The following is a 144179-nucleotide window of genomic DNA, read 5'->3' as shown; positions in this document are numbered from 1 at the left end:
ATGGAAAAATCCAAACAAAGTTTTTGGCCAACTCAATGTAAAATGAGCCCGAGAACTTGTTATGCCAGAAATCAACAAAGCTGTCAGAGACCACCAAAGCCATGCCATGAGGATATAGAAACTGACTTGAATGAGCCCACTGGCTAAATGGGCTGAGCCAAGAAAACTTTCACAGCAAAGAAAGTAAAACACCAAATTCATAAAAATCTATTAATTTATCAATACTGGAAAAAATAAACCTACAACAACCACCTCCTTGGTCACCATTGACCTAGGATATCAACTTATTATTCTGAAATAATAAACTGATAATAAAGGGAAATAATTATTTCCCTGTCTGTTCTGCACAAACTCTTCTTGAAGGCAACCAAATTATTGATGAGGGAAAGAATTTCAACCCTAATGTGGAAGGAATAACAGAGCTGTGAAATCCTTGTTAACGGCTGCTAGAACCGTGAAGTTGCTGGAAATCTTTCAAATAGGAATCAGGCTGAAAACACCTGGACCTACTAACCAGGTTTAACACCATTAAGTGTGAGACTATTTACTTTATATGCCTCCTGATATAAGGCACAGCACCTCCTTTGATGTACTCTCAAAAAGTATTTAATGGAATATAATTGCCTGTAAATGTAACAAGCAATTTACAGGCGGTATGTGAGATAAAGGAACAAACTGATACCACAAAGGTGTAATCAGTCAAGTCCAGAGTGAGAGACATTCCCCAGCACCAATGACGATTTCTTTAACAAATTAATGACATTAAGGAAAAAGGGGATGGAGGGACAGAGAACCTATTACAGACAGAAGAAGTTTTAAGAACTATTTCAACTAAATATAAATGTAGGCTTTATTTAAGCCTTTCTTCATAAGCCAACCAGAAAAGTCACTTCTGAAAAAACTGGGAAATTTTTAAATGGTCTTAACCTTTAGATTACACAAAGGAATCAGTGTTATTTTTTATTAGTATTGTGATTATATCTTTATTTATTATATCACAGTATTGTGATTATATCTTTAAGCCCTTATCTTTTAGCAAAACCTACTGAAGTATTTATAGATAAAATAATATAGAGTCTGGGATTTACTTCCCGTCAATGATAAAAAAAACAAAAAGAAAAGAAAGTCATGGCATGGGGACAAAGATAAAACTGGTAAATTGCTGACAATTGATGAACCTAGGTGATAGATCTATTGGAGTTCAATATACTAAGTATCTTTGCTTTTAAGGATGTTTGAAAAGTTTCATAATAGATTTTTAAAGCTCTTGGAAACTGCAGGTGTGACCCTGTCAACCATTGACAGCTCTACCCAGAACCTAACTGATCTTCCCTGATACAGCTATGAGGCATAGACCTCATGTACTTGACAATACGTACACCATACTTTGTTTATCTTCCACCCTCCTTACTCATTGCACATCCCAATTCTACATGACCCCAGGACAAGGAAATAAGGGGTTGAACATAGCCCAAAAAAATAATAGACAAAGTGTGTCAGCTGGTTCCACATCATAAAAACATTTGACTGAGGGTCAGCTTGATTTAGGGTACCACTGGACTTATTTATGCTGGATGAGAAGTGTTTTACCAAGACCCCTGATATGGACTCTGCACAACAATGACAATATTTAGATATCAAAGCTCAATGAAAAATGACAATTCCCAAAATTCATAAATGTGCCCCTTTCTGGCACCACTTGTTTCTCTACAGATCACAACACAGAAGGAGCTCATTAGAAATGAAATACACAGGGTATGTGACAACTTTACAACCCTCTGAAGCTTCAAGGCTAGTGGACTAGACATACAAACAACAACACTATAAAATCATCCCAAACAGCATCTTATTCCTTTATGAAATATTTGTTGCTATTGAAAAAAAGGAGATTGTGACACAGAGATCAACTGGAAGAACAGTTATGCCACTGTATTACTTAAAGCCAGTAGACTTTTGTTCATTTATTTATATGTTTGTTTATTGCCACACCTTGCAGCATGTAGGATCTCGATTCCCTGACCAGGGATCAAACCTGTGCCCCCTGCAGTGGAAGCACGGGGTCTTAACTACTGGACCCCCAGAAAGGACCCCAGTTATGCCATTTTAAATGATAAAAATTAAACTTCTGAAAAAATTACTTCTGAGTCACAGGAAGCACAAAGGTTTTAGAATCAGTCAAGGCTATGCTCAAATCCCACTTTGCCCTTACTTACCCAAGTGTTATTTCATGTGCAGGCTGTTCAACATCTCTAAGCCTCGTTTGGTTTGTCAAGTGGATATGAAAATACTTGTTTAACAAGGCATAAGGTTTAAAGAAGACCTTACACACACACACACACACACACACACACACGTGCTTAGTAGAGCACATGTGTGTGTGTGTGTGTATGCACATGCATGCACTCAGTTATGTCCGACTCTTTGCAACCCCATAGACTGTAGCTCACCAGGCTCCTTTGTCATGGAATTTTCCAGGCAAGAACACTAGAGTGGGTTGTCATTTCCTTCTCCAAAGGATCTTCCCAACCCAGGGACTGAACTTGTGTCTCTTGCAACTCTTACATTGGTAGGTGGGTTCTTTACCAGCTAAACCACCAGGGAGGCCCATAATGAGAACTAAATAAACAGTAGTTATTACAGTTACATAAGCTAAGTTGATGAAATTTTCTAGCCATTTAAAATGGGAGATTCTAAAACAATTTTGCTGCAAAACCAGACAAAAGGAATTCAACAAACCATTTTAAAGACTATTTCCAATGTGTAACAAAACATGAACACTTTATGGATCACTTATCAGTGTTGAATACAAGTCTCCTCTGATGTGGTAGGAACAGATATCTAACTCTACATACAGAAGCCAAATTACATTACTTAAAATGCCTTGGGTGAAGAAAATTGCTGGTCAGTGGAAATTTCAGTACACTGTTTCCTACTACCACGCACGAAATTTCCATCAGTCCATTTACCACATCACTTTAATTGCTTCTTATTGATTCCTGCCCAGTCTGACGTGCAGTTCCCATGGCTATGCCCACTCTGTGTGCTTATCCATTATCTCACCCCTAATGCTTTTAACTTTTTCATTGGTCTGTCAATACAGTCTTTCTTCAGGGTCAAAGGGGTATTGGGTCAGAACCCTTGTGGATGCCAAAAATCCAAGGATGCTCAAGTGACTTACATAAAATGGTACAGTATTGGCATATAAACTTTGCATATCCTCCCATATACTTTAAAGCATACATAGCTTACTTATAGTATCTAATATAATGTAAATACTATGTAAATAGTTTCCAGCATGAGGCAAATTCAAGTTTTGCTTTTTGGAACTTTCTGGAGTTTTTTTCCAAATATTTAGTAAAAAATATTTTCCAAAATATTTTTGGAAACATGGAGAATTGGCTGTACTTGATTATCCATTTCTTATAGCCTAACTTCATAAATTTATTAGGAAGGTCATTTCTAGTGTATGATAATTTAGGGAGACTAACTCTTACCTATTGCTTTGCAAACACTGTCTATAGAACAAAGTATTAGTGCAAACAAACATGCCTCAGTCAACTGCTTATTCTCTGGCATTTGCAAAACACTTTGTATATGTTTGTGTTAATAATAATAATAGCTAATAGCTATTGACCACTCATCATGTGTCTGAAATGTATTGAATAGCATAATCCAAATAACAATCCAACAAAGAAGGGACTATTATTATCTCCATTGTAAAACATAGAAACTTGAGCTTAGACAAGTTAATTAGTTTCTGAAATTCACACAGCAAGTCCATGGAAGAATCAGAATAAGAGCTCAGTATATCAGATTCTCAGATATGCTGATAACACCACCCTTATGGCAGAAACTGAAGAACTAAAGAGCCTCTTGATGAAAGTGAAAGAGGAGAGTGAAAAAGTTGACTTAAAGCTCAACATTCAGAAAGCTAAAATCATGGCATCTGGTGCCATCACTTCACGGCAGATAGATGGGGAAACAGTGGAAACAGTGGCTGACTTTATTTTGGGGGGCTCCAAAATCACTGCAGATGGTGATTTCAGTCATGAAATTAAAAGACGCTTACTCCTTGGAAAGAAAGTTATGGTCAACCTAGACAGCATATTAAAAAGCAGAGACATTACTTTGCCAACAAAGGTCCATCTAGTCAAGGCTATGGTTTTTCCAGTGGTCATATATGGATGTGAGAGTTGGACAATAAAGAAAGCTGAATGCTGAAGAATTGATGATTTTGAACTGTGGTGTTGGAGAAGACTCTTGAGAGTCCCTTGGACTGCAAGGAGATCCAACCAGTCCATCCTAAAGGAGATCAGTCCTGGGTGCTCATTGGAAGGACTGATGCTGAAGCTGCAACTCCAATACTTTGGCCACCTGATCCGAAGGGCTGACTCATTTGAAAAGACCCTGATGCTTGGAAAGATTGAGGGAAGGAGGAGAAGGGGACAACAGAGGTTGGATGGCATCACCGAATCAATGGACATGGGTTTGGGTGGACTCCGGGAGTTGGTGATGGACAGGGAGGCCTGGCATGCTGCAATTTGCAGGGTTGCAAAGAGTTGGACATGACTGAGCGACTGAACTGATGATATCAGATTCTAGAACCCTTCTTTTTGTTCCAATCATCTATTATTATTTAAGATTTTGTCTTGTAATTACAGTATAATCTCTTAATATTATTTATCAAATAATAAAAATATAAGCTCCAAGCCAATAAAGATTATGTGTCATTCATCTGTGTGTCCCCAGTGCTTTAAACGAGACCCTGGAACTTACACAATCAATCTTTGATGAATGAATAACCCAACTGATATCACACAAAACTGTAAAATCTAAGGTAAAGTTGTTAGATTTTGCTTGTTTTGTTTAACCAGCTGAAGAATTTAGTATGGCCCATTAACCAACAGACTAACATAGTAATTTTTAAAAACATTTTCATTTATTAATTTAACACAAAACCCCTGAAACTTTACATGGGAAAAAAAAATGCTAAAGTAGTCTAGTATTTTTGAGGTACTTCAAAGTAAACTCCCTTGCCCTTTTCATAAATTCTTAGTTGTACTACATTCCAATTCTCTGCCAACTCTGCACATAGCCTGAGAAACTCAATGTGGCTGTTAATCCCTCGGTCATGTCTGACTCTTTGCTACCCCATGGACTGTAGTCTGCCAGACTCCTCTGTCCATGCAATTCTCCAGCAAGAATACTGGAGTGTGTTGCCATTCTCTTCTCCAGGGGATCTTCCTGACCCAGGGATCTAACCCAGATCTCCCACAATGTGACTAGAGAAAAGCAAACCACCACACAAAGGATGTCACTCTATACTTATTTCCAACTATTAGGAGATGCAGAAAATATGAGTTTGATCCCTGGGTCAGGAAAACCCCCTGGAGGAGGAAATGGCAACCCACTCCAGTATGCTTGCTGGAAAATTCTATGGACAGGTGAGCCTGGTGGGCTACACACCATGGTGTTGCAAAGAGTCAGACATGACTGAGCACACATGCACACCAGTTACGTCAAAAGGGCTCTAGATACATTCTGGCCATTCTCACTTCCCTGGTCCATTCACTGTCCTATTTGCCCAGAAATCTATTTCACACTTCTCTTTTCAAACTGCAAATGCCTCCTCTGCCTCTTACCCCAGGCGAAGCCATCAGAAGAATAACGTCCACGTGTTCCCCCACCACACCTAATACCCGGTATACCCTGCCTCACTAGTTAGACATGGTGAACTGTCCATGCTCCTTGAGAGCACCAGCTGGCCCATGTTTCCATGGTTCTCATCTGTGGAAGAAGTAGAAGTGAAAGTTGCTCAGTCATGTCCGACTCTTTGCGACGCCATAGACTATACAGTCCATGGGATTCTCCAGGCCAGAATGCTGGAGTGGGTAGCTGTTCCCTTCTCCAGGGGATCTTTCCAACCAGGGATTGAACCCAGGTCTCCAGCATTGCAGGTGGATTCTTTACCAGCTGAGCTATCAGGGAAGCCCAAGTTCCTAACAAGGAACAGCTCGCCCACATTTCCATGGGTCTCGTCTGCTCTCACTTAATCAAGGTCATGGCTTCTGCAATTGCTCCTCCTCTCCTCCACATCACCAGTTTTCCTCTCTGCTGGATCAGCAGTATTATTTTATTCTTTTGAAACACTTCTTTCTCTTGGCTTGAGACATCACTCCCTCTTGGATCTTTTTCTACTTGGACAACCTCTCTTACTCAATCCCTTTTGCTGATTTTTTCTTATCTTCAAAAACTTTAAATGTTAGAGTACCAAGACCTCTTCTATTCTTTATACTCACTTGCAGATGATCTCAGGTCTATAAATTCCATCTACACACTATGACCCACAATCTCAATTTCTCCCAAAACTCCTGTCTCTTATATACAGCATTTCCACTTAGATGATTAAAGGCATCCAAAACTGAACTTTTGATTTCCAACCCCAAAACTTACTCCTCTCCAAATTTTCCCATTCCAAGAAATGGCAACAGCATCCTTCTTCTTGTTCAGGCCAAAAGCTTTACAGTAATCATTAACTCTTTCCACTCTATCAGCAAATCTTGTTGGCGCTATCCTAAGAATAAGTATAGAATCTGACTACTGGTCACTACCCCTGTTAACATACTAACTGAAATCACCAGAGAGACAATTAGCCTCCCAGCTGGGACCCCTGTTTCTGTCCCTGCCCCTCTTCAGTCTGCTGAAGAAGATCAGAGTGATCGTCTTAAAAATGCAAGTCAGCTCTTCCTATTTCCCTTTTTTTCCTTCTTTATCTTCCCATCCCTAGAAATTGAGTCTTAAGGCCATTAGGAAAACCAAAGCAAGATAAGCTTCCTGCAGTTGGGGGAGCTGCAGTGGCTCAGAATAATGTCATAACCTGAGTGGAGGAAGTAGTGTCCACACAGGAGGGCTTCCTGCAGTGGGAAGTCACTGAAAGGAGTTGCTGAGAAGAGGACTGAAGTCAGGACGGCCTCCATAGACAGGGGTGGCCTGGGACAAGGAGTCACAGGCCAAGCAGAGGAGAGAGAGGGTCAGTGTGGGAAAGCAGTGTGGCCTCAAACAGGGTAAGAAGGACATCCATGCAAGAGAGTGGTCTGATGTGGAGTGTCCAACAGAGAGGTGGTCCTATGCAACTGAGTCCACATGGGTGTGGAGAGAATGGCCAGGAATAAGACACTAGCTTCAAAAGCCCAAGCCGGGAGAGGAAGACCTTCACAAGAGAACATGGCCAGGGAGTATCAGAGCCCGTGAGGCAAGAAGGATATCCGTACCACTTCTACTACCACCTAGATGCCAGGGTGTGTCCATGCAGGTGAGAGACCAAGGCCAGAGGTCAAGACCTGAGCAAGGTGGGGAGGAAGTCCACACACAGGGGCAGCCCAGCGGGGGAAACAAGAGTCTGAACATACGAGGGTTCATGCAGGCAGGCAGCGAGTTGTGGCTGTTGAAGCCCCAGCAGGGCAAGGAGAGCATCCACATTAGAGGAGCAGGCACACATGACCTCTTAGAGCGCTGGTATGGTAACAACAGCATCCGCTGGAAGGTGCAGCAGCAACAGTAAGAATCTGGATACCTACAGGGGATCTGTCAGATCAGTAAATACATTTAGGGTAAAGTAAGCAAATTTCTCACTGTTGAGTTACAAATATGGAAAGAGAGAAAAATTAGAATTTCACTAGAATGTGGATAGGATACTGGTGTGACCACATAGTTTTCAATATATAGAGAAAAGGAAATATCAATATGTATGTGATTCTGTATATGTAAATGGCTGAATTTTCAACAATTAAATCAAGCTACAAAATAAGAAAACTAAGATCATGGCATCTGGTCTCATCAGCTCAGTTCATTTCAGTTCAGTGGCTCAGTCGTGTGCAACTTTTTGTGATCCCATGGACTGCAGCATGCCAGGCCTCCCTGTCCATCACCAACTCCCGGACCTTACTCAAACTCATGTCCATTGAGTCAATCATGCCATCCAACAATCTCATCCTCTGTCATCCCTTCTCCTCCTGCCTTCAATCTGTCCCAGCATCAGAGTCTTTTCAAATGAGTCAACTCTTCACATCAGGTGGCCAAAGTACTGGAGTTTCAGCTTCAACATCAGTCCTTCCAATGAACACCCAGGACTGATCTCCTTCAGGATGGACTGGTTGGATCTCCTTACAGTCCAAGGGACTCTCAAGAGTCTTCTCCAACACCACAGTTCACAAGCATCAATTCTTTGGCACTCAGTTTTCTTTATAGTTCAACTCTCACATCCGTACATGACTACTGGAAAAAAACATAGCCTTGATTAGACAAACTTTTGTTGGCAAAGGCATGTCTCTGCTTTTTAATATGCCATCTAACTTTCCTTCCAAGGAGTAAGTGTCTTTTAATTTTATGGTTGCAATCACCATCTGCAGTGATTTTGAAGCCAAGAAAAATAAAGTCAGCCACTGTTTCCCCATCTATTTGCCATGAAGTGACGGGACCGGATACCATGATCTTAGTTTTCTGAATGTTGACTTTAAGCCAACTTTTTCACTCCCCTCTTTCACTTTCATCAAGAGGCTCTTTAGTTCTTCTTCACTTTCTGCCATAAGGGTGGTGTCATCTGCATATCTGAGGTTATTGATATTTCTCCCAGCAGTCTTTTTTTTTTTTTCTCATATTTTTTTTTATTTTATTTAAATTATTTATTTATTTTACTTTACAACATTGTATTGCTTTTGCCATACATTGGCTTGAATCCACCATGGGTGTACATGTGTTCCCCATCCTGAACCCCCCTTCCAACTCCCTCCCCATCCCATCCCTCTGTGTCATCCCAGTGCACCAGCCCCGAGCATCCTGCATCATGCATCAAACCTGGACTGGCGATTCGTTTCACCCAGCAGTCTTGATTCAAGCTTGTGCTTCATCCAGCCCGGCGTTTCTCATGATGCATTCTGCATATAAGTTACATAAGCAGGATGAAAATATATAACCTCTATATATTCCTTTTCCTATTTGGAACCAGTCTGTTGTTCCATGTCCAGTTCTAACTGTTGCTTCTTGACCTACATACAGATTTCTCAAGAGGCAGGTCAGGCGGTCTGATATTCCCATCTCTTTTAGAATTTTCCACAGTTTGTTGTGAGTCACACAGTCAAAGGCTTTGGCATAGTCAATAAAGCCTGGAACTCTCTTGTTTTTTGATGATCCAGCAGATGTTGGCAATTTGATCTCTGGTTCCTCTACCTTTTCTAAAACCAGCCTGAACATCTGGAAGTTCATAATTCACATACTGTTGAAGCCTGACTTGGAAATTTTTGAGTATTACTTTGCTAGTGTGTGAGATGAGTGCAATTGTGAGGTAGTTTGAGCATTCTTTGCATTGCCTTTCTTAGGGATTGGAATGAAAACTGACCTTTTCCAGTTCTGTGGCCACTGCTGAGTTTTCCAAATTTGCTGGCACATTGAGTGCAGCACTTTCACAGCATCATCTTTCAGGATTTGAAATAGCTCAACTGGAATTCCATCACTTCCAATAGCTTTGTTTGTAGTGATGCTTCCTAAGGCCCACTTGACTTCACATTCCAGGATGTCTGGCTCTAGGTGAGTGATCACACAATCGTGATTATCTGGGTCATTAAGATCTTTTTCATACAGTTCTTCTGTGTATTCTTGCCACCCCTTCTTAATGTCTTCTGCTTCTGTTAGGTCCCTACCATTTCTGTCCTTTATTGTGTCCATCTTTGCATGAATGTTCCCTTGATATCTCTCATTTTTTTGAAGAGATCTCTAGTCTTTCCTATTCTATTGTTTTCCTCTATTTCTTTGCATTGATCACTGGGGAAGGCTTTCTTATCTCTCCTTGCTATTCCTTGGAACTCTCATTCAAATGAGTATATCTTTCCTTTTCTCCTGTCCCTTTCGCTTCTCTTCTTTTCATAGCTATTTGTAAGGCCTCCTCAGACAACCGTTTTGCCTTTTTGCATTTTTTTTCATGAGGATGGTCTTGATCCCTGTCTCCCGTACAATGTCACAAATCTCTGTCTATAGTTCATCAGGCACACTATCTATCAGATCCAGTCCCTTAAATCTATTTCTCACTTCCACTGTATAATCAGAAGGGGTTTGATTTAGGTCATACCTGAATAGTCTAGTGGTTTTCCCTACTTTCTTCAATTTATGTCTTTTGGCCTTTTCATATTGTTCATGGGGGTCTCAAGACAAGAATACTGAAGTCATTTGCCATTTCCTTCTCCAGTGGACCACATTTTGTCAGAACTCTCCACCAGGACCCATTGTCTTGGGTGGCCCTACACGGCATGGCTCATAGTTTCATTGAGTTAGACAAGACTGTAGTCCATGTGATTAGATTGGTTAGTTTGGTGATTGTGGTTTTCAGTCTGCCTTTCCTGTGAAGGAGAAGGATAAGAGGCTTATGGAAGCTTCCTGATGGGAGAAAGTGACTGAGGGGGAAACTGGGTCTTGTTCTGATGAATGGGGTGTGCTCAGTAAATCTTTAATCCAAATTTCTGTTGATGGGTGGAGCTGTGTTCCCTCCCTGCTCTTTACCTGGGGCCAAACTATGGTGGAGCTAACGAAGATAGTGGTGACCTCCATCAAAAGATCCCTTGCATGCACTGCTACAGTCAGTGCCCCCAGCCCTGCAGCAGGCCACCACCAGCCCACGCCTCCACTGGAGACTCCTGGACACCACAGGCAAGCCTGGATCAGTCTCTTGGGGAGGTCACTGCTCCTTTCTCCTGGATCCTGGTGCACAAGGTTCTGTTTGTGCCTCAAAGAGGCTATTTTCCAGTCCTGCATGAGTTCTGGCAGCTCTCTGTGGGGTTAATGGCGACCTCCTCCAAGAGGGCTCATGCCATACCCAGGTCTGCTGCACCCAGAGCCCCTGTCCCTGTGGCAGTTCTCTGCTGGCCCGTACCTCCAGAGGAGACACCCAAACACAAACACAGTTCTGTCGGTCTCTGTGGGGCCCGTGGGGCCTGGCGCGCACAAGGCTTGCTTGAGCCCTCTTAGGGAGATTTCATTCTAAATGCGAATTCACCCCTCCTACCATCTTGCTGGGGCTTCTCCTTTGCCCTTGGGTGCAAGGTATCTCCTCACAGCCACTCCAGCGCCTACTGTCTTACAGGGGTTTCTCTGACCTTGGACTTGGGGTACCTCCTTACAGTCGGTGCAGCAAAGCACAGCCTCCGCTCCTGACCTTGGACGTGGGGTATCTCCTCTTCGCCACTCACCGCTCCAGTGCCGCGCAGCAGCCGCAATCCAATCTCTGGTCCCATCACTTCATAGCAAATAGATGGGGAGACAGTAGAAACAGTGACAGACTTTATTTTGGGGGGCTCCAAAATCACTGCAGATGGTGACTGCAACCATGAAATTAAAAGACTCTTGCTCCTTGGAAGAAAAGTTATGACCAACATAGGCAGCATATTAAAAAGCAGAGGCATTATCGTGCCAACAAATGTCCATCTAGTCAAAGCTATAGTTTTTTCAGTAGTGATGTATGGATGTGAGACTTGGACCATAAAGAAAGTTGAGTACCAAAGACTTGATGGTTTTGAACTATGGTGTTGGAGAGGAATCTTGAGGATCTCTTGGTCTGCAAGGAGATCCAGTCAGTCCATCCTAAAGGCGATTAGTCCTAAATAATCATTGGAAGGACTGATGCTGAAGCTGAAACTCCAATACTTTGGCCACCTGATGCAAAGAACTGACTCCTTGGAAAAGACCCCAATGCTGGGAAAGATTGAAGGCAGGAGGAGAAGGGGACAACAGAGGATGAGATTGTTGGATGGCATCACGGACTCAATGGACGTGAGTTTGAGTAAGGTCTAGGAGTGGGTGATGAACAGGGAAGCCTGTTGTGCTTCAGTTCATGGGGTTGCAAAGAGTCAGTCATGACTGAGTGACTGAACTGAACTGAACTAACTGTTTACAAGTAACAAATCGACAACTGAAAGTCAGAGAAAAGTTGAAAGTAAAATGGTGGAAAAAGATACACTATGCAAAAACTAAAGAGGAAATCAAGAGCCAAATTTCAGAGAACTTTACATGACATGCTAAGGACTCTGGATTTAACGACTGTGATGGGTTGGTAGAAAGAATTACAGTCTAGTTCTTGAGCATCAAGCAGTTGATGGGTGAGAAGTGTAGTCAGGGTGACTGCTGGGTAACAAACAGTACTCAAATTGAGATAATAATTGAAAATTTTAATGACAAGAATACAGCCCATTCAACTGTGAGGTGGTTGGAGTTTATTTTTTTCTGTTCGAGTGAAGCCCATTGATCACTCACACAATCTAGTTAACACAAAGTGGCATTGTGTTAATTCACTTGGTGACAATTCACCAAGTCCAGGATCTTTTTGTTTGTCCATAACACTCTCCCAACAGTATTCCAGAGTTTATCAGACTCAGCGAAATTTACTCTGACAAAGCATACCAAATCTTGCTTTATAAAACCAACATGCTGATTCATTAATATTTAATGAAGAAAAAAAAACAAACTTATGGGTCAGGCTGACCGGCCTATTCTCTTCCTGTACCAGAAGCTGTACCAGAAGAGGACCTCATGAACATGAAATTTATATGGTTTTTCTCTGCTCCCTTTCCTCACTCCAGATCCGTTTTCTGCCCTTCTGTCCTTGGCACTATATCCAGAGAGGCTAGCCTCTATCGTCTGGCACACATACCCCACTCTCCTAGTCAGAGGCTTCTATTTGGATTCTGCTACTGAAGCACCTAAACACTCAACATTCAAAAAACTAAGGTCATGGTATCCAGTCCCATCACTTCATGGCAAATAGATGGGGAAACAAAGGAAACAGTGATAGACTTTATTTTCTTGGACTCCAAAATCACTGCAGATGGTGACTGCAGCCATGAAATTAAAAGACACTTGCTCCTTGGAAGAAAAGCCATGACCAACCTAGGCAGCATATTAAAAATCAGAGACATTACTTTGCTGACAAAGGTCCATCTAGTCAAAGCTATGGTTTTCCTAGTAGTCATGTATGGATGTGAGAGTTGGACTATAAAGAAAGCTGAGCACCAAAGAATTGATGCTTTTGAACTGTGGTATTTAAGAAGACTCTTGAGAGTCCCTTGGACCGCAAGGAGATCCAACCAGTCAATCCTAAAGGAAATCAGTCTTAATACCCTTTGGAAGGACTGATGCTGAAGCTGAAACTCCAGTACTTTGGCCACCTGATGCAAAGAACTGACTCTCTGGAAAAGACCCTGATGCTGGAAAAGATTGAAGGCAGGAGGAAAAGGGGATGACAGAGGATCAGATGGCTGGATGGCATCACTGACTCAATGGATATGAGTTTGAGCAAGCTCTGGGAGTTGGTGATGGACAGGGAAGCCTGGCGTGCTACAGTCCATGGGGTTACAAAGAGTCAGACACAACTGAGTGACTGAACTGAACTGATTAAAGCAACAGCAGGAAATTCAAGAGAGGGAAAAGAGACAGTTGGGATGTTTTTTCCTTGCTCCCTCCTTGCCTGGCTCCATTTCTCTGGCAGGAGCCTCACCCCTCGAGACCACAGCTGCCACTGGGAATCTCATCATCTGTGGCCCAGCTCTGCTCTCACCAGGCTCTGACCTGAAAACACCACCTCCTCCACCAGGAAGATAATAATTTCCAGTTGTTCTGGTCTCTGTGGGCCACCTCAGTATCCAAGGTCTGTTCTCTCAAACTGCCCACACCTCTGTAAGTGTCTTCATCAGAATTATCTGGGTGAATTGCACTTCCTGTCATTGGAATGATTATTTCAGATGGAATAGTGTTTCAGAAACACCAAGCGTTTTCATATTCAACTTGGGGTGGCCTATTATCTCAATTTAAGCAGAACTGAGGTGGGATTCAGAACTTTCTGTTTTCTGGTTAGGGTGAGAGACCTAATCCTACCTGACTTCACCATTTCTGCTTACCTATACGATGATTTATTTAATGTTCTCTTGAAACAGGTTCATTTTGTTTTCTTGTAACTTTTAAGCTTTCAATCACTGCCCAAAATAGAAAACTAACATCATTTGCCTTTGATTAATTCAAGAAAATATATTATAGAAATAAAAGTAAATGGAAACTAAGCAGTAATATTAAATTTAACTAGAAACTATTACTACTTGTGAAGGGATCTGAGCCTGAGGCCTGCTCTGTCTAGACTTAAAAGGAAGATTAGTGAGTATCAGGCATTAAAGACATACTAACCCCCAAATTAAACTTGTTGCTTGCTGTATCAGAACATCTGGTAGGAATTTTAAGTGGATAGCATTCTCACTGGAGAAGTTTGTGTTGTTTATGAATGTGAATGTATTACCTACACCATCTTGATTATGCCTGGTAGTATTCGCTTCATCCTCAGAAGACAATAGCTTAAAGGATAGTCAGAAGCTTAATAAAATCAGGATTTCCAGGTGGTCTAGTGGTTAAGACTCTGCACCTCGAATGTAGAGGATGAGGGTTTGATATCTGGTCAGGAACCAAGTTTCCACATGCCAAGCGACAAGACAAAAAAAAAAAGTAGCTAACAGAATCAGGCTCTACTATCCTGACATCCCAATCTTCACTGTAGATATAATCAGCAGACTAACTGGATGCTACATTGGCCTGACATGACCCATTTTACCCATCAGCAGTTGGTTCTGACTTTATTTCTATGATTCCAAGACATATTCTAATGGACAAAGTTTTTTTTTTAAGTACAGTAATCTTTTTACAGGAAAGAGTCAAATCTTTTAAACCACAGAACAATAACTTTGTAAATTTCTATTAGAGTATGTGTTTATTACATGTTGTAATGCTTTCAATATAATCTTATTTCTTTTCTTTTCATATTTGAAAGGTCACATGCTGTTATATTCATGTTATATGTATATATAGGTGTTATATTCACCAATAATTACAAAATACTCTGACACCTTGTTGGAGGGGGTGTACGTACATGTGTGTGCACAGTCATGTCTGACTCTTTGCGACTCCATAAACTATATCCCACCAGGCTCCTCTGTCCATGGAATTTTCCAGACAAGAAATCCTGGAGTGGGGTGCCACTTCCTTCTCCAGGGGGAGTGGTAGATATATGAGCAGTGGCCAGTCCTAATGTCATAAAAGAAAGGACATTAGAGTTTACGCTATCAATATGAAGATACTTTCTCTAGATGGAAAATGGAAGCAAAGTTAATTTAAGCAGGAGTAAGGGCATGGGAAATAATAAGTAATTCTACCTGTTTCATAAAGCTGTTACGATGATTAAATTAGATCATATCCTTAGACCAGAGGTTCCCAACTCATAATTTTGCCCCTCTAAGGTTTCCCTGGAGGCTCAGATAATAAAGAATCTGCCCACATTGCTGGAGATCTGGGTTCAATTCCTGGGTCGGGAAGATCCCCTGGAGAAAAGAATGACAACCCACTCCACTATTCTTGCCTAGAAAATCCCATGGACACAGGAGCCTGGAGGGCTATAGTCCACAGCATCACAAAGAATCAGACATGACCAAGTGACTTTCACTTCAGGGACATTTAATAATGTCTGGAGATATTTTTTATTGTCATGACTAGGGGTAGCTGCCACTGGCATTCAGTAGGTAAAGGTCAGGGATGCTGCTTAATATTAATATCATACAATGCACAGGACCCACCACCTCCACAAAGGCATATTGGGACCAAAACATGGAAAGGTGTGGAAGTTGACAAACCCTGACTTATCCTAATGTCTGGCTCACAGTATGTATTCAATTCATGTTTTCCAAAAGAGGAGAAGGAAGAGCAAGAAGAGGGATGATGCTGCACAAAGGAGATGAGTTTATTGCAGCTGCTTTCTGTGACAGTGACCAAGCCATCATGACCTGCTGTCCTCAAGTATACTCCCTAATCCCAGCCACCAGCTGCCTATCTACGTGGACAAATGGTCATAGGTGACAAGATGAGAAGTACAGACCTGGTGGGCCCTGGAAGAGCAGTTAAGCGCCAGGCCACAATGAAGTCTTATAAAAACAGAGAGAGTAATCAAACCTCCCTTTAAACTCTAACACATGGCTACCATCTCCTGTCCTGAGAACAAGTGTCTCCGGCCTGAGAACAATAAATGGCAAGACCCAGTAACCAAGGTTGGCAGTTAATTTGGCCCACTAGCCTTGAAATAATGAATCATTACAACTTAGATCTAGTGGATCAGACATGTTTTGAAAAGGGACCATAGGGCACTATTTAAACAAGTCTTGCATATAAAATCTGGTGGGCCCAAAGACTTCTGTGTATGCATGTTCATTTTCTCAATCGCATCCAACTCTCTGCAACCCCCATGGACTGTAGCCTGACATTTTCCTCTGTCCAAGGGATTTTCCCAGCAAGAATACTGGAGTGGGTTGCCATTTCCTCCTCCAGGGAATCTTCCCAACCCAGGGAAAGAACCCACCTCGCCTGCTCCTCCTGCACTGTAGGCAGATTCTTTATCACTGAGGCACCTGCGATTCAAAGTATGTTGTGGCAAAGGTAAAAATGGCTGAGGACAAAAAAAAGAGGATGCCCTGATGAATATACAGCATCAGTGATAGTGTAGTATTTTTCAAACTAAGCTTCAGCTAACCACACTTTGGCAGAACAAAATACAGAAGTGAGACTCTGCCAACAGAGCCTGAGCCACAAACCAGAAAGCAATCTGCATGTATACATGATGTGGAAAGAGCTGCTTGTCAGATGTTGGTTTTTCTCAGCCACAGCCTCACATGCGGTGGTATCATCTTCAAATGATGAAGGACAGTTTGATTCTTTAACTACCCAGGCATGTGGGGAACTAATGAAGGATAATGCCCAGTGTTGACAAGTTAATGTCTCATCAGGGACGACCAATTAGGAAATGTGTCATTTAGGGCACTTCCTATACTTCCAGAATCAACTCAAACAATGTCTTTGTCTGAACTGACATCTCAGCTAAATCCTGAGGCTCTGGAGTCAGACGGAATTGGGTTTGACTACTAGCACCACTGTTCACTGACTGTGTAATCTAGGAAGAGCTATTCAACATCTCCAAACACCAGTTTCATCAGCTCCAGAATAGAGATGATAATAACAACTACTTTGTGAAATTGCAGTGAGAATTCAATGTAATATTGATACTTCAAGTAGAATTCTTACCACCACACCCAGTACAGAATAACTCTTTGGTAAATACTGGATACCTGTGGCCATTATCTTAAGTTCATATATCATCTCCTACATTTGAGAGCAAAGGACACAGATCCTATCAATCATATCATGTTAATAACTGTGAACTGGGGCATAGGGATCAACATAGACTAAAAACAGAACTGTAAACAAAAACTCTAACCCGTGAATTTGTTCATGATTCTTCCCAAAAGTGGACACAGTCTTTCTTCGGTTATCTATTTGAATCCTTGTCATTCCATGGTTTTTCTCACATCTGTATTGCCATTACTTTGAATATATATATACATATATATATTTCTTTTCAATAATTTTTTCCTTGTGTATTTTTCTGTCTTTTCTGTGATACTGGCCAAACATTGTGGCAAACTTCAGATACGTGTCAGCATCAGAGCCTCCACCGGGGAAAGTTTGCTATTAGTCACAGCAATCATCCAGTCTTGGAAAGTATAATAAGGAAGTAAAACCATCTTTTCCTAAAATTCAGAAGTTAAGCCATCCCACACATCACACATTAGAATATAAAAGCCTCTATTGAACTTTAAGCAATGGTTTGCTCCCTAAATAAGTAATTGGATAAAATATAAGTCAGTTTCAGAAACACAGGCTTAGAGAATGAACTTATGGTTGCTTGGGAGGAGGAAGTGGGGAAGAAATAGTTAGGGAGTTTGGGATGGTCATGCACACACTGCTATGTTTAAAATAGATAACCAACAAGGACCTACCGTATAGCACAGGGAACTCTGCTCAATGTTACGTGGCATCCTGGATGGGAGGGGAGTTTAGGGGCGAATGGATGCATGTATAGGTATGGCTGAGTCCCTTTGCTCTTCACCTGAAACTATCACAACATTACTAATTGGCTATACTCCAATACAAAATAAAAAGTTTAAATATATAGATATAGATATAGATATAGATATACACACATATATGCCAGTTTCAAGGATACAGGCAGAGTAGGAATAGGTTATAACACTGCAATGAAAGGAAGGAAAGAGTGTTAACTTAATTAAATTGGTATTTCCTTGGACTGTTTTGTGACTAGGAACTTATCAGTCTTCATTAGTAGGTGAAAAAATGATAAGAAATGTCATGAAAGTTAACATTTTTTTGAGGGCTTACTATATCCCAGGTTCTAAGATTTTTACATATATCAAGGCATTAAAATCTTATGAAATGGAAACCATGGCAGCCTAGTTTTGCAGGATGAAGGAAAGGAAAGTTAGAGAGGTAAAATGCCAAGTCTACACAGCTAGTAATTGGCAGATCTGGGGTTTAAACTCAAGAAGAATGAATCCAAACCCTTCCCTTTTAACTTCTACACTTTTAACTTCTAATACCTCTAAACGAAAGTAAAGGGATGTTACCTATCAGACACCATTTTAAAAATCTAGTCAACAATCCATTTCACAAAATAGCATTATGAAATCAAATGATGCTCTCATAATACAACAATTTATGTGGCTTTGCTTCCTGCCAAAGATTAAAGTTGTATTTTAAAGACAGTAGGAGAATTTTCTTAGCTTCCTAGACTTGAACAGTTAGCCCACAAAATGTTCAGAATCTGGTGACTGTAATGATCTTAATGGGTATTTTTTTTCTCCCAAGAACTTAACATTTTTACCAGAAATGAAGATGAGATTTTCTCCAAGCAGTCTAAAAAATATAAAGGGTGGCCTTAAATTTTTTGTAATTTTTTAATTTCCTTATTCTATTTAATTCACAAATGTCCCTGTTTTGCCTTAAATGAATAAAGGAGGAACTCAATCTTTTTTTCTCATTAGCTCATAAGCACCATCTAGTGAAGAAACAGAATAATTACAGAACGATTCTTGTTGGTGATCAAGATTTAATCTGATTTATGGATAACCAACAAGGACCTGCCATATAGCATATGGAACTCTGTGCAATGTTATGTGGCAGCTGGATGGGAGGGGAGTTTGAGGGAGAATGGACACATGTATGTGTATGGCTGAGGCCCTTCGCTATTCATCTGAAACTACCACTACATTGTTAATCTGCCATACCCCAACACAAAATTAAAAGTTTGGGGGGAAAAAAGATTTAATCTGTACTAATAAAGCTTAAACCAGCACAATTTTATATCATTGTTCTCAAATAGAAGGAGATTGGTTAAATGCAAACATTATGGCTAAGGTTTAAAATATGTATTTCAAGCTTTGTTGCTGTTTTACATTTTTAGAAATAAGAATTAGCTTGCTTTGTATTTCCAGCTCCATTGGCCTTTCTGCTACTATTGACTATATGTCCTCAGACTGCATTTTAAGTGGCACATTTTACTGTAGCAAGAACCCAGGTTGGTTTTTGGAATGCATTTTTCCCATATAAGCCCTTGTTCTACTTTTTTCTCCTTCATTTCGTATCTCACACTGGAGTTTTTTAATACATTCACCCAAAAATTTATCAAAGACATCTCTGTCCTCATGAGTTCATAGACCAGTAGGTGCAGGCTTCAGGGAGACAAAGTATCACAGGTGTTACAATGGAATATAATGTAATGTAGGATCACAACACTATAATTAATCAATTCTAATCAGAAGGATCAGAAAAAAAAATGGCTACCATTTTGCAATTTCCTCAGAGGGCAAGAAGCGCATGTTATTCTACAGCAGAAGTTCTTTTAATCAACCTCCATTTAACCAACTCATCACATTAACCAAAGCTCTCCTTTACATCTATAAAATATATTGACTCACAGCCACTGCACAGTGACTGCTTAGGGCTAGAAGGCTATCTAAACACTCATGAACATCTGTTTCTACCAGCTGAGTTGGATGCCTAACAAGAGGCAGTTGGATTTTGTTCCCAAATATGTTTATGCCAGTTTTAGTTGTAGCTACACACTATTAATTACACAAATTAAAGAATTACTACATCAATCAAGTGTAAGTTCAAAAATTGGTGTCAAATTAGGTAGGAGTTAAACAAGTACAGAAGATTGAAGAGAAACCTAACAATCTAGAAGAATTCTGCATTCAAGTTGATGTTTGTAGATTCTTGCCCTAATTTTTTAAAAAAGATGTTTGTAGATTCTTGCCCTAATTTTTTAAAAAAGACTGGCAACCTTAATCGATGGCTGTTTTAAACGAGAAAGACAATGCACAGCATTCCCAGAATCTCAAACTCTAAGAGGAGGTAAGGATTCATAATCAAGGACAATATTTCAGAAGTGGCACAGAGGTATAAGAATGGTGTCAAAGAAGGCAAAACATGACATGAGCTCAAGACTGTGGAAGAATAAACCAATAAACTAGGTTCTTTAGGTTATATTTAGAGGAAAATAAAGCATGAGAGGCAAAAGTCTTTGAATCATGGTAGCTGATGCCAACAAGAAGCAGACAAAACTGATCTCCTCGAATACTATTCTCCTTTCTTCTGCGCAAAGTATATTGAGATTCAGCTGGAAAAGGTAAAAGAGAAGACTTTATAAAGAACTAACTTCTCCTAACTTCTCTAAAATGTGCCCAGATGAAACTTGTTCATACTATTTCCCAGTATAAATGTAGAACACGTCTTGAGATTGCTGACTCTGTTTTCAGCCCTCTTTGAGGAATCAAGACAAGCAGGAACCATGCTACAGGACAGATAATGGGCAAATATATTCCTGACCTTCCAAAAATGTCAAGAAGTCAATATTGAAAATGGACTGGAAATACACTAATCATCCTCAACAACATTCTAGGACAAATTATTAAAATCTCAGACTATGAGCATCTAAAACCGGAACAGTGTTATACGTGAATCATGATTAGTTCATAGGAAACAAACCCTACCAGAACTAACCCATTACTGCTTTTATATGTTTATTGGGTTAGTCTGTTTCCTATTTCTGTGTATTTTGGGAAAACATTTGACAAAGCTATTAAAGATACACTTCTGGACAAAAAGTGAAGAAATGTGAGTTCAATAGATTTATTGCTGTTTGTATCTAAAATGTCCTGATTAACAGATCAAAGTCAGCGTTGGAGAAGAGTATACAGCACGTGTTGTCCAGTTTCATCCTAAACCCTACAAAGTGAGGAAAATGGTTTTTTTCTCAATGACCTCAGCATGAAAGTTGATGCCATACTTTCAGGCGACACTAAGTTAGAAGGAACAGTCAACCCTTTGAATGGCAGACTCAAATTCCTGATCCCCAAAGATAGAAAGTAGGCCCAAATAAGTCAAGTTTTAAAAAAAGAAACTCTAGAGTATAAGTGGAAGAGAAATTAATCATCAACTGCCCTTGTGAGAAAAGAGCTAAGAATTTTAGTTAAGTTCAATATAATAAAAATAAGTGTCAAAGAGGTAATATGCTCATGGTGGTTGTGGTTTAGTCACTAAGTCATGTCTAACTCTTGCCCCCCCATCGACCATAGCACACCAGGCTCCACTTCCATGGGATTTTCCAGACAAGAACGCTGGAGTGGGTTACCATTTTCTTCTCCAGGGGATATTCCCCACCCAGGGATTGAACTCATGTCTCTTGCATCTCCTACATTGCAGGCAGTCTTTACCACTGAGTCACCACATGACTGAAGTGACTTAGCATGCAGGCACTCTAAAAAGGAGTGGTTGACCAATGGTGTCAAATGTTAGAGATGTCCAAGAAAATGAATTCTCAGATTTATGTTTGGTGATAAGGACTCATTGTTGACTTTTGAGATAAGACTGTCATTGTTGTCTAGTCGCTAAGTTGTGTCTGAATCTTTAGCGACCCCATATATAGGAGCCCACCAGGCTCTTCTGTCACTTAGCATAGGAACCAACAGCATAACTTTTTGAGGCCTGAAGAGAGTATGAGCTAAAGTAAACTATCCACTGGAGAGCCTGATCAGTAAAGGAAAGAAAATAGCATTTAAGTCTTGAGATAAACTAGTATTGAATTAATTTAAGTTCTCTTGCTTTAGAGAATTTTGTTAATTTTATGCAATTTCAAGAGAAAGCCAAAACTATAATTAAAACTAAGAAGCAATATGATTAGTGTTCTTAGATTATTATACAACTTCAGTTATGCTCTGACAGCATTATATTTTAAATCTATTATATAAACAAGCATATCAGAAAGACTAGTTCTGAAGTAATATAAAAGAACTAGAATATAGTTTAGCAGATTTATGGGCTAGTATAAAGAAAGAAGTTTAAACTATGGATGGAAAGACAGTTTTTTGAAAAATTTGATCAGCTCTATTGTAAAGAATTACCTCTGCAGGGAACCTGGACTATTCTCCAGGCAAGAATACTGACATGGGTTGCCATTCTCTTCTCCAGGGGATCTTTCTGACACAGGGATTGAACCCAGGTCTCCTGCACTGCAGGCAGATTCTTTACCAACTGAGCCTCCAGGAAAGCCCCAGCATGGGATAAAGAAGGTCAAAAGATGACGGAGAACCCAGATAATAACAAAAGGGGGACCATAAAGAAAGGACAGAGAATCTGCCCCCAACCAAACTGGATTACAGCCTTCATAACTTTCCAGTAAAGAAGGTATGGGAGTTAACACGGGAATCATGATGTCCTTGGTAATCAAATTATTTCTGATGTGTTGTATGGATATGTATGCTTAAGTACACAATAAGATCTATAGCTACACTATATAAAAAGAAAGAAAGGGAAAACCCAAGAGCAGCCTGCACTTAAAAACAAGCAAGTTCAGACTGTAGGAGTGAGGCACATGATCCTTCTCATGGCACCACATCAAAATGACAGATTCTGTATTTCTAAAAGGTGAAGAAATCTTTTGGAAAAATTGACTCTGCCAAACACATGCATGAAGTTAAGCAAATGTCAAACTGGTACATTAAACTGTACTTCTTGCTTCTTTGTTTAGCATCCCAGGGAGTTCACAAATTACAAGTAGTTCCCAACTTACCAAGAAGTTGTTTTCTAAAAGTTAGTTGGCAAGTCAGTTCTATGACAGCATAGTACTGTGGTTCAGAGTGAAGCCAGATGGCTCAGGTTCAAATCCTGACTCCATTTAATTATTTGGACACTGAGCTCCCATATCTGTACAATGGGATGCCTACTGAAAGGATTGCTCTGTTGTGATTAATGAATTATTACATTGAAAAGCTTTAGAATTATGTCTGGCACGTAGTCAGTATTCAGTGAATGTAAGTATTCTTGCCTGGAGAATCCCAGGGACAGAGGAGACTGGTGGGCTGCTATTACCATCACATTTTAGGAAATGTTTCTCCAGGTCAATTACTTCCCAAATATCCTAAACTGAAGAACAAAGAGCAATAACTCCTAAAGTAATAAAACTGGAGGCTTTTGATTCACAACTCTCAGAGAATTATAAAAACACTAGTCATAAGTGTAATATTGGCTAAATCATGATTGTGATTCTTGCTCAACCCATTTAAAGTCAGAATAGCCATGTTAAAACAAAATGTAATGCTCCAACACTTCCTTTTTTCTGCTCATATTAGTAAACCCACATTAAGCATTCTTTCTGTTTAATTCTTACAGATTTTAATGAAGATAAATCTGAGAAGTGCAAACTGTATTAAAGCATAATAGTTCTGACACCGTTATGATCATTTCACAGTGCATACAAATATAGAACCATTATGTGGTACACCTGAAAATAATACAATGTTATATGGAAATTATACCTCAATTTTAAAAAAGCATTAGAGTTCTTCCTTCATAAATCCAAAATCATTTAATTATAAAAGCAAAGGAGTCTTTCAACTATTATTGCATGGAAAAATAGGAGTAATTTTTATGGAAGCCTAGTGATGTTTTTACAATGCATGCTAGTACTCTTGCTGGCTCTTAGTTTTCTTGCTTCTGAGAAAGTTTTTATCCATGAGTTAGAATTTGAGTTAGGGAGCCCACATTGCTCTAAGTCTTAGTTTCAGCATTGCACTCTTAGCTTTCATTTCCCCTCTTGAAACATCTCATAGAGCTTTTAGAATGCCATGTGCCTGCTCCCTTACTCACAACAGTAATAAAACACCCAGTCCAGGCACAAAATTTTCTAAAGTACAAAAGTAAGAGAAAATTGCATTGTTCAGAATCTGTCAGTTCATTCATTCATTCATTTAACAGATATGCATTGAGTATGTTCCAGAAGTAAGAATACATGCTAAATATTGTGGGCAAAAACAGACAAAATTTCTTATTTTGGAGCTTACACTTCTAAGCAATATAAACATAATTACATATAAGAAAGCTGAACTGAAATTTCTCTGGAGATGAGATGTTTGGTTCTATTCAATTGAGTTCAGTTCAGTCGCTCAGTCATGTCCAACTCTTTGTGACCTGAAGAACTGAGGCATGCCAGGCCGCCCTGTCCATCACCAACTCCTGGAGTTTACCCAAACTCTTGTCCATTGAGTCGGTGATGCCATCCAACAATCTCATCCTCTGTTGACCCCTTCTCCTCCTGCCCTCAATCTTTCCAAGCATCAGGGTCTTTTCAAATGAGTCAGCTCTTCCCATCATGTGGCCAAAGTATTGGAGTTGCAGCTTCAACATCAGCCTTCCAATGAACACCCAGGACTGATCTCCTTTAGGATGGACTGATTGGATCTCCTTGCAGTCCAAGGGACTCTCAAGAGTCTTCTCCAATACCACAGTTCAAAAGCATCAATTTTGCAATGCTCAGCTTTCTTTATAGTCCAACTCCCACATACATACATGACTACTGGAAAAACCATAGCCTTGACTAGATGGACCTTTGTTGACAAACCGATGTCTCTGCTTTTTAATATGTTGTGTAGGTTGGTCATAACTTTCCTTCCAAGGAGTAAGTGTCTTTTAATTTCATGGCTGCAATCACCACCTGCAGTGATTGTGGAGCCCCCAAAAATAAAGTCAGCCACTGTTTCCACGTTTCCCCATCTATTTGCCATGAAGTTGAGAGAGTCATTTCCTAGGCAGGTTGATAAGAAGTCCAGGAGTCCCCAAGGAGAGAGGGGTCTGGAATTCTCAAGGATGAAGAAAGGACAAACATTTTTCCCCTCTACATTCCTTAGGATTGTATAACAATAATGTATCCTGCTTGAATACAGTATCTGGAAAAAAACCTTCTGGCTCATCCTGTTATCTTAAAATGTAAATTATAGGAGTAGGTCTAGTGAGGTCTTTACAACCTCCAGACATTCTTTTGATTCATTGTAGTAACTAATTGGAGAGTATATAACTCCATTGCTAACACTAGCAAGGGGGTACTCTTTCTGCCCCCTTCTGATGTCTATGTCAGAAGCTTTCTCTATCCATTTTATACTTTAATAAAACTCTATTGCACAAAAACTCTGAGCAATCAAGCCTCATCTCTGGCCCCGGATTGAATTCTTCTCCTCCAGAGGCCAAGAATCTTGGTATCTTTTCGTGGTTCAGCAACAACTTTTCAAAGTGACGGGACCAGATACTATGATCTTAGTTATGGAATATTGAGCTTTAAGCCAACTTGTTCACTCTCCTCTTGCACATTCATCAAGAGGCTCTTTACTTCCTCTTCACTTTCTGCCATAAGGGTGGTGTCACCTGCGTATCTCAGGTTATTGATATTTCTTCCTGCAATCTTGATTCCAGCTTGTGTTTCTTCCAGCCCAGCATTTCTCATGATGTACTCTGCATATAAGTTAAATAAGCAGGGTGACAATATACAGCCTCTACATACTCCTTTTCCTATTTAGAACCAGTCTGTTTTTCCATGTCCAGTTCTAACTGTTGCCTTGTGACCTGATTACAGGTTTCTCAAGAGGCAGGTCAGGTGGTCTGGTATTCCCATCTCTTTCTGAATTTTCCACAGTTTATTGTGACCCACACAGTCAAAGGCATTGGCATAGTCAATAAAGCAGAAATAGATGATTTTCTGGAACTCTTTTGCTTTTTCGATGATTCAGTGCATGTTGGCAATTGGATTTCTGGTTCGTCTGCCTTTTCTAAAACCAGCTTGAACATCTGGAAACTCGCAGTTCATGTATTGCTGAAGCCTGGCTTGGAGAATTTTGAGCATTACTTTAGTAGCGTGTGAGATGAGTGCAATTGTGCGGTAGTTTGAGCATTCTTTGGCATTGCCTTTCTTAAGGATTGGAATGAAAACTGACCTTTTCCAGTGCTGTGGCCACTGCTGAGTTTTCCAATTTGCTGGCATATTGAGTGCAGCACTTTCACAGGATCGTCTTTTAGGATTGAAATAGCTCAACTGGAATTCCATCACCTCCAATAGCTTTGTTCATAGTGATGTTTCCTAAGGCCCACTTGATTTCACATTCTAGGATGTCTGGCTCTAGGTGAGTGATCACACCATAGTGATTATCTGCGTCATAAAGATCTTCTTTGTACAATCCTTCTGTGTATTCTTGCCACCTCTTCTTAATGTCCTCTGTTTCTGTGAGGTCCATATCATTTCTGTCCTTTTTCGAGCCCATCTTTGCATGAAATGTTCCCTTGGTATCTCTAATTTTCTTGAAGAGATCTCTAGTCTTTCCTATTCTATTGCTTTCCTCTATTTCTTTGCATTGATCACTGAGGAAGACTTTCTTCTCTCTCCTTGCTGTTCTTTGGATCTCTGCATTCAGATGGGTTTTTCTTTCCTTTTCTCCTTTGCTTTTCACTTCCCTTCTTTTCACAGCTATTTGTAAGGCCTCCTCAGACAGCCATTTTGCTTTTTTGCATTCATTTTTCTTGGGGATTGTTTTGATCCCTGTCTTTGTACAATGTCACGAACCTCCATCCATAGTTCATCAGGCACTCTATCTATCAGATCTAGTCCCTTAAATCTATTTCTCACTTCCACTGTATAATCAGAAGGGATTTGATTTAGGTCATACCTGAATAGTCTAATGGTTTTCCCCACTTTCTTCAATTGAAGTCTGAACTTGGCAATAAGGAGTTCATGATCTGAGCCACAGTCAGCTCCCAGTCTTGTTTTTGCTGACTGTATAGAGCTTCTTTATCTTTGGCTGCAAAGAATATAATCAATCTGGCTTCAATGTTGACCATCTGGTGAGGTTCATGTGTAGAGTCTTCTCTTGTGTTGTTGGAAGAGGGTGTTTGCTATGACCAATGCTTTCTCTTGGCAAAACTCTATTAGCCTTTGACCTGCTTCATTCTGTACTCCAAGGTCAAATTTGCCTGTTACTCCAGGTGTTTCTTGACTTCCTACTTTTGCATTCCAGTCCCCTATAATGAAAAGGACATCTTTTTTGGGTGTTTGTTCTAAAAGGTCTTGTAGGTCACAGAATCGTTCAACTTCAGCTTCTTCAGCATTACTGGTCAGGGCATAGACTTGGATTACCATGATATTGAATGGTTTCCCTTGGAAACAAACAGAGATCATTCTGTCATTTTTGAGATTGCATCCAAGTACTGCATTTCAGACTCTATTGTTGGCTGTGATGGCTACTCCATTTCTTCTAAGGGATTCCTGCTCACAGTAGTAGGTACAATGGTCATCTGAGTTAATTCCCCTGTTCCAGTTCATCTTAGTTCACTGACTCCTAGAATGTCGATGTTCACTCTTGCCATCTCCTGTTTGACCATTTCCAATTTGCCTTGATTCATGGACCTAACATTCCAGGTTCCTATGCAATATTGCTCTTTATAGCAATTCTATCACTAGTCACATCAACAGCTGGGTGTTGTTTTTGCTTTGGTTCCATCCCTTCATTCTTTCTGGAGTTATTTCCCCGTTGATCTCCAGTAGCATACTGGGCACCTACCAACCTGGGGAGTTCATCTTTCAGTGTCCTATCTTTTTGCCTTTTCATACTGTTCATGGGGTTCTCAAGGCAAGAATACTGAAGTGGTTTGCCATTCCCTTCTCCAGTGAACCACATTCCGTCAGACCTCTCCACCATGACCCGTCCATCTTGGGTGGCCTCACACGGCATGGCTTAGTTTCATTGAGTTAGACAAGGCTGTGGTCTGTGTGATCAGATTGGCTAGTTGTCTGTGATTGTGGTTTCAGTCTGTCTGCCCTCTGATGCCCTCTCTCAGTGCCTACTGTCTTACTTGGGTTTCTCTTACCTTGGACGTAGGGTATCTCTTCATGGCTGCTCCAGCAAAACGCAACCACTACTCCTTACCTTGGACGTGGTGTAGCTCCTCTCAGCCACCGTTCCTGACCTTGGGAATGGGGTAGCTCCTCTCAGCCGCTCCTGCAATTGGGAGTTCTGGAAAACTTCCCGAAGGAAGTGTTAATGGATTCAAGAGCCAGAGAAAGAGTCATTGTTAATGGAAGGCAAAACAGGGGAGGCGCAAAACGGGAGTAAGCAAAAGTAAGCATGTGGGCAAGGTCCTCTGGCAAGCCAGGGCCAGTAAGCAGTCCCTCTCAGCCATTTCCCTGGAGAGCAAACTAACAAACTAGTCCTGACTCAATGGTGAATGACAAAGAATAAGTGCTATGTGTCCAGGGATAGCTGCATGTTCTTCATTGGAGATGGAAATGCTTAGCTTAAGGGGAAAAAAAATCATTATTTAAATAATGTTAAAGATTGAAGTACCAGGACAGACTGATAAGGAAGATATTCTGGCGTAAGCAGGGGTTCCAACTGTCTCCCAGCTCTTGCTGCCTAGAAAAATGATCATTCATGCTTCCACAGGAAAAGGGGAAGTGGAGATAGCAGAAAGAAATAAGAAGGAATCTAAGAATGGACAGAGGAAAAACTATGTGAAGAAACAGGGAAAGACAATCATATACATGCCAAGGAGAGAGACCTGCGAAGGAAACAACATTTCTGACACCTTACTTGATCTTGAACTTCTAGTCTTCAGAACTTTGAGTAAATAGATATTTATGATTTAAGTTGTCTACTCTGTGGTACTTTGTTATGGAAGCCCAAGCAAACATATAGAAGTGCATGACTGCCTTAGAAGGCATTGGTGTTTCATGCAACAAAGCATATTCATATAAAAAAGACATGAAAGAAAAGAAAAGAAGGAATCTAAGGAAGGGATAAAAAAAATAATAGAACTAAGTTAATGCATAGTTTAAGGGGAAAAAAAGGAGTCAAGTTTGCTATTAATGCTTTGTCATAGCTTGTTTCAGTCTTCCATTGCTGTGTAACATAACCACCACTCCAAACAACAATCTGTTATTTCACAGAAATCTGTTTGTTAGGCATGCTGGCAAGGCCCATCTCTCAAGTTGCCCCTCATGACTCAGCCCACCTTCTTTATAACATGGCAACAGGCTCCCAAGTAGGAACTTTCCAAAAGATGAAACCCCAGTGCACAGGCGTTTATCAAGACTCTGTCTGCATGTCACTTGTTAATGCCCACTGCCCAAAGTGGAGTCAAAGAGCCAAAGAAGGATTGATCCCCACATGCAAAAATGAGTGCTCTTTGAATTTCTAAAAATAGAGTCAGTCTTCCTCTGGATATGAGCATATACTATCACCAAAGCATCACTAAAAATACCTTTCAACAAATGTTTAAACATCATTCCCAAACATCTGCACTCTGACACAAAGATAGATGTTACAAGTGTTTTAAGTCTCCCTTGGTGGTGTATCATGTCCTCTAGAAAAAGGAGTTATTTATTAGAAGAATCATTGAATCTATCACTCAATCTGTTTGTAAAAGATGGTGAAATGTGTCACCTTTAATATGTTAGGAGAAATGGTTGAAGTCATTAAATAAGATGTCTTGATCATCATACCTTCAATGATTTACATAAGGAGCATATTGTGAAAAATCCTAGGAATACTACTTTTATTTTACTTTTGCTTGACAGCAGCATAAGGAAAGGGAGACAAGTCAGTATCAAAATTGACAAATGACTACTGAAAAGGAGTAAGAAAAAAAAAAAATAGTAACTGTTTCAAATCATGACCTGAAGTCTCTTCCTCACTGTAAACTGGAAGATAGCAGTCCTCTGGCACAAGTTTTATATAAAACAATGATAGCTATTAATTAAAAAGGTATATTGTGTTTCACATTTGAAGAGAATTACTTTCTTTGAATTTTCTTGATCCAGTTAATTTTCATATGCTTTCTCCTCCATTTAAATACCTGCTCCTTCCTGCGTGCCCAGTCATCTCTGATTTATCTGAACGAACACTTCTCTTCAAATGCTCTCCAGAATTTCCCACTCTTTCTCAGGCAAGAGTAGCCATTCTCTTCTCTAAGCTCCCTCCATAACTTGCAAATCCTTTCAATTTTACATTTACACCAAACTATGTTCCTCTATGCATCTCACACTTCACTGCAAGGGACCATGTCACATGTATCTGTTACCTGGCACAGCGCAAAGTGCACAATAAATAATAAAGGGTTAGGCTTTGCATTGCCACATGATCACCTATTTTACAGACAAAAGAGACCAAACTAAGTCAACGGAAGAGGGAACAGAATTCAGGACATCTCAAATATAAGCAATTTCTCACATCATTTTATAACCTAGAAAATGTCACTACTCCTATCATTAGCCCATTTTATGGTTTCTTTTACTTTGAATTGCAACTTCTTACTCCACCATCCCTTCCAAAAACTTCATGCAAATGAGCTGAGTCTTCTCTCCTTTGACATCCCCTGCCTCCATATTTGGAATCTACAAGAACCACTGTTAGTTGACTTTCTCTCATCTCATGAAATGCTCCTTGGGTCTCACTCTTCACAGGGGGGTTTCCTCCCCCTATCACATGACTGAGTGGTCTCCCAAGCTCCGCAGTGGCCACTGCACTCTTCTCAGCCTCTGTTCCACTTTGGCAAGCTCCTCTCATCCCACAGGCTCAGGTACTTCAGGAACATCTTTTATGCTAAGCACTTTCCTATTGCCCCATGTTCTATCTTGTAGTCTATTGCAAGTGGTAGGATGAAAATACTAAATCAAGGCAGTTTTAAATAGCCATGATTTAATATCCTATGATTTAATATCTTCTTTGTTTTGCTCAATTTCCTACAATTCCATGGGGGGGGGGGGGGGGGGGCGGGGCGGTGGAATATTTTTCCAGAGGAGCGAAAAGCTTATGCATAAAATAGGAACCATGACATTTATTCAAACAACCAGGCACTCATGATTTAAGAAAAAATGCAGCTAAATGGCAGAAGATAATGTTCCAGCTGTTCCATCTGCCACAGGGTAATTATGGGAAGATTGTGGGGCTCTATTCTCCAATTTCTCCAGCTGAAAATTACAATTAATAACATACACAGAAATTACTATTAAAAAATATTTCATTGGTACAAAAAAATTAGTTGGGCTAGAAACACTAATTTGTGTCCTTAAAAAAGATAATAATTTTAAAAAGAGGTGTGATTTGATCTTGTTTTGTTTCAGATGTGCTCCAACTATGAATGAATGTTTCTATTAAACTTTTGACCATAGATTTAACACCAAAGCATTGTTAATAAACTAACAGAAATTAGAGACAGTGTACTTTATATTCCACATAGGGAAGCGAGGAAAAAAACCTTCCCCAAAACAACTCCATGTCTTTAAATTTTTAATAATACAGATTTCTGAAGCAATTCAGATATTCACAGGAGAAGAATTAAATGATTCCTTAAAACTTTTTTGCTGGAAGCATTTGGATCAATTCCATTTCAAATTACTTAAACAACAGAGCACCTACTACATTCTTTGTAGGAATAACAGTAATATTCCATTTACACACAAAGGAGAAAAAAGTTTATCCCCAAATATAAATTGTATTTTGTTTTCAGAGCTTCACCCCAAATATAAATTGTAGGAATAGGAGAAATTTGCCAAGATATATTGAGATTATCTTATCTTTCACTTGTGTATTTCTTCCTCCCCATTCCATATTGCTTTAAACAATCTTGTAACTTCTTTTATTTCATTTAGTAGACAATGTCAATAGGCAAAGATGTTAGAAACCAGGATTAGGTAGAACAATATGTATTTCAGAGCATTCTGAAATACAAATTCTGTCCATTTGACTGGACAGACAAAGACCAAGGATCTGACTCATCCCTCTCAAATTTTAAGGTTACATAATTCACCTTGCCTCCAACCCACCTTGCCTCCAACCCACCTTGCCTCAGAAGGAAGGAGTGCACCCAGGGGTAGGAGGAGGAAATGCCCTGAATTAAACATCAAGTTTCTAACTCCAGTGAAAATGGGAGGTCTGAGGAATTCAGTTCATTCATGGAAAAATAGTCATATTTTGGCACATCTTGAGTTTGTGACCTAGGAGACAAAAATTCACAGCAAAAAGCCTTGGCCTGACTGTCAGGTGGGAAGGTATCAGAGGCCAAAGCAGCAAGGAGTTTCAGCAGGTGTGATCCTGGAAAGCAAAGCCCAGAAAACTAAAGCACCTGCTCCAAAAGTTCCTTAATCCTGCTCCTGAGTAGGAAGCATCCTCAGGATTTAGGTGCTTGCATATGAGGCAAAAAGAGAGAATGAGTGGAAGGACAAACCCTGACTGGATAACCAGCAACTTCTGTAATGCCGTATAAAGGCAGCGGGCACTTGTTTCACATTTCTTCCTGTAAGAAGCTGGCTTCTTCTGGCTGAGATTTTAACTGTATTTTTAATAATTAAATAGTGTATAAGATAAACTTCCCTCCTTCTATCCTGCCCGGTAAAATATTTATTAAAATGGCTTTGTGCTTAATTTATTGAAAAGCAATTGACTCCAAAAACAAAGCACAATCAAAAGTGATTCATTACGTAGAAAACAGTAACATCTTTTATAGTGACACCACTAAAAACTATTTAACCTGGGTTCATCACTAAAGTCCACCTTTGGTGCTACTCACCCAGATGCACTCTGTGTATGTGTTCGTGTGCATGAGTGTATGTGTGCATGTTTGGTCGTGTCCACCTCTTTGTGACCCCATGGGCTATAGCACTCCAGGTTCCTCTGTCAATAGAATTTTCCAGGCAAGAATACTGGAGCAGGTTGCCATTTCCAACTCCAGGGAATCTTCCCAACCCAGGGATCGAACCCATGTCTCCTGCATCTCCTGCATTGGCAGGAGGTTTCTTTGCCACTAGCACCACCTGGGAAGCCTGAGAGGCACGATAGCAAAGACCAAAGCCAGTATAGGAACCCAAATTCTTATGCATATAGTAAGCTCATAAGATTTTTTGCTATGGTCTCATTTACAATAATGATTCCAATCTTTATGAGATCATGTTTCCAAGTTACTAGAATTACACCCAACGCTAATGAAGCAGTTATCCCCAATCAGACACAAGGGTGTGGACCTGAAGTATGTGTAAGCTGTCATGCCCATATATATCCCAGTGGGACAAAACCACAGAGCTAACTGTAATTTTCAAGAACAAAATTTTCCATGAATCAATAAAGCCCTGAAAGTTTTAAAAGGACTTCTAGAAGGCGTGACTTCTGAAGCATAATGTTCCAGTACACTTGGGAGAGTGGTGACAAAACATTCTAAAATCGTGACACTGTCTCATCCCTCTGGGGAAAAAAAGCATCTCCCCTGCAGACATAATATAAAGGAGTTATTTATTTAGTCACACTTTCTCCCATTTCTCTGGATTTAGATGCAACCTTTCAGTTCTAACCATGTGTATACAGGCAAGGACTGGAAATGTATGGTCTGAACAGAATTAACCAGCACAAGACACTGGTTTAGCCGCTATATTGTACTTCTTCAGAAAGTGCACTCCCTAACTGGGGGAAAGAAAGAAGAAAAAAAACCAAGGCTGGCTGATAGCAAACCCACTGGCATTTGGAAAATCAGTTCCAGGAAAGGACTGGTTTAAATCAAAGTTCACAGGCTAAATCTACTCCTACACCTTGTTGTAGAAGTTTCCCAGTGCTACTTTTTCTATTATAAACCAAAAACAAAGTAGTAGGGTGGGGGAAAATGGCCTTATTTCAATTCACAAATGATTCCTTCCATGGGTTTTTACTACACCCTACATCAGATCACATGGCCACTGTTTTCATTTTCCCAAATGCCACAGGAAGGAGAATGAGAAAAAGTTATGAGATCCTCCTAGTCCATCTTTACAACAGAGGAAATAGGAGCACTCTTGATCCCTTGGTCAACACTGAAATCAGATTGATAATATTCTTTGCAGCCAAAGATGAAAAAGCTCTATACAGTCAGCAAAAACAAGACTAGGAGCTGACTGTGGCTTAGATCATGAACTCCTTATTGCCAAGTTCAGACTTCAATTGAAGAAAGTGTGGGAAACTAAACCATTCAGGTATGACCTAAATCAAATCCCTTACAATTATACAGTGAAAGTGAGAAATAGATTTAAGGATATCTAGATTTGATAGACAGAGTTCCTAATGAACTATGGACAGAGATTCATGGCATTGTACAGGAGACAGGGATCAAGACCATCCCCAAGAAAAAGAAATGCAAAAAAGCAAAATGGCTGTCTGAGGAGGCCTTGCAAATAGCTGTGAAAAGAAGGGAAGTGAAAAGCAAAGGAGAAAAGGAAAGAAAAACCCATCTGAATGCAGAGTTCCAAAGAACAGCAAGGAGAGATAAGAAAGCCTTCCTCAGTGATCAGTGCAAAGAAATAAGAGGAAAACAATAGAATGGGAAAGACTAGAGAGATCTTCAAGAAAATTAGATACACCAAGGGAACATTTCATGCAAAGATGGGCTTGATAAAGGACAGAAATTATATGGACCTAACAGAAGCAGAAGACATTAAGAAGAGGTAGCAAGAATACACAGAAGAACAGTACAAAAAAGATCTTCACAACCCAGATAATCACAATGGTGTAATCACTCACCTAGAGCCACAGACATCCTGGAATGTGAAATCAAGTGGGCCTTAGGAAGCATCACTACGAACAAAGCTATTGGAGGTGATGGAATTCCAGTTGAGCTATTTCAATCCTAAAAGACGATCCTGTGAAAGTGCTGCACTCAATATGCCAGCAAATTTGGAAAACTCAGCAGTGGCCACAGCACTGGAAAAGGTCAGTTTCATTCCAATCCCTAAGAAAGGCAATGCCAAAGAATGCTCAAACTACCGCACAATTGCACTCATCTCACACGCTACTAAAGTAATGCTCAAAATTCTCCAAGGCAGGCTTTAATGATACATGAACCGCGAGTTTCCAGATGTTCAAGCTGGTTTTAGAAAAGGCAGACAGACCAGAAATCAAATTGCCAACATACACTGGATCATCGAAAAAGCAAGAGAGTTCCAGAAAAACATCTATTTCTGCTTTATTGACTATGCCAATGCCTTTGACTGTGTGGGTCACAATAAACTGTGGAAAATTCAGAAAGAGATGGGAATACTAGACCACCTGACCTGCCTCTTGAGAAACCTGTATGCAGGTCACAATGCAACAGTTGGAACTGGACATGGAACAATAGACTGTTTCCAAATAGGAAAGGAGTACGTCAAGGCTGTATATTGTCACCCTGCTTATTTAACTTATATGCAGAGGACATCATGAGAAATGCTGGGTTGGATGAAGCACAAGCTTGAATCAAGATTGCAGGGAGAAATATCAATAACCTCAGATATGCAGATGATACCACCCTTATGGCAGAAAGTGAAGAAAAACTAAAGAGTCTTTTGATGAAAGTGAAAGAGGAGAGTCAAAAAGTTTGCTTAAAACTGAACATTCAGAAAACTAAGATCATGGCATCCAGCCCCATCACTTCATGCAAACAGATGGGGAAACAGTGGAAATAGTGGCAGACTTTATTTTTGGGGGCTCCAAAATCACTGCAGATGGTGACTGCATCCATGAAATTAAAAGACGCTTACTCCTTGGAAGAAAAGTTATGACCAACCTAGATAGCATATTAAAAAGCAGAGACATCGGTTTGTCAACAAAGGTCCATCTAGTCAAGGCTACGGCTTTTCCCGTAGTCATGTATGGATGTGAGAGTTGGACTATAAAGAAAGCTGAGTGCTGAAGAATTGATGCTTTTGAACTGTGGTGTTGGGGAAGACTCTTGAGAGTCCCTTGAACTGCAAGGAGATCTAACCAGTCCATCCTAAAGGAGATCAGTCCTGAGTGTTCACTAGAAGGACTGATGTTAAAGCTGCAACTCCAATACTTTGGCCACCTGATTCGAAGAGCTGATTCATTTGAAAAGACCCTGATGCTTGGAAAGATTGAGGGCAGGAGGAGAAGGGGACAACAGAGGATGAGACAGTTGGATGGCATCACTGACTCAATAGACATGGGTTTGGGTGGACTCTGGGAATTGGTGATGGACAGGGAGGCCTGGAGTGCTGCAGTCCATGAGTTCGCAAAGTGTCGGACATGACTGAGTGACTGAACTGAACTGAACTTGATCCCTTGACTGAGTTCTCACTTCCCTTTTCCCTTCTCTCCATTGTGGTGGGAAAGAACTAGCCACCATGACTCCAAGTGTTACCTGCATACCCCAAATCCACATCCCCTTCTCAATTCTTCTCAAAATCTGTGACAACCACTTCTAGCCCCTGCCATTCCATGGCTGCCACATGGACTCCCCCACACACATCACCCCATCTCCATTCCAGCATCTTCATGATTTTGTTACTCACAATAACCCAGACAATGCAACCCAAGCACCCAGTGCTCAGAAGGTCTGGTTTGGTCTTTGAAGTTTGAAATATATAGGGGCAAACTGGACTTCATACCCTTTAAGCAATCTTTCCATTAGTATTATTTTTCACAAATAGGCTTTTGGAAAGAACTGATAAGCAGAGTTCAACGTTATAATCTTTGGCAAGAATATGAAGTACAAATATTTCATATTGAATAAGGCAGTCTTATGCTTTGACAATCAACATGACAATCAACACCTCACTTTTAGAGTTCTCCATAATCATAAACTGATCTTTCTCTATCTATCCAACATGGCTTTCCACTGTTTCCCCAAATGAATTATCTACTATGATCTATTTTTTTCTACCACTATCTTAATCATTATATGTTACAGCTTCAAATATTGGTCATTCTAATTACTGTATCATCTGTATCACTATTTTACCAGCATCCAAAAGACTTCCATCCAGAATTATAGTATATACCATGTTAAATATCTGTAATTACTTAAGTATTATAGTAAAGAAAATATCTCAATTCCTCAGCCCACTACATAAAATGTCTAAGAGATAAGAGTTTATGAACAGCAATCTTGAGTGTTTTGAAATTCAAATGTTACTATTTCTGATGCCTTAGTAAATCAACACTTTAAAAGTTTCACTTAGAAAAGTTTTTTCTTTTTTTCTCTTTGCTAATTAACCTAATTCTTCTTTCCCTTGAGAAGCTAAAGAGCAATGGGGTTATGCAAGTTACCGCCACTGGAATGAAGTTTGGAGTTTGGGTTTTTTTCTTTTGAATCACTCTTACCCAGTCCTGTTTGTTGGCAAAGACTCTCAAAAACTGGCAAGAGCTATAAATTAGCTATCTGAACTATTCTCCCCTATCTACACAAAAGAGCTGTCCAACTTTCCAGTGCTAAAATGTTTTAATTCATAAGACTTATGCCTTCGGGGACTAGAAAATTTGCCTGTAAGTCAGATAAACATATGGGTTATAAGTTATTACACAAACTAAGGCTTTGGGGCCAGATAAATTGAACTAAACCCTAAAGCTGACTGATACATAATATATCCCATATTTGTGTTGGATAAGAAAAGAGTAAAATCTAAAAATCAGGGTCATGACTTAAATGGACTCAGAAAGACCAAGGCCACCTTCCAGATTCATTACCAAATACTTAACTGATATCCACTGACTCAGAAGCACTGAAAGTCTACCAAAATAATCAGTCCACTCTTAATATTAATCTCTCTATTCCAACCATAGAAAGAAGAGTATATAAAATGATAAAAAGATTTATGTACTAGAAAACTGTCCAAAGTTAGATAAATATACAGATAGAATATATAAAAATTTTATACATTTACTTATATACTATGCTTTAGCTAGATTAGTAACTTAAACACAAACTCCCAAATTGAGACAAATGTAAGAAAATAAAGGATGGCTAATAAAACTAAAAACACAAATCAACATTACCACTTCACTGCTTCTTTTTTCTTTTTGGTAACAGATTGTAGGATATTTTTAAAATTATTTCTAGTTGAATATCAAAAAGACCTAGAACAATAGATCAATACAGAAAAAAATAAGTCATATTTACTAGTTGTATGACTTATCAGAAAGAGAGGAATAGCAAAATAAGAGGAATGAAAATTATTTTGTTGATCTTAGACCTCACCATAATAATCCAAGGTCAATAATCTTTTAGAGTATTACTTTAATTATATATATGTATTCAAAAATCCCTTAAACAATAAAGTAAAATAAAATCAACCAGAACGTGAATTTTCAATTAACACAACTGAATGATGAGCAAGTATCAAAGAAATGAGATCATCCTAAATCTTAAAAACATAGAAAAATATTTGCTATAAATGATGGAAATAATAAATCCAAGTATAATTATTTTAGTTTAAACAGAATTAAAGAATTATCTCCCCCCCGCCCCGGGAAAAAAAAACAACCCAGATATACCTACAACTACTTTGAGAAAAGGAAAGGGAATGAATCAAGATACTATTTACTTCCTTCAAATAGAATTTTCATGATATAAATCACTCGTGAAGTTACAAATGATCTGAGATCCATTAACAAATTGCATTTACCACTTAAAAATTAAAAAGGAGTCTTTCTTGATTTAAACACAAGCACACACATGCAGATCTTAATCTCAGGCACAGCAAAATAGAAACTGATGACCAAACCAACAAATACGATGAGTTGTAAACTCAATAAACATGAGCATTATAGTAAAAAATTGCACCCCAGTTATTTCCTTTTATGATTCACAGCTAGTGTATACATGTTAATAACTGTCTCAAGAAACAACGCTAAGACTTTCCCTAGTGGCTCAGTGGTAAAAATGCAGGAGACACGGGTTTGATCCCTGGTCCAGGAAGACCCCACATGCTATGGAGTGACTACGCCCATGTGGTACAGCGTTGAGCCTGTGCTCTCGAGTCCAGGAGCCACAGCTTCTGACCCCACATGATGGAGAAGCCTGCTGAGGCCGGGGTGACCTAGAGCCCACGCTCAATGCAACAAGACAAGCCGCCGCAATGGGAGGACTGCACATCGCAGCTAAAGAGCCGCCACCACTCTCCACAACTACACTAAAGCCCAGGCAGCAATGCAGACCCAGCACAGCCAGAAACAAATAAGTAAAGAGAAAGAACAATGCCAAATTAATTATATAGAGAAAGAGGTATTCTGAATAGTCACCACACATTCAATCTATATAGAACTTTTGGCACACTAGCAAAAACACAAAGAAAATTACACTTTTACTGCAAAAGGACAATCTTTACTGGTGCTAAAAAGGCAGAATCTTTACTGGTGCTTAAACAAAGAGGTAGCTAGAAAAGTGCCACCATTGCTCTCAAATGTTATCATTTACATAACACCTTAAAATACACAATGCTTTAGGAAAAAAGTCATTCTTCCAAATAGGTAAGACAAGTAAGGTAAGACAATCTCATCTATTTCATGATAGCAAATCCTTCCTCAGATGTTAACAACAGACAGAATTATTTGATTTTAGCCTTTTATCACCAGAGACAACTGCTACATCACTATGCAAACATGATGAACTCATTTTATTAGGCAAATAGTACAATTTCATTCAAGTGCACTTAATACAGTACTACACATATAAACTGAAGTTAAGAGAGATCTCCAATTGGAAATGGGGTTTAAAAAATACAGCTAATACTGATTTCAAGTTACATGTTTCATTGATGTTCTAATGAAACATACAAAACAAATGATTTGCTTCCAGCATCTCTGAAAGATTATCTAGTCCTTTAATGTATTAAAATAGAAGTGAGAAAATATACCCTTGAAATACAGAATTTAAAGTACAGTTTGAAAAATTGAAACCAATTTGATATGCTTAATTCAGATTATGGTTAAATGGTAAGAAGACAGCTCAAGAGTTGATAAAAGTTTCAAATTAGTCACGTTTGGTGAAAAAAACATAAATGCAGGTGGCTGTAATGTTTACACTATGTCAGATTTTTTCAAATCCATGTATAACGTAAGTCCCAAAACTCATAGACTTAATTTCTTAAAACATTGCTGACTATTGAGGAAAATCCAAATGGATTATACCTAAAATGAGACTGTTTTTTCTCCTTTTGTAAAATACTTTTGGAATTCATAACCAAAAAAAAAGCACAGAAAGACATTTAGAATTATCCTTTTTTAAAATCGAGGGATCGCAGCTCTTGAAAATTTTCCCTTTATTTGCTTTGTCTCTTCAGAGTCTTCCTTTTCTTCCATGAGTTTTGCTACAGATGTGTATCAACTGTATATGTTAATAATTTATTTGCCTGTTCCCACAAGTGAAGAGGTGGTTTGATCTTTATATTTTACTTCTGGTAGGATTCTCTAACTTTCGCCTGCAGGGCATCACACGTCTTCTTGGCATCGCCTAGAAGCATGGCTGTGTTAGGTTTGTAGAAGATTGGATTGTCCACTGCAGCATAGCCAACACCTAAGGACCTCTTCATAACAATGACCTAAGAACCAAAGATTAGGTGAGAGAGAATATTTAACATACCTGATCAGGACGTGTCAGACACACAAACTTTGTCCTGCCCTAACTTTGAACAAAGCATGTACTACTACTGATTCTTTACTATAAAGACTTTTAAAATACACAAGGAGTATTTTTAAACGCATGTTTACTTTGTATTAACTTGAATTCTTCAAATGTGCCCATACTGTTATATCCACTAGAGAAAAGGTTCTATTAACAACAGTGTATCTCTGAGTGATAAGTGATTTTCCCTGCAGTGCTTTTGCCTATAAAGACAATGTGTAACATTTTCCAATAAAAATAATAATAACCATCTTTCTCTGAATGGGCTAAAGACAACAAATTCAGTGCATAAACTTCTACTACCAATCCTAAGATAAAAGTAGTTGAGTGGGAAAATGGTATGATTCTTAGCCCGTTGTTTTAAAGTAAAAAATATCAGACAAGAAGGATGTATGACAAGAGCCCAAAGAGTAATCCAGTGTGCCCCAGAACAGAGCTAATGACTAAGAGAATGCTTCCACAAAGAAAAATGAAGAGGGGAGTCTTTCTCTAACACTGATGTATTCTAGACATTTACAATTACACAGATTGTAGATGTTACTACCCTGTTGAATATCAAGTTAATTTTTCAAGAAATAAAAAGCCTTTCTACTTTCTTCTAGGACACAGAATCTATTCAAAACTGGATGCAGAGCAAATTTATTCATGTCCCCTATACCATTAATACAGTAAGGTACTGTGCAAACTCTCAAATACTGATGATAGATGCAGTAATTTTTAAATACATACGAACAAGTGCATGTCACATCTACTCACTCACCACAAATACTATGTTTAAAACTCCACATTTTTACAATAAAGAGAGACAAATTAAAGGGAAATATATATGTTATAATGATTCTTAAAATCCAGATATGAGTTGAGAGTGGTGAAAAGAGTTGCCCACAGTTGGGACAGAGGAAAATTATAAGGGCTAGACTTCTCTACAATCTAGCAGTTAGCCTTTTCAGAAGTAATATACTGTGACCGGGGCTTGCTTCCTTATGCTATGTTACTGTTTGGATTTCTAAATCACCTTTCTTCTGGACACTCCATAACATACAAGTGAAGTGAAAGTCACTCAGCCATGTCCGACTCTTTGTAACCCCTTAGAATTCTCCAGGCCAGAATTCTGGAGTGGGTAGCCTTTCCCTTCTCCTGGGGATCTTCCCAACCCAGGGATTGAACCCAGGTCTCCCACATTACAGGCAGATTCTTTACCAGCTGAGTCACAAGGGAAGCCCAATCCTTTCAAAAAATTAAATGAAAAAATGTGCTCATCTTCATATGTGAAGGTGATGATACTGACTCACTGTCCCAGAGGGAAGACATCTGCTTCACTGGACTCGGCCTGGAATTCAGCCAGCCTCATCCCCAAAGCTCACAGCTCCTTTTTCAGTTGTGGTTACAGGTAGCGTTAATCCACCAGATAATCTTCTCTAGCTCTAACTGAGGAGGCATTCACGGCATTCATTCAGCTTCTCTAGTGACCACAGAACAGACAGAAGCTGGATCTAGAGAGTTGGACTCTAAATCTCCTCTTAACTCCTAAGCCTCCTAAAAGGCATCATCATTTCTCATCAAGTGACCAACTAAAAGTTCTGTGTACGTATCTTAAGAGACCTTTAATTCTTAGAATGAAATGCAAGTCTGAAACTTTACCTGCTTTGATTTCCAGACTTCAAGGACTGGCATGCCTGCAATGATGGAGTTGGGGTCTTCTTGAGCCGCTGAATTAACAGTGTCATTAGCTCCAATTACAAGGACTAAATCAGTGTCTACAAAAGAAAATAAAAATATCATAGCAGTCACTTCAGGCAAATGATGGTAATCTGACTTTTTAAAAACAATATAATAGTTGTTATAATAAGCTAATAGTTATAGGACGAACACTTGAGCCAGGAACTGTACAAAGAGCTTTATCAGAGAGGTTCAGTAACTTAGCCAGCATCACACAGCTTAAAAGCAATAGGTCCTGCATCTGAACCTGAGCACCCTGACTGCAGCTTGTATCATTATGCTTTCCCTCCCCTCCATGGATCTATCCAATCTGACTTTTGTTGTTGCTTTTGTTCAGTTACTAAGTCGTGTCTGACTCTGTGGCCCCACAGACTGCAGCCCACCAGGCTCCTCTGTCCGTGGGTTTTCCAGGCAAGAATACTGGAGTGAGATGCCACTTCCTTCTCCAGGGCATCTTCCTGACACAGGGATCGAACCTGCATCTCCTGCACTGCAGTTGGCATCTTTACCACTAGGAAAGCCCAATCTGACTTTACAGCTATTTTATTATCTCAAAATGATCTTGCCAGTAACATTAAAGATATGCATTCCATTTTCAACTTTCAAAGTGACCACTTAGTATGCAGTCTGACATCTAAAAGAACATGGTCTGAGAGTCTGTACTGTATTAAAGCTGTGTCCATAATTCCTGGAACTGCCAAGTTTCACACATAATTTAGCAACAGTGAAATCTAAAAAGGGGACATAAAATTAAAATGGCCTAAATTCCCTCTTTAAGGACCATAATTTAAATTACCTTAGAACTTTGCCAAAAATGCCATGTGAATCTAGACATACACACAATTTCATTATTTTTCTCTAATAAACAGTATTTTTTTAAGTTTACAGTGGATACTTGCCAGAGGGAACTGGTTTAATTTTAACAAACATGATTTTGGGTTAAATGTCATTAGCATTCAACATCTAGCCAGTGAAAGCCACCAAATCCAGCCCCTTATTAGTGAAGTCCCAGTACTTCAAAGAAAACAGGAAAAGTACTGACTGACCATGAATTGGTGCAACTGAAAACCAGTAAAATCTCAAGTCACTGGCAAGAATCAGATACTAAGTCATCAATGGAAACAATTTTATAAATGAGAAGCCTGAAGTTGAGCACCAAGTTCAACGACACAAGCAAACCAGAGTCAGGACCTGGATTCCAAAACCAGGTCTGTTCCTAAAGCCTCTGCAAGGCACTCCACTTCACCGCACTGTCCCCCAAGACTTCCACCGTCCTTCAGACCTCCTCGCAGCGAGATGACTACTCATGGTGCTCACTGATCCTGTCTCACTATTTTTCAGTATCGTCTTTCATTGATTTAATTTCAACTGCTTACTTACTAGGAGCAGATTACTCTTCCTCTGGGAGCAGGTCAGTAGTAATCCCACAATTTACGTCCTCAGACTGGCATTGCTTTATTCATATTAAGAACACTTGAATTTCACCAGTACCCCATCACTTACCTGGGAAATCATGGTTGATCTCATCCATTTCCAACACAATATCATATGGCACCCCAGCCTCAGCCAGCAGCACATTAAGCTGACCAGGCATCCGGCCTGCAACTGGGTGAATTCCAAACCTAGACAGGAAACAAGTGAACAGCTGGCCTTACTTGATGGGCCAAAATGTACAGGGACCCCAGTATCACCTCCAGACCTGCACACTCTGTTCTTGGCACATCTGGTTCTCCTGGTACTATCTGATCTCTGCGAGAAGGAGTAGAATCAGTCCAGATATACCATCAATCTACAAATAGTAAGGTTGGAGATTCAAGATCTCAGTATATACAAACTATAACTGCTCTCAAGAAAATATGTGTAGCTTTAGAACCTGACTCTTCCATATATGCTTTAAGTCCAATGAACTCCCAACAACATTAATAAATAATACCACCTTACATTTAATAAGTATTATGCTCTCTCATGATACTCTGATATTTTTTTAATCTTTCTGAAGTCAGTCTGGAATTAAACATTTGCCATGAAAAACACTGCCATGCACATAAGTTAAAGGCCTACTTTCAAAGAGAAAGTTATCCAACTATGTTATCCAAATTTTCTATAAGAATGAACAGCTTTACAGGGGAAAAAAATAACTTCATTTAGGAGAAATTAACACTTCATGTTTTTATATTGTGATACAATTTATAAATTTCTTATATATTATTTCATTCTATCCCTAAATCATCTTTAATAATCTCCATCAAAAATTAGAATTCAGAGCACCTGATTCAAATTTAGGACTTAGTTAAATAAATTGAGCTATATAACATTCCTATATCTAAAAAAAGAGCGAAAGAGCAAGAATGTAAATAACAGGGGTCGCCTGCAAATATTTTGGCATAATCGCTAATGCTGACTCTTCAAGATGTGCTATGCAACCTGACAACTTTTTTAGTAAACAGGTAACTTGATTCAAACTCAGGTCTCCTTCAAAACTCTGTACTTTTCACTACTATACAACATAGTCAGTATGTTCAGGCAATTTAAGAGGTATTTTTGTTATTAGCTCAAGATAGCTAGTTATATGATGTTTAGTAAGTTTACTAATCAGCTCTCTCAATTTTCCTATAGAGTACTAACCAGCTGTTATCACAAGCCCACCTCAAGTCGAGGGTTATATAAAACCCTGCAGAAAAGGTCTGAGAAAGACCTATTTATCTCTGCTTAAATGGGTGAAATAAGGAATTCTAAGAATCCAAATTACAGTATTCTCTGAGAAAAACTGAGAATACAGCAAGTTTCAAATAATATTTTTTTTTAATTTTTTAAATGTTTGCATGGACATAGGAGGAAAAAAAATGTTCCAGTACAGACAGTACCTGCAATAGTGCAAAACATTTACCAGCACCTCTACATGCTGGGAAGTAGGTTCTGAAAAACTACTAGGGGTGGGAGGTGGAATGAACTGTATAGAATGGACTATTAATAATCTAAGACTCGAGACATGTCAGGATCCAGTAACTTCAGGATCGACCAAACTGTGTTGAGGCCGTTTGGGGACTTTGGAACTTTGTGGGGTAGCATGCACAACTCTTCAGCTATGTTTTTGTCACAGGAATGGCAAGTTTGGAAATCCTCTCCATTCCAGTCTGGGCTTACTTCCTTGGGGGGAAATGAGCCACTCGGTTCCCTGAGGGTTAGCCCTGTTCTCAGTCTCCATGGAAGCCTCTCTCTGGGAGCAGAAGTGGAATCTTCGGGCTATACTTTGACCTTCTGTTTGTGGGACAATGTTTCATTATTTGTATGTATGTGTGATGGTACTTACTTTGACTGGCTGAACTATATTTAATTGACTTAAAGATAGGCGCTTACAAATTAAAACTAAATATACAGAAAAAAGAATCCAAGACTTCGGGTTTTTTTTTTAATTTTTACTGGAGTATAGTTGATTTATAGTCTGTGTTAGCAAAGTGAATCAGTTATACATATATTCATCTTTTTCATATTTGTTTCCCATGTTGACCATTACAGATTATTCAGTAGGGTTCCCTATACTATAAAGCAAGTCCTTATTAGTTATCTATTTTATATGATAATATTTTATATACAGTAGTGTGTATATTGAAGACTCTGTTAAAAGGCACTTATCATCTCTTTCCTCAGTGAGTTATTTAGTTTTATTTTAGTGAGAATAAAATTAAGGCAATCACTAGTCTATTCCAGACTGTGGTCACCCAACCTCACCATCTCACAAAGCTTAAATTCTTTAACCACAAATTCTATCATTTTGGGAAATGTAACAGTTCAATACTTGAGTAAAATTTTTAAAAGTTCATTAAAAACAAGATTGTTAAGACTGGTCTTTTCTTTTTTTTTGGCTAGACACTTCTATCCTAGTATCACTGTCTGTTTCAAATGAGAGTTTTTAATCACCCTGAAAACAAAGGAAATGAGGCAAAATACTGACAACTCATATTCACACTCTTCATGTAGTAATACAAACTATATTCGGCACTTTCAAAATATCACACAGACTCTTGGGATGAGATGTCTACTCTAAAATTTTAACGTTTTCACAACAGCAGTAGGTTAAGACATTTAAAAAAATTTCTCCAGGCACTATAGTATATGTTCATTAAGTGGGAGTTAATATTACAAACCCTCAAATCTGAAGATAAATGTTATTTTAATACTCTAACAATAATATTCTATGCATTAATATGAAAAATGGGAGAAAATGTAGTATATTGAAACAACCAAAATATACTCCTAAGCCTGCTGATTGCATGAATGTAGGAAAAGAAAAGACATGATGAATGAAGTTTTGGAGGTGACTGATTTTGTAAACAAGCATCACAGTCTTCAATTCAGGACTTCTAAACCTTTCTTCAATGATGGGAAGGGATGAATAATCCCTTAGGTTCACAATTAATAACAGAAGCAGAAAGAAAAAAAGATAATAACAGACTCAGAAAAGGTAAAGCTCACTTACATAGAATAGAGAATTTAAATTTCATAAAAGAGGAAAGATTCAATTTGTGTAATACTCACAAAAACTGAGAAAGAAGGCAGAGCACAAAGCAAAGTAAACGCACATAAGAGAGGGACATGGATGAGCCATGCATGACATTAAGGTGTATAAAAATAAGAAAGTAATTTGAACATCAAAATAAATAAGGTTAGTATGGACTATAACCCTCTGGGGGAAAAGGCAATTCAGGAGTCAAGACTGATAACAGGGATCTCCCTGGTGGTCCAGTGGGCAAGACTCTGAACTTCCACTGCAGAGGGCACGGGTTCAACCCCTGGTTGGGAACCAAGATCCCACATGCCTCTCGGCATGGCCGAAAAATAATAAAATAAAGCTATTAGAAACTTATTTTTTTAAAACATTGATAATAGATTAGGTCAGTAATGAAAGGAAGAAATGGAAGAAGGGAATACTCTCCCCTATAACGGTAGAACACCAACTGATAAATGTAGTGCGTTATAAAACCATCATTTTGCATCAAGATTGGTTCAGATAAAAAATCATCAGCACACACTCAATCTCAGGAGTAACGCTTGAATGAGAAGCAGGATTTTGCTAGGTCTTAAAGAGAGCTCAACAGAAAAAAAAATAAAGAGTTTCAGCATGTTCTCTGAGAGCTACTTCACTGAAATTGATCAGTAATAACTAGTTCTTAGACACAGAACACCTGGATACTCTGCTGAATGGGCATCTGGTTAAGTGGGCACAGTCCATATTTCTTTTTCTCCCCAGCTAACAGCTCCTTATAATAGTTAAAAAATATATATTACCAAGGTTATAAAACCAAATCTCAGTCAAGAAGAATTTAAATTGAAATCGTAGATTATTATGATTTTAATGTACTGTTTGATATGCACAGATACTATTAGAATATTGCAACTTGATGTTCTTCTAAATATCATATAAAAGTGAAAGTCGCTCAATCACGTCCAACTCTTTGTGACCCTATGGACTATATAATCCATGGAATTCTCCAGGGTGGAATACTGGAGTGGGTAGCCATTTCCTTCTCGAGGGAACCTTCCCAACCCAGGGATCGAACCCAGGTCTCCTGCATAGCAGATGGATTCTTTACCAACTGAGCCACCAGGGCAGCCCAAGAATACTGGAGTGGGTAGCCTATCCCTTCCCTAGGGGATCTTCCCAACCCAGGAATCGAACCGGGGTCTCCCACATTGCAGGCAGATTCTTTACCCGCTGAGCCACCAGGGAAGCCCAAACAGCATGTGGAAGAACTAAAAGCACAAAGAAGGTGCCCACCAAGGCAGAGATTCTGTAGTTAAATTTGGGGACCCTAACGTGTCATTATTTTTGAATAATGACAGAACAGAAAAATTTCCAAAAGACTACATCCTAAACTCAAAAATTTTAGTTTGGAAAGGTCATTTCACTTCACAGAGGTTCTTAGTAATGCAGCTGACATATCAAATTATATTGTTAATCAGCTGACTCTTATTCAAAGTCAATGCCAATTTGTATTTCAACTGTGGTGATTTCAAGTCAACATTCAAAATTAATGCAGGGCTGTTTTCAAATATGAGTAAAAGGTACTCTATCTTCCACCACTGACTAGATCCCATAATAAAACTAAATAACTAGATTTAGTTAGGGAGTTGCAGCTTAAAAGGATCACAGGGCACTTGGATAAAGTTCAAGAGAAACATAAAATACCTAACAACTTAGAAAATAACCCACATTAAGTGAAAAAAGATCAACTGGCTAGAAAAAAAGGCAAACTGATTTTCAAGCAGACCAAATAAGACAGAAGTTGACCAAATACTCCCCATTTTCATTTAACTGAAAGAAAGAAAATGGTCTTCAAATGCAAAAGAAAGAACTGGAATTAAATTTTTTAAAAAATACTTTCTGTCAAAAACTTAGGAAGTGAAAGTCGCTCAGTTGTGTCCGACTCTGCGACTCCATGGACTGTCCATGGAATTCTCTAGGCCAGAATACCAGAGTGGGTAGCCTTTCCCTTCTCCAGGGGATCTTCCCAACCCAGGGATCAAACCCAGGTCTCCCACATTGCAGATGGATTCTTAATCAGCTGAGCCACAAGAGAACAAACTCCCTAGTAAGGGGAAGTTTCAGGCCTCTTTTCTGGTGGATCAGGAAGAGACGGTTTCACTCAACAGAGCTGATGTTCAAACCACTAATTCATTACAAAATGGATTCAAAAGGATTTCACAAATAAATGCTAAGGATGGTTGGCCAGCAGTGGACACAGTCAGGGCAGTTATGGCAGCTGAGACAGCTCTTTATTTAATGGTGGGAGGGCATGGAGGGCAGGCTCAAAACCACTACAAAGAGAGAACAACAGCTTTGGTAAAACAGGATTTCCAGAACTACAAGACACTGCTCTACCTCCATCCTATGCCACTAACTGGAATGAATTTGTGCTCTTTTGAGACCCTCATAGCAAATTTTGGACATCAAAAATTTCTCCTAATCTCCCAATCCTTCTGAGCATCAACAAGTGCCTCCTGTTGCACCCCGCTCCCAAAACCTGACTGGTGAGGCTTGTACTTGATCATGTCCAACTCTGTGACCCCGTGGACTGCAGCCCGCCAGGCTCCTCTGTCCATGGAGATTCTCCAGGTAAGAATACTGGAGTGGGTAGCCATGCCCTCCTCCAGGGGATCTTCCCAACTCAGGTCTCCTGCATTGCAGATGGATTCTTTACCATCTGAGCCACCAGGGAAGCCCAAGAATACTGGAGTGGGTAGCCTATCCCTTCTCCAGGGGAACTTTCCAACCCAGGAATCAAACTGGGGTCTCCTGCATTGCAGGCAGATACTTTACCAGCTGAGCTAGCAGGGAAGCCCTGGTGAGGCTCAAGAAAGACTAAGAGTCACTGTGCTATAGGACATATAAGGTCCGTATTAGTGTCCTATTACTGATATAACAAATAACCACAAATTGAGTAGCTTAAAAGAATACGCATCAATTACAGAGGCCTGACATCCAAAATCAGCACCCCTGTGCTAAAACCAAGGTGTTGGCAGGACTGTACTTCTCTGAGAACCTCGAGGAGAAAATCCATCCATGCCTTGCCCTTTTCCTGGCTTCTGGAGGCTGCCCCCTTTCCCTGGGTGGGGGTGCATCACTGACTTCTACTTCCATTGTCACGTCCCCTTTTCTGACACTGGCCCTCTTCCTCTCTTTCATAAGGACCCTAGTGATTACATGGGCCCAAACAAATAATTCAGAATCATCTCTCCATCTCAAAATCATCACTGAATCTACAAAGTTCCTTTTGCCATATAAGGTAACATATTCACAAGTGTGGGGTATTCAGAGGTGAGTTTCTTTGGGGGTCATTCCTCAGCTTACCCCAAACTCCCTTTCCAGTCCTAAAATTCCATGAACTAGGGATTCCATTTTAGCTGAATAAGTCAATATACACTTTGTGATTTACTTTTGTATTTTGTGATTTACTTCTGCATCCCTCCCTGATTCCAGTGATTTTATAAAATTTTAATTTACTTGTTTGCTTTTAATACTGCCTTTACTTATCTTTAATCCATCTGGCTATCATCTTCATATTTTAACCGAGGTGTCTTAGACCAAATTAGAAGTTAAAGACCTCCAAATGTATTTGTTATTATTGTAATATTTGATTAGCTGCAGACTGCATAAAGACGACGTTTCTGCTGAGCTAGTTGTGAGGGGTAAATAGCTAACCAGCATGTTATGCTGAATATCCCAAAGGACAGCTCACTTTATATCTGTTTGTATAACAATTTATTATACTAAATTTTTAGACTCTAAAGTTGGAAAGAAACACACGCAAGGCCATTACGAGAGAATGCCAATGTTTTGAGAAAAATGACAGAACACACTAAATTTGCAGGAATATATATGAGCACGTTGATGAGTCAATGTGAATTTATAATAATTCTGGCCCATGCAACTGGCTAATCTTCAAAGTATGGATTAAAGCTAATTATATCAGACATTGGTTGCCCATGACCAGCAATTTCCAGGAACTGATGGCTAAAGTTCATCAATGTTCCATCATCACACGAAGAACATCCAGAATTCAGAAACGCAAAGCCTACCAGCCTTTTGGTTCTTCCCTTTAAACCGCAAAAATTATCTTGATTGTACACTTGCTTATTAACAAAACAGGATCAGCTGTCCCTGTCCATAACCTAATTTTACAGAAGAGGAATAACTCCTAAAATGAGATCACAGGAAAATCTTCCAGGCTCCCAGAACTCACTCTTCACACTCCTTCTCCTTACAAAGCACTGCATTATAGGAACTGGCTGATGACTGTGCTTTCCAAACTGGGAGCAACGTGAGAACAGGGACTGTGTCTTATTTATCAGTTCCCAAAGTACCTGGCACTCTAATAGAGCAACTCAAATAAACAGAGGGAAGTAAGGATGGGAGGGATGTAGGGAGGGATGTAGGGAGGGGAGGAAAGGGTTTTAAGGAACATAGTGTGCCCAATAAAGTGCACTAATTCAATAAAGTGCAAACTCGCTATCTCTTTTGAGAAAAAGATTTCAGAGATTCAGTAAAGAGTAGCAGCTAAAAGCTCTAGGGTGCCACTCCTGGGTTCAAAGCATTCAGACCATTTACCTCTGTGTGCCTCCCTTTCCTCCTGTGTACAATAGGAGTGATAATAAAGCCTTTCAGAGGATTCCTGTGACATTTAAGGGAGACAGTTCAGGTAAAGAGCATTTTATACAAAGTACTTTAGACCAATGCCTGGCACACATAAGCCCTTAATGAATGTAACCTGCAATTATAATACCCCATTGAAACATATTTTTGTGATATAAATGCTCATCTGTATTGTTCAAATAAATGCACATTTTCAATTATCATTTACATAAAAAGAAAGGCATATTGTCACATTAAAACAAATGTTGATTTGTAGTCAGCATTTTCTAAGCTGTTTTTCTACTTTTTACCTTGAAATCCCAATAAATATCAATATGGTCCAATAAAAGCCACAAATTCTTTGTACTTGCAACTACATGCAAAAGCTAGAGAAATTATATAATCTATATAGACTGAGGTCAATAATTGTGACCACTGGACTTGTTGATCACTTGATCATAGCTAATATTCAAGTTACTGTAATAGAGTCAAATTTCCAAAAGCCACATTTAACTCTTCTATAGATACTATTAAGGAAGAAAAGTACTGTTTCCTTAACTGAAAGATACAACAAATGTCACCGACAAGTCAAGGTAATCTTCTCAATTATCTTGAAGATAATTTAAGAAAAAATTAAACACTTTTTGCTATTTTCCTCTCTCAAGCATAAAAACAATAAAGTCTTTTGTGTAACATTATATAATAAAAACTAAGGCCTCCATCACCAGTTAAAAACTGACCCAGGCACAGTTCTGAAACAGTGAAACAATACACTCAAATGAAACAACTCATCTTCAGAGTCTTTTAATCAACCAAGAAAGAATAAAAACAGATAAAAGTACATATAGAAGTCATTCATAAATTCCATGTGAAATGGGTAAAATTAGTAAAAGAGCAATTTTAAAAAGCTATGAATTTTAAGCCTTTTTTATAATTGTTGCTATTGTCAGTCACCAGGCTTTCCTGTCCTTCACTATCTCCCAGAGTTTGCTCAAATTCTTGTCCACTGAGTTGGTGATGCTATCTAACCATCTCATCCTTTGCAGGCCCCTTCTCCTTTCACCTTCAATCTTTCCCAGCATCAGAGTCTTTTCCAAAGAGTGAGCTCTCTGCATCAGGTGGCCAAAGTAACACACAATGATATAAGTCCCATTCTTAGAGTCTTTCTGCAACTTCTAATTAGAGTTCAGACATCACATGTGCTAAAGGGAACAACATGAGTTCCCATGATCAAGGGCCATGGGGACAATACGCCCTGACCACAGTGTATCACAACAGTTGCTGACTTTTACAGAGTATAAACCATTCACTACATGGATCCTACCGCAACGTTCAAATAAACTACATTTCCCTGCTTGCATTATGGAAATATCCAGATTTAGTTTAGCAATAAACATGATGAAGAGCCAAGTATCCCAACTCAGTACTAAGACAAAGAAACTACAGAGACAACTGGGCCCTGTTCTAAAGTATTTAGTGTGTTTTCTCCATTTTGCAGCCGCTTATTACAAATAGTGAAAAGAATCTCCAGATTTTAAAAAAATCTTTTTACAACCTTCAACTATTTGGTTATATGTTTTGTGAGACACTATGCAAAATTTATTCTCATACCCAAGATGTCAAAGGGTTAATATCCTTTCTTTTACTGTTTCATATTTTAAAATTGAACTTTACACAGGACAATGTATGCTGACAGCATTTTGAAATTCTGCCTTCCCAATAACATCACTGCACAATTTTCCTAAATATATCATTCTCGGCTCCTAGGTGGCTGACAAATTAACTCGAGAAAAGATATAACAAAGGGAAAATAAAAAGCCTGCTTTTAGCCATAAATATCTATAAATCAATAAAACTTTAAGAGTTAAAATAGACTTTAAAGTCTCTCTAATACAATGCTTCCTAAGGCAGGATGCTTTTATTTAGAGTAACAGCAATTACATGTACACTGTGTTCTGTCACAAAACAGACTGAGAATTTCACTACAGATGTAATAGAATCCCTGCTAGGAGGTACGCCCGAAGAACCTTTGCATTTGATGTTTGCATGTGGCAATGCTCAATTCTGAGGAAGGTTCATGGAGGTAATAAAAAGATTTGGTACTATTTTCAATATTTTTTTAATTAAATGTGCACTGCACCTTTGAAAAATATGACAGGATCTGGAAAGACAGGGTTCTTTGGTTTATCACATTCTGAACAGAACTTCTGATTGACAGCTACAGGTCACTTATTAAAAGCACAAGGAAAACTTATTTTCTTAAAAGAAATAATTTTAGTAAATGCATTTGAAAGCAAAATCTTATAAAATACAAAGCAGACTAAATGTCACACACAGTATTCTTCCTGGTGAAAAGGCTGGGACCAGCTGTGTGGGGTTAGTCTATCCATCAGAAGAGAAGCATGGAAACAAAGAGAAAAAAAAACCTGCCCGGTAATGCAGCTGTCATCCACAAAAACTGATTACCAAGAAAGGTTGTGGAATCAGCATTTGGGCAAGTCTTCTTAGGCAAAAGGATAGAAACCCAACTTTTTAAAACTGTGAGTCCTTTTCAGAAGCAATGGTTCAGATAAACCCACTCATACAATTCTGAATGAAAAAGAAAATTCTAATTTCCTCGAATTTTCCAAGTGCCAGAATTGGAGAACACTACGTACTTTTCTCTTTTTTTTGAAGGTGAATAAAGGCTGAACTCTGATCTGAATCTGGTATTCATCTATGGCCTCCCCTCCTTCAGGAAAAAATAATGAATGTTAAAGGGCTTACAAGAATGTCTCGGGGGCAGTTTTTCTAATACAGAACAGCAGAACCTGTTCCATGAGTATGAGTGAAGAAATGTTTGACAGGACACTACGGTCACATGTTCCACGTGTATAGGTGGCCCGTGACACTGGGGCCACCCAAAAAAACAAGAAGTCATCTAAACAGGACCAGGTCAGATGACTGGTGTGAATGTCAGTGCAGAACCTGTCCCAACACTTCCTTTTCCACTCCAAGGAGATTATTATAAATTGTGCCCAAATCTGCCTTTTCCTTCACTGAACCAAATCCAGTGCAGTCAAGAACAGCAGTTGTATGACTACTGACACGGTTTTTATCTCAAAATAACCACTAAGACTATGAAGAATGATATCAGGGGGAAAACTGAAATTCTATTTGCAGCTGAAGTTCTAGAATATATATGCTTGCACATTGGAGAGATGTAGTGAAAATGACACATAATTTCTTCTTTCTGACTGAATAATTGTAATGATGCTGAATGACTCTTGAAATGCAATGGCTAGTAAGTAGCATGAAATGGAAATTATTAATAAGATACTGAAGAATTTGAACATGAAATGACAAGAGGGCTGCTACTTACTTCTCCACTGCCATGTTTACATGAACCTCATTGACAAAAATCAGCTCAAAGAGTTTATAATAATTAATAGTAGACCTAGAAGCCAAACATCACTCTGATGGTCAGAGGCACTGGTTTCCATCAATAGTGAGAAGTTTCTCCCCTTGACCATTGGAATGCCTGTGATCATCATTTCCAAGGAATGAGTCCTAGAACAGCATGGCTGGGAGAGGCTTTATAAAGCACCTAAATCACAGCCTTTAACATAGTCTTCTGTTTTTTCCACTATATCAATATTCTGTGGACAGCACACAGTCAGAGGCAATCTGATCAACAGTCAAGAGTCTGGAAGGATGGTGGCCCTTTTCTAGGAGCACAACAGACAGCTTTGATCTGAGGGATTTCTGGAAATTTTATACAACAGGTTGACCAGAGATGTAAGTGAATGCACACAGACTGGTTTTCCTCTCTTCTACCAAAAGTTTCACTCATTTGACTAATTACACAAATAATTCCCATCACCCATCCTCCTGTCACCATGTTTTATAAGAAGGCAGGCTCAGTGCAAAGAAACACAGTATATTCTTTCAGAAAACCAGAAGTACTGGCTAATTCATCACCAAAGAGTGCCAGTGGAAACTCTGATATAATGATCAATGCTCCTGCTGTTCTTCATCATTTCAACTAGTGACTGAACTGAAAACACAGTAGGGTTATAAGTGTCAATTCAGAATATCTTCACACCTATTAACTAAGTTCTCTTTAAATGTCCACTCCACATGGGTCAGGAATTTTGATCTTTGTATTCGCTGATGTATTCTCAGAACCTACAACAGTGCCTGGCAGCAAGTACTATGTAATTATTTGTACAGGAAATGGTCACTGACATGAATAATCATGGCTAATAGGAAAGTAATGCAAAGCTGGCAAGAAACTCATAAAAAATAATCAAATTCCTTCCTCAACTGCTACACTGGATCTTTTTATCTGGCCTAACCGTTGCTATTCTCTTCAGAAGCACATCCCTTTATTACTTAACAAATCTGCATGTCCTAGATTTTCCTGTACCCCAAAATATAACAAATCCAAGATAGCTGAACTCTGTTTATTTGGACTGCATTTAATCCATGAAAAATGGGAAAATCCAGTTAGATCAACAAAATATTTCATCTTCAAGTATCTTCAGAGAAAAGATTTCCTAGCAAAAATAACATACATTTAAACTTATAGTCATGTCACACAAGACTGTAAAACACTATTAAACTGCAAATACCACTGGCAGCTAGATATGTTTAGACAGAAGATGAAAAAAATAATTAAATATTTACTATTTAAAACCTGCAAAAACGTTTCATGTTATGAGTAGAATAAAAGGTTCAAAATATTCCCTTGACAGCTATCTACTCTTGTCCTTTGTCTTCCTACCCTCCTCCTACTCCATTTTTCTTAGCATATTAGTACATTAAATGGAATTCATTCACTCGTTCATTTGTTGATCGATTTGTTCTCTGTCTATAAACTTTTGAGAGTGGGAAATGAGCTTCTGCATTCTTGTATTCTCAGTACCTAGAAATAAATTTTTATCAGCAAATTATTAATAGACAGAGTTGAACATTAACAGGAAAGCTATATGTAACATCAATTGGCCAATCAAAGAAGTTGACAAATTTTAAAGCGATAATGCTTTACACAAAGAAAATCAAGCAGTGATTAATTAATTGCAAAAAGAAAAAAAATATGTTTTTCTAAGGATTATTTGTTGGAAACACTACCTCAGTTTTACAATGAAAAGTTTGTATTGATCCAAAGATTGGGAAATGAAGAGAAAAAAATGTCTGTGCCCTTGTATTGTAAGATTTTTACAATAAAATGCTTTCAGAGATCAAGCATAAGTTAGGTATTCTGGGTGCTCAGGAAGCAACAATATCCTGGCCAGTAAAGACTGCTAAGCCAGTGAACTTCCAGGACATTCTGAAATGAGCTCTTTTCATGAAATGTCATGCGCTTCATTATATAACCTCAGCTCTCTGTGAGCATGTTATGACTATGGTCAAAGTAAAGGAAAATAGGAGTGTCTCTAAATCAATCATAGGCCATGAACCCAGACAGACTGTATGACAGATGCGATTTTTCTTGGCACCACTTGGGCATAACTAATTGATGACAATCGTATGTCCACACTGGCACATTTCCATGAGGAATGTGTGAGAATATGTCACCACATCTGGATGCGAGGCATGCCGGGGTCCTGAGGCACAAAGATCTACTAACAGCAGAGGCCCAGCAGCTGTGCTCAATGAACACCGTGGGAGCTCCTCAGAGTGATGAAAGGACCAAATTACTGCAAACTGTAAATACAGATTTATTTCATTAAAAGACGAGGTAACCGCTGCAGCCATCTCTTGTTCAAACAGACATGTGCCTCTTAAGAAAAAGCCAGCACCTAACTTCGTAAAGAAAATCTGCATTTCTGCTACAGAAAGATGATGACGCACATAAAGCAGAATCAACAAAGTTGCCACGATTCCCTTTAAAATTAAAAAAAAAAAAAATTCCCATGGAAGCTAAAAAGGAAAAATATGATAATCTACTGCCATGTTAGCAAGAATAGCTCTCTTCCATTTAATACAAATGTGAGACTTGCATAACTTACTATAAAGCCCATGTTGAAAATTCATTATAGTAAAAAAGGAAAAAAATTGAACATATTAATATATAATTTCATCTTTAATATGAAACAGAGCAATCAATATGAGTGGCTAACTCTTCCTAACTTAAAGTAGAAATTAGGCTGACAAGTAATATCATTCACATAATATATTATTAGCATTTACTATTAACAAATTATCTTAAAAATCAGTGACTATACAAAACGATTAAAAGCTCTCATGAAAAGCCTGATGTTCTGGTCACAAAATTACTTCTTGCGGGGGGCTGCGCCTTGTGGCTTGCAGGATTAGCTCCCCAACCAAGGATCAAATCAGAGTACCCTGTAGTGGAAGCGCAGATTCCTAACCACTGGACTGCCTGGCAAGTCCCAAAATTATTTCAATTAAAAAAAAAATATGACTAAGAAACTATTCATACATGTTTAATTAAATAACTGCCAGAAATCTTAAGTCAAATAGTTACTTTTTCAATGCAGTGTGACCAAAATCCTCCTGAAACAGCACTTTACATTATATCTTCATGGATAAAATTCAAATTTTAATCAGGTCAGAAGCTAAAATTTCCTTTGTCTTATCCCTTTCCTTTGGGCTTCCCTGGTGGCTCAGATGGTAAAGCGTCTGCCTGTAGTGCGGGAGACCCAGGTTCGATTCCTGGGTTGGGAAGATGCCCTGGAGAAGGAAATGGCAACCCACCCCAGTACTCTTGCCTGGCAAATTCCATGGACTGAGGAGCCTATTAGGCTACAGTCCATGAGGTCGCAAAGAGTTGGACACGACTGAGCGACTTCACAGGGTTCATCCCGTTTCTTTATCCCTGATTTTTTCCCCCATCTCTCTTAATTCCTTACCTTTCACATCCTGCCTTCTGTCAAGCTTCCCATCCTTGCACCCACAACCTGGGCTGACCAGTAGGTAACAAGAGAGGTTATGTCGAATTAATCATTCCTTTCCCTAAGAATAACTAAGACATGAAAGCCATCTTTCTGTTTTATTATGATTGCCACTCATCTCCTAAACATTTATGCGGTGATAGGAGGCATTACTAATACATTATATACTTTTTCACATGTGGATCAAATAAAGAGAAAAAATTCTTTTTAGGAAAATCATAAAAGATTCTGTAACACACCCTTTCCACTTATAGGTCTGCAAATGCTTTAAGTGGCAAAAATTACAACTAAAAGGGAAGCCCCATTTAATACCCTCTAGAAAAGAAGGATAAGCTACCAAAATGAGACCTCTCATGTGAAAATTAGAAAACAAAGATGATGCCTTTTCTCATCTTTATCAATCCATCTTAGACTTTACTAAACATGGAAGCCATCTAGGCGACAGCAATGCTGGACCTATCGTAAAATAGTATTCTGATTCTGTGTATTTATAAAGCACAGGCTCACTACAGATCACAGGAAGGTGGAGAGTGAGAAAAAGATTGAGAGAAGGGAAAAAGGGTGGGAAGAAAGAAAGAAGATGCAGCTGACGTTAAAACTTTTTAGATATCCCTTTGATTTTGTCACCTAAGTCTCTTCTGCCATTAATAGCAGCGACATTCGGGCTAAAGATTTGGACTCTGCGTCTAGTCTGCACAGATAGTCTGACTAATTCTAGGCACTCTGTTTGGCTTATTTTCTTATCATCGTCCTCCAGGCAAAAGTCTAAGATTGACATGTCAAAGGAATTTTATTAACAGACATCAATAGTTTTGTCAATATGCAATGACATCTTGGTAAACGAACCAATCTTATTTAACAATAGAGTTATCCTCTTGCTCTGACTTCCATGTTAGTGAAACTGCTAGTGAACCAGTCTCCCCACACGACACGCTATGCTCCCATGGGCAACTACAGCCGGCCCCTTCACTGCCTCCCGAGAGCAGAGTTCCAGAAGGCCGACCCAAAGGTACAGAGGACAGACATAAAGTACTGCAAGGGTTCACTACCCTGACCCCATTTTCACATACCACAAACCCTTTATCCAAGGTCAGGGGGAATAATCTAGAAATACAGTCCTTGACTTCACATTCTGCTTAATAACCATCCAGCCAAGAACAGAGTCCAGGGCCCAAGCAGCACACAGCAGCAACAGGAGCTGTTCTAATTCACAGTTCAAAAAGTGGATGGCTTTATTATCTATCTCATACACAGAAAAAGAAAGTTTTCTGCAGTCTTTTCTAGCCGGAGTGTGAGAGCTAAATCCATCAACTGTTAACCAGTCACAGGTTCACCACTCGGGCTCACATCCTTTTGGAGACCCCCTGTTTGAGATGTTTTCCTTCTGTGTGAACAACAGAAACCCAAAAGACACGGTTTGATGGGACTCAGATGCCTTGATGACCTCCTTCCCCAAGTCAAACTACAGAGAAACCAGGTTTCCATTTTTCCCTATCGACAAATATCCTGGAATGTAGTACCATAAGAATTTCCTTTTCTAAAATGAGACTATACTGCAGTTGGATGCTATCAGAGACAGAGAAAACCAGGAAGTTAGACTAAGGCTAGAACAGGGTCTTTCACAACCTCCTCTACCTAGTATCACAGGTAAAACCCCACTTGAAGAAACGGTCACCTGAAAGGAAGTCATCTCTCCTCCTTTCCTTTCACGCATGTCTGGCAAGCACTTACCTGACTTTTTTGCCTTGTTCAGAGAGCATCTTCACCAAATCAGCAATGGGGTACTGAGCTTTGGCTGCACAGAGACCGTAGCCTACAGGAGCATTGAGAATACAGAAGAATGCGGTTTTATTTCAAATTGCATGAACTACAGTTTCTCTCTACAATTTTTATGCCAAAAAGGGCAATCAGTTAACAGGACTGGAAGTGAAAACAAAAAAACTGACAACATGGACTTTAAAAAATATTAGCCTAAATTTCAAATTCAAAATCTCATGGTCCCTCGTCAGTCCTACAGTGTCTAACAGTGCTGGGCACTCCCTCCCACATCACACACACACACACACACACACACGCACGGTGTACCGCTCTCACCCACGCTCACAAATGTATTCAAACTGTCACCCTATTTGGCTTTAAGATCAATGCCGTCCCTTAATAACCCTCCTAACTTTGCACTATTCTTCCTCGATTTCCTTAAACAGATCTTTTCCTTCTGTACTCCCGCCCTTAAAGCCTGACTTTCCTCAGGGCTTTACCTTTGTACCTCACTCTGTCCCTGGAAAACCTCAGCCCATCCCACAGCTTCAACAACCTCCTGAAAGTAAAAAAAATATTAAGTGGCTCAGTCAGGTCCAACTGTTTGCGACCCCATTGACTATAGCCCGCCAGGTTCCTCTGACCATGGAATTCTCCAGCCAAGAATACTGGAGCAGGTAGCCATGCCCTTCTCTAGGGGATCTTCTCGACCCAGGGATAGAACCCGGGTCTCCTGCATTGCAGGCAGATTCTTTCCTGTCTGAGACACCAGGGAAGCCCCAACAACTGCCTGACAGCTCCCAATCTGCCTCCAGGCTCCCCCCAACACTGAGCTCTGGTTCAGCCTGTCCACTGTCCCAGCTCCACTGCAAACTTAATGTTTCCAAATAAGAACTTGAGATTTTCCCCCTCAGCCAAAAAAAAAAAAAGTGCTCCATAGTTCTGATGTTCTTCCAAGTATGACCAAAGACATCAATCATTTCCCCTCTCCTTCAACCCCTGTGTTCTGTCCCTCCACCCTTTCCAGTCAATCTCATATCTATCCCCACTTTCCTACCCTCATTTTTTCAAAGACCGATCTCTGCTCAAGGTATTCCCCCTACCTCCCCCACCCCAATACCATTCACCCCCTGGGGTCCAACACAAATCCTGACTTCCCAACAATCCTTAGGTTCCCCGTGATAGAAAGACATGCCTACATTGTCCAGTGTAGCCCTTATCATAACCCATCTTGCATTATTTACTGATCTGACTTCTCCACTAGATGGAAAATGCCTAAAGGGAAGAGAGTATGTCCTTTACTCTCCACTTTCACACCCAAGGACAGTCTTTCTCAACAGGTAACACCAACGCACTCTGGCTGGGAAAAACCATGCTGCAGGAAGGGCCGAGGCTTAGAGCATATCTGGTTTACCTGCTCCCCCACACGCGAGCCGACAACGGCAGCCCCATCTTCGAGAAGCCAAATCCCCAAATCCATGTGTTTCAAAGGCCCAGAGAAAAATAATGCTGCCCCCACTTGAGAAGACTGTCACCTGAAGCTTCAGTTCTGCTAATGTTTGTTATTTACATCTTAGTACATAGTCAACCAACAAACTACCCACATGACAAAATCAATTGATTTTCTTTACAGAAAACTTCTATGATAGCATGATAGAGTTAAAATCCTAATCTGAAATCAATGTACTGCCTGTAATAAATGCAATGGCATTCTTTGATGAGTAAAGAAGTACTGGGCTAAGCCTCAGGAAATTGGGAAATTGAAGCTTGGGGAGACAAACTGACTTGGGCCACATGTCAATTACTAGAGGCAAAATGAAAAACAGAAGTAAGGTGCTACGACTTCTAGACCAAGTCCTTTCTACTGGACTTGTTACCTCATCTTGTTGGAAATCACATGATTTTCAATGATTTTTTTAAAATATTTACTTTTAGAAAGAAAGATATTAACATTTACCAACGTTTACTGAGTCTAACGAGTGAGTTGAACACTTTCATATACTATCTAATCCTGACATAAGCCCAAAATTTATCAATGAGAAAAAAAAATAACCAAGACTCAAAGATGATTTAAATATTTTATACTGAATCACAGAAAAACACAGGTAGAATCCACTACCTCAATTTATAAAATCTCTATATTGTTCCCAAACGATTAATCTAAGCCAAGAATTCTCAGTACTATTCACTTAGTAATCACAGGGTTGTTTCTCAATTTCCATTATATTTTCAAAAATGAGTAAGTTCCAACTTGATTTTTCCTATTACAAGAAATTATTTTTAAGTGATTATAGGTTGTTTGCTTTCGGGTTTTGGTTTTTTACCTGGAGTAATAATAATGCTATTAGCTTCTCGAATCATGTCAATTGCATTGTCAAGGTTGATTTCTGTATGCGTGCCAGAAATTTCCATGGGTTTTCCACCAGCTGTTGAAGTGGTACCATAGCCTCCAAGAATCACATTAGCCAGGGAGCGATTCATTGCCTGGAGAGCAAAATTATCAGCTGTGAAAATTTAATCCACATAAATTTTCTGTGAATACAATAGTCAATTAAAGACGTTTACTTGATCACCTAAAACATTTTAACCAAATAAATTTGATCGAGTGTCTGAAAACTATTTCAAAAATTTAAATGATGAAAAGACATCTGGGAAATCACATCATTGTTTTCTACAATATCAACTTCACACTGATATATTTTCCATCAAAATAAATTTTAGAAAAGCATTTAATGGAAAATTACCAGTGACTTTAACATATATATTAAAAAAGTGCTAGCTGCTCAGTCATGTCCAACTCTTAGCAACCACATGAACTGTAGCCCACCAGGCTCCTCTGCCCATGGAATTCTCCAGGCAAGAATACTGGAGTGGGTAGCCATTCCCTTTTCCATAGCATCTTCCTGACCCAGGTATCACCTGGGTCTCCATCATTGTAGGCAGATTCTTTACCATCTGAGCCACCAGGGAAGGCTCAAAAACTCTGATCTAGTCATTCTTATCTGTGTACTGACTAAGCAAGTTCTATCTCCATATTGGCATGTATTTCACCTGAGTAAAAGAGAATGAAGGCTATAGAAACTTTATAAGGTGACTCTACCTACCGATATTTCAGGTGAACTCTGCTACAAGTTCAAGCTGTTAAGAGGCAACAGGGAAGAATCAAAGGATAGAGACCCCTATCATTTAGAAGTCTGCTGCCCTCTGCCGTCAAGAAAAAAAGTGAAGGAGTTGACAATTTCCAAAGCACCTACAGCTCCAAGAAGCAAGAACAGAAGTGACTGGATCCATCATTAGCCTTTTTAAATAGTTCACTTCCAAAAAGGTAAATGACAAAGTTTATACCCTGCTTCACTAAAATTTACACCCACCTTTTAACTAGAAAAATCATCTAAGGAAAAAGTAAGCGGGAAGCATTTATTGGATGCTCATTTACAATCATCCAACCTGGCATGCTGCGGTTCATGGGGTCGCAGAGCCGGACACAACTGAGCAACTATACTGAACAATGTAATACAAACACGACGGGACCATGTGACAATAATGTGTTTGAAAACTGTCTGCAGATCTCGATAGGTGTGGTGGTAAAAAGAAAAAAATTATAGAAATAAAAGACCAGAAGCTGAATGTTTTTAGTAATCAAAAGCATTCTCAGAACATTATACATGATCAGAGTAGTCATCCCAAATGATCATAATTGATATCATTTCATAAAAAAATTTCAAACAATTAAATCTTATTTTAAGGGTTTTAATAAACATATCATTGATCCATCATTTATACTATTTTAAAGCTATACAAGTGTCAAACTATACTTTTTTTTAAAAGACAATCCTTTACTATTAAGAGCAAAAAGCATCTGGAGACTTTCAGTGATAAGTAACACATCAGAGGGAAAAAAAACAAACAACTCATCCAAAGATAGGCCAGCCTGCTACCACCTTAGGAGAGAGATTTACATAAACTGCTGAAGTGGGACAGAGAAAAGGCAGGAAAAGAGAAGAGAAGATGAGAGCCTCACTTATGTTTCAAAAATGTGGGTCAAAACATCAGAATTTTTAAGTTGCTCCTTTGACCTAACCTCATTTATCAGACATTCACATTTACAGAGCCCAGAGTCTGGTAAATTTGTCTAAGATTATTACATATAAAATAAAGCTCAGAATATCCTTATGCATATTACTAACAGATAAGAGGATCAGAGAAAAATTAAAGTGATGCTTTTAAGTTCCTCATCCTAATCCAACATGATGTTTCAAATTCCTAACACAACCTCCTCAACTTAAATCCAAGGTTGAATGAAAATCCAAACAGCCATATCGGAGACTTCCCAAACATTCAACGTCTGCTGATTTTTATAAATCCTTTCCAGTTTTGAATCACAGGATTTTGAAACTAAATTACTAGAAATACGTTCTATCAATTTTTGCCCTTAAAAATGGTTTCAAAGAACAATTTCAAACACTAAAATATTTCTGCTATAATTTTCTTTTAGTGAAACATACAAAAAGACTCCATCACCTGGATCACATAGTCCCATAAACAGACAGATGACAGAGGAATATGATGTAGAAGATATGACCAATTTACTCTCACTTGGCTTAAAAGGAACCCTTCTTTTCTTCCTATAAAGCTGAATGGAGAAGGAAAGAATTTCTGAGAATATTTAATTAGTGTGTACCCACTTCTGATGGTATCTTACAAGAAAAAATCGGAAACCACACAGTAATTTAACAATCAAAGTCAACTTGTTAAACACATATCCTCAATTATATCACCATTACACTAATTCCACGTGGTCTCCTAAAAACTAAATCAATCTTCATCTCTGAACTTACCATTGCAACATCATATTTCCAACAAACGTTCAGGGTTTAGGGCTTTGTTCTGTTTCCTTTTTTTATTTTTATTTATTTATTTTTTTTGCTTGCTTGCTTAAGTGACTGAAGAGACTACCCTGTGACCACTGATCCATAGCCTGAAGAGTTCCCAAGTTCCAAGACAAAGCATTTGCAACAGTGTCCAGGACTGTTCCTTTTAAGTTATTAAGCCCAATAATGAAAATTGTATGCTACATTAAAGAGATCCTTAATTCACATAATTCCCAGCAAACTAAGAAATAAATATGAAAACAAAGGAAGATCATAAAATAAATAAAACCAAAGCAATAACAACATGTATACCACTGACTAGCATCCCCTCATTTCAACACTTTGTAGGTACTAATTAGTTGATCACAAGGCAAAAAAAAATTATTTTTGGTTTGGCTTTCATTTACTTCATTCTGCTTTATTTTCACTTGGAAACAAGCAGCAAAGTACAAAAATCAGAGAATTTAGTCTGAGAATGCTGTTGCATTTTTGTAAGCCTTCTATATCCCAAGCCCTAATTTGGACACTATCTCAAGTAAATGAACTGTAAAATCATAAAGAGGTTAATGTCTCTATGACCTCTGGATATAAAGCAAATCATTCATTTGAGCTGGCTATTTAGACACTTTCGATATTTTCTAGTTTTTATAATATTGGGTATTGTGTAACCAAGCAATACTCAGAGGATACCCAAAAGGCTTTTGTTCTGGATACCCAGAACAAAAATTCAATTTTCAGGATGATGGTTACACTTAGGGTCCATTCCACTCCCTCTCACATAATAAAATCACTCTGCTCTGGTTTGGATTTGGATATTTCCTTCAACAAATGATAAAATTATGAAGGCAAGCGTACTAGTAATATTAACAGATATTGATAACAGGTAGTATTTCTGCTACCATAACTTCTTGAAGAGGATTCCAAACTGGGAAATGAGCTAATAAAACACTCATTTTAAAATTACTATATTCACTTGAATGTGCCAGGTGCGAAGGCAGGCTCCACAAACACAAAGGCAAATAATAAATGATGTCTTAAAATATCTTCCTTGTAAAATGAGAATATTTCCTACCTCCAGAATTAGTTTGAGAATTCGGAGTCAATATTTATAAAGCACCCAGCATAGTATATACTACATCCAATTACAAGTAGCTATTTCACTTTTATTATTATTATGAACCACTCTAAGCTGCTAAGTACAAGCCATGGATAAACCATTTCTAATAATAAACTAATTGCTTATTATAAGAAATAAGCAATTTCTTATAATAAAGCAAAGAATTAATGAAGATTAATGTGAAAAGTCAGACAGCAGGAAAATTGAGAAGGAAAGGAAATTTGTACTTTTGAAATATAAAACATGGCAGGCGTGTTTTTGTTGTCTTGTTTGTTTTTCAAGAAGTCATAGGAATGGACAGTGAGCAGTAAAACAAGCACCCCACACATCACTGGTGGGAGCTTTGACTGGAATGTCCTTTGAAGATCAACTTATCCATATCTACAATGAACAAAAAAATCTCACTCCCTTTGGTCAAGTAACTGTACTCACAGAAATCTGATCTAAGAAAATAATCCATGATGCCTAAGGAGGAATACTGCAGCAAAAAAAAAAATTAAAAACAACTAATATCATGGACTTGAATAAATAAATTATGATATATCTTTGTGATATAATAATATGTAGACACTAAAATTTATTGATAAGAAAATTAAATGTTAACATAGAATATATTTAAACATATACATATGAAAAAAGATAAGAATTAAGACTAATGTTAACAGTTAAGTGGTAATGGGATTATAGATTATTTTATATCCTTATTTATCCTTTTCTATTTCTTAATGAAAGATGTTTCATTAAATATCATTTATTTTTGTAATCAAATAATATTTTTTAAAAATTAAAGCTTCAATTGTTCTTGATTCCAAATTACTACAATTTGCTATTATGGAGTAGCAATCTGACCCAGTGTGATTTCTATGGTCACAGACTGCTATGAGACCTTGTGAACCTTATATACAATACAGGTATTAAAAACTATCTGAGGTATGTTGACAGTCAATGACACGCCTGAGGCAGTGAAAGTAGAAAAGAACAGCAAAAACAGGTCAATAAATATGAAAGAACAGAAAAAAATTTAGAGAAAGATGACATAACTGCAAAAGTACATTGGAAGGACTGATGCTGAAGCTGAAGCTCCAATACTTCAGTCACCTGACGCGACTGAGAAACAAAGAGAAAGACGCTGTCGCTGCAGAAACACATGCGGAAAAGGGTACTTTCAACAAGTGCCTTTTATACCTTATTCTAGCTAAAGCGATAGAGACGCTATTTCAAAACTTATTATAGTTACTATAACAATGGAAGAAACTCAGTGAACAGGGGCCAAGAGAGGAAATAAAAGACACAGAAATGTGGGAAATACTGCTGATAAATTGAAGAACCTCACTGTGGTGCAGGAGGAGACTCCTCAAAGTCCCTTGGACAGCAAGGAGATTAAACCAGTCAATCTCAAGGGAAATTAACCCTGCATAGTCATGAAAGGACTGATGCGGAAGCTGAAGCTCCAGTATTTTGGTCTGCTGATGCAAACAGCCGACTCATTGGAAAAGTTCCTGATGCTGGGAAAGATTGAGGCTAGAAGGAGAAAGGGGCGTCAAAGGATGAGATGGCTGGATGGCATCACCGATGCAATGGACATGAACTTGGGCAAACTTCAGGAGATGGTGAGGGAAAGAGAGGCCTGGTGTGCTGCTGTCCATGGAATCACAAAGAGTTGGACACGACTGAGCGACTGAACAACAGCAACAAGGAAAACCATTTAAGAGAAAAAGAATAAAGATTAGAAGGCACCCATGCTGACTTCTCAAGAACTATATACAAGTCCCCCCTTCCTCTCCCCACTGGTCTTGTAAAAATTCAAATCCTCCCATCTAATTTTAAAATTAGTATTTGACATCAACCATAAATTTAAGTGGGACTTCCCAAGGTGGTGCTAGAGGTAAAGAATCTGCCTGCCAATGCAGGAGATGCAAGAAATGCGGGTTCAATCCCTGGGGCAGGAAGATCCCCTGTAGTAGGAAATGACAATCACTTCAGTATTCTTGCCTGGAAAAATCCATAGACAGAGGAGCCTGGCATGCTAGAGTATATGGGGCCGCAAAGAGGACACAACTGTATTAGTGACAATCTGCTGCCCCCCACTGGTCATTCAAATTTACCAAATGAAGCAAGAAAACTATAATACAATTGAATAAATTTTTCTTCTTTATAAACATTTGCTTTAAAAAAAATACTCCAAAGCCTGACACTCTTCCAACAGGAAACACCTTTCCAAACTCCTTGAACAACTTAAAGGATTTTATTTTGAAATCTCTTAGCTGGTTTTGAACTTAGGCTTTCAAATTTTTGTACTTACAGTATCTCCAAAGAAAACTAATTTTTTATTATGAAAAGATAATTTTAGCATTCAATTTTAAATTAAAACATAAAGAGAAACTCTGAGTTGTAAAATAAGGGCTATTAAAATTCTAATAAAGGTGGAGTCATTTTTCTGCCTGAGTGATCAATCAGTATAAAGGCAATTCTGACTTTACCCAGTTTCATGCTTGTCTTTTCCCAGTCTTTCAAAACTATTATTTAGAGAATGATATCTATCATTTGAAATAGTGCTTTAGTCAAAACTTTATATTTGCAGGCTATCTTCTTGCCATTAAGAAGAGAACTAGAAACAAAAAAGAAGCTAGGAAGTATTTGTCTTGTTAATTTTTTTTCAAACCCTGCTGACCACAGTAAAACTTCAAGATAGGCACTCTCACAGATGACCAGTGGGAGTGTAAATTGCAGCATGCTTTCTGGAAACCACATGACAAAAAGAAGACAAAGCCCCAAAAATGAGCACACCTTTTCACTTCTAGGAATCATCCTAAGACAAAAATCAGAAATGCCAAGATGTGCTTATGTACAGGAAAGAAATATCAAACAACATTAAAGGTAAAGAATGGGGGAAAAATTAAATCTTGAATATCCATATGATAGATTAGCATGAAACCCTAAAAACAGTATTTAAACAGGACTTTTAATATAAGCAGCAAAACTATCACTTGGAAGATTAAAAAAATTAAACATAAATCCTATGGACAGAGGAGTCAGACAGGCTATAGTCCATGGGGTCACAAAGAGTCAGACACAACTGAGCAACTAACACACAGCATACAATATGACCAGACAATTAACACAGAGATCTGTAATACACAAAGAAAAAATCAGAAAATAAAATCTTAAGTGTTTTAATCACCAGATGAAGTTAGAAGATTTTTGTCTTTATATTTAATTTTATAAATTATCTACACTCGGGTACTTTACCAGCAACCTGGCAAATTCATTCAAACGAAGCACTCCAATATTTCTGCTAGACAGAAAAAGAACTGACACAGTCATTTCTGCTGCAAATAAAAGAAATAACAGACAGGTCCTGATTTTCAGAACAGTATCTCCTTCTCCTTCACTGGCTGCTTCCTTACCACACACATGATGTAGGACAGGATCGCGCCGGAGGAGCCGATAAGCGCACCCACGATGGTCAGCAGGTTGTTGTTGAGCAGGAAGCCCTCCGCACACAGGGCCCAGCCTGAGTAGCTGTTGAGCACAGTGATGACCACGGGCATGTCGGCACCCCCAATGGCAGCCGTCAAAGTCACACCCTAGTAGGAAAACCAGAGTGGAATTCACAATCTACGCACTGGAAAGGAACCTCTGACACTGGGCACTGTGGTTCATAATCATCCCAGTTTTCCAACTAATACATTTACATGTAAATTCTATGCCTGGGAATGACCCCATCAGACCGACTCTCCTACAGATATAACAAGTAAAAACACTGAACCACGTTTTCCACCTGCAAAAAAAAAATCCCCAAATACCTAAGAGGCACTAACCATGAGCAGGCAGAAACTGAAGAGGGGTCTACACTTGGAAAAAAGTAATAACACTGAGTTGATGTTGCAGTTTTTATGACTTTAGCTGAAGAACAGGGAAGGTCCTGTTGGTGCCAAAAGAAGCAGCTAAAACTTAAATACAAGCACAGTCTTATTTGGCTTGAAAATCTGAGGGTACAGTTTTGGGTGACTAAGCAATTACTCACTCCTGTCCAAACTGTCACATGACACCTTTATTGCTCTGGGGTCTTCTCACTGGATCAATGTTCCGGTCAATAGGAATTTAAAGAGACAAGAGTTTCAGCTCTGTGCATTGGTGCCTGCTGTGTGACAAACCCTCTAAAACAAAACAAGTGTCAAAGATACCTCGCCCACTAGTTGCTCTCACACTTGATGCAAGCTCCGAGATCAAGCCAAATAATCATATAAGGGATGACAGAAGATGAGATGGCTGGATGGCATCACCAACTCAATGGACATGAGTTTGAGCAATGTCTGGGAACTGGTGATGGACAGGGAAGCCTGGCGTGCTGCAGTCCATGGGGTCACAGAGAGTCAGACACGACTGAGCGACTGAACTAAGCTGAAGCAATTACTACATGTCTAACTTTGTGCTAAGCTCCATAGATGATTTTTAAAATTTTTAACATAAGCTTCCTGAATGAAGTATACACTAAGAGTATACTAGACAAACATGAAGTAATCCATGAACGACACAGAGCTAATTCAGCAGAGCCATACACTGCTATAACAGAACGCTAAATTGTGGCATACGGACACACAGAATACTGTATGTACCCACATACTAAATGCAATAACCAGAGAGGAAGAGGAAGACCAACCTATCCTAGGAGGTTTCTCTGAATTCCCCACTGAACACACAGGGTTTAATAAATGCAGTTCATTTTATATGACTATTTGGCTTGATATCAGAGCTTCCGGCAAATGTGAGGGCAACCAATGGGTCTCTCTGACACTTGTTTTATTTTAGAGGGCTTGTCACAGAGCAGGCACCTAATGAACAGAACTGAAACTCTTGGCTCTTTAAATTCCTATGGACTGACACAGTGATCCAGTAAAAAGACCCCAGAGCAATAAAGGTGTAACATGCGACAGTCTGGACGGGAGTAAGTGAAGAGAAGGGGAATTTTATTCTTACACTTTTCTATATTGTTCAGACTCTACGAAGATGAACACATAACAGCATATTAAAACATCCATCAGGGGTCTTGATGAGACAGAAATAAGGTTAGACTGTAACCTAATAAAATACTTAGTTCCTCACTAAGAACGTGCTTTCCATCTCTGACCTCTTACCATGATAGCAGAGAGGGCTGACACAGAACCCAGACAGGTGATGCCAGTGGTGAAGCTGGGGTCCATCATGAAGGGGATGATCCCACCCACGCTAGCAGCCAGCAGGCCCGCATTGAGGAGGTGCCTCCCAGGGAGCAGGAGAGGGGCGGACTTCAGGATTCCTAGGGCAGAGGATGGGGCCATTAGAATGCAAGACCTGCCCCAAGAAATCCCCTCAAACACTCTAAGTCATTTAATCATAAGCTACAAAATGTAATATTAGGATAAAAACATGCTACTTAAAATAGCACTTTATATCACCAGCTACTGAAACATGAAAGCATACACTAGAGTTCTTACATATAAACATTAATGGAAGTGGGGAAAGTATGGCTCAGCTTAACTGTCCTTTGATCACACAAGTTCTTTACTCTTTGTCATGGAATCATGAAAAGTGATTTTTCTTCCCCAGATGACCAATACAGAAGTTAAGTGTGGTCTTGTTTATTTAAAACTTCAAAACAGTCCTAGACCATTTGTTTTTCTGATTCTATCAACTGAGCCCAAGGGGGAAGGGTCCTTGTTTGCTAGCTGCTTTTAAAGACAGAGTATATCATAGGCATTAAGCTCTTCTGTGATTTTTAAGTTTCATGATGTTCCCCACTTAATTCTAATGACTTGATTACTGAGAGGCAAGATCAGGTTTTTAAATCACGAACTTGTTTTTCCAGAGACTCACATTTTCATGAAAACACTGAAAGCAAAAAGAGGTGTTTTTTTTTCCCTCCACTTCTATCTTCATGGTTGGCATTAATGGTAGCCAAAGCTGCCACACTAGACCCATAAAATGTGTATTTATTTTCAAAGTACTGTATACTAATCACACAAATTTATTCAATAAGCTTCTCTCTATTCTGGGAAATGTATAAAGTTCATTTCTGTGAATGCTATACAGGCATCTCTAAACAAGGATTATGAAGACGTCATTTTATTCATATGTATCATCAAATGTCAACTAGTCCCTGTGGGCAAATTTCTGTGCACTAGTATCCTCCATGAGCTGTCTGCAGAAGCCTTGGCTTCAAAGTTTTGTGAGATTTGTAAAGACCAATAAAGAGAAGCCATCTTTATTGAGAAAAAAAACTTTCATAGTGTTTCCCAGAGTCATACAAATACTCTTCGCCTAATAGGTTCTGCTACTAAGCCATTTTCTGAAATTGAAATGGAGCCCTGAACACCCTCAACAATAGATATTCACCTCCATGTTACACTGGATCACTTACCCTGCAATTTTCCGTAGGCAACGAGAGACCCACTGAAGGTGACCCCGCCGATGTAAGTACCGAGGTAGGCCACAATCTTGGTGAGGTTGGCTGCTGCATCCGTAGCGAAATGCGGATATTCTACAATGTACTCGGCTATGCAAGTGAGCACGGCTGCCAATCCCACTAAACTGTGGAAAGCAGCAACCAACTGAGGTAAATCAGAGATCTGGATGCGCTTCGCAATTGTCAATCCTGTCAGAAAATGGAAGTCAAAGAAACGTTAAAGCAGGACAGACCTTTGAGAAATAATCCAATAAAGCCCACAATTAAATATAACTTGGCTACAGGAAAGAAGGAAATCTTGTCACTGGAACAACATGAATGGACCTTTAGGGCATTATGCTAAGTGAAATAAGCCAGACAGAGAAAGACAAATACCACATGATCTCACTTATGTGTGGAATCTGAACTAACAAACAAGCTCAAAGATACAGACAAATTGGTGACTGCCAGAGGCAGGAGGTAAGGGGTGAGCAGAATGGGTGAATGGGATCAAAAGGTACAAACGTCCCGTTATAAAATGAGTAAGTCCTGGGGGTGGAATGTACAGCATGGTGACTATAGTTAATAATAAAGCTATATTGCAGATTGAGGTGCTATGAGAGTAGATCTTAAAAGTCCTCATCACAAGAAAAAAAATTTATGTATGGTGACAAATGTTAGACTTATTGCAGCAATCATTTTGCAATATATATATGTATATATCAAATTGTTATGTTGTAGATCTGAAACTAGTATGATATTATATGTCAATTATTCCTCAGTTTAAAAAAAGACAACACTAAGGTTATCCATCATTGTCATTAATAACTATTTATCTACTTCCTAGCAAAATACTCTCTTACAGGACTATCCAGGCAAGAATATTGGCTTAAATATTAAATACCCTTTCATATAGCAGGTTCTTTCAACCACCTCACCAATGCCAACTCCAAAGAACCCAAACACATAGCATCAACTTCTCCTTACAACCTCTGAACATTCTCCTGGACTAACACTTCTTCAGATTACTTAAAGTTCCAACTAAACTCCTTAAATTCTCCCCACTGTATGAACAGCCCAGGCTCCCTTCCCTATTAGGCATCACCTGCCCCTGAGCACACAAGGAACAGCTGGAATGAAGGTGGCCTTGGCTTTCAGGTGGGCAGAAGGGAGCCAAGTCCAAAGAAAATGAAATGCAAATATCTGAACAGAAAACAACCAAACCAGGAGACTCTGGAGTTACCTGGCTACAGGTAGACGGTACAGAGGACTGGGTCTCGTAATATTTGCAAAGACCACATCTAAAGGTTTTCCTGCCATGAACCTACAGCACAAGCATTTTCCTTCAAGTGCCTTTCCAGGGACTGTAGGAAAGTATGCACAGCTTTCCCAGAGAAATAAAACAGGAGACGTAAAGCTAAAGCTGTGCTGCTAAGCATTTAACCACCAGCCTCCCAGGATAAAAACAGGTGTGTGTGCCTGGATGGGAGGGGAGTTTGGGGGGAAATGGAAACATGTGTATGTGTGGCCGAGTCCCTTCACTGTTCACCTAAAACTATCACAACATTGCTAATCGGCTATACCACAATACAAAATAAGTTTAAAAAATGAATAGATTAGAGAATGCTCCTTTTTCCTATTCTCAAAAAAGATTCATGTAAAAGTGGTGTTTCGTTTTTCCCTTAACTATTTAGAAAAATTCACTAGTAAAACTGTATGAACTTAACTTTTCTGAAAGGATGCTTTTTTGTTTCAATTTCAACAGATGTAAATTTTTACTATAAATTTTTAAATCTCAGCCTGTATCACTCTTGGGGATACATAGTTATAAAATTATGAATAACACCTATTTTATTACCTTTAATATAGTTTATTATCTTTTTATTACCTTTTTAATAGCTGTAAGTCTAAGTCATTACTTTCTTATCCACTGAAATGATATATACAATTATATACATCATTATACATATATTTCTATTACTCTTCCCAATCTTAGAATATTGTCGATTTTATACTTAAATAAACGAACTTTAAGTTTTTTTTAAAAAGTGTGTGTGTGTAAATACAGAAGTTTTTATTCATAAAAATGTATGTAGTACACAAGTTTCAAAAAATAAAAATATATACAATATTCCTTTTTTTTTCATTTATTTTTATTAGTTGGAGGCTAATTACTTTACAATACTGTATTGGTTTTTGCCATAAATTGACATGAATCAGCCATGGATTTACATGTGTTCCCCATCCTGATCCCCCCTCCCACCTCCCACAATATTCTTTATTGTAAGCTTCATCTAGCCAATTGACTTTCACAGAATGCTTTTGTTGATTTTTGCCAAACTCTAGTATCTGCAGCCAACCTAGTGTTTGCAACTGATGAATGAGTATAATTTCCACATGAATGCTGGTTGAGATTTTTGTTTACTTTAACAAATAAAATGACAGTGAAACAATGAGATGCATATAAGAACTTCACTCATTGTCAACCATGTGAATGGGAATTCTGCTGAATCTGAAAATAGTTTCCAAATACTAGAAGAATATTCTATTTTTTTGGTGTGTGCAATTCATAATATAATGGCTACAGACAAAACACACATTTAAGTTTAAACTGCATTAACATTTTCTCCATCACTCTCTTAGGTCTGGACAATCAACAAAACAGTAAATGAATCCCAGATTTGTAGCATTTGTTGACTTATATGGTGTAAATACAACTGCCATGGCTGATCTGAAGCTACAATGTGATGGCATTAAATATGGATTCAGGAAGAGATGCACAGAAGCCCATATTACACAATATTTCTACCACACAGACATAAGACACATGGATAATCTCAAAAGTGGGGATAATAAAAGCTAGTTAATTCATTAGTGTGTTCAGGATTATCACCTTTGTTTCTAATTTATTTAGTTTTAAATTTATATAATTTTATTTTTTATAATGGCTGGGTTAACAACCAGCTCAAAAGATTCCTGAAAATTTAACAATCAACCCCAACACACCACTGAATAAAACTAAACCAGTGGTTTTTCTGCTGGCACATGTTTTCCATGTTTTTAACAGGTATGAAGCCGGATCATCTGCTGTTATTTAAACCCAGCAGAATAAAACATGAACCTACAGACAGTATACACATACAAGTATTCTAATCTCCTGTTCTATTATCAGCTAAACGAACAGTCAGTAAAGGAAAACAAGAACTGAGTAAAGGCACTTCTTAGCCCACTTTTGTGACACAGTTGATACTACTCAATGTTTTAAAATGTTTATTTCTGAATGACAATTATAGTACCAACTGTGTGACTTTTGCCAAAATATTTACTGAGGCAACTTCCATTAAGGCAACTTAATTCCTTTATCAATATGGGCTTCAAACAGATACATATATATTCAGAAACTGAAGTGCAACTAAAAGTTCTTACTCCTAACAATGTATTCCTAAATCTCTGAGCCTACCTGCCTTCAGGTGTTCAAAGGGCATGGGTTTATATCAAGGCAGAACCCACAAGTGCTTACCAATGGTACCGCCCAAAGCCATCGCTCCAGACATCTGAGCTAACAATTCTGGACACGGTTTCAGGCCTCCGAGGGTGGCTGCCAGGCCTCCAGCCACCCCAATCATGCCCAAGGCATTGCCAAGACGTGCAGTCCCCTGGGTGGAAAGCCCAGCCAGGGCACCAACACAGCAAAGGCCAGAGCCCAAGTACATAATCTTTTCAAAGGAAAAGAAAGAAACAGAGAGGTTATCAAAAACATTCAGTCCATCAGCTTAAAGAGAACTTCCTTTGAGGAAACGTGATTTTCTAAAGACATTTCTAGGGACAATTTTAAAGTTAAAAGAGCCAATATGATCTCTTCTTTTAATATTTCAATATATATTCCTATCCATTGGGGATATTAACATACTAAATACTTCAAATTGTACTTGCAATTAAACCATTTACGTACACTGATCTCTTCTGGACTTGATAGCATACAAATGCATATAAAAGTACCTAAATTTAAATGGAGTTATTACGGGATCTAGACCTGACCCAATGTTACAGGGGAGCCAGCCCCGTGAGGTTGTAAGTGCCAGAGACCATGCTATATACGTTGCATAAGTTATAACCCAGTCTCATGAGATTCACAGGAGGAAAGAAGCATCATCCTCATTTTATGAAAGAGAAAATCCATGCCTAAAGAGGCTACATAATTTTTCTAAGGGCAAATGATCAGTAAATAGCAAATCTGGGATGCTGACATAAATCTCCCTGACTCACTGCTCTAACTCTTCTCAAAGACTGTGTTCATTTAACAAATACATGTTAGAAACAGCAGAAACTAACAGGGACATGATTTTTCAGCTGTCAGAGAGGCTGCATTCTACAATAGTCATTGAAAAGAAAGGTATGACTGAGCTCAGAACAAAGCTGAATCTCTATTATAAATTATATTTAGACACAGAACTTTCAGAGTTCAACTTGATTATTTCTGTTTTCCTACGCAGCATTCCTTTTTAAATTTTCTTTTTTAAATGTGCTGGCATAACATCTGCCGGATCCATAGATGAAGAAAATAAATAGGAAAAGGACTGACAGTATTTTAATTAAAAATTTTCAAATTCTTAACTAATTATTTCATTGTATCCCCACAACAATCTAGCTAAATACATAAAAAGGACACTTATAACCTTCTTGACTCATAGTGGAAAAATGTAGGGACAAACAGGTAAAGCCATATTTGCAGAGTTAGCGGGCAAAGTTGTCTCTAGAATCCAGGGTCCTGATTCTTAGAGGATGCGAATATTCTATTTGATCAAGATGTTTCAAGAGTTACTGTTATATTTGATTAGAGAAATTAGAATTTTGGTAATGGTAATGGTAATCTCACTCGGACAAAGACACAGTACCAAAACAAGAAAGCTTTCAAAAGAGATTCTCACCTGTTCAATGTTATAACCACTGTAGAGGGAGGCTAAATATCCTCCAACAAAGGTACCAGCAGGGAGCAGATACAGGTAATTATATTCCGGAGGGTCAGTGGGACGCTTGAACATGTCCAGCATTCTCTGAGTCACCAGAAAGCCACCTTATCAAAGTAAATATAAAACAAAAAGAGGTATCTTAAGCAACATAATTTTTAAAGTGCTATAATTTTTCTATGATAAACATACCTTTATCATCTAGGAATACCTACCATTTTAAGTTAATATTTTAAAACCTCAAAAATAGAAGTCATCCTATCATTTGAGCCAGTTACATTGAAGGGGGAACCCCAGAGACATTCAGGAAGAAAATCTGCTATCAGAGCACAGAACCAACTACTTCTGCATGACTAAAAATAAATTAGCTCTTCAAACAGCTCAGGAAAGTAAAAGATCAAAAGGCCAGTATTTTTTTCTTATAGGTTATTCTATTTGTTAAACCCTAAAATAAATAATTTTAAAAAATACCATATCAACAGGTAATAGGTCTGCTGGACACATTAAAGAATTTTTAGCTACAAAACAGCATCAAATGAGTTTCATGCACAAGTCATGTGCTAGGCTTTCAGTTTTCAGGAACATGGGACAGGATAACGCAAAAGGCTAAAGTTTTATCTAAAATTACACTTATTTAAAGATGCTATGGTGATAGATCTAAGTCAGCTTAATTCAAAACTATGCATGCAATAACCTTCCAGTTAACCTTAAGTAAGACATCATTTTATTTGTTTGTTTTGGGGCACCCAGGCATAGGGGTGCTCTTTTATCAAATAGTTTCTAAAAATTACCAATAGGCAAAAATAACCAATTCCCCTTCACACAGAGCATTTATAATCTGAGTGAAACATTTTTTAAAAGGCATGATAAAATTCCTAAAATCAAAATGCTTACTTTATACTTAATTATTTCCTGTATTTAATATAAATATTTTAACAAATATATATCATTTTATATTTGCTTCTCGTGTCTCCACCAAAAACAGCACTCTGGGTTCTTTCCCTGTCCTCATACCTGCAATGTTGACTGAGGATATGAATGTAGCAAGAGCAGCAAGGCCCTGAGAAGTTGTGGAAGGATACAAGTGTCCTCCCATCAGCACCAACCCACCAACTGCGGTCAACCCTGGGAAGAAAGCAAGGATGTGGTAAATAGAAACAATCATGCTGCCAAAGCAAATGTCATCGGTGAAAACTTCACAAGCACACACATCATAAAGGAGAAAGTTCTCATACACATTCTCACTGAAGTACTTTTGTGGGCAAAGAGTTGACAAAACATTTTCTCTTTCTGTGTAAGAATTTTAACCTTGAACTTTCTAGCTCTGTTCCCCTGATAAAGATATAAAGCAATAATGTTATTAGATAACATCGCTTGTGGTGGAAAGGGACCTCTGCTGGATACGAAGCATCCGAACTGGAAAATGCTATACATGAACTAAAAATATATGATGGTGAGAGCCACAGCTTTGGGCTTTCCCGAGCAGAGTACTTCTTGGAATCGGACTTGTTCCCGGTGGGGATTTCCTGGTGGCTCGGACGGTAAAGAATCCGCCTGCAATGTGGGAGACCTGGGTTCGATCCCTAGGTTGGGAAGATCCCCCCCTGGAGAAGAGAATGGCAACCCACTCCAGTATTCTTGCCTAGAGAATTCCATGGACAGAGGAGCCTGGCGGGGCTACAGTCCATGGAGTTGCAAAGAGTCAGACACATCTGAGCGACTTTCACCTCACTGGTGGAGATCCTGAAAGCTGTGCCTGTGGCAAGAGATGCCCACCAGGGCCATGAGGTTTCTGGGCCAGGGCGGCTCCCATATCTGTCCAATGTGGGTCTCATTCCTCAGATCTGAGCCATCGCTAGGGACCACAGAGAACAGTCTTAGGAAGAGCCGTGTGCACTACTGCATGACCATGATGCTCCTGTGAAACACTGCTGCCAAATTTCTTTGGAGGAATCATTTCTTTAAAGGAAATCATAACTGAAAGAAGAAACAGTGGCTCTGCCCTGCTTGGAATGGGAGCAGCCCAAAGGCTTGACACACCTCCCTGGCCTCTTACTTCCAACCCCACCCCTCTACCTCTGGGAGCCCAAGTCACCACAACCACCACCACGATGCCAAGCCCTATAATTTGGAAACACAGACTTTATAAACCTCATGGAAAGCACTCTGTGAGATGAACAAGCCCTTGAAAACCTAAGACGTGAGAAAACAAGAGGGGAACAAACCTGAGATTGCATTAGTCACAGACATCAGCGGTGAGTGGAGAGCGGGAGTCACTCCCCAGACAGTGTGGTAGCCCACGATGCCGGCCAAGCCGAAAGTGGTCACCATCTGGGAAAAGGCTAAATTGGGAGCCGCGATGCCCAAACCTAGTATCCCAGTGAGACCTGGAGAAAGAGGAAAGAGTGTGAGTTCACATCCAATTATCTCAGGAGGATTAAAAGCACACACACACCCACACACAAACAAACATGTGGCAAAGTCAAGGCTTCAAAATTCCACACTCTTGTAAATAATGAGCTGTTTTTTGTTTTTTGTTGTTTTTTTTTGAGACATTTCATGATTGGGAAGGGAGGTGAAAGTGAGTTAAAGGTATTGTGAGCAAAACTCAACTTCCTGACCACCACCCCCTAAAATAAATTGTAAACATCTAGTAAAATTTATGAGTCATCTTAATAATAATTTGCACATTTTCCTCTGCATAACTTGTCCTCTTCTCTGCTTTAAATTTCATTGACAATGCCACATGTGTTTATACAAGTGTTTTTATTCCAGAATTATAGGCCTATAAAGGATCTACCAAAGCATTTTCTACTTGGGCAAGGCACAACCTTTATAAGACAGACTTTGGGGAGGCCCATTTCATGTCACTATCAAATTTGGCTGAGGAAGAGGGATTTTAAAAGAGTAGGAAGGGTTTCATTCACTCCAGCACCTCCCCAAAACATATGGCTTCCACCCACCCGGGACAGAAGTTTTGCAATTGCTCCTGAATCTGGACTGGACTGCTGGCCAGGGCAGTCAGCTCCAGCCTCAACACCAAGTCAGCAAACAGGATTTTACAAAGAAAAAGGGAAAAAAATACAAATTAAATTAAGAATGTGCAGAATACAAACACTCAGCTCTCAACATACATCTTTAATTATCACCTTTCCTAACAGCAAACATGTGGATGGCTGTTCTGCAACAGAAGAAAGGGTTACCTAGCGGTCAGTGAAAACCAAATGATAATGGGTGACCAGGATGCTGGAATTTTTTTTTTTTTTTTCAGTGGGTTTTGTCATACATTGATGTTAACTTCCTTGAATAAGGTACTTTTTCCCCTTGATATGGACTATTTCTTTACAAGTGGCATAGATGGAACATTAGCAACTGACAAGTTACTTTAAGTTATTCAATAAGACTGTAGTTTTAAATTATTTTATTTTGTTTATTGGACAACCCACATGGCATTGATCTAACCTTTGATCTTAGTTCCCCAACCAGGGATCGAACCAGTGTTCCCTTCAGTAGAAGTGTGGAGTCTTAACCACTGGACCACTAGGAAAGTTTATGCAGTTTTATTTCCCTACCCACATATAAGACTTCCAGGGCTCCCATGAATGGCCTGTTAACCATCTGGAGGGAGAGTTAGACAGAATATTGTTTTGAGCTTCAGTTAAACATCAAAGAATCTGTGCAGGGTTATATTTACGAACAAGTTTTCTTAAGCCAGGCTGCCTGGTTCAAATTCTGGCTCTACTGCTTGCTAGCTGTATGATCTTAGGCAACTTACTTAACCTCTCTATGCTCCAGTTATTCTCTGTAACATTATTAATCCTTTCTGTCTTCATGTAGAAAAAGAAAATAATAATATGCCCAACTCATTGAGTTCTTATAAGGAATAAATGAGCTAAGGAATGTAAAGTGTTTAGCACAATGCCTAGCACTCACTAAATGCCCACATTAGTTATGAAGCACTAAATTATCATCACCTGCAATCAACTGTGTTGGCCATCTAAGATAGAAACTCCTCAGGTGAAGGTTTTCTTATCAACTATTTAATAAACTTAAGTCTTTTCATTTGACATTCATTAATGTCAAATATGCTACATTCAGTCTCTATAATAAAAGGAAAAGAAAAGAAAAAAGGAAAAAAACAAATCACATTCTTTGAAGAAATCTAGTTAAATAGATTCTAACATATGGAAGAAGTGTTCAAGAAAAACACTTGGCTTTATTACAAAGGAGGAATTTTTAGGGTACAAAAAAATAAATAGACGGCCATCCCTTTATTCACTGGAATATGCCACTGTCATATCTATTAAAACGCAATAAGTTTTGACTCAATAAACATAAGAGAAACCTAGAAAAATAAATCATTGTTATATCTCACTACATTTCCTTATGAGTCCCAAAGAGAAATGGAAATTTACAACCTACTGACCATACTCTCCTTGTACAACACAACAATATGGTTTCTTCTTTTTAATAAGTAAGTGCAAATAGGGACACTGCTCCATCTATTCACAATGTTCACAACTAAAGGCTTTTTCAGTCATTTTGCTGAGACTTGCTCTTTATTCAAGGAGAGTTACATATTTAGCCTAAAACATCTGGCTTCACATGGGAATTTGGAAAATGCTGAGGCTACAAGAATTCTGTGTGCTTCGTACCGGTCCTTAATTCTTTATAGTTTGCTTTGTTTGTATTTTGGCTCTCACAGATCTAAACATTTTTAATTCATTCTATGAGACAAACCAACTTAAAATCAAATCTCCATATTTCAAACTCTAACAATTCATAGCCAGAATGAATATTTATCACTATTTTATGACAATTCTTTAGTATCTTCATGAAGATTAATTAGAAAATGAAGAATCTATGTTAAACTGTAAAGAAAGAGATAAAAACTTAAAAACTGAATTTTTTCTACTAGGTGAATAACTTGCTTATTTTTCAAAGCAAATATTTGGTCCCCCATCTTACCCAGAGATGTAGATAATCACAAGTGATGTTTTATAAACTACAAAAAATAAATCAATAAGCACATTGAGTTGAACTTTATAACAACACAATCTGACATACATCACTACTCATTATATTTGGTGTATATATGTAAAAACATTAACAATTATATTTTAAATGTTTTTTATAAATGAAAAGTATTAACCACCTATGTATTATTTCTCACTTGTTCATTCCAGCATGTACCCTAGAGCCTGCATCTCTGAGAGTGGACGATGCAGTCTCCAAGTGCACAGAGGTGGGACAGATGACATGTCACATGTGAAAACTGCTTCTAACAAGGCCAAGTCCTGAGATTCCAGTGAATGACAACTACATTTCATTTACTAACTTTGACAGTTAATACATTACTCACATAATACAGTCATAATTCAAAGTCTAAATCTTCATAAAAGGAACCCTTACCTGCTGTATAGACAGAAGCCGATGTCATCGTCTTCCTGAAGGGCGTGATAGTAGCTGCTTTTTCAGCCTCCAGCTCTGCCACTGTCTTCTGTTTTACTGGGGCACCTTGAGGAATATTTTTCGGTGTGGGAGCAGGGAAAATCACTTGGCCATCCTAACAGAAATTAGAAAAACAGCATTCTTTAAACCATCCAGCATCCAGTCAATTCAGTGTTACAGAAAAACTCTTCTCTGAAAAACAATTTTAAATAAACATAGAAATTCATATAATTCATAACATCACTTTATATAAATATATAACGTGTGTGTGCATGTTAAGTCACTTCCATCAGTCGTGTCCAACTCTCTGTGACCCCATGGACTTGAGCCCATCAGGCTCCTCTGTTCATGGGATTCTCCAGGCAAGAATACTGGAGTGAGTTGCCATGCCCTCCTCCAGGGGATTTTCCCAACCCAGGGACTGAATGTCTCTTATGTCTCCTGTATTAGCAGGCAGGTTCTTTATCATTAGCACCACATGAAAGTGAAAGTGAAGTCGCTCAGTTGTGTCCGACTCTTTGCGACCCCATGGACTGTAGCCTACCAGGATCCTGTCCATGGGATTTTCCAGGCAAGGATACTGGAGTAGGTTGCCATTTCCTTCTCCAGGTAGCATCACATACATGCACATAAATATATAATGGCTGTGTCATGAATACACACATAGACGTACAACTAGTATGTGCATAGAACATATAAGGAAGAAAATAGAACTTAAAAGCAGATAGGTGGGGGAATGTTTAATTTTTACTTTATTCAATTCTGGGGTTTTTGTTTTTTTTTTCCATTTTTCAAAAGCAATACATATTTAAGTGAGTCACATGCATATCTGCAATATTTTTGTTTAAGTTGTTCTGGATTTTTAAATAAATTTTATTGACATAAACCCAACACATTGATACTTTATTAGAATATATCTCAATTCCAAGATAGGATTCTTCCAAAAACAAAAATCCTAGAACAAATGTAGAATGAAAGCACAGGAAGCAACAGATCTCTTTACTCACCTTCATCACTACAGTTCCTCTAATGACGTGACCCATTGTACCAAAGTCAAAATCATCTTTCACTTCAAAGTAAAAATTATCTTTGTCGGGGCTGATGGCCTTCAGAAGCTTGGTGATGTTGTTGGAATACAGGGTGCTGGCCTGAGTGGCCATTCGGCTGGGAAGGTCTGTGTAGCCTATGTGAGTAATTCCCTAAATGAATAAAAATACAGTCAGAAAGGTCTATTACTAAATGCTCACATTCTTTCCAGGACAATTCTCAGCCAAGTCTAAGTTTTGAAATTATACATCTTTATATACATACAAATACATATTTCAAAAAGAGCTTTAAATGTGACTATTTTTAATTTTAGAAAATGTCTGGCCTCAGTTTCTCTAAATATTTAAAGCAACAAATACCCTCTCACAAATCACTAAAGATGAAGGATCAGGATCATAGCAAGAGGAAGCTCTGAGCTATACCTTATGAACATAAAGTTCTCCTGGCTTGGTGGTTTCAAAGTTTCCGCCAGCCTCAGCAGCTAAATCCACAACAACTGAACCTTCCTTCATGGACTCGATCATTTCTTTATTAAACAAAATGGGAGCTTTTTTACCTAGTAAAACCAAAGAAAACAGAAAACAGTATAAAGCACATGGTGAGTTTTTAAAACTCTATATTCTAATGATTATGGTAGTCTCTGAGTACTCACAAATTGAACCCTTTCAAGAAACCCCTTAAAGCTCATAAAAAAGATAAGATTGGTCACCTAAGGAAGAAATGGGATGAGCATGAGCCACAAAGCCAGTGGGCAGGAAGGAGCCACTGAACCAGCAAACAACACTTGCCATCTGCTAACCACAGAAACCTCAACTAGCCCTGCTCCTCCCAGCTGGTTTACACCCAGCTCCACTCATGGAAAAAGAAAAAATCAACATTTTGCCTGTTTTTTGTAAATGCATAATAAATAAGCTAGTAAGGAAACTGTGTGCATGCAAATTGGACAATTCATAAACATCACAAATGTCAAGGGAATATTCAGTAGTAATCTATGAATTCCAACATAGTTAGCATTTCCAGTCATCTTAACCAATGTCACCAGGTTTTCCCACACATTTATTGTGCTGTGTGTGCCAAGTCGCCTCAGTCAGGTCCAACTCTTTGTGACGCCATGGACTGTAGCCCGCCAGGCTCCTCTGTCCAAGGGGTTTCTCCAGGCAAGTATGTTGGAGTGGGTTGCCATGCCCTCCTCCAGGGGATCTTCCCAACCCAAGGACTGAACCCGTGTCTCTTTCTTTACTACTAGCACCACTTGGGAACTTTAATACAGGATAACTTCAAGGAGAGACATAGGAGTACCATGATATGGAAATGATAGAATACCAAAACTCCAAAAAATCTTAGAAATCACCCATACATTTTTATTCCCAGTCAACAACTATTTACTCTGTACCTCTGTTGAGTCGAGTTCTGTGCCTAGTGCTGGGAATTTACTGGTAGAAAAACAGAAAAGATTGCTTTTCTCATGGAGCATACTCTTTACAAGACATTTCACATTTTAAATCATATACTAATTCTTACATAGAGGATAAAGCACTGAACACAAGGGCTTTTCAAGCTAAGATACATCAATCAGTATGTTCAACAAGGGCCCACATGGTGGGTATAATATCTTGTTCAAGTTTCACAAAACAAGGTAAATATCTAAGCCAAAAGAAAAATGGCATGAACTTGTGAGGCTGACTATCGGAAAGCAGAGAGCTAACAGGCTAATTATTTCTTCTGAAAGTTTTCAACTCTGAGTGAATTTTAGTAAAAAACACTGTCAATTTTATAAATGGAAATCAACTAAAAGTAAAATTTGCATTATAATAATCTGTTTTTCAAACTATTTGACTGGAATACACATGATTTGAAAAAGAAAAACCACCTTTCCTTGTAGCACATGTGAAAAAAAGAGTTGTAAAGATACAAGTGGGTATACCTCCTTTCTCAATGCAAACTTAATACTTAAAAGATGAAGCCCAACTCCTACGTCTCCCTATGACTGAAGGCCTTTCTCCCCCAGTTGAAGCACTCTGCCTAGCATTCCTTCTCATTACTGCTCCACTGGACCTTCTGCTCCAACCATACTGGTTTGTTGTGGAAGATCTAGGGCTCTCTTCTGAGTCCCCGTGGAAAGGAGCAGGAATGAGGAGGTCTTTGCTTCCCTGATAGCTCAGTTGGTAAAGAATCCACCTGCAATGCAGGAGACCCTGGTTTGGTCCCTGGGTTGGGAAGATCCCCTGGAGAAGGGAAAGGCTACCCATTCCAGTATTCTGGCCTGGAGAAGTCCATGGGGTCGCAAAGATTCGGGCACGACTGAGCAAATTTCACTTCACTTTCCCAAAGACAACTTCCAGAAGTCCTGGTAGCTTCACTACTTCTCAAAATTCTCTAGAATTTTGCATTCCTTTCCTCTAGTCTCCCACAATACAGTCCAACAAAGGCACCCTCAATATTTTAACCTTTACTAGAGCATGGGAATTTGGGGATGCAAACCACACACATCTGAGGACTCCCCAAAATAAAAGTCATGCTGCTTAGTTCTGCAGTTATTTAAAGCTATGGGTGATAGAGTTGCTTCCACATAAAGGAGCAAATTTAAAGGGCTAAATTTGACTGTCATCACTACCCACCTCTGGTGCCTCATCTCTACTGTGCCTCATCTCTACTAAGCTTCATCTAATAGAACATTATCCCTATTAACCAGATTCACGTTTGTCACAGTTTTCCCTCCGACCTCTCTTGTGCCCTCTGGTCTTAGGTTGACATGCCTTAAACAATTCTTTTGGCTATAACTAATTTAGATACACGTCTACCCCCTTTGACTTCTAACTGCACCAACTTTACAAACATCAACTTCACAAATTTGATCTGGCATCTAACTAATGTCTCCTGCTCCCAAAATTCTGAATTCCTTCTTCCTTCTGAGTTAACTATAGCTATAGCTCAGACCCTGGATCTGTAATGCTGCCCACTTAATAAGATGTCAAGTGGCCAAAACCATTTAGGCTCCCTAGAAAATATCTAACGTACCACCTATTTCTCTTCTTCAATTTTACTTATTCAACCTACACAAAGCAATTCTGCAGTGGCTCACACATACATATATTTGCGCTGCCACAGAGATAACAGGTGTACTGGCCGTATTATCACTCTGAAATTCAATCTCTTTGAAAGAACAGCATTTTCTTTCACATAAAATATTTTATTTAGTATATAGCCAAATAATGGGAAGGTAAGTCAAAAAAATATATTTAAAGTCATAGAGAAATGTTTAAAAAACATGGAATTATTACAAGTAAAAAGTACACAACAAAACAGTATGCATAGGATGCTCCCATTTAGTAAAAAAATAAAATTATACACATATATATGAATGTTTCAAGCATACACACACACACACACACACACACAAAATACTACAAATACTATAAAGTTTCTGGGCTTCTCTGGTAGCTCAGCTGGTAAAGAATTTGCCTGCAATGCGGGAGACCCCAGTTTGATTCCTGGGTCAGGAAGATCCCCTGGAGTAGGGACAGGTTACCCACTCCAGTATTCTTGGGCTTCCCTGGTGGCTCAGACGTGGGCCGCAATGTGGGAGACCTGGGTTGGATCCTTGGGCTGGGAAGGTCCCCTGGAGGAGGGCATGGCAACCCACTCGAGTCCTGCCTGGAGAATCCCATGGGCAGAGGAGCCTGGCTGGCTGTAGTCCACGGGGCCACAGAGTCAGACCCCACTGAGGGACTAAGGAGACAGGCATATGGTTCCTAGCACATTTTATAGAGTATATTTAACAGTATCAGGATATCTTTGAGTGGTAAGACTAATTAATTTTCTTCTTTATGCTTTTTCTTATCTCCCAAGTTTTCTAGAAGAGCTTGCTTTAATGTTATTGCTTTAAAAATTCAATAAGGACTACAGGGAATACAATGGTGAATGTAACAGTGCAGCTGCCTTTAAGAACTCACATGTGGACTAATTTTTTGAAAATTCTGAAAAGTGCAGAAACGCAAATTAAAAACAGAAGGGAAAAACAGAGCCAAAAGAGGAGCAGAGTAGTACATAAAAATTCCAAATGAGCAAATCCTCAAAAGATTAGGTCAAGAGAGGGAAAGACTGAGAAGGAAATTTCAAAATACTATCTTACCCTGATGGCCTACTGTGACAAAAATGTAATAAACACTAAGTGTGGCATTACAAAATGGAAAGAACAAAAAAATAATAAGATGATTAGTTAGCTTTGCAGGAGGAAATCTACCCAAATCTAACATTTATTTCAAATTAAACTCTGAACTCTATAGGTCAGAATTAATTATAAAAGAATCACCCCACAAAGAGAAGAAAAGATATCCTTGGCAAATCTCTCTCTTGTCTTTAGACTGAAAAGTACTTCTTAAATTTCAGCAATGGGAAAAATTACAAAGGAAAACATCAAGAAATTTAAATGTGAAAAGGCATATATTACTATCCTCAGGAGAACATAAACATGACAAAAAATCAATACAATAAAAAGTTCACGGAAATTCAAATAGAAACAAAACACTACACTAAGATCCTAATAGACAAATGATCAGCAAATGCAAATGGTTAATTCAAAGAGAAAGGATAACAAGCCAATGAAAACAGCTCACCCTCAGTAAGAACCAAAGAAATGTGACAACAGACATATATACATAATACCATGTGTAAAATAGATAGCTAGTTGGAAGCCCCCATATGGCACAGAAGCTCAGCTGGGTGCTTCGTGATGACCTAAAGGGGCAGGATGGGGGGTGGGGTGGGAGGGAGGCTCAAGAGAGAAGGCATAAATGTGCACATATAATTGATTTATGTTGCTGCATAGCTGGAACTAACACAACATTGTAAAGCAATTATAATCCAATTTAATAGATAACATATTAAAAAAAGAAAGAAATTTGAGTATAAAGAATGAGATACATTTTTGCCCTCAAATTGAAAGATTCAACAAAATCTTGAATACTGCTGAAATGAAACAATTAATTGGACAATCTCCTGATGAGATTATGAACTACATAATCTTTCAGGAAAGCATAATTTATTAAGTGTTTACCAAATCGCCAGAAATACTAATATTCATCTACTAATTCTACTTCCAAGATTTGGTTAATCCTGGGGAAATAACTGAAAATACAGATATAGGAATAAAGTAGAAAAAAATGTTAGTATACCATTTTTAATTGACAAAAACTGGAAATACACAAAAAGCTTAACTTTGGGAGAACAGTTAAATAAAATACAGTACATTCAAACAAGAAAATTCTAACAAAACCATTAAAATATATTTATGGGGAGTTCTTAATGACTTATTATATTAAGGGGGAAACTTAAAATAGTATTTAGTGGGGTAAGTAAGAAAGCTATTTTATCTGCATCTAATGTGATAAAAATGCATGGGAAAAAGGCTGAAACGAAATAGTAAAATGTTAATAGTATTTTTCACTGAGTAGAAGGACCACAAATGACCTTTATTTTCTACCTTGTACTCTACTGCATTTCCAACAAAAGTCACACACTATTTTTATAAATATAAATAAACAAAGCATAATCACAACCAGTTTCCCCTTTAAGTAGAGGACAGAGATTAAAGAGCTGTACTAGAAGAATTAAAATAACTAAGAAATACCCTTACCCAGTCTGTTTACTTACCAACAGAAAACACTTCACTCAAAATCCTCTGCCCTCCCTGCTATAGCAAAGGAAGCTACAGTTAGGAAAGCCTTTCAAAGAGTGAATCCAAATTCTTACACAGGGAGACAGAATCATAACTAAGAATGGATAACAAACAGGAAGATGCACATAGATTTTTTTTTTTAATATAACATGCTGCTGCTAAGTCACTTCAGTCGTGTCTGACTCTGTGCGACCCCATAGACGGCCGCCCACCAGGTTCCGCCGTCCCTGGGATTCTCCAGGCAAGAACACTGGAGTGGGTTGCTATTTCCTTCTCCAATGCATGAAAGGGGAAAGGGAAAGTGAAGTCGCTCAGTCGTGTCCGACTCTTCGAGACCCCATGGACTGCAGCTCACCAGGCTCCTCTGTCCATGGGATTTTCCAGGCAAGAGTGCTGGAGTGGGTTGCCATTGCCTTCTCCGTTATATAACATAGAAAAGAATAAATCCAACATTTAGAGATGTCCCATAATACCCCAGTGACAGATCCTAGACACATGGATAAAAGATCAAATGAGCATATCAGATGTTTCAGGACAGGACTGTATAAAAGGAGGCAGAAAGGTTAATAAAAGGAGGCAGATACAAGGGGGGTTTTTTAGAGGCACACTTGGGCTTGCCCCTTTTGACTGCTCATTTCTGTTGATTTTATCATTTATTTGCAGAAGATGAGAAACACAAAAAGGTCAAAACTTACATCTCTTCAACCCACCACCCGCCAAGAAAAGAATCACTATGATTGAAAAAACTCAACAAGGAGAAAAACATATTAATCTATTTCCTGACAGAAGACAAACTGTGGGTAGAGGTCTGGAAAGATGTCCAACTTCATGAGCTATTCCTGGGTTCCTTCTGGTGCATGGACATTAAGTCCCTGGTAAGATTACTCAGTTCCCTCCCAGTTGGGAGTTTACTTCCATACTTTTGCCAAGACAGTCGTAGGACATCATGCACTCATGGTCATCATTCAAGTATTCATCTATTCACTGACTCAAGTAATACCCATTCAGTGCCTACCATGTACAGGCTAAGGGGGAAGGAAAGCTGTACTTATAGCTCTGAGGTCTAACAGTTTAGGACTGAAGGAGGTTGCATTCAAAGATTAGGGAACATTTTTATTAGGAGAATAACTGAGATATTTATAACACTCATCTAAAAATTTTAATTACAGAGTTTCCTAACTGGATGGCCATCATTTGGGGTAAGTAGAGGTGCCATGGTCTTCCCTGGTAGCTCAGTGGCAATGAACCTGCCTGCCAATGCAGGAGACAGGGGTTCAATCCCTGGATCAGGAAGATCTCCTGGAGAAGGAAATGACAACCCACTCCAGTATTCTTGCCTGGGAAATTCCATGGACAGAGAAGTCTGGTAGGCTACAGTCCATGGGGTCACAAAAGAGTCAGAACGACTTAGTGACTAAACAATAACAACAGACAGAGGTGCCATAGATTAATACAAGGTATTCATGAACCTCTGTGCACGCAGAACTGACTGCAGGCTGAAAACACGCCTCACATATGTGCATTGTTTCTTGACATGTGCCTATATGGCAGTGCGTCACAAATATTTATTCTGAAATGTGACTGAATTAATGGTAGCTTTTCATACTCTTGTGTCTTCTTATTAAACAAATACCAAGATGCATTTGTTAAAGAGGCAAATTCAAAAACTTCTAGAAAAGATTGCATGCTAAGTCGCTTGTGTCCGACTCTTTGCAACCTTATGGACTGCAGCCCTCCAGGCTCCTCTGTCCATGGATTTTCCAGGCAAGAATGCTGGAGTGGGTACCCGTGCCCTCCTCCAGGGGATCTTCCCAACCCAGGGATCAAACCCATGTCTCTTAAGTGTCCTGCACTGGCGCCACCTGGGTTTCTAAAAATAGCTTTAACAACTTACTGCTATGTGGCAAAAGAAAATGCCATTGGCCTCTACAACACTAAATTCAAATAGAGAGACTTAGCTTAAACTAAAACCAACGGCTGAAGCTTTACTGGAAAGTTCTACAAAATGTTATCCCTCTCTGAGTAAATCAGATCTAACATGATCATCTGAAATAATGAATTTTTAGATTCTGTCTTAGAGGGAAAAGAGTCAAGCCCTCACAGACAACTTTAATAACACCCAAAAAAAAAGAAGAAGAAAATTCAGAGGAAACCACTAAAAATATTACAAACAACAAGACACCAAGATGAAAAAGGCTTACCACAAAGTTTTATAATAATTCCAAAGAACATTTAGCATTATTTACTGGAATTATTCAATGGCATTTAATCAGATGGGGAAATTCCTAACTTCCTGGCCTGTAAGGCATCAAATTAAGCAGGCTCAAGAAAAACTTTCTGCTTTAACAAGAACATAGCATGTTTAACAACATAGTAACAAAGAGATTAACGATATAATTTATTAAATATATTTATCCAAACCAAAACAGATTTCTTGTGAACAAGTACTATAAACACAAGGATAATTTTAATGTAACACACTGCTATACGGACTACATGCAAAACAGAGCATGTAAAGATGTTCTGAACTGTAGTATTTAAGCATTAAGGAGTATCATTCAAGAACATAATTTTACATTGAGCACTGGTGTTTATCCAGCATCCTCTAGTCACTACACTGACATTCATTTTCTCAACATAGTCCATGAGCTTTAAGGAGAAATGACCTGAAACTACTCCAAAGGCAGGCCTGGCTGGTCCAAGGATAACTTATTGATGACCTGTTCAGAAATCCAGGTGTAAGCTGAGGGGCCCAGCCTACACTGATTGGTTCAAAAGTGGTGATGTTGGGACTTTTTTGGTGGCTAAGACTCTGAGCTCCCAACGCAGGGGGCACAGGTTCGATCCCCCGTCAGGGAACTAGATCCAACATGCTCCAGCTAAGACCCAGATAAATAAGTAAAAATAAATTTTTTAAAAAGTGAAGACATTACCGAATCAAAGTAAATAAGAATGAGGGAAAGTGCGCTAAGGGCTTCTGAGAAAGAAGTTTCCCTGCTGTTCAAGAGGAAGCCGTCAGATGTGGCTCGCCTTGTCCTCCGGTGGAGTAGCGTGCTGTGCGCGCTGAGGCCCGACGCTGCTCCTGCCTCTGCCCCCGAGGCTGAAACCAACCAGAGGGGGCCGCGCTGAGAGGAGAAGGGGCCCCGCAGGGTTCCCCGGAGCACACCTCTCCAGTTACGACTGGGCTTTCTTCCATTACAAGTGACAAGTGAAAGTCACTCAGTCACGTCCAACTCTTTGTGACCCCATGGGCTGTAGTCAGGGGAAGTCTCCAGGCCAGAATACTGGAGTGGGTAGCCTTTCCCTTCTCCAGGGGATCTTCCCAACCCAGGAATAGAACTGAGATCTCCCACACTGCAGGCTGATTCTTTCCAGCTGAGCCACAAAGGAAGCCCAATTTTTTCAGTTAGGAGACCCAACAAATCTCCTTTCTGGTTTAAGGCAGATTGTGCTGGAACCTCTGCTTCTGGCAGTCAAAGGCATTCTAACTTATACACACCAAAGGCTCTTTTGGAATTTCAAAATCATAGGTGGGGTTCAAATAGTGAGTCTTAAAATGTAAAAATGTTACAGATCAGGACAAAAGGCTTTTTATACAAATATATGTATACATAAAGAAGAAAGAGATCATTGGTTATGTAATAGATTGGATGTCGCAGAAAACTGAACATTTTTGATCCATTGATCTAATGAGTCTCTGATTCTGCCAAGTGTGGTAGACAGAGCAACACAACAGATCCAAACCCCGCTCCCCACCCCCCCACCGCCGCCCCACCTCTGTTATCACTGGAGAGGCTACAGATCGCTGTGTTTGTGGACAGAAAAAGATCCTGAGAGTGAATGTGCTAGTCGCTCAGTCGTGTCCGACTCTTTGCAACCCCATGGGCTATAGCCCTCCAGGCTCCTCTACCATGGGATTCTCCAGGCAAGAGCACTGGAGTAGGTTGCCATGCCCTCTTCCAGAGGATCTTCCTGACCCATCGGCGTCTCCCACATTGCATGCAGAGTTTTTACCATCTGAGCTACCAAGGAGTACGGAACAATCCTGACCTAAGCTCAAATAGTCAAGTAGAGTACGTTGCATGTCACTGCTATTCTTGGACCTAGACAAAAATTTTCTCTGCCTAATTAATTACTTGTATAAGGAACCAAACAGAAAGTCAGGCTGGCAAAAATTTGACTTTTATGAATTGGATGCCTCAAGATATTTCTAGATGTAACACCTAGTAAAAATGATAAGTCAATAGCATATTTTAGCAGATTAGAGAAACCCCTAAAGATTTATTTAAGGAAGAAACCTAAAAACAAGCCTTTACCCAATAATTAGAGAACACACTTAAAAAATTTTTTCCAGGATTATCTTAATAATTTACCTGTTATAGCTATAAAATTCTGTATAGATAAAAATTAAAATTAATCAAGGCTTCACCATGGAATCACAATCTATGGGAATTCTCAAGAAAAGGAAAACAACCTACCAAACTTAAAACGGTAACATAAAAAGGAAACATATATTATATAACATACATGTAAATATATATTACATTAAGCAATAGTTAGTTGCATAGTCGTGTCCGACTCTTTGCAATCCCATGAACTGTAGCCTGCCCGGCTCCTCTGTCCATGGAATTCTCCAGGAAAGAGTACTGGAGTGGGTTGCCATTCCCTTCTCCTGGGGATCTTTCCCACCCAGGGATGAATGTCTCCTGCACTGGCAAGCAGGTTCTTTACCACTAGCACTACCTGGGAAGCTCATTTAGGTGTACATTAGCTACCAAAATCCCTAAAAAGATTAATGAATATTTATTATACACTTATTCATAAAACAATTAGAAAGTTATTTTTAATAGAAATAATACTGTTTATTTTCTTTTCCATGTCAGAAAACTTAGAATGAGATTGACGAAAAAGCCTTAATGAAACGAGTATCTTCAGAAAAGTCAGATGAAAAGCAGGTTAAGTTACGGTTTTCCACAGTGAAATCCATGCTAGATTGCCATCTAAAGGCAATGGTTTTGTAACTTCATGAGTTATGTCCATAAGCTTGAAGATTTCAGAGACTCTCTCTGACATACCACGAAATGCTCAAGAATGTCCAGACTTTCTACTGCAAAATTCAATGAGCTGTTCAGTCTGGGTATCATCTGCAAGACAAGCATCACCAATGGAAGAAAGGAGATTATGCTAATACTCTACATGCCAGGCCCTATGCTGGGCTTTTTCCCTTAACAAGTCCTCAAAACAGCTCTGAAAGACAAAAATGTTTACCTCCTTTTCAGAGATGAGGAATCTGAAGTTAAGAGAGACACATCAGCTGTTAAGTAGTAGAACTAGAATGCGAATCTACTCTGTCTGGTTCTAAATCCATGATCTGATCGCCAATGAATGGATTAAGCATAAGCAGTTATAAGGGACGTGTCCCCAGTGGCTCAGTGGTAAATAATCCGTCTGCAATGCAGGAGATGCAGGTTAGATCCCTGGGTCAGGAAGATCCCCTGGAAAAGGAAATGGCACCCCACTTCAGTACTCTTGCCTGGAAAATTCCATGGGCAGAGGAGTCTGATGGGCTACAGTCCATAGGGTCGCAAAGAGTCGGACACAGCAGAAGTGACTGAACACACACACAGTACAGGGGAAGAGGAAAGCAGCTTTTAGCTCCTCACCAAAATCCACATTTGCTATGGGCTGAATTGTGTCCCCAGAAAAATTCATATGTTGAAGTCCTAACCCACAGTAACTCAGAATATGACTATATTTGGACATAGAATCTTTAAAGAGATGAGTACATTAAATGAGGCCATCAGGGTGGGCTCCAGTGCAATGACTGGTATCCTTAAAACAAGAGAAAATGAGGACACACACACACACAAAAAAGACACCAAGACTACATGAGGACACAGGAGAAGAGACTCTGCATGCCCAGGAAAGAAGCCTCAGAAGAAACCAAACCTGCTGACACCTTGATCTTGGACTTCTAGGCTCCAGACAGTAAGAAAACAAATTTCTATCGTTGAAGCAACACCACCACTCCTCCCCCCAACCCTGGTCTGTGAGCTTCTGTTATGGCAGCCTTAGCAAACTACCACAATGTTCTCTTATTCCTGTGGGCACTGTTAGACTACAATTCCCACCTTCCTTCACAGTTAGGTCCGACCACGTGACTAGGTCTTTAGCAAGAGAAATGTTAACAGAGGTGGTATGTGCCACTTCTGGGCATCCCGTGCACACTCCTCCATGGCCTTTGGCTACTAGTCAGTGGAACAGAGACAGTATCTTGAGTGACTTTCAGAGCCTCATCACCATGATGGTGATACTGTCATACTTGAATCCCAGAGGACTGCAAGGATAGCTGCCTTCCGATGTGTCAACCACCCTATTACTGTTAACTGAGCAGGAAATAAATGTCTATAATGTCTTGAGCTCTGGGGTGAATTTGTTAGGCAGCTAGACCACCCTAACTAATACTGAGACACAGGAAGGAAGGAAGAACAGAAATGCACAAGGTGGAAGGTGCTGGTTGTAGCTCTAACTCTATTGGGTCCTCCTCACCAGAGTAGCATCAGTCTCCCAGTTCTTTTCATCTCAAGGACTGCCAGGGAGGGGAACACGATGCTTCCCAATCTTGCAACACACTTTGGAAGAAACAGACCAAACGAGAAGATTCCATGCCATAAATCTTCCTAACGGGATATCTGTTAAATTCCACCCAGTCTCTCATTAAATTCACTCAAACATACTCTAAACAGTCAAGACTGACACATGGTGATGGAAAACTTCACAACTTTGGCATCTTCTTCTTGATGACAAGTTGTCCTGCTGTGTTGAAATTTACAAAGAGGTGTGTAGACAGCCTGTGGTTACCAACCCTTGATGTTGCAACATTTAAGTATTTCTCTCTGTCCTTCAAAATTCTCAAGACAAATGAAACTTCATACAAGTAATATTACAAAATTCCATACAATCACACAATGCATTTATTGGAGGGGAGACTGGTACATGAGTCAGGTTAGTCAATAAAAGAAAGTTAAATTATTCTTCAAAAAAAGTTGGAAATCACTGATCTGTACAGTTCTGTCCTATTGAACCACAATGCTTACAGAATGAAAAGAATAAATCTGAAAAATAAAGCTTTACTTTAGAGAATAACCTTGAGTAGTCATCGAAACAATAATATCTTTGTGGAATTTCATAAATGAAGAGTATATTGCTGAATCAATTATTCTCCTGCCTAAAAGAACAAGTTTGAAAATTACTGTGGAAAGTTACTCTTTTGTACTATATTTCTACTCTATACGAAAGACGGATTCCAACAGACAGATGGAGATCTGATGGAGAACCAGTGTTGATTTTCCAGGAGACTGTGAGAGCCCTCAGGTTTGGTCTCATATGTGTAAGGCCCTTGCATATAAAGCGAGAACATCCCCTCCCAATTCCCCAGAGTCATGCAAAACTACCACAAAGGTCCTTTGCAGGCAGATTCTTTACCACTGAGCCCCTGGGGAAGCCCAAAAATAAAAAATACTGTTACCCTAATCTTCATTGTGCCTAAAAAAGGTCCAAGCATATATGGCCTAAGCCATCATAATTTATAATCAAGCAATGAATAGCCCCCCTCCTGGCTAACAGGACACTTCTAACTCCTGAACAGATCATCCCACTGCTTCCTAAGTCTATCGTCTGAGAGGCCTAGCTAATCACCTCAAATTGCAAATATGGCAAGAGTCCTAATTTCGAAAATTTAAGAAAGTTAGTTCCTTTCTTAGTTTAAGACTAGCCTCTGCAGTATTCCTACCCAAGAGTACTCTATCTTTCCTTGGATAGCACTGGTAAAATGAAAGAGATTGTACCAACTGAGAATAGAGGAGGAACCCACGTTAGCTCAGGGACATCTGCTGAGCTACCGCTGTATACGGGGCTCCGCGGTAAGCAGAGGTAAGCCAGGCACTCTGGCGGCGCAGGGAGATGGGGCAACCGCGGGGCAGGGAGCTGAGCGCTGCTGGCGCTCGAGCCACAGGCAGATGCAACGGAAAAAGAGTGTTTACTCCAGGGTAGGGGACAGCAGAAACTATGGAGTAACCACTGAGCTCAGTAGGACTCCAAAAGGCAGAGAAGGGCAGGGACAGCATTCCCAAGAGGGGGAACAGTATGTTCAAAGCCTGAAAGTCTTTGGCCTCTTGGTGCAGATCACAGCAGCCAGCATGACTGAAATCAGGCCCAGGGAGCGTGAAATTAGTTTAACATGAGGCCCCAAGCTAAACTGGGACTAGAAACTGAAAGGCAACAAACACTTTACCAAGGGGTGCAAAATTGAGAGCACAGGGAAAGGGTGGGGGTGGAGAGAGAGGGGATGTGCTCCAATCCGGATGACTTAGACGACTTTATCTAACAATGCTGGGAACACGAGCAGTCCAAGTTACTGTCCTTATTAAACAAAATCCCAGGCTTTCTGGTGCCATTACAAAACGAGGGCAGGACCTGAGGTGGGGAAGGGGAGAACGGGAATGTCAAGTGACCCTATGACGTTCATGCTTTGTAAGCGGGTGGCCATCAGGAAAGATCCTAAATGGAGAAGGCTGTTTCCATCAGGGTGGATTTACCGTGTGCCCCATGGCACTCCTGAGTGTCTCAGGAATTTAGGCAAAATCTGCTTAAACACACAGTCAGTACTAAACCACTGCGATTCCTCCTCACCCTCCTAACTTACCAATCAGATTTTCAATCTGATTCAGTCTCTTCCTGATTAAACATTACAAGTCTATGAAGAGTCTCTCTAGATATTTTTTAATGATGACCCTAAAGGTCACAAAAGGTTGGAAGCACTCCCTGGTGGGTACGGAATCACCAACTGACACTCTCCACTAGGCCCTCTCTTGAAGTTACCTGCCATTAAGTTAAATGCTAGCCCTCATCCATCGCCCAACCCAACTGAGAGGATCTAGAGGATGGTATAAGATACCAGACAGCATGAACCAGATTCCACTGACAGATGAATAGATAAAGAAGCTGTGGTACATAAATACAATGGAATACTACTTAGCCTAAAAAGGAATGCATTTGAGTCAGTTCTAATGAGGTGGATGAACTTCAAAGTGAAGTCAGAAATAGAAAAATAAATATCGTATATTAACACATATATATGGAACATAAGGGCTTCCCTGGAAGCTCAGCAGATAAAGAATCTGCCTGCCAATGCAGGAGACCAAGGTCGATTCCTGAGTCAGGAAGTTCACATGGAGAAGGGATTGGCTACCCGCTCCAGTATTCTTGGGCTTCCCTGGTGGCTCAGATGGTAAAGAATCCACCTGCAATGCAGGAGACCTGGGTTCGATCCCTGGGTTGGGATCCCCTAGAGGAGGGCATGACAACCCACTCCAGTATTCTTGCCTGGAGAAACCGCATGGACAGAGGAGCCTGGCAGGATACAGTCAGTCCATGGGGTCGCAAAGAGCCGGACACGACTGAGCAGCTAAACACAGCACAGCATGGAGTCTAGAAATAACACTGATCATCTATTCACAGGGCAGCAGTGGAGATGCAGACGCAGAGAACAGACTACGGACATGGGCGGAGCGGAGGAAGCAGAGGGTGAGACGAATGGAGACAGTGGCGTGGAAGCATATGCACTACCATATGTAAAACAAATAGCCAATGAAAATCTGCCCTATCAATCAGAGCACTCAAACCGAGGCTCGCTAACAACCTCGAGGGGTGGGAGAGAGTGGGGGGTGGGAGGGAGATTCAAGAGGGAGGGGACACATGTGTGCCTGTGGCTAATTCATTTTGATGTATGCCAGAAATGAAACCTATACTGTAAAGCAATTATATTTAATTACAATTAAAGCAATTTTCATTGTAAAGCAATTAAAAATAAACTTAAAAAAAAAATAAAAGCAGGCAGCATAATAAGCAGATGGCTATAGAAACATCTCATTCTACCTACGATCCTCCTGAGTACAATGTGTGTCCAAGCCCACTGACTAATGTGCCAAGGAGGAATGAAAATTTACCCACTCTACATGACTGCTGCCTAAAGCAAGCTAACTGCCCATGTTCCTCTCTTAATGTTCTTATCCTGGCCAGGTCTTCAGCACAGCCGCGAGGATCTCTGTCTAAGGAATTGCTACTTGGGGAACTTATGACATTTGACTTAATCCCCTTTGGATCCACTCAAGGAAAACTTCAGAACAACTTATGCTTCAGCAGTCTTTCAGGAATGAGACACACACCGTCAGGTGATCCATGCAAAGGCTCGGGACAAACATCGATAAGGGTATAATGCCAAGGACACTATTTTTCAAAGGACACGTGGACCTTTATATAACCTCTTCAATCTTTTTTTTTAAAATGCTCATAATTTCAAGTTTCAGTCCCCTGGGGATGTGAAAGATCTTTAGAAAGACCATCTTCCTTATAATATTTGAATTAGCTTTTCTCTTTTGGAGGGCTTACCAAAAAGAGTAACAGAAAAATCCTTTTCAGATCAGCCTTATGAGTGCAAGCTCAGGTCAATGGCACTGGTCAAGGACATTGTGCAGGTTTAAAGTGCTCTGAGCAGGTTGCTTCAGAAAAGACTGAAAACAGGGAAGGCTCAGCAAAACAGACTCATAAAACTTCCTCAACAACTTCTTTTTGTATAGTATAGTGTATATTATATTACACTATCATATAATTTGACCTGTTGCTAAAGTATACTTACTATTAACTATTGATATTTATTTTTTAAATGAGAGGTTAAAGTCAACTCACCTCTTCATATGCCCCTTTGTTAGGTTAAAAAAAAAAAACCCCTATGAGGGGGTCGGCCGGAAAGTCCAAATGTGTTTTATACAAGAAGTCTTGAGTTCTATCACTTACTTCAAGCTTTACAATCAATAATAATTCTATGCTGCACGGCAGAAACTAACACAACATTGTAAAGCAACCATACTCCAACAAAAATTTTTAAAAATAATAACGGTAATTCTATACACTATGCCCAAATTATCCTCAGTTCTTTATAAAGAATATGGCTTCACTAAAACTACAAGCTTCAAAGCCTCCTCATTTTAATTTCATGAGTAAATGCTTTAGCACCCTCTACTGGCCACTTGTTATATCTAATCAGCTCCTAACTCCTCTGGCCAGTAGGCTGCTAACCTCTCAAAGGTCAGATGGGGGCTACAGCAAAGGCTACCTCACCTCCTTCAAAACCAACTGCGTAACAGCTGAGCCCGCAGCCACCGCCACAAAAGGAGAGGATGAACCCTAAAGTGCTCCCCTGCCAGGGCTTGTCCATGAGTCCTACTGTTGCTAGCAGATTTCACAAACAGCAGCCGGAGCTCCTGTCTTGTCTGGTCTGCACCTATCTCCAGTAACCGACCCCAGTCTCATTTCCACACACAGATTCCTCTAGGGGCTGAGCCCAGATCACCTTCCCGCTGTCTGCTTCATCTAGCCAGCTCCAGGGGGATGGAGGTACCTGGAGAGAGCAGCTCACCTGTCAGGTACCATGTGAGTAAACAGAGGACATAACGGAGAGCCTGGGAGGCACCATTTCCCCCACAAGCTCCTAGATATGATGCTGTTAGGCATATATTAGCCAGATTTGGCAGGGGCAGGGGGAGGAGGACCAGAAGAGAACTTCCCACTTCCCATAACCTCATGACAAAGCAGCCTCCCCTAATCCTCCACAGTCCCCTAGAGAAAGCGAGGCTCCTTTAGCAGGTTCAAACACTAGTAACCTGAACCTGTAATCTCATTATCTGGCTCACTTTCTTTTGGAAAGGGGGAATAATCAGAGTCAGCTTGGTATTCATTATTCAACAACAGAAGGAAAGGACAGGAGGGGAAGTGGGAATAAAAAAGAAGGAGTCTCTTCACTCCCAAATCTTGCTAGATCAAGCTACTGTGTACTATTTACTACTGATAAATGCTAGCTGCTTTGATATCAATCATCTATTGTGTGAAAAACATTCTTTAGAAGAAGATACTGTAAAGGACTTAAGTGATTCCTTCCATCAAAGAGCTCACAATTTGGGTGCAAAGACCAAACACTTCAAAGGAAGTAATTAGAAAGTGACAAAGTATCATATCCTTTAATAAAAAATATATACTGGAAATTCCATAAATACATACACACAAAGCCCCCTCTCTTTCTTTCCCTCTCATGTATAGAAAAACAATCATCAAGACATTAATAATGGTCATCTCTGGTGGAACTTTCAATCTACACTTTTTTCCTTCATATTTTTTAGTATTGTTTGGATTTCCTATAATAGGAATGTAGTATCTTAACAAAGAGAACAGAAGTAAATTAAAAACCAATTTTTCAAGGGTGTACACAGAGGACAATGCTTATAAATCCAATCTTGTACATAATCTGTGAACACAGATAAAAATATACAGGAAAAAAAACTGACGAAAATATATCACATCATGAATGACCATTTTTCTCCAGGGGCCAAAGCGATTTTGTCTTTTCTGCCTTTCATGTGCTTTCTTATTTTCAAAAGCAAATCAGCCTTTACTTGAATCCTGATGTTACACTCACTCTCACTTTGAAATGTCGCTCACAAAGGTGCTTTACCAACAACCCCTGATGTAATCACACACCTGGAATAAGAGCTGTGCTGATAAGGATGTCCACCTCCTTACACTGCTGAGCAAAGAGCTTCATTTCGGCCTCAATGAACTCTTTGGACATCTCCTTTGCGTATCCTCCTTGTCCCTCACCGGATTCCTTCAAATCCACCTCCAAGGGCTCAGCACCCAGAGACTTAAACTGCTCCAAAGCTGCGGCCCTGGTGATTATTGAAGGGGAAGCAGCAGTTATTTCAGGTTCTTAATACAGAAATTAAGATCATCATTTACAGAACTTATTTACAAAACAGAAACAGATTCGCAGACTCAAGAGAACAAACTTATGGTTGCCAAGCGGGGGAGGGTGGGGGGAAGGGGTAGTTAGGGAGTTTGGGGTAGGCATGTGCACACTGCTATATTTCAAATGGATAACCAACAAGGTCCTACTGTACAGCACAGGGAACTCTGTTCAATGTTATGTGGCAGCCTGGATGGGAGCGGAGTCTGGGGAGAATGGATACATGTATACCTATGGCTGAATCCTTTGCTATCCACCTGATACTATACATATTGTTAATAGACTATAGTCTAATACAAAATAAAATGTTAAGAAAAAAAGATCATTTATATACACATTAAGAAAACTATAAATTCAAAAGTGGACACCCCTTCTTTTGAGATCTCTGACCAGACTGTTTCCATTTTTTTCTAAAGACAGGTAACACTTTTATGATATTTTTTCCTGGGGGAAAAAAAAACTATAGGAAATTCTACTAACTTAGTTAACTAAATTACTTAGTTAAGTCACAAAAGGAATTTCACTACTGCCAATTCCGGTCATCAATTTTGTTTCTTGACAGAGGTCCCACTGTCAATGATGAAGTGAGATCTGACCAACATTCAGATTTGACATTAGTCAAATCACTTGGAAACGTTCTGACTTATGGGGACTTTGACCACATAAAGGACTCTTTTACTTAGAAATATTGTTACAAAGTGATTTTTGCCCCTGCAACTGCTGCTAAGTCACTTCAATCGTGGCTGACTCTGTGCGACCCCATAGACGGCAGCCCACCAGGCTCCGCTGTCCCTGAGATTCTCCAGGCAAGAACACTGGAGTGGGTTGCCATTTCCTTCTCCAATGCAGGAAAGTGAAAAGTGAAAGTGCCCCTAGTCCTCACTAAACTGTGTTTAAGAAAAGCAATCTATAAATGGCATAAATGGTAACACGTGAAGAACCAACACAATTAACTTATGCAAAAATATATTCAGGTTAAAAATAAATAAACACTAGCCAAATTCTATGTACTAGCTGGAAAACCAGAGCCAATAAAGCTCTCAGCTCTGTGGTGGACAGTATGGTTTAACTCACCACATCCAGCCCACTACAGTGAATCCCAACCTCCCTAATGACAACAATCACTCCAAGTACTTGTTAAAAATTCAAATTGCCAAGCTCCTCTCCAGACCCACTGAAATTACAATCTCCAGCAGAGGGACCAGAATCTCTATTTTTAGCAAGAGCTGCAGGTCATTCTTATCATCCGGGAAGTTTGGGAAACAGTAGCAGTCTAAGCCCATCAGCCCCATGGCAACCGCCACGGTCAGGGAGAGGACACAAAGGTAGGATGTAGAAGGCAGGGCAGAAAAGGTAAGGCATGGGTCAACATGAGCTTCTCTCCATTTCTGCCAGCTTGAACTGGGATGCTCATACCTCAGCCAAAGCTGAGAATAGCAGAGAGGAGAGATAGAAAGACCCTGGCCCTGGACGGCACTGATGAGTGATGAGCTGCTGCCTCTAGTGTGAAAAGGGAGTCCTTCCCCTGGATTTTCACTTCGGAGATATAATATACTATCTTTTGAATTATTTTTGGCTGAGCAGCATGCAGGATCTTAATTCCCCAGTAGGGATCAAACCCAAGCCCCCTGCAGTGGAAGCGTGGAGTCTTAACCACCGGACCACAGGGAAGTCCCAATAATCCATTTTCTCATACTTTAAGAAAGTGACAGGGCTTCCCAGGTGGCTCAGTGGTAAAGAATCCACCTGCCAAGCTGCAAATGAGGGTTCAATCCCTGGTCCAAGAAGATCCCCTGGAGGAGGCAAGGGCAACCCACTCCAGTATTATTGCCTGGGAAATTCCATGGACAGAAGGAGCCTGGCAGGCTACAATTCATAGGATTGCAAAAGAGTCAAACGTGACTTAGTGACTAAACAACAAAAAAGTGTGTTCTGAAATGAATGTTTTTTTTCATGTATTTCTATTGGCGTATAATTGCTTTACAGGGTGGTCAGTTTCTGCTGAGAGTGACGTGAACTCCCCCCTCTTGGATCTCCCTCCCCACTTCCCCCACATCCCACCCCTCTAGGTCATCACAGAACCCCAAGCTGAGCTCCCTGTGCTATACAGCAGCCTGAAATGAAGAACAACTTTAATCAAACTACTCTTTTAAAGAAATTCTAGGAAAATGGTGATGTGTCAGCTTTAAAGAAATATGCAATGGACATAATCAGGTACTTTCATGTGGGGACTCTACTGCTGCCCAATCAACTTCACCTGCTTCCATCCTTCAATGCAGAGCATGCCTCTCAACCCCCCTCACCCTTCACTCCCCCTATTGCTCTCCAAGATGTTGCCCATACTACTCCCCTTCTTCAAACTCACAGCACCTTTTCTCAAGCCCTGCCTAGTGCCTAAACACATTTCAAGCAGAAATAAAACACAGTGGAGAAACATGTTAGAAAGTCAGGAGAGAGATTAGCAAACCCTGCTAATCTGGTCCCATTGCTAATCTTCGTGAAAATACAAGTCTGAGTATGAGTTGTTTTCTTAATAATCTCTGCTGTATTGGGTCTGGGTCCTTAATTTTTTCCCCACTAAGTAATACATTTTCACTTTGAGTAAACTGTGAAAAAGTGGAAATATTTTTAAATGGAAAGAAGTCATACAACAGTTTCAATGTACTACTTCAGTTTGTAAATTCTAAGGAAAACATAATATTCACCTGAAGCAAAATGTTTTTACCTGTAGAGCACTCACCTTGTGTCAAATCCCCGAACAATGGCTCCCATGGACTTGGCTGCACCTGCAGAAGCCAGCCCAGCAACGCCACCACCAACTATCAGAATCTAGGAGAGAAAATAGAACCCGCATGTTTTAAATAAAGTCCATGATCCACTGATTATGTAAAATCATCAGCTAGTGACTCTCAGGGCCAGGTATCACACTTAACATTCACTATGACACCCGGTGGTGCTGGTGGTGATATTCAGTCCTCAAAAAATGTACCGCGTGGATAGACTACCCTTTAACTGGACCACCACTGTTTTTAGAAAGTTTAAATTACGGCTTCCCTGGTGGTCTAGTGGTTAAGAATCTGCCTGCCAACGCAGGAGACACAGGTTCAGTCCCTAGTCCAGGAAGATTCCACATGCCAAGGAACAACCAAGCCCTTGAACCACAACTACTGAAGCCCTCAAGCCCGAGGGCCCGTGCTCCGCAACAAGAGAAGCCACTGCAATGAGAAGCCCACACACTGCAAAGAGAAACAGCCCCAGCTCACAACTAAAGAAAGCTCATGCAGAGCAGCAAAGACTCAAAACAGTCAAAAAGTAAAGTTTAAAACAACTTCAGTGAAATAGTGTGATACCCAGCATCTCACTGTAAAAGCTACATACAGCATCAGCACTGTTGGGAATGTTAAAGACTGACAGGTTCCTTCCCACCATATCAAAGCTACTTCTAATAGAATCCCCAGAGTAATATTTCTTTATGCTCATAAAGCATCAAAATAAGTTTCAGAGATGGGTACAACTTTGTGAAGCATCTAATCCTATTTTGAGCTCAAATGCTTCTACAAAGAAGAGAGGGGACCAAGTGCCTAACTTTGATCCATTGTGAATGAACTGTACCTGAAATCCAAACTAATGTAACTAATCCCCCTAACCAAGGCAGGACTGGAGCCAACGAAATCAAAGAATTCCTCAGAAACAAGAGTCTCCTCGTTCTAAGAAACAAGCTAAGAACAATGCTGTCTCTAGCCTCGAGTGGGCCTTCCAGAGAAAAGTCCCTATTATACTTCTCAGTCAATTGAAGGCAACTCCTTGTTCCTGCTTTAAAAAAAAAGAGAGAGAGAGACAGAGACACCCACAGATACAGTGAAGTTTATAAATTCCCACCCACCCATCATGCCCACTTCTTGTGCCTCTTCAAGAAGAATAGGCTAGTGGAATTGTGCTCCAGTGACCTCTGGGCAGTGTTTTAGAGATCTCATTTATCAATCTTAATAGGAATGCTTTGTTTAAGGAGCAGAGGGGATTTACGGGAAGGGAGACAAAGAGGGACCAGAGGGAATAAGATGCTACTGGGCACCAAGGCACCATCCCTCTCCACACACCAAAGCCCAATCACTGGAAAGGAAGGAAAAGAGAAACAAAGAAGGAAGGAGGAAGGAAGGGAGAGACAGTGAAAGAAAGGAAAAAGAAAGAAAAGAGGACGGGGCCAAGTTATCCTGAATCAAGAAATAACAAAAGATTCCACCATTTAAAAGACAGACTCCGTTCTCCAGAGAGGGAACAGAGGCTGGAAATGCAATAAATACCTACTTATGAAGCCTCCATAAAAATCCCCAAAATACAGGGTTCTGGGAACTCCAGGAGTGGGGCCCAAAGAGGGCACTGAAGCTCCACACCCTTTCCCACCTGCCCTACTCACCTCTCCCAACAGGATTTTCATCTCATCCTTTATCATATCCTTTCATAATAAACTGACTAACAGGAAGGAAACTGTTTTCCTGAGTTCTGTGAGCAGCTCTAGCAAGTTAATCAAACCCAAGGAGAGGGGCTGGGAACCTCTGATTTACAGCCCATCTGTCAGAAGCATAGGTAGTAACAACCTAGACTTGCAACTGGCATCTGAGAGGTCAGGGCAGTCCAGTGGGCCCGAGCCCGTAACCTGTGAGATGTGACGCTACCCCCAAGCAGACAGTGTGAAACTGTGGGGTGCCCAGGTGGTGCCGGAGAATTGCCTGGGGTGGGGAAGATCCCCACAAATTTCATAACAGGAAGCATCAGAAACACGAGCAACTGTGGAGTTTTTCCAAAACAGTCCTAAATCAGATTTCACCTCATCTGCAAGACAATCTGAATTCTGTAACAAGAGCAAGAGAGGACCCATATCATCCAGCCCTGACCTACCTTTCCAACATCATCTCCAATCACACTTCACCCCACTCACCACACCCCAAGACCAGAGGCCTCCTTCATTCTCCTCGAGCACACTGAATTCCATCCCAGCACAGGGTCTTTATATGTGCTGTGCCCTTGGCCCAGAATCCTGAAGCCCCCTTTCTTTCTTCCCATCCTTGAGGTCCCAACTTAAATGCTACAGGTGCTTTCCCCATCACCCTAACTACAGTAGCCTGCTCCCATTACCCACCCACCATACCATCCTGTTCATTTCCTCTATATATAAAATGATCTCCTATATTTGTTTGATGGTTTATTTATCTCCTCTCTGTGGCCCCTATTAGAATGTAAGTTTCATATGGGAGGGATTTTGTTTGTCTTGTTCATGCCATATTCCCAGCTCCTTCAACATGCTTGGCATGTCAAAGCCATCAACCGATTGATTTCAGCTCATTCTAGACAAGTAAGAACACTCCATATTTAAAGGAAACCCAAAATATTCATTCTACTCTGAAAGGCCCATCTATTATCTAATTCTTCGATATCAGGAAAGTGTTTGTGACAGGTAACTAAAATCTCTTAAGCTGCAGCTTAACTTCTCAGTAAAGACAGTCACTTTTCCACCTTTTAGAAGCTGACCGATTCTCCTTCCTTTAGTCCTCGTCTTCTGTTTCACTTTTTAATCTCTTATAATCACAGCTTTCCTCTCAACTTTCATGTCATTCCAGAAAGGTTCTAACCAACACTGTAGTGGATTGTGCATCAAAGCATTCAGCCAGTTTAAGAACAGAAGCCAACTCCTGACCACCATGAGGACTAGACCTTTACTTATGATCCTAAGAAAGAAGTCCGGATGTAATCACTTCACATATCAGACCTCTGTGTTGTCTCTCTGTACCTTCTTGTTAAGTATTCTGGCCTCCACTTGGACCACTTGCCACCAACTTCACCTGCTTCACCTGGTCTGTTTGGGGGGACTTTTTGGGGGGGGTGATTTTTTTGGTCACACCACAAGGCATGAGAGATCTTAGTTCCCTGACCAATGATCAAACCCTGCAGTGGAAGCGGGACGCTGTAACCACTGGACCGCCAGGGAAGTCCCACCTGGTCTGTTTTTAAAGTAATATACTATATATTAGATTATATACTATATAATACATAGACTACATAGTTATATAATAGATTTCTAGTATATATGCTAGTAGATATATACATATATCTACTAGATATATATACTATATACTAGACATGTGTGCATGCTAAGTCATTTCAGTCATGTCTGACTCTGTGTGATCCCATGGACTGCAGCCTGCCAGGCTCTTCTGTCCATGGGATTCTTCAGGCACGAATACTAGAGTGGGTTGCCATGCCCTCCTCCAGAGGATCTTCCCAACCCAGGGATGGAACCAGCATCTCTTAAGTCTACCTACATTGGCAGGTGGGATCTTTACCACTTGCGCCACCTGGGAAGCTAAATACTAGGTATACTATGCTATATACTAGATATATATATCTACTAGTATATATACTAGAAATCTAGCATATAACTATACAGTGTGTGTATGCATATGTATATATATATATAGTATATAGTATATAATCCAGTATATAATTTATATAATATACTAGATAGATATATAGAGAGAGATATACACACATCATACATACTAGAGTTCTCAAAGCTGCTATTGTCTTTTTTCATGTTTTCTGATTTCTTCTGTGTGAGAGCTCTGGATTGACATCACAAAGCACTTAAGACCAGGAAGCACCAAACAGACCTACACCCCACAGAGTGTGCTCTGAGGATAGATGACAATGTTTAAGGCCCTGTTTCCTATACTTTGCCAAAGTGCTTATACTGTCATTTAGGATAAGTGGCTTTGAAGGTCACAGCATAATCTATTCTTTCACTTAGCTACCCTGATCTCTTATCTCCTGCTCCTCTCTGCTCTAAATATAGATTAAAGAAACTGCAGCCTTTCCCCCTGCCAAATACCCTGACTACACCACCTACTATTTCCTGTCCTCTTGACCCAAAATTTGGCAAAAAGTGAGAAAACCAAGTCTTTCCCAAGCCAAAATGTCACAATCACTGGGAAGTTGAGAGTTCGCTAAATGGTATCACGAAGTTTTAAAAAAACTAGTAATAAGTCACCCAAATCCCTTTAAGAATTCAAGTTAGAAAGTAAAAAATAGAAAGGAAAGCAAAGCCTTAGAACTCCCAGAAATGTCAAAAATTCTTTTTTTCCCAAGTAATCTTAAGCAACTTTGAGGCGCCACCATATAGTCACACATGACACAAAAGTCATCACTGTGACATTAACAGAGAACAAAATTTTTTAAATAACTATATTTTAAAACTGTATATATCCTTGCCTTTAAATAATTCACAGTATGAAGAAACATTAAAAGTTTAACCTACCTTAGCTGGAGGAACTTTTCCAGCAGCTGTGATCTGACCAGTAAAAAACCGTCCAAAATGATTTGCTGCTAGTACAACAGCCTTGTAACTGAGGAAAATAGACAAATAAGAGGATAAATAATTCTATAAAATTAAAGAACTTAAGCTTATATATAAAAATTATTAGAGAATAACAGCTAAAATTTATATAGTAAGTACTATCTGTCAAAAACAGCTCTAGGTACTGCATATATACTTACTCCTTTAATCTTCACAACAGCCCTGTGGATAAATATAACTATAATCTTCATTTTATAGGTGATGAAATTGAGGCATGGAGAGACAGAGAGACTTGACCTAGGTCCCTCAGCTATTAAATGGCAGAGCCAGACATCTGGCTCTAGCATCCTGCCTGCAGAGACACACTCTTACCCATGATGTTCTCCGACGTCATGATGAGCACTACAGAAAATTAGCTAGGATAAAAAGAGAAGGGAAGGGAAGACAAGAAAGTGCTAACAAGTTTGCTTTGGCAGCTAGGACTACAGGTACTTTAAACTTTGTTTTACTTTATCATCCAAATTTTCTTTGATGACTGTGTAATATTTATATAATATGGGGGAAAAATCTTTAAAATTAAAAAATTAGGTTGGCTATCTGCTCATACATAACAAAATTCCAACCTCATAACCAAAAACACTTCCCCTGATCTCTAATGGTTGAAACTGTCATATTTTGAGACAGCACGATCTCAATTAGAATCTGAGTTCTATCACTAACTAGTTTTGTGACCTCAGGCAAATTTCTTAAATTCTCTAATCCTTGGTTTCCTCATCTCTAAACTGGGGACAATAAAGGTTTCTTAGAGCTGTTGTAAAGACTAAATAAGATAATCCAGGTAAAGCCCTTAAAATAAAACCTGTCACAATAAGTGCTTGGCAAGTATGTTTTTAGCTAAAGAAACACTCTATACATCAAAAACTAGCAATTTATACCAAGTTTTCTTTAATAGGGTATTTTTATTACACTAAATTACCTATTACATTAATTTCATTTTCTTATTATTTTATACTTAAAAGGTTACTTTTGCACACTCAGTAACAAACACCCTACCTTAACATTGTAAGGCAAAGATTATTATAATCATAATGCAAGCATTATGATGATAAGATCCACCTACTAGCTGACAAAAAAACCTTTACCTGGTCCTATTTTCGTAAAAAAATTATATAATAATTAATGCAAAAGCATATAATAGCTACTACTATCACAGCAAGAAAAAATATTTTAATGATTATTTGTTAGTTCTGAATCCAAGTGATAAAAAGTTTCAGAGAGCAAAGATGATAAAGACTCAAAGGCCACTGGAAGAAATTAATTTTGAAATTAAAGTTTTAAAAGATTCAGTTGCTGTACTGGGAAAAAAAAAAAAAGGTAGATTACACAGGAAATGTATAAGAAAACGTTGGTAGTGGGAAAAAGTGATAAAAGTGGGCCTTTTTTTGAGGAGAGCAAAAAGGCTCAGATGAACACAGTGAACTAGAAGGAGCATGTCGTCACAGTAACACGCCTATGTGTGTGAGTTAGATAATGATTTATCACATATTGTACGGGTAAGTATACTAGATGATTCATCTCTAACTATGCCTTTTGCATATATCAGCTCAGGACATAAGACAGTGATTCTTTAAAACTGTGTCCCGGGATCTCCAAAGCTCACACTTCAGCCACTCTTAGAGCATCGAGGGTGGGAAGGAAAACAGAGACAGCGTGTTTCTGGACACCCTTCTGTCCCTTAATTCAACTGACGTGAAGTGTTAGTCGCTCATACATGTCCAACTCTTTGCGACCCCATAGACTATATAGCCCTCCAGGCTCCTCTGTCCATGGAATTCACCAGTCAAGAATACTGGAGTGGGTTGCCATTTCCCTCTCCAGGGGAATCTTCCTGACCCAGGGATCAACCCCAGGTCTCCTACATTGCAGGCAGATTCTTTTACTGTCTGAGCCACCAAGAAAGCATTAACTCAACTAAGGCCACTTGAATTATTGATTTGTTTATATTCCCTCATGTTTCATTTGCTCAAAAGATTCTGCAGCTGAAAACCACTGATCTAGAGCTACTGACTGGGATAACCTTTTGCACATGTGCAAAGCAACACCATCCTTAAAACTTCACACTGTTCATTTCCTACATAAAGGTTTCCCTGATGACTCAGATGGTAAAGAATCTGACTGCAATGCAGGGGCCTGGGGTTCAATCCCTGGGTCAGGAAGATCCCCTGAAAAAGGGAATAACTACCCACTGCAGTATTCTTGCCCAGAAAATTCCAGGGACAGAGGCACCTGGCAGACTACAGGCCATTCAAACACAACTGAGTGACACTTTCTTTCCTATATAAAATTTTAAGTCCCACACTGCATAACCTAACTCTTTCAGAAACTAAATAAATGTGACAAAAGTTTACTTTGTCCCTCGGCATTAATTCACATCACAAAAAAAATCTTCAAACCAACCATTTGTCATATTACATAAGGAAACAAAATGTGTTCTATTTGTCATTTTTGTTTACTGCGTCTCTTTTACATCAAAAATGAACAGCTGGAATCCAGAGTAGAATCTGTGGCACATTTGATATGCTAGATCTAAGATGTGAAACCTAAGAAAATTTTCGGCTCCTGGGTCAGCTGTAAAAGTCTTTACTCAGGTTATCTTTCTTCCTGCACTCTTTGATTTTTAAAATTTTTTCATTTGTTATTGATTGCCTCATTCATATTAGCAAGTTGTCACTATTAATAGTTTTCTGCTTAAAATCTAACTCAATTCGTTTCTTAGATAACCTGATTTCATAAACATCATCTGATTTCCAGATTTTTCCCACTCTCCAGCCAGAGTCAGCAAAATACTGCACTTACGTAGTTATGCCTATCCCTGCTCTGTGGTATGGTTGCTCAGTCAGAGACACATTCCTCTGATCTGAATGGGTCCTTGAATTCTTCTCAACACAGCAGTCCAGGCAATAGATGGGGAATGCATTCAGGCCAGCAGGCAAATGAAGTTTATTGCCATCTTGGCCATAGTTAGCCTTCAGTTATCATGGGTTTTGACCTAAGATGAAACTTCCTCAAGTGCAGACATTTTCCCTATTCATTAAATAATTTATAAATTTCCCTAGGCAAAATCTAATTAAAGTGATAAATCCATCAATATGTATATATTAGATAAGACTATATGAAACTGCTAATGTTCTACCATTTTTGACCCTTATGACAACAGTAATTTATGTCAACTAAACTTAATCTGATAATAATTTCATAATATGTACATATATCAAATCATTGTATAAATTTTAAGGTGGAAACAATGTTCTATGTCAATTATATTGCAATAAAACTGTAATTTCAACTAATATATACATAGATACACACACACGTACACACATATGAAATACAGTATATCACCATTAAAGTACAAATAAGTTCCAAAGGAAAAAAATTGGAACATTATGTATTCAGAAATCAAAAGTACTTTTTAAGCATAGATTTAGAAGCCTTATAATTAGTAAACTAAAATAAGACTTTCTACATTGCACCCTTTCTCATTCTATATAAATAAGTCTTAAAAACAGTACTAGGCTTATGTGAATTTTAAACTATTTGTTCTAAATTGTTATCACTACCCTTGCTATTGACTTTAGTAAAATATGAGTTTACTACATTAAAGCTTTTGGATAATTATAAATTGCTAAGATTATGGTTTACTTACCATGAAGTTTTTCATGAAAACAGATACTAAGAAAAATAAGCACACATTTCAAAAAAATCATTTCCTTTGGTAGAAAGACATACTACTTCCCTTCAGCCCATGAAGATTAAAAAGTAATGTACAATAGCATGCCAAGTGAATAGCCATTTCCTACTGATGACTATGGAACAATACGAATCTTAAAAATAACTGAAGTACACTCTCGGAAGGCTACAATCTCCTAGCCAGTACAAGTAAATCATTCTGAGAGAGAAGAGCTATAGTGAGCATGTTTCTGTAGCACCATTGTGCTTTGGTTCAACTGGAAAAGAATCAACCTACCCAGCAATGTTGGCCATGGAGCTTAGAGCATCATATCCCTGAGCAATTGTGACTCTTGGAACCTGGTCCATCGCCAGAACTGTCGTATTCCTTTTGGACAGTTTATTTAGCAAGTCTGGATTTTGGGCTGGGTAAATAAAACTGATCAGTGTTCCCGATGTCTTTAAAAGATCAGCTTCATGAATACCTAATGTTGGGTTAAGCATAGGGGCTCGCACCTGAAAAAAAAAGTCAAGTCACTGATTAAAAATGTAACTACCTTTATCTTATTTTTGAGTAAACATGACAAATAAAATAATATGCCATTATTGAAGTAACACTTCAGAAATAATCTCTCATGAAAAAATTTCTTACTCAATTCCTAAACAAAATAAAGCACATAGAAATCTATGCCACTGATTACCCGACTGAACTTATGACCTAGACTTGAGTAACAAGCACACATCCCTGGAAATAGTGTCAGGACAGGTTGAAGAGTTAAAAAAAAAAAAAAAAAAAAAAAACCTGTTTTCTTGGGTTCTACAACAAAATCTGTTCTCCCAAAATCCACTACTCTGGTAAAATTAAGAAACATTAGAATAAACAGACAGTAAGCTTTTGTTGAATGTTGACAGATTCAATTCTTGTTAATTTGCAAGCACAAATATTTGGAGTGGTGAGAAGTTAAGAACATCATAAACTAAAATCTCCATGTCATGTGTATAGATTTATGTCACCTTAGAGTTCCAGAAAAATCTACAGATGAACACAATTCAAACCAGTAGCCTTGCTGAGTTGGGTTTAAGCAAAAAGCTACAACATATTCTGTTACGTTGAATCAAGTCAATGAGCACACACTGTACATGCCTGAATGTTTCAACTGTCTACTTTTTCAAGCCAAATCTTTAAAAATTCCAATTAAAAAGGTGTTTTAAAACGTGTTTTACATCCCCATTCAAAGTCAGCCTTCAATTAAAGTATATCATTTCATTAGCTCCCAATTTGCAGCAGTAGTGCTCTTAGGCTAGAAAACACAGAACAAAAACAGCTCTGGGACTTCTGTTTTAAAAGGAAACACAAACACAAACACTGGGTCATTACTTTCATTTAACAGCCTTTCATCTCAATTTACCTATGAGACACCTTTATCTGTCATTCCCATTTCTGTTGTTGATGTGGTGATGCGTGAGATTTTAGGCTCTGGACTTTAATTAAGACTCTCTGACAAGGTCTACTTTTTTCCTCAGTGAGAATCTATAATATAGATTTAATAAACATTAGAGGAAAACTTTGAATACTCTCAGCCCCTATCAAATGCTTAGCTGAAACTCTTGACATCTGAGTGAGTGAAGCAAACAGAATGTCTCCCTGAAGATGCTTTTTGGGGTCACGAATTCCTCAGAATATTAACAGGCTTGACTCAAAAGAGAGACCCTAAGGTCAAGTAGTTTATTACTACAAATATAAAATTATTTAAGTTTTCATATTACAGGATTCCTCAGTGTCTTTAACATGGCTCATACACATTGTGAATCTACAAGAAACACATAGCATTTCTAAAGCGTATGTGCACCCTAGTAACCCCTTTTTGTGGGGTATCTCAAAAGGTTTTTGATCCCTAAAACATACATTAGAATGGATTATACTTATTTTTTTATTTTCCCCTAAGCTTTTATTACACTGTTATCTCAAGTATCAGTATACCTAAACACTTAAACACTTAAATTACTATTTATTTCCATATCATAAATTTGTTATTCATTTTCTATAGAAAAAGTTTTGTGCCTCTTGCAAAAAGAACACTATGTAAAAAGAAAAAATAAAACACCACTATGTAAGATCCTATCAAGTTATTCAGTTGACTATATGTAAAAACTCCTATGTATTGATTCCCTTTTAGAAATTACTATAGGAAAAAAGCTGGTCTATCCTAGAAAAGTGAGACTATTTTAACCTGACAAACATGCCTATTTAATCTATACCTCACTACTTGCCTTGGTTGCGTGTTAAGACATTTCAGTCGTGTCTGACTCTTTGCGACCATATAGACTATAGCCCAGCAGGCTGCTCTGTCCACAGGATTCTCCAGGCAAGAATACTGAAATGGGTTGCCATGCCCTCCTCCAAGGGATCTTCCTGATGCAGGGACTGAACCTGCATCTTCTGCAACTCCTGCATTGCAGGTGGATTCTTTACCACTGAGCCAACCGACAAGCCCCACCTGCCTTGGTTACAGAAGGCTTAAGATTTAAGTTACTGTTCAGCTCATCTATGTTATATTCTTGATATAGTTTCCCTTTCTCCACATGATTTTTTACTTCAGATTTTATTTGCAAAGTTCTTTAGCATATAGCTCTCTATTACACATTACCTTAAGACCTTTTATTGAAGTAGTTAAGTCTATTCTAAGTCCAACATTACTTTTTCCAGAATAGTCCTGCCCTCTAGAAACAATACTTACATCAGTTAAATCACTGATCTAAGATCCTTCAAGATATCAGAATATCACTGTGCATTCAGTCCAAGGAGTTCTTTGCCTCTTTACCATTCTAGTAGGAGTTAAACACTCCTCAGGGGTACTGTGGACATATAGGAACCATATGGTACAAATGTTCCCTAGCCAATAAGAAGGAAATTCCACAGAGCAAATGTAAGAAAGAAGATCACTTCTTTTCTCATGCTTAAATATAGTAATATAGTTCACATTGCCTCATAAAAGTTCTGAGTTCCCTTATGGTTCAGACAGTAAAGAATCTGCCTGCAATGTGGGAGACCCAGGTGTGATCCCTGGGTTGGGCAGATCCCCTGGAGGAAGGCATGACAACCCACTCCAGTATTCTTGCCTAGAGAATTCCAGGGACAGAGGAGCCTATCAGGCTATAACCCATGGAGTCAACAAAGAGTTGAACATGACTGAGTAACCAATGCTTTCACTTTCATAAAAGTTCTACTGAAACATGAATAATAGTCACAACATGCAATCATTTCTTTGAGGAAAAATGCATCGTTTGAAAGTATGAAAACTATAACAAAAGAGAAGGCACTTTAGTCTTTGTACAAGAAGTAATCTTTCTACAAGAAGATTTAGAAAGGTCAGCATGCCATAAATGGAAGGAGGAAAGGAGTAATTACTTTGACCACCAAATCAGAAGCCAGCACTTCCTTCGTCCCTTGGATCTGGGCACCTGCTGCTCTGTAGTGATCATCAGAGAACTTGGAAGCTTCACCTGCGCCAGATTCCACAACAACATTAAACCCCTGCTTGACCAAGGCCTGAACACCAGCAGGAGACAACGCCACTCGCTTCTCATTTTGGAAAATCTCTTTGGGGACCCCAACAGTTAGTTGCTTATACGGAATTCCTACAACAAAGACAAAAAAAAAAAAAAATTGGTAAGAAACAACACCAAAAGTCAATGTTTTAATAATGAAGTTCAGAAAACGGAAATAGGAAATTTCCGTTTTCTACATGTACAGGCTGCTGTTCAAAGTGATGTTCCTGATTCATAATCATAATTTTTTACCTTTTTTTGATAGATGATGGGAAATTCTTATACCTACTCTCCTGAAAATCCTAAATATTTAACCAAATAGCTTTCTTCAAGGCATATGACTAGCTTAGCTTATTCTTAGGGAAAAAATGGGTTGGAAGGCCACTCAACACACTAACTCCATTCATCAAACTAAACCTCTGTGGTTTATGGTCCCCTGGTCCTTATCTTTAAGGAAGACAGAAGTAATTGTTGCTCAGTCGCTCAGTTGTGTCTTGACTCTTTGCGACCCCATGGACTGCAGCACACCATACATCCCTATCCTTCAACATCTCCCAGAGCTTGCTCAAACTCATGTCCACTGAGTCAGTGATGCCATCCAACCAACTCATCCTCTGTCACCCCCTTCTCCTCCTGCCTTCAATCTTTCTCAGAATCACGGTCTTTTCCAATGAGTTAGCTCTTTGCATCAGGAAGTCAAAGAACTGGAGTTTCAGCTTCAGCATCAGTCTTTCCAATGAATATTCAGGGTTGATTTCCTCCAGGATTGACTGGTTGATCTCCTTGCTATCCAAGAGACTCTCAAGAGTCTTCTCCAGCACCACAGTTCGAAGGCAACAATTATTCAGCACTCAGCCTTTTTTATTGTTCAGCTCTCACATCCATATATGACTACTGGAAAAACCATAGCTTTGACTACATGGATCTTTGTAAGCAAAGTAATGCCTTTGCTTTTTAATACAGCATCTAGGTTTTTCATTGCTTCTCTTCCAAGCAGCAAGTTTCTTTTAATTTCATGGTTGCAGTCACCATCCACAGTGATTTTGGAGCCCAAGAAAATAAAGTCTGTCACTGTTTCCATTGTTTCCCCATTTATTTCCCAGGAAGTGATGGGACCGGATGCCATGATCTTCATTTTCTGAATTTTGAGTTTTAAGCCAGCTTTTCACTTTCCTCTCTCACTTTCATTAAGAGGCTCTTTAATTCCTCTTCACTTTCTGCCATAAAGGTGCATATCTGAGGTTATTAATATTTCTTTCTCCCCACAATCTTGATTCCAGTTTGTGAATCATCCATTCTTGGCCACAACTGATTAGACCAGGGGGTCAGCAGCTGGGTTAAAGATAACAGTCTACAGGCCAGACAGAAGGAAAACCAGTAGTGCATGGGACAACTTATAGAGGAACTCTGCCCTGTGGATACTCCATGTCAGCCAATGACTATTCAACCCAATCAGGATCTCTCAGAGAGAACTGGGACATAAGACCCACCAAAAAGGACCAGGAGAGTAGAATGATGCAACAACTATTTGTAAACAGAGTCACGAGGTAATCGAAGGGAGGTAGTCAGCAGCCACAGTAGTAGAAACGTTGGTAGTGGGCATGCAGATGGAAAAGAGGAGTGACAGCAATGAAATCCAGAGTAACACCCCACTTCTCCAAGAAGGAGAAGAACGGTTTCCTATGCTCCATACCTCCCAAAAATCCATACAATAAAATAAAACCTCAGCATAAAATATAACCTGCTGTGATTCTGTTCCCTGCAACCAGAAGGACCCGTTTAACAGTTAAATTATTTATCCCTGAAGAAGGAAATGGCAACTCACTCCAGTATTCTTGCCTGGAAAATCTCACGGTCAGAGAAAACTGGCATGCTGCAGTTCATGTAGTTGCAAAGAGTCGGACACGACTTAGCAACTGAACAGCAACAAATTATTTATATACAGTTCAGACCAGCCTTAGCTAAAATACACTAGTTTTTTTTTTATGTTGTTTTACTCAATATATGAGCATAAACATTATTTTTAAAGAAGAGCATCTGCTTCTATATGTCTTATTAAAGTTAGAAAACTTACTCTAGCAATCTAAACTTTATATAATAAAAAGGTAAATCAAAATATCTCTACAGAGACAATAAATCAACCTAAAAATAGCTGCATTTGGAGATACAGTCTTAGATCTCATACTATTTAAGCAATAATAATTGATAGTAAGCCAAAGGCAAACAAATACTGAATCTTCCTCTCTACTTAAAAAAGAGATGAAAAAAAAAAACAAAAGATAGCAAATATTTTGAATTAAGGTGAAAAACTAATTATATAAACTTATCTAGAGTTCACTCACTGGACAACCTCAAATTCTCTAGGTCCTACATATCATATGCCAAGTAAGTTACCAAAGACAGATGAAGTCATATCAAAAGGATTTAGGAACCAACCTGAAAGGGCTTCCACTGGCCAGATATGAGACAATTTGAGCATCAAAAAGGAAAATAATTAATTGCAAATGTCATAAAATACACAATAAAGATGTTAAAATCCATGTGTTCATGATAATAAATATTTCAGAATTCAAAAATATTCAAAAAATAAATATTTTCTAAAAGCTTCTCTACTTTAGAGAAAGTAATGTGTGGTAAAATGAATAACAGTCTCCCAAATATATCCACGTCTTAATCCTCAGAATCAGTGAATACGTTCACACTGGATCACACTGAATCACACTGAATTCACACTGAATCACAGTGGATAATCCGGCCTTCCAGAACACTTAATCTGAAGATAAGGCTGAGGGCTCTCAGAGGCAGGTACCCTGCCAGTAGTGACTTGTCACGTGAGAATAAGAAAAGAGGCTATGAAATCTACTAAAGGCAGACATAAGAACTGAAAACACTTGGCAATTTAGGCATGCTTAACGCACAAACAGTCCTACAAACAAAAAGAGAATTATTCTATATGGCAAAGACTTCTGATTCCTCCCAAATATCCATGCTGTTCCTCCCCTAAAAATAACAGAATGCTATTTTTACTTAAGTGTGTTGCCATCTAGAATAAACGACTAAATGTCCAAGCCTCCCTCAGAGCAACATATTGCCACTGAGTTCTGGCCAATGAGGTACTGAAAGAGTGCTAGAGGGGTCTTTGGGCAAGATGCTTAAAGGGATCTGACACAGCTTAAAAGGTTCCCCTTTTAGCCTCTCCTCCTTCTGGCTTGTACCACAGAACAGAAGCATATGGGAGTCCTAGCAGAGAAAGCCTGTAGGCCACTGGAAGACTTCAGCTGTTACTCTGTGTGAGCTAGGAAGCTAGTGGCAAATTTTGAACAGAAGAGTAACGTGATCTTTCATTTTTAAAAGATTGTTCTCATTGTCTTGTACAGAACAGACTGTTTGCAGGGACAGAGGTAAAGAGCACAGAGACCACTTAGAAGACTAATGCAATAGTCCAGGTGACAGATGATGGTGGCTTGGACCAGGATGATAAAAGTGGTGATGGTGAGAAAAGAACAGATTCAAGATACAATGTAGAGCTGATCTATATCAATCACAAGCACCTGAAATGACTCTAAGGTTTCTGCCCTGAGTAACTGAGATGAAGCTGCCACTTACTAAATCAAGAAACATTAACGCAGATCAATTAATATGCTCAGTTCCTAATTCTTAAGCATTGTTAAGCCATGTATGGTACGATCCCCCAATACCAACTAGGAAAGAGGAAGAGCTCCTAGGAGAAATGGTTACTATGAGCAATGGTTTCCTGGGAATAAATTCAATTTATTTAACATTTTTCTTTTTCTATTGTATTTTCTTCTCTGTTAGCACTGGCAGCCAAGAACTTCCGTACATGGAAAATATAAGAAAGCACTCATTCGTTTTTTTACTCAAAATGACCACTCACAAGCACTAGGCTGTAAAACTGTGTGGTTTATCTATCATCATCAGATTTATTGTTTCTATGACTCAAAGTGAGACTTTACCTGGTTTTACAGGGGCTTCACACCACAGTATCCGATGAGTATGAAATGCTCGTAAAAAATTCTTCTTCCCTGGTAGAACCTTACAGGACCCCAAATTGCTGAGCAAAGGGCATGAACAGCCGGTCACCACTGTTTTCAGTAGGTTCGCCATGTTCACAGGAAGCTGCCGATTTTCTGGATCCCCAATTTCCTTAAAGGTAAATCACTAAAGGAAAGAAAGCAAAAATATATGTGCTGAGAATAACATACTTTGCCTTTCGGACATCAAAAAAGCAAATTGAGAGAGGTTGGAAAAATGACAGTTAAACATGGGCATCTACAAAGAATCTATTTGCCAAGTCCTTTACTTAAAGAAGATGCTTCAAAAGGTTGTTTCCAATTCAGGTCTTTAAAACTTGGAATCCGTTTTCCCACTCAAAATTGTAGTTATAAACTCATTATTCAATTCCAAGCTAGGTCACATAAGTCTAAGTGATCTTTAATGTAGCTGGAAAATTAAGAAAAGTTGCTATAAAGTTCAGTCACATCCTATATGAAGGTTATCATCTCAGTGTGTCCAGCAAAAATTGCACAAAATCAAAATTCCCCTTAACTTTCCTTAGATTGTCTAAATAGTACAGTAGTACTTCTTTGGCCACTATACAATACAGAACACACCACCATCCTTTGCGGTGTAGTACATCTCAAGAAAATATAACACGCACGAAATACAACTCCAATTTTTAAAAAAAGAAAAAAAAATTCCATGGTTAACTATACCACATAGGTTTGTGCTTGCATATGTGGGCGTAACTAGGAATTCTGTGAGTGGTTCTCACCAGAGGCCCGTTTTTGCCAGCTCTAACTGAGCTAAGTGGAATGGCATTAACCTTTGCTGTTTTGGAGATTTCACTGGCTATTTTCTCCTACCTCCCGGGCAGATTCCGGGGGAGGACACAGAAGGCTCTCCCGCCATCCCCCTGATTCCCAATGCTCTTTCCTCCAAAAATGTGAAGAAGTAGAGGCCCTGGAACTCTTCTCAGTCAACCACAGCTAAGTCCACTTACTATGCCTTTAGGCTCTGCCCCATGGTGCGGGCCCTTCTGGGACCCAGCACCCAAACCCAGCAGCCTCCAAAAACATACTTCCAACCTCCAGAGGAAGAAGGCTCTAACTCATTTTTCATGTCATAACTACTGCCACAAGTCCTTGAAGCCACTTCCTGCAAATACCAGAAAGCAACACTGGGAACAGAAATGCTCGATCCAGGTAGTGCTTATTCTTGATGCTCTTTAATTCAATAAACACACGGAGGGCTGAGTCTCAGAAGCACAGCCATTAGGAGCATCTGTAGAATTAAACTGGAATCAGTTACAGACTTGGAGATAAGAAAAGTCAACAAGCAATAACAGAAAGGAGAGTAACACAAGTCCAAAGTTCTTTGAGGCATCAAAGAAGATCACATCCTCCTACAGGGCTAAGAAAAGGAAGGGGAAGGCACTTGAAAAAGAGAGAATACTATGAACAAAGCTAAGGAAAGGGGAGCAGACAAGATGTGTCCAGGCATGCAACCAAAAATGTGAATAATTCTTTACATGCTGATAGAAGACGTTATATTTTCAGGGTATTTCCATATATGTCATTTCATCTCAGTCTTCCTAAAGCATTCCTGAATCAAAAAATACCCTCCTCGTTCATTCAGAGGTCACTTCTAGAGTTATTCATGGCTGAGAATGGAGAACAAGTTCAAAATTCAGCCACCCACTGAAAATTCACTGAATCTACGCCAAGAACTGAGGGAGATCCAAAGATAAACAAAAGATAATTCCTGTCGAAAGGGAAATTTTTCCCCACCACTACCAAGGACCTAGTCCTAGCCCAATCTCCCCATTTACCCTTGTTTCTCTTCCTGCATCATCCCAGCTCCCCAACAACCACCATTCTCACTGGTCAGGCTCACCCAGACCTCATCAGCAAAATAACAAAGCTAGTTATAATGCAGCCCGGGTTTGTCTAAACCTGCTACTCACTCGCTGTTTGGCTGGGATTTCTCGGCATCTCTGCTCATCTATAAAAGGAGCACAGGAAAGCTCCCTTAAAGGGCACAATCAGGCTCTAGAAGTTTCATCATTTGATGGAGATTTTGCAATGCTCTAAAGCTGAAGTCCTGCTTCATGGCCTGGAGTCTGCAAAATTTGCCCTGTCTACTTAAAAAATTGTAATTTGATGTTGAACAGAGCCTGGGCATCAGACATCAACATAGCCAAGGCCTTCAGAGACCAACTGTTCCCCCAAATTCCACTTGATTCAAGCTATGAGCATATAAGACAGTTGATAAGGAAGTAGTTTAGCAGCAAGAAAATGTCACTAAGCCTAAATCAAATTAAAATGACCCTGGAAGATACTCAGAGAATATCTGAACCATGTTATCACAGCTGAGGACTGTTTACAGCAAAGAACAGTAGAGGTGACCCTTGAACAACAGGGTTTGAACTTCATGGGTCTGCTCCTAGGCAGCTACTTTTAAATAGTAAAGATCAATAGTACAACATACACAGTGTGCAGTTAGCTAAACCCTCAGATGGGGAGGAACTGCAGACACGGAGAGCTGTTACCTATCTTAATTGTCACATCTTCCCCTATCTTCACTTGAAAGCTCTCTGCTATTTTATTATCCATGTGCTTCTATGGCTATTAAGAAATGGACAGCAACTTTACAACTGAAAATTGGGGCATTCACACCGCCAGTTAATGTAAGTCATTTTGGTATCTCCGCTGATAGATTAAAATCCTTGGAGGCAAGCACCTGAGAGAGGATATCATAGAGGCTAAGAGTGTGAACTCTTAGTTGGAAGCCCCACCTGCAACGCATTAGCTGTGTCACCTTGGCAAGTCACTCAACTTCTCTGTATCTGATTTCATCACCTTTAAAATGGGGAAAATAATAACAGTACCTTGTAGGGTCACTGTGAAGATTAAAAGGACACAGTATCTTTACTGCTATCAGTATTCACTTTAGTATTACCTCTGGCCCAGTGCCTTGCACAAAATACAGGAAATCAACAAGTATTGTTTGATTGAGTGAATGTGTAACCAGAGTTAGATAACCTGAAGCCTGGGGTTCTATGAATATATTCTCCAAGGAGTTTCAGGAAATTTCCTTTAAAAATTAAACGCTATGTAGCTTTGTGGAAAAGTGATTCCATCAGCAGAGGTAAGCAGCCTGAGCACACTTGCTGATAAGAAAGCAATCCTAAACTGCCAATTCAATTTATTTTTAATTTTTAAATAGCCACAGTTTTTATAAGAAGAGGGAAACATTTTAAATAAAAGCACAAAACCCTCACTGTTCCGAATACATCCTGTCCTACAAGACTCCTGACAGATTCCTTAAGAACTTCCCTGCACCAGAGGGCGAATAAAGGTCACCTGCAACTGTAATAAACAAGTCAACGCTTTTCAAAGCGAGACATGCCAGCCAAGGACACAATACCCTACCAAAGCTTAGACTAGCAGGCAGTGTGACCTCGCTCAAACCCACAGGTTCAAGCTCCTCCCTCAGCAACTAAACTGCCACCGGCTAGCATCTGCCAGGGACCGCTATTTATAACCTTCCTCGCAAGCCGATTGGTGGAGACCCGCGGCATAATAGTCATTCCGCCTCCGGAGTTCGAATCAGCTCAGCCCCACTACACGATCTTCTCCCCCATAGCCAGCCCAGACCCCACTCTCAGCCCAATACAGGCTCGCCCAGACTAACACCAGCCTGCCCCACCCCCATACACTTAGAACTTTCAACATCACCACCTGTGTCTGCAGTCGGTCACCCACCCCAAATTCTTTCCGGGTTCAAGCACAGTTTCGGGGCGCCCAGGTGCCACCTCTCTGGATGCACCACTTACCGAAAGTCCTCTATAGCCTTCCTCCCTCCTCCCATCCTTTAACCTGAAAGGACCCCGTAGAACTCCAGCCCCCTCCCCCCAAAGCTCCAAAACCTGCATCTGCACAGCTGACACCTCGATCCCTGCCCTCTGCGGCGGAAACCCAGTTCTCGAATCCACCACCCCCGACTGGCTTCCACGTCGCCCCCGCTTGAGACCAGAAAGAGGGCCCAGGAGGCACGGCCCCAGGCTCCCGGGTGCACCCGGCGCGCCGGTCACTGCGGACCCCGCCCCCAGCGGCTCCTTGACAGGTCTCCTTCCCGCCTCGGGGACCTCGACCTTCCCGCCCCGGCCCCACGCCCCTTCCCCAGCTGCGCCCCAGGCGCGTGCCCGGGCTGCCCGCGCCTTGACGCTCACCTTGGCGGGGAGGCCAGGCGTCCGCGGGCCGCGAGGGGACGCCGCGCTGGCAGACCCGGGCTCCAGCCCCGCGGCGCCAGCAACCCGGAAGAACAGCCCTAACCCCGTTGCTGCGGAGACCACGTGACCGCGGCGCAGCCCCCACCCCGGTTCCCTGGGCCCCCCCTCGTCCCCTCCTCGCCAGGCCCTTCCTCCCGCCCGGCCCCCTCCACCAGCCCGCCGCCCTCTCTTCAAATGAGAAAGCGACCCCACGAAATGCCCCTTAGAGCGCAAAGACCAGTTACCCCGAGGGACCCTTGCCTCTTCTCCCGGGGCTGCCAAAACCCTCTTTGTCTCGGGCTCGACCTGCTGCTCCTCGGCCCCGCCTCCGAGCGCTCCCTCCGCCCGTCCTTGTCAATCAAACCTGGAGCCCGGCGCGGGCGCTGAAGTTGTCAGCGTCTACATTTGTCCTCTCCTGCAGAGCCAGGAGCAAAGTGGGAGTACCTCTAGTGTCCCACCAGAGCAAATAAAGTAACAGGACTCCACTTCTGGTACCTGACTTTCCTCTAGCTCTCTAGGAAAAATCAGAACTTCTGAAACAGAAGACCACAAAGAAAGTGAGGGAGGCCAGGAGGTGGTGACGGGCGGGAATGGGAGCGTTGTTTTTAATTCCGGATGGAGAGGTGGAGTTAAATGCTTCCGAAACGATGTCAAGGCCCGAAAATTAACACACATCTGCGGACGGGTCTGCCAACGGCCCGCCCACGGAAAGCCGTGTGCTTCTGTGAGTGTTAATAGCCAGGGGCTGGAGAGCGCCCTTGGTGGACGTTAAGTGTCCGGACCAGGCCTAGGCTGGTTTCGGCAAAACTGCTAAACGACTTTGCAAGGCGATGACTCCTGTTACTTAGTTGGCAGGTGTCTTCTGATTGAAAGTGGGAGGAATAAGATACATATTGGTTCATTTATCCAAAGCTGAATCATCATGAAGTGTCAAGATGGTCACTGCTTTTTTACTTTAATTGAAATATTTAAGATGAGTTAAAAAATTATGAAACTCAAAGGAATGAGGCAAGACAGATATTCTATATCCTTAAAAAGAAATAAACTACAGGGAAGCCCTTACTTTGAGAACATTTCCTGTGTTTAAGCAATACAGAAGGTCATTCAACTTGAGGACTTCTACTGCATCCAGACGAAGTAAAAACATTGTTCTTGTCCTGGAGGAGTTCACAGATGGGAAAGGACACAGCCCCATGCTTTAAAATAATAATGAACCATGATAAGTGTAACCCTAGAAACAGGTTCAAGATACTGCGAGTACAGTGAGGTAGGAGTATTTGATAAGGATTAAAAACTAAGCTCCTTTCCCAATAAATATAAGTCACATCATTATGCTATACTCCTTAAACATATGCAGTACTATATATCAACATGACACAACTGAGCAACTGAGCACGCATATGTCAATCATATCAATAAAACTGGGGGAAAAAGCTAAGGTTGGCTTAAAACACATATGTAGCTGGGGGAGTGGAGCAGAGGTTTGCTTCTTTCTCTCTCAAGACTTAGAACAATGGTTGGTTCCCAACTAGGGAAAATTTTTCCCACAGTGTCTGGAGATCTTTGGTCATCACAATAGGAAAAGGGAGGCATCTGATGGATAGAGACCAGGGATGCTGCTGAACACCCTGTATTACACTAGGTAGCCCCTTACAGCAAAGAACGCCTGGCCCCAAAGGTCAATAGTCCTAAGACTGAAAGTGAAAAGTGTTAGTTGCTCAGTTCTATCTGACTGTTTGTGACCCCATGGGCCGTAGCCCACAAGACTCCTTTGTCCATGGGATTTCCCAGGCAAGAATATTGGAGTAGGTTGCCATTTCCTACTCCAGGGGATCTTCCTGACTGAGGGATCGAACCCACATCTCCTGCATCTACCTGAACTGGCAGGCAGATTCTTTACCACTGAGCTAATTGGGAAGCCATCAAAACACTGCATCTAGTTAAAACTTGGCCAGAGAACAGATCAATTTAATGTTTTCATTGTGGTTATTACCTCAAATAGCTATCAGTAGTTAGTTTTTTCAAACTTCCTTATTGTAAATGATTATTAGCAAAGTAAATAACTTCAATGAGCTAATATACTTCAATTATGGGGATTTTTAATAATGCAGACACTTAGCAGATTTTGAAACGACCATCACTAACCTGTCTCAGCCCTCTTCTCTCAAGTAGACCAAGCAAGAGTGTGTTTGCAAACTTTCCTGGCAGTCCAGTGGTTAAGACTCCATGCTTCCAAAGCAGGGAGAGCAGGTTTATCCCTGTTCTGGGAACTAAGATTCATCACAGTGGCAGCCAAAAAGAAAAAAAGAGTGTGTTTGATTGTAGGAAGCAAATAATAGCCAACTAAATTAATTTACACTAATCAACATTGATTGGAAGAGGATAGAGGCGAATTGACTAAACGGACAGCACAAAGCCATTAGTTTTATAAGCATCGAAAACACCAACTCAGACTTCCCTGGTGTTACTGGGTTCAGTCCCTGGATTCTGAAGATGCCCTGGAGAAGGGAAAGGCTACCCACTCCAGTATTTTGGCCTGGAGAATTCCATGGACTGCAGAGTCGCAGAGTCGGACATGACTGAGTGACTTTCACTTCACTTCACTTCACAGTGGATAAAAATCTGTCTGCCAACACAGGGGACATTTGTTCTATCACTGGTCCAGGAGGATTCCACGTACCCCAGAGCAACTAAACCCACGAGCCACTATTACCAAGTCCATGCTCTAGACCCCAGGGATTGCAACTACTGAGCACACCTGCCACAACTACTGAGCCCAAGTGCCGCAACTACTGAAGCCCATGCCCGTAGAACTTGTGCACCACAACAAGAGAAGCCACCTAATTAAGAAGCCCATGCATCACAACAAAGAGTAGCCCATGCTCACCACAACTAGAGAGAGCCTGTGCATATCAACAAAGACCCAACACAGTCAAAAATAAAATAAAACACCAGCTCTAAGCATACTTTTGTTCCCTCTATGCAGTAACTGCCAATGATAAAAATCTATGCTTTTTTTAATGAATAACAAAAAATTTATAGTGGTATCTTTGGGGGCCTGGGAAAATGGTGAGAGATAGGAGCTGATGAAAGTGAAAGAGGAGAGTGAAAAAGCTGGCTTAAAACTCAACGTTCAAAAAATGAAAATCAAGGCATCTGGTCCCATCACTTCATGGTAGATAGATGGGGAAACAATAGAAACAGTGACAGACTTATTTTCCTGGGCTCCAAAATCACTGCAGATGGTGACTGCAGCCAGGAAATTAAAAGATGCTTGCTCCTTAGAAGAAAACCTGTGATCAACCTAGATAGCATGCTAAAAAGCAGAGACATTACTTTACCAACAGAGGTCTGTCTAGTCAAAGCTATGGTTTTTCCAGTAGTCATGTATGGATGTGGACCATAAAATTGAGTGCTGAAGAACTGATACTTTTGAACTGTGGTGTTGTAGAAGACTTGAGAGTCCCTTGGACTGCAAGATCAAACCAGACAACCTTAAAGGAAATCAGTCCTGAATGTTCATTGAAGGACTGATGCTGAAGCTAAAACTCCAATACTTTGGCCACCTGATGCAAAGAACTGACTCATTGGAAAACTTACTCATTGATGCTGGGAAAGATTGAAGACAGGAGGAAAAGGGGATAACAGAGGGTGAGATGGTTGGATGGCATCACTGACTCAATGGACGTGAGTTTTAGCTAGCTCCAGGAGTTGGTGATGGACAGGGAAGCCTGGTGTGCTGCAGTCCGTGGGGTCACAAAGAGTCGGACACAACCGCGCAACTAAACTGAACTGAGGAGCTGCATTAGTATCCTAAGGCTGCTGTAACAAATTACCGCAACCTGGGTGGCTTAAAATGACAGAAATGTACTCGCGCACAGTTCTGGAGACCAAAAGTCTGAAATCAGAGTGTCGGCAGTGTTGATTCCTCTGGGGGCTCTGAGGGAGAAAATGTCCCATACCTCTCTCCTAGCACGTAGAGAAAGCTTCTGGTTATCAGCAGTCACTTCTGGTTGTCAGCAGTCCCTGGTGTTCTTTGGCTTGTAGACACATTACTCCCATCTCTGCTTCCTCTTCACATTTATACCTCTTCTGTGTGTCTCTCTGTGCCCAAATCTCCCTCTCCTTTCTCTTATGAAGTCATCAGCAAGTGGATTTAAATTCCTCCCTAAATCCAGGATGAATTCATCTCAAGATCCTTAACTAAAATTAGATCTCCAAAGACTGTATTTTCAAATAAGTGTGATCACAAATTTTGGGGAGACACTGTTCAACCCACTACAGGAGCAGCCTGTATGTTTAAGGGTACTACAAAGTAAAGAGGGGTCTTACTGTTTTTAACATGGGTAGATTCACCAGTTTTTGATTTCAAACTATTTGGGGGAAATCCAGATGAAAGTTGTTTTGTATTAATAATTAGAAGAATTTTCCTATAAACTTGTTTACTTTTATAATACTCAACCTAATTGAATTTTTCCTTCACTTTATTAAAAATATATATAACTATATATTACATAGCTACTATGATCCAACTACTTGATTGCAAAACTGCATAATAGCAGTTAACATGTTTCTACTTTTAAATATTGCATTTGATGAAAACTCTAGTTTTTTAAGCAGTTTTGTGAGCATCGTATCTTTGTAGACTTGTTTTTTTGTTTGTTTTTTTTTTTATTTTATTCTAGGTGATACCCATTACAGTAAAGCAAAAACCAGATTCTGGTTTTCATCTCACCACTCTCCTATCTGCTCCTACTTCTTTAACCATTTGTTCTCAGTTCTTACACCATTTAAATGTACAAATGTTCTCTTGACCTTCTTTCCCTTCAACTCTAATATTGTCTTCCCTCCAGTGTAATGTCAATTGTGCTGTCACAACTCAAAGCTTAATGTCCTGCTCAAATTCTCTCTCCTAACCTCCAGACACATGCAAGCTGGCCATTTCTACTGAGATATCCACAGATGTCTTAAACTTGACCTGAGAAAATTCCCTCCTGCTCTACAAAGGACTTGTATCTAGAAAATATAAGAACTTCCAAAACTCAACAATTAAAAAAACCAAAGTAGAAAATGAGCAAAATGCATAAAAAGATATTTCAGCAAAGAGCAATATAAGCATATGAAATTATATTCAATGTCAATAGCCATTAAGGAAATGAAAACTAAAACCACAATGAGACATCACTACACATCTCTATGAATGTTTAATATAAAAAAATAGTGACAATACCCAATGGTGGCAAAGAAGGGAAGAGGCTAGATCACTCACATATTACTAATGATGATGTAAAATTGTACCTGTCACTGGAAAAAGTTTGGTGATTTCTTTAAAAACTAAACTTGTAAACAAAAGAAGAAGGCAGAGGAAGTAATACAAGGAGATCACCTGCCTCCCTACAAATACATCAAAAACTCATTAGAAAATGGAAAATCTCCTACAGAGCAACTTCTACATGACAACAGAAACCTCCAGAAAGAAACCAAAGCAATATTATAAAGCAATTATCCTTCAATTAAAAATAAATAAAATTTAAAAAAAAAACTAAACTTGCAACTGCCATGTTTATACTCCCGGACAGTCTCTATCCCAGAGAAATGAAAATTTATGTTTCTGCAAAAACCTGTACACTGGTAATCTCCTGGTGGTCCAGTGGTTCAAACTTGATGCTCTCACTGCTGAGGGCCCAGGTTCAATCTCTGATTGAGGACATAAGATCCCATAAGCCACATAGTAGCTGTACAATAAAAACCTGTACACCAATGTTTATAGTAGCCTTATTCTTAATAATCCCAAACTGGAAACAACCCAGGTGGTCTTCAACAGGTGAACGATTGAACAGACTGTTGTCCATTCTTACGGTGGAATGCTTTTCAGCAATGAAAAAGAATAAGGTATTGATACACACAGCAGCTTGGATGAATCAACAGAGAATTATGCTGAGAGAAAAAGGCCAGTCCCAAAAGATTATATTCTGAATGATGCCATACATTCTTGAAATAACAAAATTATGGAAATAGACAACAGATTAGTAATTTCTAGAGTTAAGGAAGAGGTGAGAGTGGATGTACAAGGGCAACAGGAGGGAATCCTTAAGATGATGAAAATGTTCTATATCTTGACCATATCAATGTCAATATCCTGGTTGTGCCATTGGACTATAGTTTTGCAAGATGTTACCACTGAGGAAAACTGGGTAAAGAACAAATATTCTCTCTGTATTATTCTTTACAATTGCATGTGCATCAGCAGTTACCTCAAAATAAAATATTTAGCCTAAAGAGTTATCCTGGCAGGTGTAGTAAAATGTTAATGATAGACTCTATTAATAGGTGGTAGGTACGCAGGTGGGGGCTTCCCAGGTGGTGAAATGATAAAGAATCTGCCTGCCAATGCAGGAGACACAGGGGAACTGGGTTTGATCCCTGGTTTGGGAAGATCCCCTGGTGTAGGAAATGGCAACCCACTCCAATATTCTTGCCTGGAAAATCCCGTGAACAGAGGAACCTGGTGGGCTACAGTCCATGAGGTTGCAAAGAGTCAGACACAGCTGAGTGACTAAGCACACAGCACACACAGGTGAGTATGTAAAAATTTTTTCAAATTAGCTGTATGTATTTTAAAAATTTTTTTCTTAGTAAAATTAGGGAAAAAATTAATATAAAAGTTGCAGAGATTCACTTGTTAGAAGTATTCCTAAGTGTCTCCACCCCTGTAGCATGAGTTCGTCAAACGAATTTGCCCACCAAACAAGAAATCAATTCTGTGAAATGATTTTTCACTAGAGGGGCTTTTCTGAAGTAGAGTGAAGTAGATGTTGATGGTTCAAGAGGCCATCCTAAATTTGGAGGTAAAGATCTTTTACATCATTCCTCCGTACCATCTCACCTTTATTCTACAATATTTATTAGACCTGTTAATTTTCAGATTTTCCTCTCTGCTGATCTTTTTTACCATAGAATGGCCCATGTACTCTAAGGATGGCTTTGCTCACTCTACTGCTAGATGATACCTTAGCTGCCATATCTTCTCTGCAGTGACTTTTGAATGGAGGACCAATGACAATAGTTTATGGCATTAACTCAAACATTTTAAGTAGCTTCAGAGAGCAATTTATTTCAGAGCTTAAACTTGGCAGACCTGAAAAGTACCAGTAAATCTTTACCAATGATTCAGGACTTTTGGTTTCTTAATCCCCATAATGAATGCAAAGCATAGGGCATGGCATCTTAGGACACTAAGAACAGTTAATATCTATGTAACATTTAACAGTTTCCATAGCGCTTTCATATGTATCACTTCATTTGATCATCTTAATAACTCTGAAGTAGATATTGTTATTCCTGTTTTAAGATGAAGAAACTGACCTGAGATTAGCTGACACATCTAAAGACACGTAAACAAGAAATATTACTGACACTTAAATATAAATCTTCTGGTTCAATGATTCCTGATAGAAGTATCCCCTAGGAATGGAGATGTTAAGATAATTGGCCTGTAAGAATGAAGATACCAAGAGATCCAAGGAACCCAGAGGCTCCTTCAGAGACAGAGATGTCTCTGTGAACATTGAGTCCCTTTTATTTCCCCCTCCCCATTCATCTGCCTGGATTATACCTACTACTCTTTTATTTCATTTTAGATGACACCTTCTCACAGAAGCCTGTTTTGACTGCTCAAGGTTGAGTTAGGTAGTCTCCCATTGACACCCAAGTTTTAACATAATCATAGTGTTTATCATTCTGCATTATTTTTGCCTATTGATTGCTGCATTTAAACTTCTTGAGGATGGATATTTCATCTTATTTGTTGATGAGTCATCAACACGTAACAGACTGTTTGGCTTTATTAGGCAGGCAACAAATATTGGTCAAAAGAAAGAAAACCTTGGGACTTTCCGGGTGGTCCAGTGGTTAAGAATCCCCCTCCCAATGCAGGGGATGCGAGTTTGATCCCTGGTTGGGGAACTAAGATCCCACATGCGGTGGGGCAACTAAGTTCACACACCACAACTACAGAGTCCACGTGTTCCAACTCCAGAGCCCACACACCCTGGAGCACAACTGCCCACAACAAAGATTCCACCTGCTACAACTAAGACTTATCACAGCCATCCATAAAAAGAAAACTGCGTTAGCATCATCTAGGAGTTGAAACAGAAAGAACACACTGGCTTTTGAACTCGTGCCAACAGAGAGGGCAGTGAAACCAGGGAAACAGAACATGCCTCTTACCTGACATTTATAAACATTGGTGTTCCTTAAAAAGAAACAAAAAACATTGATGTTCCTAATGGTCTTTCAAATGGCAAATTTCAACTCTGAAAATAGCACCTCCAGTTATTATATTACCTTGCTGCTGGCCAGCAAGCACTTCAGTTCAATTAGTTGAATCATGCAGTTAGTACAATATTGTACATTACAACTGTCTGACAGAACTTCCTCTAAAATTTTTAACTCTCACATCTCGTGCTTGGACAACCACTGTCTTTCTTTCCAACTCCCCTTATTTCTTTCTTTTGATCCCCCGTTCCCTTTCCACCTATGACCTGTTTTTTATCTTCAATCCTTCCTCTAGCGATCTTAAACCATGAACAGCCCTTCTGTCTTTACTCTTCTGCCTTAACTGCATCACAAAATTAGACTCCCACTAACAGGTTTCTCAGATCTCAGATCAGGTTGGGAAGAGTTGCTCGAGAAAAATCACACAATTTTTCAGTATTGTCCTTACAAGTCCCTGGTCTCCAACCTCAGCTGGATTTTCTGAACCACCCGGCAGTCCCCCTGTGAGCATGCCCGCTTCCTCATCCGCTGCTTCTCCCACAGCAGCTTTTGCAACTATCACCACCCCCTCAAGTCCTTCTTTTAAGTCTCCCATCCTCACAGTAAAGACATTTCCCCCTCTTTTACTGAGAACATAGAGATCATTTGAAGTTTCCAGCACCTCCCTTTTTCTGTAATTCATCTTCACCTGGTTCCATTTTTTAGTGGCATAACTTTTCTCCCATCCCAAGTTATTAATATTCCTGTTGCCTGTACTCTGAGTTTGTGACCTGCTATCTCTTCTGGTCCTTTAATCTCTCAATTTCCCCCCTTTCCCTAATGTGTTCCCCTACCTCATTATTTTCAGCTAACAAACTAATCTTTCTCCTGTCTTTGAAAGAAAAATAAAAGCAATAAAAATGTCTTTAATACACTTGCCTTGCAAACTTCCCATATGTCTCTTGTTTATTTCACAGTCAGGCTTAGATCTGTCTATACTTCCTAATCTTGACAACTGCTTACACCCAAATCACGCACAAATCTTCACAAATCTATATTATTCCCAGTGCTAATATCATTAGAATGTCTATTTGTTAATTTACAGTGAGAAATATAACCCAAGCAAAACAGAATGTTTGCATCAGTGTCATCCACTTATTCTGGGGATAAAGTATAGCCTACTGGCTCAGTATGTGGACTCTGGACTTAATAAAACTGAGTTACTCATTAACTATGTGATCTTAGCAAATTAACATCTCTGAATCTCAGTGTTTTTAATCTATAAAGTTGGGTAAGTATCAATAATAGTACCTACCTCATAGGGTTTGGAAGATGAATAATTTAAATGAATAATACATGTAAAGTGTTTACCTGGAACAGACCAGGTGCTAAATATTAGTTATTACTGTTGCTATTGTTCTTCTCAAAATGCAAATTTAGCTAGAAAGTCACATTATAATCAGAAGATCTCTTGGGGAAGAAGGGCATGGCTCCCAGAGGCGGTTGTTCATTCAGCTGTGTAAATGACCTCAGATAAGCACCCAGCCACCTGTGAAGATGTGTGCAAGTTCAGGGAATGAGTGTGCTTTCCTGGATTCTTAGGAATCCTACTTTTACTTGACATTCTGGCACAATTTGACATTCTCAGTTTTAGTTCTATGTAAGCAGAGTAAAAATCTTCTCTTGTGGCTCCACAGTAAAGAATTTGCCTGCATTGCAGGAGACTTAAGAGAGGCAGGCGATCCCTGGGTCCAGATGATCCCCTGAAGGAGGGCATGGAAAGCCACTCCAGTATCCCTGCCAGGAAATTCCCATGGTCGAGGAAACTGGCAGGCTACAATCCATGGGGTCACAGAGTCAAACACAACTGAAGTGACTTGAGAATGCATGCAAATAGAGTAAACAGATTCCTCTTCTTCAACCTTGCCGTTCCACTTGGTGCTTCTCTTTCCTGCCTCTATGTATCCAATATTTTCCTTAAGTGATGCTACCTACCCATCACTAGGTAGCATTACCAACTCAATGGACATGAATTTGAGCAGACTCTGGGAGTTGAGGACAGAGGAGCCTGGCGTGTTACAGTCCACGAAGTCACAACGAGTCAGACACAACTTAGCGACTGAAGCACAACAGTACGTTGCCTAAGTAATCTCATTTCTTTCTATGACTTCAGCTATCAGATCTCTAACTCTAGGCAACATTCCTTTGAACTCCAAGGCCATGACTTAACTGTTGAATTAACAGTTCTACTTCGACACTCCAGGTGCCAAATGAAATTTCCAAACCGGAATTAGTGAGAGGCCACCGTTCAGTGAAAGTCTGCTTCCTGCTGGTATTCTCACTCTTAGGGACTAAGGCACCAAAGTTGGAATCCTGGAGTCATTTTATCTCTCGTTTTTCCTTAATGCCTTACATGCACCTGTCAGCTTCTTCCTATCATCTCTTGCATTTGGCTCCTCTCTTCAACCCCACAACCACTATCTTAGTAGCCATTATCATTTCTCACCAGGGTTTCTGCTGCTGCCACCCAACTGGTCTTCCTGCCACTAGTTTCATACACTTCATACTCACTAATCTCACACCTCTGAGTAACCTCAGCAACTAGAGCAGCCTGGCACTTTGTAGACATGCAATATTTACTGAATGAATGAACAAATAAATGAGTGAATTCCTATCCTCATGGAATTTACAGTCCAGGTAATAGATCATCATTAAACAAGTGACTATACTAAATGTTGGGGGAGATTCCAGACAGCGTTCTGACTGTTGAAGATGAATTGGAGCCCTGATCCAGATTGGAGTCAAGTGCTACCTGGCTGGAGCTACATCTCATAGATGGCCCAAGAGACTAGGAGAGGAAGAAAATTTACACAAATGAGACCAAAGAAAACCAACACATCAGCTAATTCTTCTCTCTGTTAATGAGACCCCCAATAATTTATAATGTTGCCATGATATATAACTTGTCATAATGATTTGGGCAGGAAAGAGTGAACAGAATTAGATAGGAAAGAGTTGGAAGTAATGGAACAAAATGAAACAAGATTTATTTATGTCTTCAGTCTTTTAAACTTTTTAGTTAGACATAATTGTATATCTACATACAGTTGTAAGAAATAAGAGATTTTATTTCTCCTTTATTCAATTTCCCCTGATAGTGATATCATGTATAAATATACATAACTATAATATTAAAGGGCTTCCCAGGCGGCTCAGTGGTAAAGAATCCACCTGTCAGTGCAGGAGACATTGGTTCGATCCCTGGGTTGGAAAGATCCCCTGGAGAAGGAAATGGCAACCCACTCCAGTATTATTGCCATGGACAGAGGAACCTGGTGGGCTACAGTCCTTGAGGTTGCAAAGGAGTCGGACTCAATGTGGTGACTCAAGCAACAACAAATAATACAGTATCACATCCAGGAAACTGGTAATAATCCACTTATCTTAGTTTTACATGCATTCATTTGTGTATGTGTGTGTGTGTGTGTGTGCACACATGTATTTTGTTCTATGCAATTTAATCACAATTGTCACCTTTTTAATAGCCACACTTAAGTGGGCTTCCTTGATGGCTCAGACAGTAAAGAATCTGCCTGCAATGCCAGAGACTTGGATCTGATCCCTGGTTCGGGAAGATTCCCTGGAGAATGGAATGGCAAACCACTTCAGTACTCTTGCCTGGAGAATTTCATGAACAGAGGAAGCTGGTGGGCTACAGTCCATGTTTTATGCAATTTAATTACATGTGTCACCTTTTTAATAACTACACCTACTTCTCTCCAAACTCCATCCCCCACTTAACCCCCGGCAATCACTAAGGCATTCTCCATCTTAATTGTTGTTGTTGTTCAGTTGCTCAGTCCTGTCTGACTCTGAGATCCCATGAATCACAGCACACCAGGCTTCCCTATCCATCACCAACTCTCGGAGCTTGCTCAGACTCATGTCCATTGAGTTTGTGATGCCATTCAACCATCTCATCCTCTGACATCCCCTCCTCCTCCTCCCTTCAATCTTTCCCAGAATCAGGGTCTTTTCCAATGAATCTCTTCTTGGCATCAGGTGGCCAAAGTATTGGAGCTTCAGCTTCAGCATCAGTCCTTCAAATGGATAGTCAGGGTTGATTTCCTTTAGGATGGACTGGTTTGATCTCCTTGCTGTCCAAGGGACTCTCAAGAGTCTTCTCCAACACCTTAGTTCAAAAGCATCAATTCTTCAGTGCTAAGCCTTCTTCGTGGTCCAGCTCTCACATCCATACATGACTACTGGAAAAACCATAGCTTTGACTATATGGCAAAGCTTTGACTTTGTCAGCAAAGTGATGTCTCCGCTTTTTAATATGCTGCCTAGGTTGGTCATAGCATTTCTTCCAAGGAGCAAGCGTCTTTTAATTTCATGTGTCACGATCTGCAGTGATTTTGGAGTCCAAGAAAGTAAAGTCTGTCACTGTTTTCATTGTTTCCCCATCTATCTGCCATGAAGTAGTGGGACCAGATGCCATGCTCTTAGTTTTTTGAATGTTGAGTTTTAAGCCAGCTTTTTCACTCTCTTCTTTCACTCTCAAGAGGCTTTATCATCACGTTCTGCCATTAGAGTGGTATCAACTGCATATCTGAGGTTGTTGATATTTCTCCCGGCAATTTCAATTCCAGCTTGTGCTTCATCCAGCCTGGCATTTCACATGATGTACTTTGTATATAAGTTAAATAAGAAGGGTGGCAGTATACAGGCTTGATGTACTCCTTTCCCAATTTGGAGCCAGTCTGTTGTTCCATGTCCAGTTCTAACTGTTGCTTCTTGACCTGCATACAGATTTCTCAGGAGGCAGGTAAGGTAGCCTGTTATTCCCATCTCTTTAAGAATTCTGCAGTTTGTTGTGATTCACACAGTCAAATATTTTAGCATAGTCAGTGAAGCAGATGTTTTTCTGGAATTCTCTTGCTTTTTCTATGATCTAGCAGATATTGGCAATTTGATTTCTGTTTCCTCTGCCTTTTCTAAATGCAACTTATACATCTGGAAGATCTTAGTTCATGTACTATTGAAGTCCCACTTGGAGAATTGTGAGAATTACCTTGCTAGCATGTGAGATGAGTGCAATTGTGCGATAGTTTGAACAATCATTGGCACTACCCTTCTTTATTGGAATGAAAACTGATCTTTTCAGTCCTGTGACCATTGCTGAATTTTCCAAATTTCTGGCATATTTAGTGCAGCATTTTAACAGCATCATCTTTTAGGATTTGAAATAGTTCAGCTGGAAGTCCATCACCTCCACTAGCTTTGTTCATAGTGATGCTTCCTCAGGGTCACTTGACTTTACACTCCAGGATGTCCGACTCTAGGTGAGTGACCACACTATCATGGTTATCTGGGTCATTAATATCTTTTTTGTACCATTCTTCTGTGTATTCCTACCACCTCTTAATCTCTTATGCTTCTATTAGGTCCTTGCTCTTTCTGTCCTTTATTTTTGTTTGTTTGTTTGTTTGTTTGTGTCCTTTAATATGCCCACCTTTGCATGAAAAGTTCCCTTGGTATCTCCAGTTTTCTTGAAGAGATCCCTAGTCTTCCCCCTTCTATCATTTTCCTCTATTTCTTTGCACTATTCACTTAAGAAGGCTTTCTTATATCTCTTTGCTGTTCTTTGTAAATCTGCATTCAGATAAGCATATCTTTCCTCTTCTCTTTTGCCTTTCACTTCTCTTCTTAGCTATTTGTAAGGCCTCCTCAGATAACCATTTTGCCTTCTTGCATTTCTTTTTCTTTGGGATGGTTTTGGTCACTGCCTCCTGTACAATGTTATGAACCTCCTCCCATAGTTCTTTAGGCACTCTATCAGATCTAATCCCTTGACTCTATTTGTCACTTCTACTACATAATAAGAGATTTGATAATATTGTCATTTCAAGGTTGTGATGTAGGAGATAGATGGCCTTCCAATTAGACATTTACAACTGGCCTCCTGTTTTTACTTCATAGGTCATGAAGAAGTGGGCTTCAGGTTGGATACTTAATAACTGTTAGCCTTTCTTGAGATAAAAGACAGGTGGCTTCCAGTGAAGGCATTTACAGTCACCCTCCTGTTTGCCCTCCAAAATGGAAGTAATAACAGAAAGAGGGTAAATAGTGTTAGTCCTTATAAACACCTTAGGGTAATAGTCATGGCAGTAGTCAAGGTACTAGTCATGGCAAGGACAAAGAGGGGCAAAACTCTTTTTGAGTAAAGGATTAGGGGATCTCAGCTCCCCCTTCTTTTGGGAAGAGGGAGATACTACACATGGGCAGACAGTCTCCTTGTGGGTCAGAAGTCCAGGAATAATGCCAGGCCATAGTAAGTCTTGCTCCTTCTAGAAGCCTTCATTTCAAGATCCACCTTGGCTGAGGGATACATGTGCACCCAGGTGCATGTCCTAGGACAGGTTAGGTATGAAAAAAGAGACCAGAAAATTGGCCTGAAGCAAAACAAAGACCCGGAAGGACTGCCCTATATAAGCGACTTAACTACCTTCATACTGTGCTCCCCCTCACTACGGGGGGCACCCACACCCTTTCTCTCCGGGTGTATCTCTGCCTTGCTTCTGTCTAACTAAACAAACCATTTCTCTGTGTGTTCTCCCACTTGTTGTTGTGCTATGCCTCTAATAATAACCTTCGTACCTGCATTTACATTTTCTGCCTCCGTGATAAATGCATTTTTCACTGGGGCACAAAAATCCAAGGAAAATTAGCTTCTAGCCTTTAACCCTTGCTGATCTGGTGGCTAGAATTCCCGGTTTTCACACAGGTTCCCCAGGTTCAGTTCCTGGGCAGAGAAGTAACTTCTCACTTCCAGTTACCGCTCACTGCTGCCTCACTGAGAAAAGTTGTACAAATGGAATCATACAATAACCTTTTGAGATTACTTTCTTTTTTAAACTCAGCATAATCCCTCAAGAGCCATCAAAGGTCTATTTATCAGGGGTTTTTCCTTTTTCTTGTTGAGTAGTATTTTATGGTATGAATACCACAGTTCAGCCATTCATCCATTAAAGAATTTATATTGTTCCCAGTGTGGGACTATTATGAACTATCATAAAAGCTTGGGTACCAGTTTTTGTGTGAACATAAATCTTCATTTCTCTGGGTAAAGGCTTTATTTGGGCTGCTTTAACAAAATACCATAGACTAGGTGGAAACATCACTGAACTGGTTTCACAGGTTCACAGCTGGAGAGGATCTTTGCCACTTTGTAATATGGAACGCCTTTTTGCCATTGTCCAATGACATCTTTATTTCTCTCTGAGACCTCATTGGAATCATCTTTAGCACCCATATTTCTACCAACACTCTGTATGTGATTATTTCTATTCTCTAAGAAGATGGAAGCTTTCTCTACAGCGTTCCTCTTTTCTTTCTGAGCCATCATCAGAATTACCTTTAACAGTACCTTCATGGCAATATCGACTTTTTCTAGCTTTTATAAAAAATCACTACCAGGGACTTCCCTGGCAGTCCAGTGATTAAGACTCCATGCTACCACTGCAGGGGGCAATTTCCTTGTTCTGGGACTAAGATCCTGCACATTCCATGCAGCCAAAAAAAAAAAAAAAAAAAAAAATCACTAGTAGCCTCTACCCATTAACCAGTTCACAAGCCACTACCACATTTTTTTGGTATTTTTTACACCTGCACCCCACTTCTCAGCATCAATTTCTGTCTCAGGGCTTTTCAGAGAAATATAACTAACAGAAGATAGATATAGAGATGGCTACAATCTATAATGCAGAATTGGCTTATGTGATTATGGAGGCTGAGAAGTCTCATGATTTACTGTCCGCAAGCTGGAAACCAAGGAAAGTTAGTAGTGTAATTCCAGCCCAAGTTTGAAGAACTAAGAATCAGAACAACAGCTATGTAGAAAATTCATTAATGTTTGTCCCCAGGTCCACTTTTCCTATACCATAACAGGGCTAAAGTTACATAACAGTAAATAGGCAGAAGGCAAAGGACAACGATAAAGTCTTTGACTATGTGGATCACAACAAACTGTGGAAAATTCTTAAAGAGATGGGAATACCAGACCACCTGACCTGTCTCCTGAGATATCTGTATGCAGGTCAAGAAGCAACAGTTAGAACTGGACATGGAACAACAGACTGGTTCCAAATCAGGAAAGAAGTACATCAAGGCTGTATATTGTCACCCTGCTTATTTAACTTATATGCAGAGTCCATCATGCAAAATGCCAGGCTGGATGGAGCACAAGCTGGAATCAAGATTGCCTGGAGAAATATCAATAACCTCAGATAAGCAGATGACACAACCCCTATGGCAGACAGCAAGAAAGAACTAAAGAGCCTCTTGATGAAAGTGAAAGAGGAGAGTGAAAAGTTGGCTTAAAACTCAGCATTCAGAAAATGAAGATCAAGGCATCCAGGCCCATCACTTCATGACAAATAGATGGGGAAACAATGGAAACTGACAGACTTTATTTTTTTAGGCTCCAAAATCAATGCAGATGGTGACTGCAGCCAGGAAATTAAAAGATGCTTACTCCTTGGAAGAAAAGCTATGACACACCTAGACAGCATATTAAAAAGCAGAGACATTACTTTGCCAACAAAGGTCCATCCAGCCAAAGCTATGGTTTTTCCAGTAGTCATGCACAGATGTGAGAGTTGGACTATAAAGAAAGCTGATCACTGAGGTATTGATGCTTTTGAGCTGTGGTTTTGGAGAAGACTCTTGAGTCCCTTGGACTGCAAGGAGATCAAACCAGTCAATCTTAAAAGAAATCAGTCTTGAATATTCATTGGAAGGACTGATGCTGAAGCTGAAACTCCAATACTTTGACCACCCGATGCCAAGAAGAGACTCATTGGAAAAGACCCTGATGCTGGGAAAGATTGAAGGCAGGAGGAAAAGGGGATGACAGAGGAAAAGATGGTTGGATGGTATCACCGACTCAATGGACATGAGTCTGAGCAAGCTCTGGAAGTCGGTGACGGATAGGGAGGCGTGGTGTGGTGCAGTCCTTGGGGTCACAGAGTTCGACATGACTGTGTGACTGAACTGAACTGAAAGAGCAACATAACATCTAAATTATCTAATTTATCTAATAAAAGGGGCTATAAAGATAACCTGACCTCACCATGGATGCAGAATAGCCTCATTCTCAGATAAGAAAGTCTAGATATGGAAAAGGAGCTAGCCATCAAGTTCTAAGGAGAGAAAAGAGAGGTGAATGCAAACAAAAGTCTGGGACAGGACTGGATCAGCTAGTTTGGTGGAACATACAGGATATCTCTTGTTAAGCATACAGTTTGTGGGGCTTTCATACACAATAGAAAAGTCCAAGCAAGAAGTGATGACCACCTAAAAGAATGGATTTTTATGTTATGGGCATTACCTCATTTAATTTTTAAATTGTAATCTTGTCTTTGTGATATATGCTTAGTGCTGCAGGATACTTACTATTTCATAACTGGGGAAACTGAGGCTCAGAGAAGCTAAATCCCTTGCTTACCCAAGACCACCCAGGCATTAAGGGTCTAAACCAGGATCCAAACCAAACGTCTGGCCTACTTTGAATCCTACCTTCTTTCTCAGCACCGAGGAACCACACTTTTTGCTGACTTCCATCCCTTACTTATTTTTGCCAACAATCAACAGTGTTAATCATTTATCCATAATTGCCTTCATTAGGGCTTTACAGGTGGCTCAATGGTAAAAACTCCGCCTCCCAACGCAGGAGATGAAGATGTGGCTTTCATCCCAAGGTTGGGAAAATCCCCTGGCAGAGTAAATGGCAACCCACTCCAGTGTTCTCCCCTGGAGAATTCCATGGACAGAGAAGCTTGGCGGGCTATAGCCCATGGGGTCGCACAGAGTGGACAGGACTGAGAACGCACGCCTTCATCAGAGCCGTTTTCCTCCTTCATTGAGGTGAAGATGTCAATGTTTTCTTTATTAGCAAGAAGAAAAAAATGTTAACGGGAGGTTTCTTTTTTCCTAACAAATGATTCTCAAGATGACAAAATTGAAAAACATTAAGCCTTGCTTAAAATACAGGGCTACAATTTGTGATGTTCAATTTCATAGTGAAAAAATGATTTTTTTCTCCTTTCCATTACTTACATTTTCCCCTCATTTGGCTTTAGCACCATCAGAGATGATTTTTAAAAAACAACAATTTACACATAAATAATGGATAGAAATTTGTTGTGCAGTGCAGTAGCAACTAGCCTCAGAGGGCTACTGAGCACTTCAAACGACTTCATCCTAAGTGAGATATGCCAGAAGCAGAAAATACACATTGGATTTTGATTAGTATAAAAAAAACTCAATATCTTTATTAATTACATGTTGGAATGATACCATTTGATCTACTTAAGTAAATGAT

The 144179-nt window shown here is 39.6% G+C and overlaps 1 protein-coding gene and 1 non-coding gene across 7 annotated transcripts; one reads left to right on the top strand and one right to left on the bottom strand.

Moving 5' to 3' along the window:
- Positions 1-39383: 39383 nt before the first annotated feature.
- On the bottom strand, positions 39384-126049 carry NNT (nicotinamide nucleotide transhydrogenase). 6 transcript variants are annotated; one of them, XM_065905550.1, is made up of 22 exons: positions 126032-126049; positions 121221-121425; positions 117107-117336; positions 113996-114213; positions 109930-110017; positions 105361-105449; positions 102356-102543; positions 84510-84643; positions 84048-84239; positions 83002-83155; positions 79815-79976; positions 78604-78714; positions 77551-77696; positions 76143-76338; positions 72599-72832; positions 71337-71497; positions 69606-69785; positions 62535-62694; positions 60184-60265; positions 43927-44045; positions 42346-42461; positions 39384-40621 (listed from the first exon to the last, which is right to left on the bottom strand). In XM_065905550.1, exons 2-22 carry the CDS (start codon positions 121369-121371, stop codon positions 40472-40474), a joined length of 3261 nt encoding a protein of 1086 aa, XP_065761622.1. In that variant the 5' UTR covers positions 121372-121425; positions 126032-126049; the 3' UTR covers positions 39384-40471. The 6 variants fall into 6 exon arrangements, with proteins under 6 accessions (XP_065761622.1, XP_065761619.1, XP_065761618.1 ...); XM_065905547.1 differs by lacking the exon at positions 126032-126049 and adding an exon at positions 125798-125930; XM_065905546.1 differs by lacking the exon at positions 126032-126049 and adding an exon at positions 125782-125915.
- On the top strand, positions 58154-58225 carry TRNAY-GUA (transfer RNA tyrosine (anticodon GUA)). Its single transcript has one exon. It is a non-coding gene; the product is annotated as a tRNA-Tyr (tRNA).
- Positions 126050-144179: the final 18130 nt, after the last annotated feature.

This window comes from Muntiacus reevesi, chromosome 14 (genome assembly GCF_963930625.1).
Source record: "Muntiacus reevesi chromosome 14, mMunRee1.1, whole genome shotgun sequence".
Classification (NCBI taxonomy): Eukaryota; Metazoa; Chordata; class Mammalia; order Artiodactyla; family Cervidae; genus Muntiacus; species Muntiacus reevesi.
The sequence above is the reverse complement of the archived record's forward strand: the minus strand, read 5'-3'. Positions and strand labels throughout refer to the sequence as shown.

Coding starts and splice junctions, on each gene's coding strand:
- NNT (XM_065905550.1), bottom strand. CDS start 121,371: ATGGCGAACCTACTGAAAACAGTGGTGACCGGCTGTTCATGCCCTTTG. Junction 110,018..113,995: donor TCCATGGCCAACATTGCTGG/GTAGGTTGATTC, acceptor TATTTTCCTCAG/TTACAAGGCTGTTGTACTAG. Junction 62,695..69,605: donor TGTCCTACATCATGTGTGTG/GTAAGGAAGCAG, acceptor TTTGCTCTCCAG/GCAATGAATCGCTCCCTGGC.